The sequence below is a fragment of the Gymnoscopelus braueri genome, assembly GCF_963280865.1.
Source record: "Gymnoscopelus braueri genome assembly, chromosome: 1".
Lineage (NCBI taxonomy): Eukaryota > Metazoa > Chordata > Actinopteri > Myctophiformes > Myctophidae > Gymnoscopelus > Gymnoscopelus braueri.
This window is the reverse complement of record NC_137603.1, coordinates 50,067,073-50,211,251: the sequence shown is the minus strand read 5'-3', so window position 1 is coordinate 50,211,251 and position 144,179 is coordinate 50,067,073. Positions and strand designations below refer to the sequence as shown.

At 42.2% G+C, this 144,179-nt stretch overlaps 5 protein-coding genes across 7 annotated transcripts in view; 2 read left to right on the top strand and 3 right to left on the bottom strand.

Annotated features, from left to right (window-relative positions):
* adgrg1 (adhesion G protein-coupled receptor G1) overlaps positions 1-17,783 on the top strand; it is a 25,385-nt gene extending 7,602 nt beyond the window's left edge. Inside the window, exons 2-15 of the mRNA XM_080432998.1 lie at positions 4,759-4,834; positions 5,329-5,597; positions 6,263-6,449; positions 6,982-7,030; positions 7,524-7,638; positions 8,600-8,722; positions 9,604-9,732; positions 9,964-10,006; positions 10,606-10,712; positions 11,130-11,245; positions 12,240-12,496; positions 13,317-13,416; positions 14,782-15,059; positions 16,201-17,783. Of these exons, the coding sequence (XP_080289124.1) occupies positions 4,759-4,834; positions 5,329-5,597; positions 6,263-6,449; positions 6,982-7,030; positions 7,524-7,638; positions 8,600-8,722; positions 9,604-9,732; positions 9,964-10,006; positions 10,606-10,712; positions 11,130-11,245; positions 12,240-12,496; positions 13,317-13,416; positions 14,782-15,059; positions 16,201-16,379 (2,028 nt within the window). The 3' untranslated portion in view covers positions 16,380-17,783. The remainder of the gene's footprint in view (positions 1-4,758; positions 4,835-5,328; positions 5,598-6,262; positions 6,450-6,981; positions 7,031-7,523; positions 7,639-8,599; positions 8,723-9,603; positions 9,733-9,963; positions 10,007-10,605; positions 10,713-11,129; positions 11,246-12,239; positions 12,497-13,316; positions 13,417-14,781; positions 15,060-16,200) is intronic.
* Positions 17,784-33,595: 15,812 nt separating this feature from the next.
* On the bottom strand, positions 33,596-35,320 carry LOC308085017 (60 kDa heat shock protein, mitochondrial; the record flags this gene model as incomplete). The annotated part of the gene is made up of 1 exon (XM_080428034.1): positions 33,596-35,320. The coding sequence occupies one exon, from the start codon at positions 35,318-35,320 to the stop codon at positions 33,596-33,598; it is 1,725 nt and encodes a 574-aa protein (XP_080284160.1).
* A 2,799-nt stretch (positions 35,321-38,119) lies between these two features.
* Positions 38,120-139,511, bottom strand: vps13c (vacuolar protein sorting 13 homolog C). Of its 3 annotated transcripts, XM_080434800.1 has the most exons (86): positions 139,300-139,511; positions 135,347-135,390; positions 134,499-134,541; positions 132,507-132,602; positions 131,915-131,947; positions 122,136-122,237; positions 117,105-117,214; positions 116,263-116,322; positions 114,490-114,549; positions 114,208-114,288; positions 105,824-105,881; positions 105,005-105,132; positions 104,207-104,313; positions 103,626-103,800; positions 103,409-103,471; positions 102,956-103,097; positions 102,308-102,408; positions 101,441-101,586; positions 100,765-100,957; positions 99,144-99,258; positions 98,734-98,870; positions 98,117-98,249; positions 97,384-97,501; positions 97,008-97,140; positions 96,668-96,740; positions 95,506-95,603; positions 95,085-95,229; positions 94,229-94,308; positions 93,914-93,973; positions 92,636-92,786; positions 92,186-92,302; positions 91,536-91,639; positions 90,681-90,848; positions 87,864-88,168; positions 87,176-87,323; positions 86,070-86,178; positions 85,021-85,154; positions 84,708-84,864; positions 84,464-84,543; positions 83,768-83,827; positions 83,508-83,664; positions 81,373-81,492; positions 80,903-81,006; positions 79,903-80,070; positions 79,449-79,753; positions 79,151-79,298; positions 77,782-77,935; positions 77,443-77,567; positions 77,111-77,280; positions 76,373-76,632; positions 75,318-75,544; positions 74,825-74,917; positions 72,930-73,163; positions 71,770-71,901; positions 71,034-71,123; positions 70,376-70,531; positions 69,394-69,658; positions 68,774-68,934; positions 68,275-68,396; positions 66,136-66,433; positions 65,328-65,717; positions 65,008-65,112; positions 64,298-64,459; positions 64,070-64,195; positions 63,596-63,729; positions 63,002-63,128; positions 62,216-62,451; positions 60,120-60,264; positions 59,171-59,311; positions 58,762-58,843; positions 57,990-58,059; positions 56,530-56,641; positions 55,949-56,062; positions 55,418-55,554; positions 54,673-54,754; positions 54,290-54,403; positions 53,830-53,905; positions 53,445-53,608; positions 52,775-52,820; positions 51,874-51,997; positions 48,039-48,153; positions 46,485-46,576; positions 45,376-45,499; positions 44,979-45,062; positions 39,091-39,210; positions 38,120-38,659 (listed from the first exon to the last, which is right to left on the bottom strand). In XM_080434800.1, exons 1-85 carry the CDS (start codon positions 139,397-139,399, stop codon positions 39,109-39,111), a joined length of 11,160 nt encoding a protein of 3,719 aa, XP_080290926.1. In that variant the 5' UTR covers positions 139,400-139,511; the 3' UTR covers positions 38,120-38,659; positions 39,091-39,108. The 3 variants fall into 3 exon arrangements, with proteins under 3 accessions (XP_080290926.1, XP_080290925.1, XP_080290927.1); XM_080434799.1 differs by having other exon boundaries at positions 38,120-39,210; XM_080434801.1 differs by lacking the exon at positions 131,915-131,947 and having other exon boundaries at positions 38,120-39,210.
* LOC308089928 (prostaglandin reductase 1-like) lies at positions 109,075-110,070 on the top strand (the record flags this gene model as incomplete). The annotated part of the gene is made up of 1 exon (XM_080434897.1): positions 109,075-110,070. Exon 1 carries the CDS (start codon positions 109,081-109,083, stop codon positions 110,068-110,070), a length of 990 nt encoding a protein of 329 aa, XP_080291023.1. The 5' UTR covers positions 109,075-109,080.
* Positions 139,512-141,348: 1,837 nt separating the features above from the next.
* Positions 141,349-142,996, bottom strand: LOC308088978 (C2 calcium-dependent domain-containing protein 4C-like; the record flags this gene model as incomplete). Its single annotated transcript, XM_080433559.1, has 2 exons — positions 142,936-142,996; positions 141,349-142,719 (listed from the first exon to the last, which is right to left on the bottom strand). The coding sequence occupies exon 2, from the start codon at positions 142,699-142,701 to the stop codon at positions 141,349-141,351; it is 1,353 nt and encodes a 450-aa protein (XP_080289685.1). The 5' UTR covers positions 142,702-142,719; positions 142,936-142,996.
* Between the last annotated feature and the right edge of the window lie 1,183 nt (positions 142,997-144,179).

Genomic DNA, 144,179 nt, shown 5'->3' with positions numbered 1-144,179 from the left:
CTCATTGGTGGACTGTTGAACCCCCAGCATGCCTATTATTCTGGGGGCAACATTCGCCAAAAATAGCTGATCTACAAGCTCACTAATAATGCGCATGACGCGTTGTGAGCTTGTCCATCGGTAGGCTATAGATATTTGGTGTAGATGGGAAAAAAAGCGGTCCAAGTCCAGTTGTAACTCGGGTCCGATTTACTAAGAAAAGAGGGTTTAAGTGGTTAAATCTGTCAGTCTGTCTGTTATGTCTGTATAGTGTGTGTAAGTGTGTGTGGGTGTGTGTGTGTACACGTTTTAGTGGTGTAAAGTAACTTAGTACATTTAATCAAGTACTGTACTTAAGTACAATTTTGAGATATTTTTACTTAACTGAAGTATTTCCAATTTTCAGTACTTTTACTTCTACTCCTACTACTCCTACTCCTACTTCTACTCCATCTCAGAGGCAAATATTATACTTTTACTCCAATAGAATTATTTGAAAACTTTAGTTACTAAATACTTTGTATTGTTATTACAAAACAATAACATTACCCACTTCAGCCCTAAATACATTTCGGCCATTTGGAAATAGCCGATCTACAAGTTCACAATGCGTCGCGATGTGAGCTTGTAGATCTACTATTTTCAAAAGAGTTTTGATTTGAAAGATTTGAAAACTTTCTGCATAATGAGTACTTTCTACTTTTGGTACTTTAAGTACATTTTGATACCAATACTTTTGTGCTTTTACTCAAGTACATTTTTAATTCCTGACTTTTATTTCTACATTGCAGTATTGATACTTTCACTTAAAAAACATTTGAGTACTTTTACCACCACTGCATGCTTTCTGTCTCAGTGGAATGACTAACCAACCACAGCTATATGTTAACACAGGTCTCAGCCTGCCTCACTGCTACACACGCTCTACCACTATCACTCCACAGCTTGCTTCTATCATCTACTGTCTTACTACTTTTGAGCCAGGAGAAAAAAACTGTGACTGTGACTACTGTCATACAGACATTTGATTATGGTATGCTGAAGCAGGGCCGGCTATATTACATAATATTTCACCACATGCCAAAGTATGGCATGTGACATCGCATCATGATTTGGCTAAATAAGTACTAACCAAAAAAGTACCCTTTTTAATTCAGCAAAATCATGAAACGTGTGTGTGTGTGCGTGCGTGCGTGCGTGTGTGGGTGTGTGTGCAGTACAGAGCAGTTCCTCATATTCATAAACTGGTATAAACCATTATGGTGACATGTTTCTCCAGAGTTATTCTCATATGACAAACAAAGGAAGATCTGAAAACCACAAGCCTGCCAGGTGCCAAGTCATGTTGGCACCAACATTTTGTTGTCGTTTCCATCACACACACGCACGCACGCACGCACGCACGCACGCACGCACGCACGCACGCACGCACGCACGCACGCACGCACGCACGCACGCACACACGCACACACACACACACAGTTGATTCTCATTGCATTACTAGGAGTAATTTTCAGTGTACTAGTATCTTTACTGCCATTTACTGTCATCTTTTTTACTGTCATGTTTCCCGACTGTTGTGTGTTGCTGTTCGATATCCGCCTCCAGTCAACAAATGTCAAATTTGGCCTATATATATCAGGAAATGATACACACACACACATGGTGTGGAACTTGTAATACTGTGGTCAGGTGGCTAACCCAACCATACCCAACGTAACATATGGTTTAAGAAATAACTGCCTGACTGTGGCTGCATCAATTTATAGGCAGACACATTTTACCACATATACATCACATAGAGCCATGCTGTGATGCGCTGTGGCTTCTTAGATCAGCTATTTTCACTACTAGAGGTTCGGGCCGCTACACGGCCCTCACACCTACGTTGCACCGCCGATCCGACAACACACTCATATTTGGACGTAGCTCCATTGGGAACTCCTTATATGGTTATGGCTGAGTCATAGTGACATGAGCGTGATGACGTGGACCGCCGTCCCGCCAGCCAGCCGGTCCTCCCATTAGCCAATTTTAGGATTTTCAAGACACTCTTGATGAAGGTCCAGAGGGAAACGTCATGTCAGTTTGAATAACACCGATGCTGCTGAGCAAGAGCTAGATTTTTGTTCATGAATTTTTGTTCATGATTGCTTCATTTGTCACTGTCCAACGCACTTGCATCTGAACTAAATGGATGTGCGAATATTTTCTTTGCAAATAACATTAAAATGGACTTAAAAGGTTTCCACCCGACAGCGACGGCAATAACACTATGACAGAACAATAACGATTACAGAGGCATGCTGGGAAATCTCCCCTCAGACAACTAAACCCCCAGAATGCTTCAATATCATCGTTTTAGTTTAAACATCATTTTATTCATGATTAATTACGAATATTTCTGTCTATCATGATGAAAGTCGAAGTCTGAAAATATACCATTACAGGTTAACCTACTCTATTATACTTCATTTACTGGGGTACCCCAGGGGACCATACTTGGTTACTTTATGTTTTCCCCTTCTACATTAAATCTCTTCACCAAACATAGCTGATCTACAAACTCACAACGCATCACCTTGTGATGCGCTGTGAGCTTGCAGATTGGATATTTTTGTGGAATGTTCGCCTGTTATGACGTGCCCAAAATATGGACGCTAGGGTCCATGTGGTCGATGTGCTGTTTGAATATTTGTTCTACAATGGCCTGCCACCCTGAGTCCTTTATGTCCACATTCCTGAGCCTGCCTTGATTTATTCTTGTTTTCCGTTGGGTGTCACTGTGGTGTGTGCTCAAGGAAAGTCCTGTTACCTCATACTTGGCAATAAAGTGTTTGACTTAAGACATTATACTTTTATGTACAACACTTTTGTCAAGTGTCTTCTGACAAAATGGTGTATTTTAAACAGAAAAAGGCAGTTTATTTTTCTTCAGCTGAAAATAAAATGTGAATGCATATCTGTATGTCTCTAATATGCCCGTTAAGATAAACAAGTTCCTTCTCGATGTTCAGAAGTACGTATATGTGCAAAGAAAGATTATGGTTGTGTTGAACCTGGGTGTACGCGTGCGTGCGTGTGTGTGTGTGTGTGTGTGTGTGTGTGTGTGTGTGTGTGTGAGTGATGATGTTGTGTTGTAGCTGGGCACGTACGTGCATGGTTGCATGTGTATGTGTGCATGTGTGGTTCACCAGCTTCTTGCTGGTTTCATGTTATTGAAAGCAAATCTTTCCCCAACAGACGCATTGCTTCACTCTTTGTGGTGTATATGTCTGTCTGTCTGTCTGTCTGTCTGTCTGTCTGTCTGGAATGGCCATGAGGGGTAGAAACTGAAAAACAAAAACCTACGTGGGTTTTTGTGGCCTATTGGCCTATTTCTGATATCAAAACAGACACAGGATTTAGAGCAAGTGACTTATGCAAAATAACATTGAGCATGACAAACGGATACTGTAATGTTCAAGTTCTGTTCTCTGTAGTATTGTGTATTTAGTATTCAATTAATGTCAGCATAGTGATGCTTTCTGTGGATGTACGGTAAATACAAATCTAAATGTATGGATAGTCTGAATGGTGCGTGTGTGTGTGGGGGTGGGGGTGGGGAGGGTGGGCGTGGGGGGCTGGGGCGTTCTGGTTGTGTCAGTTAAAAAGGAAAGACTGTTTCTATTGATAACACTGCAGACAGACCAGTGTGTGTATTTTTGGCCTGAACTCATTTGTATTCATTGATGTACTGACAGTACCGGAGGTGGTGTCAAGGTTTTAAACTGCAGGCCATTATGACCACAATTATTATCTACAGTTTACCGCATATCTGCATTTCAATGCATGACCATCAAGCAATGTCTACATTTACAATCACACATCTTGTGAGCGTGGCTGCGTGCATAATGATTTCCCAACAAAACAATGCATTGTGGAGATCATGTACAGCTTCCTGATGGAGCATTTCAATGCAAGTGGTAACGTTTTACGGGTTAACTTGGGACCATGTATTCTGTTCATGTATCCATCTTTGTGACGAGCGTTGTGGTTTCACGCCATAGCCACCTCACAGTGACGTTGTCACGCTGGTGACAGCTGTGGTGAGGTCTATGTATCTCTGTGCGATGCTTCATCTTCAAATGTGTTTGCATTGGTTGTGTGTGTCTGTGTGTCTGTGTGTCTGTGTGTGTGTAAGAGAGAGAGAGACAGACAGACAGCGAGACAGATATGACAGACAGAGAGGCAGTACTTGCGTAGCAGAGGGTTTGTAATGTGTCATGTCATTGATAATAATAATAAATTGCAGTGTTTCTTTTTTACCGGCCAGGATGTCCGGAGGGATTTAAATTTTCCGGCTCTTGTCATAAATAAAGAACTAAAACTGACAATTACCGGCCTAATGTGACCTCTCTGATCAGTACTGAGGTACAGAGAATGCTGCAGGGTCAGAAAAATAGGAAGTCTGTAGAATTAAGTACAGATAATGTTGCAGGAACAGTTGGATGTCTATAGAATGAGATACAAATAAAGAGGATGTCTATACAATGAGCTACAGATAATGTTTCATGTCATGATTATTGTGGCCAAAATAGTTGTGATTCACGAATTTCACGCTGTAATGAATAAGATGCTTAAAACTCTTAAAATGGCACTTTTGATAACGACTTGCTCCCCAGCATGCATATTCTGGGGTTAACTTCAGCCAAAATTAGCTGATCAACAAATGTAGTTTTGTTCCAGTTTGACCAGATTGAAATGTTTGACACCACTTCCCTCCCTGTCATTTTTCAGACCAGAATAATGGAACACCGACTGATGCCAGCTGCTGCATGGATGCTATTCCTTCTGTTGGCTGCCTTCTCCTCAGGTGTGTGTGTGTGTGTGTGTGTGTGTGTGTGTGTGTGTGTGTGTGTGTGTGTGTGTGTGTGTGTGTGTGTGTGTGTGTGTGTGTGTGTGTGTGTGTGTGTGTGTGTGTGTGTGTGTGTGTGTGTGTGTGTGTGTGTGTGTGTGTGTGTACTCCAACAAATACACTTGTCTGGGTTTGCGGATGCCATGGTTCACTGGAGTGGATTTGTCTGTTAAAACCTTTTAATACACGTTTGAAGGACCAAAATAAAGACTTTAATGTTGTGTAAAACCAGCATGTCATGAAACCTTTAAAGGCCTTTATTAGATTTGAGTTAGAGATTTGAGTTAGATTAAAATACACCAATGCGTGTCGGCTTGCGCCTTCCTCAGGGTGTGGATGTCTCTAGCCCAAATGAAATGAAGGCATTTTACTTATAAAACCCTCTCTGTGTGCCTTTTGGACATAATTGTTCCTCTCTCCTTATATCCAGTCTGTTTTCTCACCTCTTGCAGTATCTGGCGAAAACGACCGGGATTTCATTCTTTGTGGCAAGTGGCGTCATGGCAACAACAACGCCCTGAAGCTGACCTATGCCCTTTCACCAGGCTGTGGCGATATCTCGGTCTCAGCCAATGAGAGCTCGCTCTCTGTGGAGGGGCGCATTACGGCCCGTTGTCAAGAATCCAGGGAGATTTCCCTGGGCCAGCCTGGACCCGGGTCAGGGAATCAGAGTCACTTCTGTCTGTACTGGGAGCCCCTACTGGACCAGTTACTAGTGGAGGTAAGATCATTCTGGACTGAGATTTATTACCAAATATCTATACATTTTATCCACTTTTATCCACTTAAACTGAAACCTAACCTGAACCTGACATAACCTTAAAGGAGCACTTCACCCATTTTGCAACCTATCTTCCTAATTGGTCCTCACTAATGCTCATTATAATATGGTACCATTTTTGTCTAGTCTGGTCTGTGGACAGTTCAGAAACCTACCTACCAGTGACATCATTGATGGGCAATCCAAGCTAATAGAAGCTACAGACTTTCTATTTGTGGAAAGTTAGCATGCGGAAATAGAAGCCATTGTTCTCGCATTAATAAAACATTTAGTTGACGTTAAAATGACCCCAAACATGTTTGAAAGTGAAGTATCCCTTTAACCACTTAAAGTTTAAACCCTATATGGTTGACCGGAGTCCCTCAGGGTTCTATACTAGGGTATTTTCTGTCATTGTGGGGGAAGCTTTCGCTGAAAATAGCTGATCGACAAGCTCACAACGAGTTGCAACGCAACACGTTGTGACTTTTGAGCTTGTCAAGCTGCTATTTTCTGCTAAATCTTTCCCCACAATACAGATGCTGGGGTTTAAGTGGTTAATGTAAAATCTGTCTTGTCCTGAGCCCTGTGCGAGACTCATGTCTGTGATTGTTTGTGTGCCACAGGTTTTGGGAAAGAACCACACGTTATGTTTTCCTGCAGGCTTGCAGGGTAACTGCTGTACTGACCTGTCCCAGAAAGGCAAACAAACCATCACAGCCTACGGCATTGCCAACGCAACCATCAGAAATGACGTAGTCAGCTACAAAACACTTGACACCTACACCTTCTATGGAGGCACCATCGACTGTAGTAAGGATAGATGGATGGATGGGTAGATGAGAGAATGAGTGTTCTTGAGCAAGACAACCACCAACTGCTTCCCGGGTTCTGTATTAGTTGCAATCACTGCTCCTAATAGTTGGGATGGGTAAATGCAGGGTACACATTTCACATGCTGTATATGTGTAAATGTACAATACCTATGTACAAATACCTGTCCACAACAACAACTAAAGCAGACTCAATTATTATTATTACACACCAGGAGTGATGTGAATAATAAAAAGGCGATGTGATTATTTCTGTTGATGCCGTTTCGTTCCGTGATTGCCTCATTATAATCACGCCCAGTGTGCATCTACTCATACAAACAGCAGTTTAAATTAATGTGAATTAATTGCACAATACAAACGCTTTCTGTGTGTACCGCCTTTTTTTAACATGGAATTTGCCCTGTGCATTTAGCCATCCGAACTATTAGGAGCAGGACATTTGCAGGACATAATTGTCCACATCTAGAAGTGATTAATGCAACATTAATATGTGCTTCATTTCCTTGCAGAAAAGGAGTTTTGTACTGAGCCCAGCCAGGGATTACAAAAAGTCAACATGTAAGCTTCTCTCTCCCTCCTTCTAACAAAACTGAATTTCATGTCATCTAATGTGACTGAAAAGCAGAACAGGAAATTGAGTCCAGCAGTGTGAATGGGTGGTGATTCAACCCATTATGGACAGAGGTGACCTGCCTGTTGAATCTCCCTATTATTGATTGTGCAGATCAACTAGACAAGTGGTCATATTTATTGTCCCATCACAGGTTTACAGATGCAAAGAAGTGCGAAGGTTCATGGCAATTGCATGCTGTGTTCATGATTTGGGGCATTTTGTTCAAAACTAACCAACAATATACTATCAAAATAATAATCTATACATTGAAACTATAGCATACCAGGTAAACAATGGACCTAGCATCTGTTTTAAAAAAAAGTAGCAAAAACACCTACTGTACAAGCTAGTTGTGTTGGTTTGAGCAGGATGCAATGTGGAGGATTCAAACCCCATCCTGTACGCTGATGGACACAAATTGTGTGTTTGTCAATCCAGGATTGAGGAGACTGTGATGAGGTCTCAGGCTGTAGGAAACGTGGAGCTCTGTGGTGCCCTGGGCTCTGTGATACAAATGAATGACACCTTCCAAGGACTCAATGTCACTTTGAATGTAAGAGATGCTCACACTCTGTCTGTCTCTCTTCGTCAATGCAAACACATCAACATAGAGTATCACGATATTGTTATTATGATTATTTCTATTCATATGTTTACAAGTTCCATTGATTGATGAGTGTTCCATGATTGATTGAGCGATATCTTTATTGATCATGAAATAAAACATATTATGTCACATCATAACATACATCTGACCCACCATAATAAAAGGATAACGCAAAAAAGCTTACAGCTTGTTTCCATTGCGGTCCTTAAATGTTACTAACTAGTATACTTTTAAGTTCCTATTTAGCGGTATCACAATGAACACACATTTTTCAAGATCTTAAAGAAAAAATGTGTGTGAATAATCTTTTTACATTACCTTTTTCCCCCTCAATATTAATGTTATATTATCATAAAAATCTTAGTGTTTTGCCAATTAATTGGGGGGCCCACTTGCAATATCCTCACCAGTGGGCCCCAGTCCACAAGTTGAGAACCACTGCACTACGCTACATTTTTCTCTCTTTATCTGTAACTCATTTATTACTGTTAAGCCTGTTAACCCACTGGATGCAGAGCACACAATACTGCAAACAAGGTACAAAGTACAAGAAGGTGGTTTTATTTGTCGTGCCGCCATAGATGAACGATAAGGCCTTTCTTCAGGTTCATTGTAACAGTAATAAGGTGACTGAGACAACAGACTAGTGCAAACAGACTTAGTGCAAACACACCAAACCTGCAAGCATAAGAGCATAGGTCCGACCTACCTTTGACCCCTTTTTACTGGCATCATAGCGTGTCTGACTTATTTTATATTTTATCTTGTCTTTTACTTTACCATGGTTGTGGAAAGCTTTGCAGTACCAAGCTTTTCATATTTTTTTCACACACTGGCTGTGTTGTTGAGCATTTGGCCAATACAACTTGAAACACATGCATTAAGCTCTTGTACTTTTCTTCAACAGGCCCTTAGAGGTTTACCTCCAGACTCCAATCTATTCGTCTACCTGCCTCCCTCCATGAAGTCTGCTGGTAATAAGACCGGCAAAGTGGTCATCACGGAGTTTAAAGACACTTCCTTGTTCCAGGTAAGATTAGTTCTCCTTTACCAACGGACATCTGAACAAAACGTAATCTTGTTCTTCTTTCGGGGTCACCACAGCGGATCATCTGTTTCCACCTGGTTCTGTTTTCTGCGTCTTCCTCTGTCCCTCCAGCCATCTGCATGTCCTCTCTCGCTGCATCTGTAAACCTCCTCTTTGGCCTTCCTCTTCTCCTCTAGCCTGGCAGCTCCATCTTCAGCATCCTTCTCCCAATGTACCCCTCCTCTGCACATGTCCAAACCATCTCAACCTCGCCTCTCTTGCTTTATCCCCAAACCTTCTAACCTGGGCTGATCCTCTAGTCATTTCTGATCATGTCCTTCCTTGTCACTCATAATGAAAATTGTAGAATCCTCAATTCTGCCACCTCTGTCTTTTTGTCAGTGCCACCGTTTCCAAGCCTTACATCATGGCTGGTCTCACTTCTGTCTTATACACCTTCCCTCTCACTCTTGCTGGTACCCTTCTGTCACAAATCACTCCTGTCACTTTCCTCCATCCGTTCCACCAAGCTATGATGACTAAAACAATGACAAAATATATTGATAATTTTGTCACCAAATAAAAACTAGACCAAAGTGTTTGGGAGGTACTGCTAGAGAAGACATCCAGTAGAACTAAGACGTGTCATTTTATGCTTAGTTGCACGTGGGTGTATTTAGTCGACTAAAATTTGACTAAAACTAAAACATTTCAGATGACTAAAATGTGACTAAAACTACATTTGATTTTATTTAAAAGACTAAATCAAAATTTGCTGTCAAAATGAACACTGATCTCAGCAAAATCAATATATCTAATTATGTAATATACTGTATCTAACATATCAACTGACATCTGAACCATGTGTGTGTGTGTGTTCCTAGAACTCTGCTCCAGCGGATATCAATGGCGAAACAATCTGGGCAGACGTTGTGGGAATCAGTGTGGAGAATGAGGTCATCACCAATCTGCCTGAACCAATCAAGATCCACTTCCATCACCCTCTAATACCTGTAAGCAGTTTGCACGTTGCATGCATTATACAGTATATGCAATACGATTATACACACACGCACGTACGTAAGCACGTACACACACACACACACACCATCTTTGAGACTGAGACTTATGGTACTTATGGTTCCAATTACAGCTATGCTCCTGTGACAGGTTTATTTTGAAACAGCAATTTATTAATGGATGATAACCGCCACCTCTCTCTCTCTATCGCTTCTCTTTTTCAGAAAACCCACTCGAGGACATGTGTTTCATGGGACACCAGAACAGGTCAGATGATTAGATTTGATTACATTGCTAGATATCAAACCGTTCCAGTGATTTTAATTCAATCAAAAGTGTTTTTTATTGTTGAATGAAAGGAAACTTAAAAGTGCAAAGTTTGCATCGGGATCAGGATCCAACGCAAGTCTTGAGGAAGTGGGTGGTTTTTAAGTGGGAGGTAAAACAAAAATACAAATAAAAAATCTGCAGGTCCCACAATAATCAAGGACTACACAAATTGGATTTGGGCTGCCAGTGTGAACACAAACTCAGTTTTTCAGATTTTCTTTTTACTTTTAATTTCTACAATGTCTGTATTGTTGAGTCAGTTGTTTTTATTTGTCATTGAGGTACCGTATGTTAGTATTTTTTTGCCAGACCCAGAGAATTCACCTCCAGTACACACTTCCCCACTAGCATGTATCAATGAATAGCAATACATTAAGTTGATACATTCTCTGTTGTGTTACCAAAGAAAAGACTTGTGCTTTAGTCAGTGCTTTATTACATTTCTGTGTACTTGTGCTGTATGCAGTAACTTTAATATTATTTGAATTGAAAACAGCAAAACACCCTTTAAATCCTAACCATACCTCTGTGTGCAGACCCATCAACTGTGAACTGGAGAAACGATGGATGTTGGACATTCCAGAAAGGAGAAGAAGACACAGAGTGTCACTGCAACCACCTGACCTACTTCACTATACTGGTGGTGAGACCAGTGTTGCCAAGTCTGCTTATTGTGTGACTTTGGCCTTGTTTTCACTCAAAGTTGCTTATTTGGGCTTGCTTCCTGATGTTGTTTAAACCAGTGGTTCTCAAACATTTTCATGTCAAGCTCTACAATATCTACACACTCACGCGTTGTGAACTTGTATGTCGGTTATTTTCAAATAGCCTATGTACTGTATATAGATAGGGTAAAATTGATTAAACTGATGCAAGCCCAAATAAGCAACTACACTTAAGAATCAAGCCCCAAAAAAACACAACCCACAACTTCCAATATTTACAAGCGACTGTACAGAAAAACAAGCCCAAAGTCGCTTAGAATAAGCATAACACGGATGCATACTTTAATATCCATTTACACAGACATACACAAACTCTGTTTTATGTTCCATCTCAGCAACTGGAGAACAAGCCAGTGCCCCACCTGCTGGCTCTAACTGTCATTACATCTCTGGGCTGTGCCGCCTCCGCGATCAGCTGTGTTGCTCTCATCATCTTCCTCAACAAAAAGAGGTAATAATATGAATGAATAATAAAATGATGACAACTTGCATTATAAAATCTCCATTTTACATCTGTCTTCCATGGATTGTAAATAATAGACATCTGACCTACATCAGTTAATATGATTAAAGGTTGGTTAAAGACGGGGTGCCGTGATTTTCAGTGATTTCCCCCCCCCCACGGTCACGCCAACCGTCCGGGCCTGTGATAGTATTCCTTGGTATAGAGTGTATGTTCAGTAACTATCTCTCCAGCTCTTTGGTAAACATAAAATGCATTGTCAGGTCGGATACCAATGTTATCCAATCAGGAGAGAGAACTCACACAGGATACAGGATAAACAAGTGAATTTGGAAGTGATGACACAAAGAAATTAGCAGACAAAATCAGAACTGGAATAAAATGTAAGCTGATAAATGGGTACTCTCTCCTCATTGGCTGAAATTGTCAACCCACCTTTCGGGCGGCTATAGCTAAATGGTTAGAGAGAGCCCGCCTGGGAAACCGAAGGTCCCACTTTCGATTGCAGACATCAGCAATGTGCCGAGGTGTCCCTGAGCAAGACACTTGAGCCCTAACTGCTCCCAGAGGCACTGTCCCCATAGTGCCCACTGCTCCTGATACTTACCATGTGTGAAATGCAGATACCTCATTTATTATTATTATTATTATTATACCTGATTTTCTGTTTATTAAAGAGCTGGGACTGGGGAGACAGGGAGACCACTGTTACTGAACACTCTATTACTATGATTACTATCAGAACCAAAACATTTCATTACCCTACCTTTTAATATGATGAGTTGCACCCACCCCTGAGGGCAACTCATCATATTAATTAGAAAATAGTATGGTAAACAATAACCCCCCAAAACGTACTTTTGACATGTCTTATTTATTATTATCTTTTATTATTCATAAACATATCTGTATAATATCATTTAGTAATCCCTGGTTTTGTAACCTCTTTTCTCGCCACTTCTCTCCTGTTTGTCATCCTCAGGAGACATAAGGAGAGTATCCATGTCCACCAGGGTTTAGCGGTATCCCTGTTCCTCCTCTACGTGCTGTTCTTCCTGACCGGGACCCTGGCCAACGTGGGTGGTGAGGCGGTGTGTGTGTGGGTGGGTGCAGCCCTCCACTACGCCCTGCTCAGCTCCTTCACCTGGATGGGGGTGGAGGTCTTCCACACCTTCTGGATGGTCTACGTGCTCTTCAGCCCCTCCCCCAAGCCCTACGTCTGGAACCTGATTGGCTTCGGTGAGTGTTTTCCGTCAGCAGTGTGGGTGATGGGACGATAATCGTTATTATCGTGCATCGCGATAAGAAATACTCACAGTAATCATATGGCAGAGATTTATCGTGACATTGTCCTTCGTCATACACTGGACATGAGCTGCCTCTGTACTTGGACCGTTTTTTTTCCTGTCTACACCAAATCTCTTCGCCACAAATAGCAGATTGCGACATTTTGTGAGCTTATAGATCGGCTATTTTTGGCTAATGTTCACCCCAGTATATGGATGCTGGGGTGGCATCAACCAATGGGAAAGAAGTGGTAGTCTTGAGAACCAACGGCTCCCGAGCCTGTTTCTGTACCGTGAGGCGGCTTTATTTACAAGTACATCCCCCAGCCATGATGTACAAGCACACCCCCTGGACATGATGCTAGTATGTCGCAGGGAAAGAAGTGATTGACCCTATTTGGCAGGCATTTCGCTTGTAGTTTTCGTTCAGTGAGCCAACCACTCCAACGTAAGTCAAACAAACTACACACCAGAAAATCGGCACTGCCCACAACCCGCAAAGCAACATGTGCAATTGCAATAATAATGGTCAATAATGAACACCTCGGCTTGCATTGGCTACGCCCCTTCAGATGTGTGGTCGACGTACCCTAAAGAAGAACTCTTTGATTCCATGCTTCCACTTTCAAACTGGCGTCCCTATTTTGGGCACGTCATTATAGGCGTGAATGAAAATTGAATTGAAAAACATTTTCAAAATGTTTAAGCAAATTGCAGACCTGTCACTTCAGAAGTATGAAATAGGACTTATGATGCATGATGTCATATTCCAGGCCTTCCAGCTGTTCCTGTTGTCATCCTGCTCGCTGTGGGTAACATCTACGGTGTGAGACAAGTGTTTCCAGCTAATGATGTCGACAACCCTTTCAAGATGTAAGCAGCATGTTACTGTAAATATGGATCATGTATAATGTGGGATGAGCATTTTTTCTGTTTTTGATTGTGTGTGTGTGTGCTTTTTAAAAGGTTTTGCTACGACTCATTTATAGAATAGTGATGACAGATATGCGATTCCCCTTCCCACCCATGCCCTTCTTCAGTAACATTTTACAATTTAGGCATTGAGCAGGCGCTCTTATCTAGAGCGACTTACAATAAGCAAGGTAATCACATACTGTACATAGAATGCAGAGAGACAGTGTACTAGTGCCTCAGTAAACTAGGATCACAGGTAAACCAAGAACCTAGCATCAGTCTAATTAATATACTATCAAAATAATAATCTGTACATTGAAACTTTAGGATACCAGGTAAACGATGAACCTAGCATCTGTTTAAATACCATGCTATGTAAATTAACATTAACATTGTGGTCAAGAAAAACAAGCTAAAAATATGAGAACAAATGACCAATGTATGTCTGCAATCGCTAGCAGAAATCGAGCAGAAGGTAGCAATACCCCAGGAAGGGGTATGAGGAGAGTTACTGTAAGTGCTAAGGGCTGAGGTGGAGTCTGAAGAGGTGAGTCTTCAGATTACAGTGGAAACTTGGGAGTGAGACTGCAGTTCTGACTGCAATGGGGAGTTTGTTCCACAGTTTGGGAGCCAGCAGGGAGAAGAGTCTGGGATTATGTGGAGCGTTGTCCAGGGTGTTTTAGGGAAGGTGCAGACAGCTTCCCTGTGTTAGCTGATCTGAATAAGTGGGAGGGTGTGTATTATAAATAACTCCCAAAACCCCTGCAATACCAAATGGCACTGTGGCGGCATCGTTAAACATTAGCCTATCAATCCCTGCGCCTCGGAATAGAATCCTTTTCATTGCACTGTTTATTTGGCTTTGAAGGTATGGGGGTACCATGCCTTTGGTTGCTTTGTAGGCCAACATCAGTGCTTTGTACTCGGTGCGGGCAGCAACTGGGAGCCAATGGGGGGACGAGAAAAAAGGGAGAGAGGTTGTTGTAATGCCTGTCTCTCTCTGTCACTCTGGAGTGGATGAGTAAAGTAGTAAGCTATTAACCAGTATCCCTCCACATGTGTGGCTTTCCTCCCACCAAAAGACAAAGTCATTTTAAGTACCAGTAATTTCTGCCACTGGCCATGACCTGTTGCTGGTCACTGGACAGCACTAAACACAGTTAACTGAACTTCAGTTACTTGGTTGGTAATTCTGAATTGTAAACAAATAGTGTTTTTGTTCAACTTGGGTTGAAAATACAGTGAGTGACAATGGCTTGTCTGACCCCAGACTGCGTCAATGTAAAATGAATGCGTGTGTGTGTGTGTGTTGCCATTTGCCAGGTGTTGGATGAAGCGCAGTGATCAGGCCTTCCTGGCTCACTACTGCACCAACGTGAGCATGCTGGGGCTGCTGGTGGCCTCGGGCCTGGTGATGCTGTACCTGATCTACAGGCAGGTCCGCGACAGAGACGAGTGGAGGACCCAGAGCTCCAGGACCTTCTCTGGCATCTTGGGTCTCAGCGTTCTCTTTGGAAGCACCTGGAGCCTCAGCTTTCTCAACTTTGGAGTTTTGTCCAACTATGTCCTCATCCTGACCTGCATCCTCAACTCTCTCCAAGGTATGTGGTTTCACATGGACTTTAACTCTCTAGACCAGGGTTCTTCAACCTTTTCAGGCCAGGGACCCCCAAACTGATGGGGAGATGGAGCAGGGACCCCCTACCTCGTAGGGTAGGGGGGGCTACCACATATATTGTATATTTATGTATACAATTGTGTTTTATATTGCCTGCTCCTATACGCACCTGCCCCAGTAGGTGTGCAAAATAAAAATTATCTACAAAATATGTATAAACATACCATGTTATTGTGCATTGTGCCTCCATTTATCTGTTTGCTATGGATTCATGTTATGTTTAAAGACAATTTGACATTTTGGAGATTATTATTATTTTTTTTAATTATTTTTTTTTTCAAACAAAAATATTGTTTAATCAAACAACAATTTCGCGGACCCCCTGCAGTACCTCCGCGGACCCCCTAGGGGTCGCGGACCCCCTGTTGAAGACCTCTGCTCTAGACCAGTGGTTCCCGTTAAAAAACACCTTTTTTTTCTTCCTAGTTTATGGAATTCATTGTTTGATTTTTGGGGGAGGATATTTTTTAAATTCCTTTTAAATAATAATAATTGAAAACAAAATGTAGAAAACGAAAAATAAACACATATTTACTCACAACCCATAAAAATGCGTATGCGAGCCAAAAATGGATCCCGACCCACTGAGTTGGCTCTGTACTTGGACCGCTTTTTTCCATCTACACCAAATCTCTTAGCATAGCATATCTACAACTCTACTTGCTTTTTTTGGCTAATGTTCCCCCCGGAATATGGATGTTGGGGTGTAAGTGGTTAACAGTGTTGTCTGTTACCTGAGTGTTTCCTACAGGTTAGAGGGTTTTACAGTAGTCACCACTTCCATGATGCTACTTTAATGCATTGGTTCTCAAAGTGGGGTCCGGGGACCCCCAGGGGTCCTTGGGGGGGTTACAGGGGGTTCCAGGGGGTCCCCGGCAAAATTAGTTAATGTAGCATGACAATAATTTTAACCACTTTATCCATGTATACGTTGGCTATTAAAAATAACAGATCTGCAATATATATGTTGCTCCTAAGTGTAGTGTTGGTGGAGGTACAGAGCCCAATCATTCCAGCTCTAGCTTCTTTCTGTTTGTCTGACTGCTCGGTTCTTCTCCCCACAGGGCTCTCCTTACTGCTGCGCTTCTTACTACTGGACAGAATGCGGCGAAAGGAGAGCGGTTCCGCTCAGAGGTCCAGTATCAGCGGCTCAACCAGGCAGCACATGCTGCAGGCCCACGACAACAACTCCTACAAAGAGCTGGACTCTAACACGAGTGGCACAAAGCACATGGCTGCTTGAACTTTGCATTCAGCTTTAGCAGGACTACTGATTCAGCATGGGTGTGTGTGTGTGCAGGTGAACCAGGAGGTAAAGGTTGACCTCATACTAGCTAAGCATTCCTACACCCAGGTGGTTGTTTGGTGATACTAGCTAAGCATTCCTCTAGGGATGGGACGATAATCGTTATTATCGTTTATTGCAATAAAAAAAACGCTCACAATTATCGTATCGCAGAGATCTTAATTTACCGTCAATTTGACCGTCATCATACACTGGACCTGAGTTGGCTCTGTACTTGGACTGCTTTTTTTCCATACACCAAATCTCTTTGGTGTTGAGAGCTTGTAGATCGGCTATTATCGTTAAGCACCAATTATTTTGGCCACAATAATCGTGACATGAAATATCATCCCATCCCTGGCAGGCTGGTAGGATAAAACAGTGGCTCAGAATTGTTGTAGTTGTAGTTGTAGTTTTGCTCTCGATTACATCCACCATCACTCAGGAACTGGTAGTACAGGACTGGTGCCTGTATCTACAGCCAGAAGCTTTATGTTTAATGTGATCTGAGCTGATTCATGAATGAATTTTCCCAGGCTAAGATAAAGCTAGACCACACATGGGCAACGTACGGCCCGGGGCCCAGACCCGGCCCGTGGACCATGGACCATCTCAGTCCGGCTTGCGACATCCTCAAAGGAAAACAAAACACCCCCCCCTCCCTCCAAAAAAAATCTAAAGTACCTGCATTCCGCCGATGCAGGCAACTGTATACTCAAATGGTAAATATCAAATGTTTATACTTGTGAAATAGTCTGCCTTGAGTCCATATTTATTAATTGCATTAATGGCGTTTCATCTGTGATCTATTAAGTGGTGCATATAAGACAACTGACCAGATATAAATTAGTAGGTTAGTGTAAAAATGTATAATGCATTGAGGTGGATTGTTTTATGTAAGTCATCTTTTCATTATGACCTCAGAGTACACCAGAGTGCAGCATTTTGTGTCAATTAAAGTCATGCCGTTTTGATATTATTCAGCACTATGTGTATCAAGATTCAGCCTTTATTGAAGTCAGTATGGCCCTCTGGAAAGAAATGATGTGCCCACCCGTGTGTGCTGACCTGGGTACCAAGGGCAATTAGCATGGAGATTTAGGCCGTTGCACTGAAATGACCATCATACACATTTTAGATGGTGTAAATGAAAGCTACTGTTTTATAAAAACCTTTGATAAGCTTTTGTTTTAGTTGCTTGCTGTACCGTGTAAACTTGTCATTTCATGGCTCATTTCAGTACTTTGAAGTAGCACTTTAGGTGTGTAGTTTGTATTGTATACTATACAGTCAACGAGCATTGTTCTTGTCCCTTTACAAGCCTGACGTTTAAATGTATGTTATAGAAGACATTTATTTTTTTTAAGAAATTGTTTTTGTTTTATATTTATGTGGTGTATATATGCTTTTCTGCTAAATTGTATTGAATATTTTGACATTTTACTGTACTATACATGCTGTAGAATCATGTCTTCGTAGTGTGTTGATGTTCAGATGATGTTCACATCAGATTTACTGAAGTCAGGCCTCATGCAGATCTTCTGTAAGAGGTTTCTCACTCCGCACTTCATATCAAATACACAGATGTGAATCTGTTGTGTTCTAACCAGTGGTCCTCAAGCTTTTCTGGATCAGGACCCACTTGCAAATCTCATTTCAGATTGGTCAATCGTGCAGCATTCTGTTTCTGTGGTGTGTAGTGTCTTGATAGCAGAGCTATCTCTGCCTGTGTTTATGTTGCAATTTAAGTGGACATTCTTAAGCTAATAAATCATTTTGTGACAAAAGTACATTGTTTATCCTGAATATCTTAAATGCATACGATACGTGTATGGTGTATGTATGAATCATGCTTGAACCTGTAGTGTAGGCTATTTATGAAGAGTGGCTTTAAAGAAGATAATTACAGTAGAGGGACCAGTGTGCTGTTAACACATTAGTGTTAATGTTTACAGCACTTGCAAAGATCTGACACCGTTGATCTGTTTTTATTCTGTCTTTGTTGCCCTCATGTGGACAATTTTAATAAATACAAGTGGAAGTCAATAAATCCAGTGTTCACTCAGTTAAAGAAATATAAAAATTAGATGACGCAATAATGTAGGACTAGTTTCTACAATATAAGCTATTAAAATCTACAAGCTCACAATGGACTGCATTGTGAGCTTGTAGATTTGCTATTACTAAATATTACTAGCTCTATAATATTGTGTAGCAGATTAAAGGGACCATTTCAAACATGTTTGAAGTAATTTTAATGTCTACTCAGGAATCAAACCACCCAGGCTTCTGGTGAATCATGACCATAAAACATTTGATTTTGTGTCAAAAATATTTAAGTGTTTAATTATCTAATATACTACATTGAATAAATACCCTTTTGTTGCGGTTTTCAAAAGTTGTTTGACACAGAATCAAATGTTTTATGGTCATGATTCACCAGGATGGCTTGATTCCAGGCATATAATAATAAATATAAATATTTTTGGAAATCTCTAAAATGTAATGGGCTTTCGATTTGTGGAACCATAAAATGGCCACCACTGCAATACCCTATAGATACCCAGGAGGATACAAATTAAATGTGAGCTGGGAAGGCAAAGGCAGGTGTGTGTTTCCCACTGATAACATCTGGCCCAGGGGGTGATGAAATAGTGGCGCAACAGGTGCATCGTTAAAATTAATCAATTTGCTGGTACAATGAGACAAGTCACTGGAGATGATTTCAAAACATGCTACCATTAATCAACAAGAACACAGCGGTGTATAATTGTGTATCGTCTGCATAACTATGGAAATCTACTGAGTGTGCTCTGATAACATCACCAAGTGGTAATATGTACAGGGAAAAGAGCAAGGGACCCCCCACCAAAGTGTATGTCATGCTGATCTGACACATGATCTCCCAGACTCAACGTGGGAAGATTAAATAAATACAATGTAAGTATGGGGGATTACAACGTTTTGCCATTGCACAGCAGGCACACTTAATAGATATTAGTGCGCTCGCTCTGCAGTGAGCCGACAATTAATATAAAGCGGGAAGAGCTAGTGTGTGCTCGCTGCAGCGAGCACACAATAACTTGCTACCATACATTATGTCGTTCACTGTCGGGGAAGAAACCTTGTATCTTTTAAGATATATACTAGACCGGTGCCCTACTCGGGCAAGATGCAAGTTGGAAACGATGTAAGTTGGAAATGCATTCCACACCCAGTTATGCAATACCTGTTGTACCGGTTGTCAGATTACCTGTTGTACCCGTCTGTCCCTTTTATGCCCAATGTTTGTCTTCCATCACTCCCCCTGGCTTCACCGTGTATAGGAAAGACAGAGACCCTGTACTAAGCGGTAAGCAACGTGGGGGGGGAGTTTGTGCCTTGATCAACAACAACTGGTGCAAAGATGTTAAAATCCTAGATAGTCACTGCTCACCAGACCTTGAACTTTTAATCATAGCCTGCCGTCCTTTCTACCTACCACGCGACTTCAGCATTGTGATTGTAGCCGTTGTTTACATTCATCCTGGAGCTAATAAGGACACAGCCATGAGGGAATTACACCAGGCTATCAGTGCACAAGAAAATCGCCACCCGGACTGCGCAGCCATCTGCCTAGGCGACTTCAACCGGACAGACTTAAAAAAGGTCTTTCCCAAATTCCACCAGCATGTCACCTGCAGTACCCGTGGTGACAATATTCTTGACCACTGCTACACGCCCTTCAAGGATGGATACAAAGCTCTCCGCCGCCCACCGCTAAAAAGGGAGCCGGTCGTTGAGAAGGAAATCCGAATCTGGTCTGAGGACACAGACGCTATGCTACAATCCTGCTTCTACCAGACTGACTGGGGGATGTTTAAGAACGCCGCTGGGAATAACATCAACGAACTCTCAGACTCAGTCACTGGCTTTATCAGTAAGTGCATAGATGACATAGTCCCAAAAAAGACAGTTCGGATCTATCCCAATCAGAAACCATGGATGGACAGCGGAGTACGTGCACATCTGCATGAACGGGATGCTGGTTTCAAATCTGGCGACGTGGAAACGCGCAACACGATACGCGCGGCCCTAAACAGCGCCATCAGGAAGGCGAAAAAGATGCAAGACCAACTCAGCAATGGCGACATCAGGAGCACGTGGCAGGCGGTACACACCTTGACAGACTGCAAAACAAGAACCAGAAGCGAGGTGATCCCGCCTGCCTCCCTCCCCAACGAACTGAACACTTTCTACGGCCGGTTTGAGATCAGCCCCAACCGCGGCAGCCAAGCGGGGCCATCAGCAGCACCAGCAGAGGAGAACCCTCTAATCATCTCGGAGAGAGAAGCGCGTACAGCCTTCGCACGGGTCAACATCCACAAGGCAGCCGGACCTGATGGGATTCCAGGCCGGGTCCTTAAGGCATGTGCAGACCAGCTGGCGGGTGTCTTCGCTGACATCTTTAACCTCTCCCTCTCCCAGGCTGTGGTCCCTGCAGGGTTCAAAATGTCAACCATTGTGCCCATTCCCAAAAAGGCCAAAGTGACATGCCTGAACGACTGGAGACCTGTCGCTCTCACCCCGATCGTCAGCAAGTGCTTCATAGAAACTGGTGAGGGAATACATCAGCTCCACGCTACCTGCCTCGCTGGATCCGTGGCAGTATGCATACCGCAAAAACAGATCCACCGACGACGCTATTGCCATGGCTCTCCACACCGTCCTCTCGCACATGGACAACAAGCTGCTGAAGGACAAATATGTACGTATGCTGTTCGTGGACTACAGCTCAGCATTCAACACCATTGTCCCAGCAATACTTGACAAAAAGCTCAGAGACCTAGGGCTACACCCAAGCATGTGCGACTGGATACAGGACTTCTTGTCCAACCGACATCAGGTGGTGAGAATGGGCAGCATCAGATCCAACCCCCTGACCCTCAACACCGGAGCACCCCAGGGATGCGTGCTGAGCCCTCTCCTCTACTCCCTGTACACGTATGACTGCATAGCCACACATGTCTCCAACACCATCATAAAGTACGCGGACGACACGACAGTGATAGGCCGAATCGTCAACAACGACGAGCCTGACTATAGAGAGGAGATCAACTCACTGGCACTCTGGTGCCGGGAGAACAACCTCGCTCTTAACACTTTACCTGCCAATCACGAGTATAACCGTTGATGAAAAATACACCCGTTTACTGCCAAAAAAATCCATCCACGAGTATAACCGTTTTTCTTTTTTTTTTTCAATTTATCCACACAGAACCAGAGATCCAAAGATTTCTAGCTCCATTCACTCCTTGGTTAACTTATTACTTTAAAATCCTGTATCTCGGCTCCTTAAAAAAAAAAATTTAAACACTGGCACTGGGGGAAGTAAAATAAAAAACCCCTCTGGCAGGGAATGTGTTAACGTCGACAAGACCAAAGAACTGATCGTGGACTTCAGGAGGCCGCGGAGAGACCATGCGCCCATCCTCATCGACGGTGCTGTAGTGGAAAGGGTCAGCGAGTTCAAGTTCCTCGGAGTACACATCGAGGAGGACCTCAAATGGGAGACGCACACCACACAAGTGAGGAAAAGGCTCAGCAGCGACTGTAATGGCTCCGCCGCCTGAAGAAGCTCGGAGTAGGACATCGCATCCTCAGGCTGTATTACAACAGTTCTGTTGAAGGCATCCTAACAGGCTGTGTCACGGCCTGGTACGGGAACTGCACTGCCCGAGAAAAGATCAGCCTACAGCGAGTAGTGCGATCGGCAGAGCGGATAATGGGAGACGAGCTCCCAGCGCTCCAGGAACTGTACAAAAAGCGGTGCGTGGTCAAAGCCAAGCGCATCATCAAGGACAAGCACCACCCAAGTCACAAACTGTTCAAACCCCTACAACGACCGCGACCGGGCAAGGGGCTCTACCGCAGTATCAAGAGTTCCACCACCAGGTCCTGGTGCAGTTTTAATCCGGCTGTTGTCAGAATGCTGAATGAGGCATAAGCCTTGTTCAGCAGCCTGACAACAGGTGGCACTGTCCAGCTGGTCGCAGACTTTTTCTGTCCAGCTGGTCGCAGACTTTTTTCTGGCTCTTCCTGAACACACCTGTGGATTATACCAGGGACAAATGACTTGGACTTAGCTCCCCCTCGGACATACCTGTGGACTACACCAGGTACAAATGACTTTTTGTTGCACTCCCTCATGGAGCTACTTGCGGATTATACTAGGGTCAGTCCACCCTAGGTGGACACGCATTGACCTTTTGCACCTTAATCCCATGTATAACGCACTGACTTTTTTTGTCTTTTTTATTGTGCTCTTTTTTTCTCTAAGCACCTTAACGTCCATAAGTATATCATGCACAGTATAAGTATATATCATGCACAGTATACATACATTGCTGCTATGCTCAGGCACCTTAGTTTTTTATTATCTCAGGTACTTTGTAAATATGTAGATAACTTGTCTGGCCTTCTGTTGTTCTCTTGTTTTGATCTCCTTCCCACTTGCCCCCCACCCCTCTTCTTCTCCCCCCCCCCCTCTTCTTTCTATGGAATTAACGTTGCGATGGGAATGATGTACAAAAACGAATTTCACCCACTTCTTTACCTTGTAAACCTGTGATGTGACAATAAACCTGATTCTGATTCTGATTCTGATTGACCATATATGGAGGTATCGTATCTGTCTATCTATCTGCCTGTGTCCCTTTTTATGCTGATATACTGTATGGAGATCCCTGATGTCATCAGTATACTGTATGCCCATATGTGGGCATGCCCATATGTTGTTTAGTTATGTTGATGTTGTGTAGTTTTGTTTGTGTTGTGTGGATATTGTGTATTGTTGATGTGGTGTTGGGATTGTATTGATGTTGTGTAGTTGTGGTTGTGTGGTTGGGTAGTTATGTTGTAGTTGTGCTGAATGATGTTGTATTCATGTTGTGTAGTTATAGTTGACCTAGCCTTGCCGACCATGCAGTCTTATGCAAAGCTTAAGTTGTCATTTAGATAGTGATGGGAAAATATGGCACATATTTTATCAGCATCCATTTTAAAGACTGAACATCACTTTACATTTTCTGGGCCTCTACATTTTTAAGTGTCACGACAAGTGGAAATTTCCACTTCACCTTATGAACATAACATTGACTAAAACTACCTAGAATTGGTTAAAAACAGGATACGAGGCGTAGGCTGAAAAGTAAATGTCAAACTGTCTGAACTTTAACTGAACTTTCCCACCTGTCCACATCCTGTCTGCACCGTATGCATAGTGGTGGTTTTTGCTAGAAAGTGACATGCACCTCTTAACCCTTGTTGTCTTGGCTCCACGTGTGCCCTAACAGACTTGAGAACACCACGGCAACCACTTAGCACACCTTATGACACTGACGTGCATTTCTAAACTATCCAATCCAAACTCCCTTTTGGGGATGGCCCCTCACTGGTTTCCTGTAGTATATAGTAGCATTACACATCCTGTTACATTAGAATTCTCCGCGATCTTACAGACTTTGGTTTGACTGACTCTGTTGTTCGTGCATGCGAGGCGCCTCCCGATCCTTTCCCTGTGTGGACTAATCGCTCTAGAGCCTTTACGAAGCAAAACTCACTGATACGTTAAGTATTTGATTTCTATCTGTCTTGCATTATTGGTTCACATATCACACAGTGTTGTTCCTGTGTATTGCTGTAATGAAGATAATAAATATGCTGAGTTTGAGCTGATTTGATCCCTGTTTAATGTCGTGCATGTACCCTCTGGACAATAGGATAATTGAACAAAGGGCACACTCCCCTCTTGGAGTGTGGCCCCTGACGCATCAGCTGGTGACCCCGACGGGATATCCTGTCCAGAGGTTAGCGACAACCTCCTGTCCGTTCCGGACCACCACGTGGTATTTTTGAAATCCTTGATGGTACAATCAAGGGTACCCTACAAACAAGAAAAGCATACTTCCATGCTTTTAGCATAGCGATTGTACCATTCAAAGTATTTCAAACCTATTGCATTTTGGCCAAAACTGTATTTTCCAAATTTTTGTGTTTTAGTGAGGCGGATTAGCGAATTTATTTTCGCTCAATTCTTTTCACACTAAAACCACTCTGTAAACCTCCTGACCATTGTCACTAGTTGAACCAATATATGCCCGCTATCCCACTGCGTATTTGCCCCCTATAAGAGGCACGGACCGTGGACGTGTGACTCTTGGGAAATACCGTGGTTCTTATCGAGTGGCCCGTCGAAATAGACAAACCGGGCACGGAGTCCAAGTCATCCGGTATACTGCAGACTTGTGAATTTGGTTTGTGTGTTTGTGTGGTATTGGTTCCCTGACCGGGAATTAGCGCATGGCATTTTGGTGTTTACCAATCTCCCCAGCGTACTGTGGTATTGGTTCCCTGACCGGGAATTAGCGCATGGCATTTTGGTGTTTACCAATCTCCCCAGCGTACTGTGGTATTGGTTCCCTGACCGGGAATTAGCGCATGGCATTTTGGTGTTTACCAATCTCCCCAGCGTACTGTGGTATTGGTTCCCTGACCGGGAATTAGCGCATGGCATTTTGGTGTTTACTAATCTCCCCAGCGTACTGTGGTATTGGTTCCCTGACCGGGAATTAGCGCATGGCATTTTGGTGTTTACCAATTTCCCCAGCGTACTGCTATAATAATTTTGTGTAATTTGTGCAAGGTCGGGAGCGCATGGCATTTTGGTGTTTACCGATCCCCCCAGCGTTCTTGATCTAATAACTTTGTGTTTTATGTCATATCTGTCCTCAGAGGTTGCAGTGTTGCATTCTCAGATTGTATTCATCCCAGACGTTCAGGTTTGAACAGGGCTGAATTTGTGCATGGTTGATATAGCATTGATATATTGTGTCATATATATATATAATATATTATATTATATTGTATTATAATATGTATAATTATGTTATGTATTATATGTATATAATATATGGTTGATGCAATGTGTGCGTTGTAACACGCTATTATTCTATAACGATATAGATATGTTTAATGATCCATTTCCAATCTACATTGGATCTGGGACACCTGGTTGAAATATTAAAAAAATGGGAAATTGATTTTAATACAAAAAAAATATTTGTGTTGTAGCCCCATATTCCTCTCTTCCCGTGCAAGAGGGTGTGTGTGGGTTTTTAGAATTTGTAGGAATTGAATGAACGTTTGAGGCACATGACACGTTCTCCATTTATCGTGTGCTCACAATAGATCACCGGCCAACGTTTGTGTCCCTAAACCGGACAGTCTGTTGGTTCAAAGGTCATTTATTGGGACTTTACACACTCCACTTAACTGATGGGGGAGGTATATTTTATTAAGTTTTGGATTTTGCATTGAATAATTAAACTCACTGTAGTCTCCACTGGGGGTTTCTCTGGAAGATGTTTATATATTTTAAAATCACAAGGAAATAAAAAGATTTACAGATTTCGTTAACCACATGTAAAGCAATAGTTTTTTTCCTTTGATCATAAAGCCCAGTAGGATTACAATAGACACAGCTACTTTGATAGATAATATATTTACAAATTACATTGACAGCAAAATAACAAGTGGATTACTCATAAACGATATTACTGACCATCTTCCTATTTGGTATAAATAAATGATCCCTGAATTTAAGTAAAACTAAATGTATGATATTTGTATAATAATAATGTAATAAGGAAAATAAATTGTAAACTAAAAATTAAAATTAATGATGTTGAGATAGAAAGAGTGCATGAAAATAAATGTTTGGGAGATAGTAAATTAAACTGGAAATCTCTTATAGATAATGTAAAAATAAAAATGTCTAAAATGATTGCAATATTACATAAAACCAATCATATTCTAAATCAGAAGACACTGTATATATTATATTGTTCTCTTAATAGTCCCATATATTACGTATTGTTTGGAAATATGGGGGAACACATATAAAACTAACACAAACCCAATATTCATATTACAGAAGAGAGCTATAAGAATAATAACTAGAACAGATTACTATGAACCAACTAATACACTTTTTATCAAATTAAATACCTTAAAATTCGATGATCTGGTTCACTTAAAAACTGTGCTAATAGCATACAAGGCGCACAATAATCAACTCCCGATCTGCATTCAGAGGCTGTTTGAAGCTAAAGGGACCAGGTATTGGTTGAGGGGAGCTAATATTATTAATATTATTAAGATAACTAAGACCAGAAAAAAAACATGTGTTTCTGCAAAAGCAATACAAATATGGGATGACTGTAAAAAATATTTAAAAATGATGTAGTTCTATTGGCAAATTTAAGAAAATGTCTAAAATGAATATGGTAATGAAATATATTAATAATATAATATGATATGATAATTATATACGTTGCTATAGGAAATATAGTGATTAAGTGTTAATTATGCAATTATTTAAAGTATAGAAATATTATCAATGATTGATTATGCAATTAATTTTCTGTTTTATATAGCTTAGAAATATTATATATATATATATATATTCATATTTATATAGCATAGACAAAAATATTTTTCAATGAATGAGTAGTATACAATTGATTTTATGTTTTAAATAGATTATTTAATGCAAGAAGGGTAGGCACTATAAGCTAATAGCTTCAGCCTATGCCTTTTTGGTCAAGCAGTTATGAGTTATGAGTTAGTTATGAGTGAGTTATAATAATAATAAACTTTAACTAACTAACTAACTAAAGAAACAAGGGCAGCTGTACTTGACTCCCATCCAACACTCCAAGGGCGAATATTGGCCCATTACGATCAAACAAATAGCCAGTCTACAAGCTTATGAAGATGGTCTCCTGGACCAGGCCAAGAAAATTCTCACAGTTCTCAGCTTTGGCTAGCTCCTCTAGCCAAGGCTGAGAGTAGACACCACATAGCCTCTAGGTTCTTTCAGAGCCTATTGCTCTCAGCACCACGGTGAGGTCTCTCTTGTAGCTGAGGCGAATTGATTTCATATTTTGTGTTTGAGACTGAGGTCTATCTTTTGTTTTGTTTTTATTTCATTTTTTGACACGTTTTAGTCTGTTTTTGGTGCAGCACAGTCCTCGTTTAAGTGAATTGCTTTCAACTGTTGCACTGCTGTGCGGAGTGTGCGCAACAGGGCAAATCTTCGCCAAGCCAGGGTGACCTACCCAGGCCCATGAAATTCATATGCAGGCATAGTAGCCAATTAGAAAGAAATCTGCTAAAGCTGACTCATATACTGATATGGAACCATATTTTGGATATATATTATCGCTGTCGGGTGGAAATCTTATATATATTTTTATTATTTAAAAACAATTTATAAATGGTGAAAATAGCCAATCCACAAGCTGTAATTATTAATAATTACGAAATACTATATTTTTAAAGAGTGAAAAATCAACTAAATCATTATTAGTGCAAGTTCAGTCACATTTCATTTGAATGAAAATAACTTTTGGGGGAAATGCATAAAGTCTCTAATCTGTGAGTCTAATGTGATTAAAGTGACCCCTACTTCAGTCAGTGAAGTCCAGGGCTGAATGTGACACGTTAAGACCTATATAACTCAATATTGGTCATTTGCCAACACATTATTTTGTGAAATAAAGGGGTTATATTTCACCGATAGTTATACTATTCTTATACTATAATAAAATAAAATCATCCTTAACCTTCAAGTTAAATTCATTATTTCCGTGGACTTAAAATATATTATATATTTTTTGACGGTCTTCCTGGCCTGGCATTAGGCTTTTGTGCCCTTCAATAAATTACAACACCAAAGGCCATGTGGCCTTGCCCCTAAAATGACTAAATTCCAGGCCTGCCTGGAACGCATTTTTATTTTTATTTTTTTAAAGAAAAAGTCATTATTATCATTATTTTTTACTTTCAATAAATCATATCCACTTACAAAAAACACAGTGAGTGCTGGTATTGAGGCGGTACTACCGTGTTTGCGCTGATTAGAAATTATTATTAATCGTGGCCCCTTAAGAAATGTTAGAAACTGCTGAATAGTAGTGCCGCATACGGTATGCGTGCAATTTAGGTTTATTTAGTTACCTTAAAGTATTTTTTTATGCTTTTATGAACTTTTAAGTAGTTATACTTATATTTGTTACCTTTTTACTTACCTTAATTACCATTAAATAATTTTATTCCATATAGTCAATTCATATTCTTCCGTTTGTTACCTTTAAGTATTTGTACTCATTTTAGTGACTTTTAAGTACTATTACTTAATCAGTCCATTTTTTTCCCTGACTTTTGATATTTTCACTAATTTTAATTGCTTTTGAGTACTTTTCACTTTTCATAATAACTTTTAAGTATTTTCACTCATTTTATTTACCTTTAAGTGATTTCTTACTTATTTTCGCAACCTTTAAGTATTGTTACTCTTTTTATCAACTCTTAAGTATCTTCACCCACTTTATTTACATTGAAGTATATACAGTATATGCTACCTACAACTTCTATATATATATTTTTTTTTACTCATTCGAACAACTTTTATGTATCATTTTAACTAAGTTTAAGTATTCTTACTCATTTGAAGTACAACTTCAGTGTGTTTCTACTCAATGTGTGTTTCTACTCAAATTTTACTGAAGTTTTGTTGCTCAATTTATTTACTTTAAAAGTATGTTTACTGACTTTATTTACTTTGAAGTATCTTTTACTGACTTTATTTACTTTGAAGTATCTTTTACTCATTTTTACAACCTTTTAAGTATTAAAGTATTAAGTATTTTTACTCACGTATTTACTTTTAAATATTTGTTCTCATTTTTTACTTTTAATAATTTTTACTCACATTGAAGATCGGTCGTTTTAGTGTGTGTGTGTGTGTGTGTGTGTGTGTGTGTGTGTGTGTGTGTGTGTGTGTGCATGTCTTTAAGAATAGTTGCTAGAACATTTTATAAATATACAACTTCCATAGTTTACATTTTTTTTTCCCCAGTTGTTTTCTGTTTATACATTTTTTGTTTCTTTTCTTGCACACATCATAAGCAAACTCTTTCAATCAGCTTGTGATTTCATCTTGTGGTATTTCTCTCTAACCGCAGCGAGGGCAATGGAAGAGGGAGCCCCCGGTTTTTGACCAAATCTAGATTAGTCCACCCCACGTAAACATTTGCCTTAATAATGTTTCACTTTCCTTTCAATATTTTTAAATTGAATTTAATATCATACAATATTGAAACCACTCAGGATGAAATCTCTTTTACTCCAAAATGAGTTATTATTTTTTATTATTATTATTATTTTTTTTAAATATATGTATGTTCTGTCATCATGTCTGTGTGTCCACAATCCCTTGTGGAGATTTCCGTTTCCTTAAGTTCTGTAACTGCCACGTAACTATGGCAACGTAATCCTCACGGCGGGGAGCTGCTTAGCCTCCATTGAATTCATTCTATAACACAACTCAGTTAAATTATCCCTAATACGATTCAATATATTATAATACTATTTAGAAACATTAACTATAATATTATAAGAATTAAAAGTCATTTTGACTTTTTTGAACAAGTTTTTAATATTTTATCATTTTAACTTAAAATATATTTTTTGTTGAGCTTGTCGATCTGCAATTTTTTTTTGCATTATTATCTCTAGGTACTGTTGTGTACTCTCTCATTTTTAATGTACTCCTCAGTAGAAAGGTGTTTATACCTCGTTTCCCATTGTTGTATTCTAATTTTAATTTCTTAAAAAAAAAAAAAAAAATCTTAATATTTTTTCTTTGGTTCTGCCTTATTTTAGTTTTTCTTTTACATCGGCAAATGTATTCTTTGTGAGTGTCAAGAGGAGGGAGTTGGTGAATATTTGATTTAACTGTCCAAATCAGGTCACAACACCTGCTAAATGTGATACAGGGCGAAAACTTTAATTTTATATTTTGTTCCAAACTGTTTTAAACTCTATGTTTCATACTGCAGTCAACTGTAGGCCTACTACCATGCCGAACAGTAAATTTGATTTCCATTATTTTACGGATTTCTACTTATGTCCTGGATACTGTAAGAGTCCCCCTAACTATGTACAATAAGGAAGTATTTCTTGATTTTAGGACTCATATCACGTAAGTTTTCCCAGTATAAAGTGTAAATTTATCTATTATGTTCAGACGTGTATCGTTCCATAAAAAAACCTTGGACCTTTGTAGGTCTGCTTGATAAAGTTCACAGGATCGCAGCTTCACATGAGGTCATGAGAGCATCCACACCCAACGGGCACGTGACCCGGGCTTCGGCCGAACTGAATTGCACAGAATCCTCATTGACCCGAAATGAAGGGTAATGTATTCTGGTCAATTATCGCTCTGTAAAACTGGTACACTGGTCAGTTTTCTTTCCTGAGACTCCGGTCCTCGGTGTGATGTCACACGGCTCACACCGCTGCCAGGTCACTGTGAGGTCATTTGGACCCAGACAAGATTTTGAAAGTAAGGTTGTAAGATGGGACGAAACAACTCTGATATTTTTGATAATTATAATTAAGTTATTGCAAGATGCAGGGTACCCATTCTGTTTCTTTTCAATACATTTTGGGGACTTGGTGAGGTGTGTCCTTACTGTCATTAAATATAACAACCATTTTATTCTTTCAATAAAAACAGCACTGTCTCAGTGCAGAAGTGAACTTTTATATCTTATCTGAATAACTACACATTTATTTACTTAATATTATAATGTTTTCTCCTCTTTATACATTCCTTTACAAATCCCGAGAAATTCAGTCTACATATCTGGACATGTCTGCCTTTACATTATTACATTTTTATTTTCATTATTTTTATTTTTATTTTTGTCATATACCGTTCAAAAACCATATAACCAACACCACCTCTGCAGGTGTTACATGGATCTGTGATAGCACCGGTTACCACTATTTGCCCGAAAACTGGAATGAGTGCTGCTATCTTGGCATACCCCCCACCCACACGCCCCGCACTGGCTACGTGCCAGACAATTCTTATACAGGTCACACGTACAGACCCTAAAGGTTATATAATGTAATGGACACCTATAGAATGTCCATTCCAAGGAGGGAATATAAATACATACATATATAATAAATACTCTAAATGCCAATTTCTTTCGCCAATTCTTAATTCTTAAAAAATAATTATTTTCTCCTCCCTCAGACATTACCGCACTACTCTAGTCCTTCACCTTACCCTGCAAGCAAATCCACCCTCATCCTCCACTTACTGTTCGCCACACACCACCCACACACCACGCACACCCCACCCCTTGACACGACCCTTGCTGAAAACAAACACACCACTCTAGTAATGAATATGAGCATCCTTACAACCCTACTACTCGCATATCTGGCCTGGCACACATACCTACTGATCCAAAAGCTAACCCTTATCACCAACTGCCGCCAAGACCCCCACAAGAGATGAAACAATACTCCCAGTGTAGCATCTCGAGGCAGGGTTAGGAGAAAGGAGGGACGGCTCTGAACTGGGCACCATGGGAAAGGGCCTCTGTGGCAATCAGGTACGGATCTATCCCACCAGAGAGATACCTCCTCCCTATCCAAACCCCTGACCAAAGAGGCTCCCACATGCCTGCCCTGGAACTCCATGATGCATCTTTAGACTAGGCACACTCCTTTAGACTGTACGAGTCCCCTCCTCTGGAACCGCCCCAGGGAGGCCTCAGGTTTTAGTATAATGCATCTTTCTATTAGGCCCTAGGCCAAGGAGGGTGCATATGTTTAGTATGATACATTTTTCTGTTAGGCCTCATGCCAGGAAAAGTGCATAAAAAATCTCTATTCTTTTTTTTTTAAGTCTTAAAGGTACTCGCCTACTGTGAACTTACACCTCTTCGAACAAATTGTATTTTATTTTTATTTATTTTGTCGCTTCGCACCCATCCCAATTGTTTGAAATCATTGAATGTGTTAATGATTTAGGAGGGGTTGATGGGAAAATATGGCACATATTTTATCAGCATCCATTTTAAAGACTGAACATCACTTTACATTTTCTGGGCCTCTACATTTTTAAGTGTCACGACAAGTGGAAATTTCCACTTCACCTTATGAACATAACATTGACTAAAACTACCTAGAATTGGTTAAAAACAGGATACGAGGCGTAGGCTGAAAAGTAAATGTCAAACTGTCTGAACTTTAACTGAACTTTCCCACCTGTCCACATCCTGTCTGCACCGTATGCATAGTGGTGGTTTTTGCTAGAAAGTGACATGCACCTCTTAACCCTTGTTGTCTTGGCTCCACGTGTGCCCTAACAGACTTGAGAACACCACGGCAACCACTTAGCACACCTTATGACACTGACGTGCATTTCTAAACTATCCAATCCAAACTCCCTTTTGGGGATGGCCCCTCACTGGTTTCCTGTAGTATATAGTAGCATTACACATCCTGTTACATTAGAATTCTCCGCGATCTTACAGACTTTGGTTTGACTGACTCTGTTGTTCGTGCATGCGAGGCGCCTCCCGATCCTTTCCCTGTGTGGACTAATCGCTCTAGAGCCTTTACGAAGCAAAACTCACTGATACGTTAAGTATTTGATTTCTATCTGTCTTGCATTATTGGTTCACATATCACACAGTGTTGTTCCTGTGTATTGCTGTAATGAAGATAATAAATATGCTGAGTTTGAGCTGATTTGATCCCTGTTTAATGTCGTGCATGTACCCTCTGGACAATAGGATAATTGAACAAAGGGCACACTCCCCTCTTGGAGTGTGGCCCCTGACGCATCAATAGCATGTTATTTAGACAGATGCCAGGTTCATTTGTTGATCTGGCATCCTATAGTTTGTATAGATTCAAGGTACAGATTATTTATTTTTTGATATATTATATTATTTAGACTGATGCTAGGTTCTTGGTTTACCTATGATCCTAGATTACTGAAACACTTCACTGTCAAGTGACATTGTTGTAGATCTACAGTTGAAGATAACTGAAGACATTCTTTGTCACAAGTTTGATAAGCCGAATTAATAAACTGTTGTACTTGATTTAATTTAAGCATGTAACTGATCTAAGCAATGTTCTTTGATAGCGCAGGTTTTGGTGGGGAGGTGGGCAGACTCTCAGAGTGCCGAACTTGTCCCTCGGCCACCCCCAGCACCACTCTGCCTAATTAGTCAGTACAGTGCTTCAGGAGGCTCGGCTTAGAAACCCATGCCGCCCATTCCACCCATGCCCCCCATGTTGCCCATGCCACCTCCTGGCATGTCTTTCTCATTGGGGATCTCTGTGATCACGGCTTCGGCTGTGGACAGCAGGGAGGCGACTCCTGCCGCATCCATCAGTGCAGTCCTCACCACCTTGGTGGGATCAATGATGCCCTTTTCAACCATGTTGACGTACTCTCCCAGCATCGCATCATAGCCAATCTCAGCATCTCCCTGCAGAATCCTCTCCACCACCAGTGAACCCTCCACACCTGCGTTCTCCGCAATGGTCATGGCAGGGACAGGCAGTACCCGCCTGATGATTTCCACACCAATCCTCTGGTCAGAATTGGCTGGTACGATGCTGTCAAGGGCAGGGATGCAGCGGAGCAGCGCACAGCCGCCGCCAGGCACTATGCCCTCCTCTACCGCTGCCTGTGTGGCATTCAGAGCGTCTGTCACGCGATCTTTCTTCTCATTCACCTCCACGTCACTTGTACCTCCAATCTTGAGCACGGCCACGCCGTCTGACAGCTTGGCCAGTCTCTCATTGAGCTTCTCCTTCTCGTACTCGCTGGTGGTGCTTTCCAGCTGCTCGGCGATCTCTGCTGCCCGCTTCTCGATGTCTGCGTAGTTGCCTCCTCCCTTCAGCAGCATGGTGTCATCTTTGGTTACTTGCACCTCGCCTACCTTGCCAAAGTCATGAGGCTGGATGTCCTCTATAGCAAGGCCCAGTGTCTCGTCACCAAACACAGTGCCCCCAGTGGCGATGGCCATGTCCTTCAGCTGGTTCTTCCTGTTGTCTCCAAAGCCTGGGGCCTTAACTGCCACCACCTGGAGCCCAATCTTCAGTCTGTTGAGAACCAGGGTGCTGAGGGCTTCTCCATCCACATCCTCGGCCACTATGACCAGGGGTTTGCGCTGCTGGTTGGCAATCTCCAAGGCAGGTAGAATGCTCTGAATGCTGGAGATCTTCTTCTCGCTCAGCAGCAGGTATGCATCCTGGAACTCACACTTCTGACCTTTGGCTGTGTTGATGAAGTAGGGGGAGATGTAGCCACGGTCAAACTTAAGACCTTCGATGATCTCCAGCTCATCTTGAAGAGTCTTACCGTCCTTGACAGTGATCACTCCTTTGCGGCCCACTTTTTCCATGGCACGGGAGATAATGTTGCCGATCTCTACATCGCCGTTGGCTGAGATTGTGGCAACTTGTGCAATCTCCTCAGGGGTCGTGACTGGCTTAGACAGCCTCTTCAGCTCGCTGATCACAGTGTCCACGGCCATCATGACACCACGGCGGATCTCCACTGGGTTGGCTCCTTTGCTGATGCTGTCAAAGCCCTCCTTGGCAATGGCACGTGCCAGGACTGTGGCGGCGGTGGTGCCATCACCAGCCTCCTCATTGGTGTTGTTGGCCACGTCCTGCACCAGCTTGGCACCGATGTTCATGTACTTGTCCTTCAAGTCGATGGCCTTGGCCACTGTCACACCATCCTTGGTCACCTTGGGGCTACCCCAGGTCTGCTCGATGATGACTGTGCGACCCTTGGGCCCCATGGTGACAGCAACAGCGTCGGCCAGCAGATCCACTCCCTGCAGCATGAGGGCACGGGCATCGGCTCCAAACTTGACTTCCTTGGCGTAGCCTCGTGTGAGGTGGGGGGCCAGAGCTCTGCCCACTGGCCTGACTTGACCCATAATTGTTGGTAAACGAAACATTTTGTGTGAACCAGGGGTGTCCCTTTACGTGTCGAGGAATTACTGTAATGTCTGCAATGTCGATCAGTGGAGAGTTGTATAGACCGATCTAACTGTCTAGCATTGCTTTTTTATTTGCTCATGTCATCACGATTAGGTCACGATGAGTCATCCATCCCCAAAGTTACAGGTCGGTCGTGCCCTAATGTGGAGTCCATGATGTCAGACTTAGTCTCAGAGTACTTTGACTAGCAACATCCATACCCAAATATGGAGTCTTGCCCAAGTATGGAGATGCCCAAAAATGGAGTTCCCTGGTAATGTCATCATTGTACCATCGCTATGATGTCAGCTATGCCCAAATATGGAGTTCCATATCAGTCTTGCCCAAGTATGGAGGTGCCCAATTACGGAGTTCAATGGGTACAGGCACAGTTACGTTACGCCACATCACGCCACATAATCATCTCCTCTGTGCAAATCAACTTTAATCTACCACTACATGAGGCAAATACATGTGAACTGGGCACTAAAACAAAGTTGGCTTTAGAGAAAACTGGTCACTAAAAGGAAAGTGGGCACAGTAAATGGGCAGTTTTGGGCACGGAAAGTCTGAAGCATTAATCTTAATTATTGCTTTAACTTTTTACGTTTTCATATATTTTTTCGTAAATGAATGCCCTACTTCGTCATACAGTGTCACACAAAAGTAGCAAATTGAAATCCTGAAAAGTAACAGTTTTGGACATTGGAGGTTATCACCGGACAGGAACGATACATGTATCTCTTCACTCACTCACACATTTGATTACTTGACCTGTTCCTGTTTCCATCCTGTTTTGGTTTCCTTCCTCTTCTTTCTATCTCTATTCTTCCTGCCACATCCTGTATACCAGGCTATATCCTGTACATAAGAAGGAAAGAATATCATTCACTTCGGATGCAAAATATCGACGAATCAGCAAATCCCCATATGGAGTACCCTGATGTCATCAATATGACATCACATTACTGACGTCATAGACTGGCCTGGACTCCATATATGGTCATGGTGTCTTCATCATGATGACAGGAGTAAACACTGCCTCCAAGTGTATAAATGGCCGTGTCACCCCTGCTTATTGCAGTCACATATGCAGTCAGAAGCTTTGTTTTAATGATGTTTACACAGAAAGTGGTTGCTGTTGGGGCCGCGGCACTGGCAGCAGGAGCACTCGGGTTTGGTTACTCTTACATGCAGAAAAGAAGAAAAAGACAGGAGGTCCTAAAGGCCTGGGAGGAACTGAACCAGCCCATGAAGGAGGAAGAGAGGAGTTGGGAGGAGGAGGAGGAGGAAGAGGAGGAGGAGGAGGAGAGGAAGGAAGGGATGGGGATGTTTACACAGAAAGTGGTTGCTGTTGGGGTCGCGTTGGCAGCAGGAGCATTCGGGTGTTACTCTTACATGTAGTAAAGAAGAAAAGGACAGGAGGGAGGAACAGAACCAGCCCAAGAAGGAGGAAGAGAGGAATTGGGAGGAGGAGGAGGAGGAGGCGTGTTTCATGTTTTTATTTTAATTTTATTTTGAACATTATTTCCCCTGTAACTTTCCACCCGGACATCACTTCCTGGACCATGTTTGATTCTTCCTAGACATGTTTCATGTAGTTCCAGTCAGAGTGGCCCCTCCAGTTGATGTCAATAATCTTGTTAAAGCCCGTGCCCATGCCCATGCCCATATCAATTCCTGTGCGCCAAGAGAATTCTTAACCTGTACTGAAAAGTTCAGCTATAGGTGAGGTACTGTACTTCTCAACCCATTTCTAACCTTATTTGTATACATCTTATTTTTCTTACTCTTTATTTTATTTTATTATCTTGTATATAGTGTTGCTGTTGTGACCATGTCACACCAACATTTTGCTGCTCATACTCGTGAGTGAAAAATAAACCCCTCTTCATTCTTGATTCTTGGATATGACGTGGACTCAACCAGCCACTTACACCCTACAGTATATACTTCATTGACCGGGGTCCCCCAGGGGTCTATCCTTGGCCTCCTCCTTTTTTCTCACTATACGCCAAATCTCTTAGCCAAACATAGCCGATCTACAAGCTCACAATGCGTAGAAGATCTATTTTAAAATGCACACTTATTACTATGACATGCCCAGAACAGGGACATTAGGGTTCAAGTGGTTAGTTATTTTACTGATTGTGAGAACAGAAGGACATTTTCGTATCTATTGGTGGCACAGAATTATCTTTTCAACAGCCATTGGTATGGATCTGATCTTCACAAAGGAAGGGGCTAAAACATTTGCCGGTGGAGATAAGCAGGCAGACAGGGCAGAAAGGGTCATCACAATGACCACATACAATAGGACAAGAGTTGAACGCCTACTGTAGATTAAATTCATGTTCCAGCCCCCAAAAAGCTACTGTACCCCTATTTATCACACTCGCACCAATGTTCAGTGATTTAGTTTCAGCATTTTAAAGTATGCTACAATAGAAATATAGCGTTCATGATTACAGTATAATAATGTATTCTAATCTTAGTATTCGATAAGAAGTCTTACAGTATTTAAACCACTTATACCAAACAAACGTATTAAGGATGTTTCTGAACTCTATAAATTATTCACGTGGAACAAAACAACGTAACATTTGGCTATGTTTAGTTTGATTTTGATTCAAAAGTAAAATTTCAATATGCAAAGGGATCTGTCATTATGAAATACACATATTCAACAGGTCATTGGCCTGACTCAAGCCTGGCTATAATAGTCTTAGAGTATATGAACCAGGTGAGAAAAAATGACAATTCAAAAGAATAGCGTATTGAAATTATAGTTTTATAGAAAATACTTCATGTTACATAAGAAAGGTAATTCATTTGACAAACATGTAGCTGTACCTCTAAACTCAAAGACAGCAATGCTCCGACTCAAAGCATCATATTGAGAAATGTCAGAATCATAGACAAAGATATGCTGACAGGCCCTAATTTCCTGTCAGAATCACAAAGATATTTTATCTAAACATAAATATATATATCTGATGAAAATCAATTTAATACAAAAATAACTTCAAATGCATTACATATGAACATGAATAGACATCAATGGGAATAAACAGCAGATGGCAGCTTTCTGTTGATGTAAGCAGCAGTTGAAGTCATTTTGTAAATCTTTCTGGATGATTTTGTTCATATATTTCTATTGCATCAGCATATATATATATTTAGTCAAGTCAGCTGTATTGTGTCTTATGTTCAAACATTGTGTCTTACTTAGACAAGAAGTATGTAGGGCTAGTGCAATACTGTTTCCAGAGTGGGAAGTCCATCAGCAACCCTGAACTGCCTGTCATGGCAGCAAGAGGGCAGCCACGCATATAGCAGTGGTTCTCAACCTTTTCTGGATCAGGCACCACTTGAGAATCTCGAAAGCGTTGGCGGCCCACCCATCTGACCACTTAACACGGCAGCCGTTGAGTGGTCAAATGGGTGGGCCGCGTGCATCTATCGTTGATGTTCAATTTGATGATCAATCAATCGATTGTGTGCCAGCTTGGATCAATGGATCAACTAATAGAATACTTTAAAGTTCCCATTTATCTGTATCAAAATGAAAACTCGCTTTTCAGAGGTTTTTAAGAAAGAAATTCCATGCAATTTTTTTTTAAACATACGAATATTTCTTTTTCAATATTAATTTCATGTTATCATTAAAATCAGTGTTTTGCCAATTGGGCCCACTTGCAATATCCTCACGGCCCACCAGTGGGCCCCCGGCCCACAGGTTGAGAACCACTGATGATGTGCAGTATCATGGCTTGTTGGCCGGTTTGAGGAAGCGCTGAGATTTCTGTCTGACCATCCTGTGTTGCTGCTGGGCCGAACGTGCCCGCTCTATGGCCGCCTGGAGGTTCTGGAGAGGAAATCAAAAGCGAGTCAGCAGAGCGAGTCAGCAGAGCACACACGCACGCATACAGTATACAGTATTAATTATGGCTATGGCAACAGGCGAGGTATTAAGTGTTAAAGTGTATATTGACATGTTATGTGGTATAGAAACAGCACTCAGGTTTGCATGCAATGACACGCATGCACACGTATGCATCATATACATTACATCCACAATATCATGTACAGAGGCACTCTACAGGTATCTGAGTATTGGTCCAGTATTTGGACTGTATACTTGTACACATCGTCTCTGTCGGGTGGAAACCTCATATCTCCAAAAGCGGTTACTTTTAAGGATTCAAATTCAAAAGTAGCAAAAGTAGCAGCTCATAACGCATCGCTTCCGGCCGCGCACACTTGCAGATCTGCTGCTTTTGATGCGTTTGTACAACGCTGTAGTGTGATCAAGTAGGGCGTTCATTTGAGAAAAAACACAGCAAGTTTGAATATGGAGGTTTTATTACATTGCTCTCTCACTGTTCACATATGGGAATCAGCGCCCTCTGGCGATGATACAGAAGCTTCACATTCACTCCCTCGGGCCAATTCCTATTGGTCCAGTGGGCCGTCAATCGCTTTCCGGAAATCCCTACCCCCGAGGACATAATAGGACCCGGAAAGCGGATGTCGTTCTCTTTTGCTTCTTCTGCCTCGATGAACACAGAGCTACACAAAATCTACATTCTACAAGTTCGAGCTTCTGCGGGAATTCGACGGTCTCGAAAGCGACGAGTCAGTTTCTCAGTCCACCGAGAGTCCCCGGAGCTCGTTACTCTCCCTCATTTTCCACACTGTCCTCTTCCCGGCGTGGAAGACGCAGTTTTTGTTCCAGACGGGGCCTAGCCTAGCTTTAGCAGTACATGTCCATATTAACATTAGACCATAGGAATAACATATTGGTTAAACTTAGTGGTGTTCACCTTTTTGAAAGGGTTACTACCGGTACTTTTGTTTCCGTTTATGGTTGTTGTATGTTAAATTTATTTATTTACTCTATTCCGTCTAGGAAGTAAAATCCACAGAATACAAGAAGAAAGGGGGGGGGCTACGTCCTATCATGGATCTAAGGGCGCTCAACAGGTATCTGAAAACCTTCCAGTTTGAATGTTGACGGTGACGGCATTACTGTGCTCGGTCCGTCAGGGCGACTGGTGGAGCTCACTAGATCTCAAGGACGCCCTTCTCCACATCCCCATCTACCCGCTGCACAGGAAATTCCTGCGCTTCGAGTTCGAGGGTCGGGTGTACGGGTACCTGGTCCTCTCGTTCGAAATGTCTTGAGTCCCAGGATGTTCATTGAAATGCACTCAAGCGATAGCTCCTCTGAGGGGAGTCCGCATTGCGACCTACATAGAACAATTGGTTGCTGAGTGCGGACTCGCGTTAGGAGGCATGTCATCACCCCAGACTGGTGGTGTCGCACCTGACCTCCCTGGGATTCACGCTACACTTCGAAGTGCTCACCCCGTCCCATCACGCTACCTTATACAGTAGGTATCGCGCTGGACGCGGTCTCTCTCAGAGCTCGTCCGTCCGATAGATTCCTCCCCGAGATGTCCGGCCGTGTCTCGACTGGGACGCAAGGTCCAGTACAAGGTCTGCATGAGGGCGGCGGGGGTCAGGGCTTCGGCCATTTCCCTTTCCCTTTCCATGCTACACGTGAGACCTTTTCAGAGATGGATGGGCTCCCTCAGGATCCCGGCCACTCAGGGTTTTTTCGCCGTGAGACGAAGTGTCCGCGGCATGCATGCAGTCCCTCCAACAATGGAAAGTAGCTTTTTTCCTGTCGGAGGGCGTCCCGGTAGGGAGGATCATCTCAAGAAAGATGATCACCACCAATGCCAGCCTCACAGAGTGGGGCGCCACCTTCGAGGGCCGGATGGCCAGGGGTCTGGGGGACCGCAGCACGAGGACAGCATACATCAACTGCTTGGAGTTGATGGCAGTCTTTTGGCGGTGAAACACTTCGAGCCCCACATCAGTGGATGTCACGCTCCGGTCAGGATAGACAATACCACGACCATGGCCTGAATCAACAAGCAAGGAGGTCCGAGATCTCCTACTTTTTACGTGCCCTCCGCTGGAACTGATCCACCCCACTCCGGAACGGATCAGACTCCAAGGCCTGATGGTATTGCTGGTGGCTCCGGCATGGGGCTCTTGGAGGTCGGAGATAGCTCCCCTCCTCTACGAGCAGTCTTGGCCCCTCCCGCTATGCAGGGACCCGCTACAGCAGACGGGGGGCAAAACCTTTCATCCCAGACCCGCAGACTTAGAACTGTGGGTCTGGCCCGTGAGAGGGAAAACTTGACTGCGACTGGACTTCCACCTAGAGCAGTGGCTACCAGTGAGGTATCGTTCAGGTTTGAGTCGTTCAAGAATAACTAGTTCTTTGCCGTTGAACGTGAACGAGCTCGTTCATTTTCTGAGACGGTTACGTTCACACTTCGTGCATGCCCCCATCCCCTCCCCCCGTACACAGGACGGGAGGTTGGGCTGTACGTGCGACGTAGAAAACAAAAACGCTCCCGCGATGGTGTTTTTTACATTAGAGAGTGGGGCTGCTGAACGAGAACGAGTCAACTGAGCGGATCATTGGGGTGAGTGTGAACAAAATCGTTTGTTCACTGAAATTACCGTTTTTTCCCACTACTAGCGGATACTATTTTAGGTCTCTCTACGGGACAAAGTAGGGCGTGTGCGAGGAATGGTATCTGGGACGGTGCTGTAGTCCCGCTCCAGGCTTCGGTCACAGACATCCTGATCTTCCTACAGGATAGGTTGGATCTGGAAAACGTTTTCTCCACGATCGAAGTGTACCTGGCGGCCATCTCAGCAAGCCACGTTGGCTTCGAGGGGAAAACCGCGACAAATCAGCCCCTTGTGAGTCAGTTCATGAAGTGCGCTGCGTGCACGTCCTGTCTCAAGGTCCCTGTTCCCCGCGTGGGACTTGGTCCTGGTGCTCGACTCACTCTCTTGTCCTCCTTTTGAGCCATTGGAGACGGTGGAACCAAAGTTCCTCACGTTCAAGACGGTGCTCCTGGTTGCGCTGACGACAGCGGAACGGTGTGAGCGGTATACGTGCCCTCTCGGTGAGTCCAGAGTGCATGAGGTTCGCTGGAGGTGACAGTAGGGTTGTCTTCAAACCCAACCCGGCGTTTGTCCCCAAGACCACCTAGCGATGGTTAAGCCTATTGAGCTGGTGGATTTTCACCCGCCTCCGTTTGCTCGGAGGAGGATCGGAGGCTGCACTGTCTCTGTCCAGTGAAAACCCTGCGGGTGTATGTCCGGAGGACTGCGGCCCAGAACAGCCCAGCTAGTTGTTTGTTCTTTGGGGCCCGGGTCACGGGGAAGGCGGTGTTAAAGTCAACGCTTTCCCGGTGGATGGTGGATGCTATTCGCCTGGCGTACACTAGTAGCGGAGCCCCAGTGCCTGGAGGCCTGAGAGCGCACTCTACTAGGGGTGTTTTGACGTCCTGGGCCCTCTGCAGAGGTGTGGTTTTCAGGACGCCTGCACGGCAGCAAGTTAGTCGTCTCCCTCGACTTGCGCTGCTCTCTATAGCCTGGACGTGGTGCTGTCCTCCATGGCGCACGCAGTCCTGGGCGCGGCTTCCACCTGACGGTGGGTAGATGCATGGAACAGACGTAGGGTCTGTTCATGCCCTTGCGCCTACTAGGGGTGTGTTGACGTCCTGGGCCCTCTGCAGAGGTGTGTCTTCAGGACGTCTACACGGCGGTGAGTCGGTAGTCTCTTCGACTTTCGCTTTTTTTTCTAGCTTGGACGTGGCGGCCCCTTCCATGGCGCTCGCAGTCCTGGGCGTGGCTTCCACCGGAGGGTGGGTAGGTGTATGGAACGGATGTAGGATCTGTTCATGCCCTTGTGCCTTAGTATGTCATAGGCCGACGTCTGGGCCTTAGTTCAGTAAGGCGGACTTCGGTCTGTTAGGGCCCTCCACTATTCTAGGTCTCTCTACGGGACAAAGTAGGGCGTGTGCGAGGAATGGTATCTGGGACGGTCCCCGGCTGTAGTCCCGCTCCAGGCTTCGGTCACAGACATCCTGATCTTCCTACAGGATAGGTTGGAACTGGAAAACGTTTTCTCCACGATCGAAGTGTACCTGGCGGCCATCTCAGCAAGCCACGTTGGCTTCGAGGGGAAAACCGCGACAAATCAGCCCCTTGTGAGCCAGTTCATGAAGTGCGCTGCGTGCACGTCCTGTCTCAAGGTCCCTGTTCCCCGCGTGGGACTTGGTCCTGGTGCTCGACTCACTCTCTTGTCCTCCTTTTGAGCCATTGGAGACGGTGGAACCAAAGTTCCTCACGTTTAAGACGGTGCTCCTGGTTGCGCTGACGACAGCGGAACGGGTGAGCGGTATACGTGCCCTCTCGGTGAGTCCAGAGTGCATGAGGTTCGCTGGAGGTGACAGTAGGGTTGTCTTCAAACCCAACCTGGCGTTTGTCCCCAAGACCACCTAGCGATGGTTAAGCCTACTGAGCTGGTGGCTTTTCACCCGCCTCCGTTTGCTCGGAGGAGGATCGGAGGCTGCACTGTCTCTGTCCAGTGAAAACCCAACAGCCCAGCTAGTTGTTTGTTCTTTGGGGCCCGGGTCACGGGGAAGGCGGTGTTAAAGTCAACGCTTTCCCGGTGGATGGTGGATGCTATTCGCCTGGCGTACACTAGTAGCGGAGCCCCAGTGCCTGGAGGCCTGAGAGCACACTCTACTAGGGGTGTTTTGACGTCCTGGGCCCTCTGCAGAGGTGTGGTTTTCAGGACGCCTGCACGGCAGCAAGTTAGTCGTCTCCCTCGACTTGCGCTGCTCTCTATAGCCTGGACGTGGTGCTGTCCTCCATGGCGCACGCAGTCCTGGGCGCGGCTTCCACCTGACGGTGGGTAGATGCATGGAACAGACGTAGGGTCTGTTCATGCCCTTGCGCCTACTAGGGGTGTGTTGACGTCCTGGGCCCTCTGCAGAGGTGTGTCTTCAGGACGTCTACACGGCGGTGAGTCGGTAGTCTCTTCGACTTTCGCTTTTTTTTCTAGCTTGGACGTGGCGGCCCCTTCCATGGCGCTCGCAGTCCTGGGCGTGGCTTCCACCGGAGGGTGGGTAGGTGTATGGAACGGATGTAGGATCTGTTCATGCCCTTGTGCCTTAGTATGTCATAGGCCGACGTCTGGGCCTTAGTTCAGTAAGGCGGACTTCGGTCTGTTAGGGCCCTCCACTAAGATGGACAGGCTATGCCTGTCCTTTAGTTCTTAGAGCAGACTATGGTCTGTCAGGGCCCTACTATATTTCCTGATCTTTTCCTGGTTGTGGGTATCTCGATTTTGCGGATACATTCAGGGGGTTTATGTCTCCCATATGTGAACAGTAAGAGAGCAATGTAATAAAACTATAGGTTACTTATGTAACCCCGGTTTTATAAATTGCGAACGAACTGTTTACAATAACACCCTTCTTTTTGCTCGGCAGAAGGAAGCTGGTGTGAAAGAGAACGACATCCGCTTTCCGGGTCCTATTATGCCCTCGGGGGTAGGGATTTCAGGGAAGCGATTGACGGCCCACCGGACCAATAGGAATTGGCCCGAGGGAGTGAAGCTTCTGTATCATCGCCAGAGGGCGCTGATTCCCATATGTGAACAGTTCGTTCGCAATTTATAAAACCGGGGTTACGTAAGTAACCTATAGTTTCTACCCGACAGCAACGACATGTAACTGAACTGTACTGTACCTGGGCTATGGTTTGGTCCCTCAGGTTAATAGTTCTCACAGGTTCCTGGCCATCTCTCTTCTGGATCTTTAGTACATTCTGTTCCTAAACAACACAACACCCAGACCGTTAATTATGTACAGTATAAGACATAACGAACATAAGTACAGTAGGAATATAGGACTCGCATACTTGAACCCTATATTCTTCAGTCCCCCCGGGGTCTATACTTTGTCGCCTACTTTTTTCACCCTACACACCAAACCTCTTTGCTGAAAATAGCAGATCTACAAGCTCACAAGTGATCTAGATCTGCTAATTTCACCTATTATGGCATCTCCAGAATAGGAGACGCTAGTGGTTAATTAAATGCTCTAAACCCAACATTGCGAGTCCCATCTTCCTAGAGTTCTGTTACCTTGCAGTAAATCTTCAGCTCTGTTCCCACCACAGTCGGAGGCCTGTTGAAGTTCTCAAACAAAAACTCCCATTCTTTGTTGAAATGATTGACAAAGTCAATCTCCTTCACGCACATCACCCTCCTGTAGACGAAGAATTTACAATAAAACTAATATTAGTACTTATTATAGCACCAGCGGTAGCAAAACAACAGATACTACAAACAAGCAGAAAAATGCTCATGTTGCACCAATATGTGGTGATGTGTGTGGTTTCAACATTTAGGCTACACAAATACAAATTATAAACAAAATACAAAGATACAGTATAGATTTTAAATGTATAAATTATTCATATATGGAATAAGAAAAATAACAATTGGCATTTAGCTTTAACTAAAGTTAAATCTACATATACTGTACAATTAAGCAACTTTCAATAGCAAACGTAAATATTCAACAATATACTTAATAATAAACAACACCAATTAATTAAGAAATATCAAACTCAAGGCTGTGAGTGTGATTTGGTTGTATGGCTGTAGGGTATAGAGACTACAGGCAGAATGCCTAAATCATCACAACCGTGCTAATATTCAGTACAACGGCATGACCCAGAGTGTGAAATGACAATATAACAACGAACATACTGTATATCTTGAAAACTACTGGATGTGTACCTTCATCTTCAGTAGAGGATTGTCCCAACTGAATTTGGTGACCCCATTGGTTTTCCTTTTAGTGCCAACATTGGGCCATATGCCCCAAATATTCACTTGTACACAAGATATCTCAAAATCTAATAGCAAAAATTACATGCAGAGTTCATTCACGCTCCCTGAACCCATGAGTGACCCTATGACCTTGAACACACATTTGAACTCAAAGGACCACAATGTAACTAAGCTCTCGAGCGTGTTTTATCCTTTTGAGTTTTGACAGATGTAGAAATGTATGTTCATATACATTTTTTTTCAATAAAAACATCAACCCTGTGACCAGGTGTAGAAATTTCAACTTTTCTTATAAGATATCTCATAATCTAATAGGCAGGTTTACCCCATGGTCTTTCCTCGAGAGCCTCTTTAAGCGATAAAATACAGTATATGCCCCAGGTAGCATACAGTACCTGTTAGTGACAATGATGTTGGTCTTCTTGTGTCCAGGATATACACAGTGGTCCCTGAACACCTCCCCCTCCAGCTGCCTGATCGCTGACCTCTAAAACGAATACATTTAAGAATACAGATGCATGAGGTGATTTCCATGCAACACATATTTATGTACTGTATGTTGATTGAGGATTTTTTACAACTGACATGAGAAAGAAATTGGAATAAGAAAATGTTGAATAAGTCGTGTATTTTTTATTAAACAATGGTTGTCAACACACAATACAAACATCACGTGTTGAAGGACATTGAAATGCTATTAGGGCCATTAGATACATACATACTATACATTAATGATCTTTAAGGCAATCAATAGTTGAGATTAAATCCATCCCCCGGGGGATATTTGGTCTTCTGTTCGGTACATTATTTCACAAATACAATAGCATTTCCTGGGTAGAGATATATACTATATGTGCTTGAAAATATACATTTCAAAGTATTGTCAGTCATGCTGTGGTAAGTGACACTTTTGCATAATTGTTACATCAATTTGAAAAACCTGGTGCCATGAATGGAATATATACTTACAGGAACAGTGGCTACCGATATATACAGGTATGAAATTAACTGCTTAAAAGCTAATGCTACAAACCTTTTACAAAAATAGTGCTAACTTCTACAGGGGTACCACATACATTATTACAATGTCTGTCGATAGATTATAAACGGTTGTCATGCTAGTTTTCAATAAAAAGAAGAGAAGAAGCTTAATCTGGCAAAAAGTAATACAACTTATTAATTATTGTATAGGAAGAGATATTTGCTTTGCCATGCAAAACGAGGCATAAGGAAAAGAAACAGAATTTACAAGTACATTAAAAAGAAAAGTATGCCAGATTTTACACACAGGCATCTATATTTATAAAGATTAGATATCACTTTCATTCAGGAATTTGACAATCAATCAATCAATCAATCAATCAATGGATCAATGGATCAATCAATCTCGTCATCAGGCTGCATAAAAAGAGAAGGAAAGATAGAGAAGAAAACAGCAATTAGAAGCTGAAAACAAGGTGTCTGCACAAAGCCGAAACAGGTTTGCTGATCATTTAAGAAATAAACGGAATCCAGCCTTCAACTTCAAGATAAAGGAACATTGAATGTTGCAATAGATGCAAAAATAAATAAATCTGACCAAAAAATAAATAACAGAATGAAAGAAGAAAGGTTTGCTAACAACTTTAGACTTCATTAAACAACTTGAACCCTACAATCCCTATTCTGGGGGGAAAACTGTCTAGAAATAGCTAATCTACAAGCTCACAACGCGCAACGTGAGCCTATTTTCGGCGAAGAGATCTGGTGTAGAGGGAAAAAAAGAGCGTACCAAGCACAGAGCCAACCTCAGTCAACTAAGTGCGGGTATTAGTTTACTGAGTATACGCTTATACACAGTATAGTATGTATGGCAGATGTAACTGGGGTTTATACAGTATAAAATGGTTCTGCTGTATGTTGTGGTACCATAGGAGGAACTAAGTAGAAAAAAAGGGAGATTGTCCCACCTGAAAGAGGTCGTAACCTTGGGACTCTGTGTGGTTGTAAGGTCTGATGATGCCATCCTCTCTGATGAGTCGCACAGGTCTCAGTCTAGTCACCTCCTCCGTCGACTCAGCACACCTGACCACCACAACACATGAACACACACACACACACACACACACAAACACGCACACACACAGAAGAGCAGAGTTAGCTTACTGAAAACAGATACACGTCAATCAGTGACACAGGGAAAGCTGCTGAGTCTCAGCATAATCACTGATGTCTGACAAAAAACAACAGACATAACAAAATGTAAGATTTTCAGGAATAAAAAACATGATGCTCATTGAAGCCTGTGTATTTAATGATAATTTTTAATGAATCCACATTTACTGATGGCCATCTGCTGTTCTTAATTACATAATAGGTTTTTTAACAGTTTTCAAGGCCCCAGAGGCCATGAAACACAATGACAAACTATTTGCACTTGCATTTGTTTTTTCTTCCTGCAGCAGCAATGATAGGATATCCCTATGCTCCAAGACAGGCCATAGACCATAAGAATTCACATGTTGTGAATTCAAAGGGATCACGTATCAAGTACTTTTGGGAGCAACTTTAAAAAGCAACTGAACACACAAGCCACAATTTAGACCTGGACTCACAAGTTAAACAGCCACTACACAGACTTCTTATGCAAAATGATGCTTGCTGTTAAGTGATGGTGCTCTAGCATCCAGTGCATGGCAGCTGAATTCCCCATTCTGAACAGAACAATGCCAGCCCAAAAATAATGAAACAAAAGTTTCTGCCATTACCAAATCCAAAACAGGGAGGGAGGGGTTTGAGTTGCATTACAATGTGCTGAGTTGCAATATCTCACCTTATATTACCTCTACAGTGAAAGCATGAAACAGTAAGTTTGTCAGGTTACGCAGAATGGACTGGGTATTTTCACTGCATTAATGTATGAATGAGTGTTACTGTGTATGAAACATGGCTCTTCAGTGCATTTGGAGGTCAGTGGAGCTAATGCTTTTCAAAAACTCACCAAGGGGCAGTTTGGCAGTTGGTTTGGGGCAAGATCAGTGGATTGGTGAGGTGAGATGTGGGGATGGAAAGCAAGAGAATGGTGGAGTGGTATGTAAGTTACAGTACCTAATCTGCGTAGCTGCATTTGAAGCCTTTGAGGACCTGACAGTAATTAAGTAATTAGTAATTGTATTATTAATGTAATGGTGTTGCCAGGGTAGACATAAGCAGCTTGTACTCTACTCTATAGTAGAGGATTGTCCACTCTATATGGCTTGTTCGATGGTCCCAAATTTTCAAGTGCTGCTATAACCAAACCACTGATGTCGTGATTGGCTGAGAGGGCACGCAACACGTAACATTTAAAAATTGATCTAAATGTATTTAAAGACATACAGTAGCAGACTTTGCAGACTGTTACCAACAATTGATTTCTATCTAACATTAAAATGTTATGTTGTATGGTCTGTACGTACATTCCAACTCACACATGCAACCTTAACTGAGAGCAGGTCGCAGCATACGTATTTATACTTCATTTCTTCTTAATTAATTTGAGTCTTTATTCAAATGCTATCTTGTTCCTTTTTTATTGTACTGTAAAGCAAATTGTACTGCATTGCAATGTATGAAATGTATTGAACCTTTGACTGACTGGACGATAGTACATTTCTGTTGTAGTTGGTCTGTCTGCTGTAGCAGTCTTTTTGACAACCACTACCGAGTCCTATTTCACTCTAAAAACCTGCTACGATGGTAAAACGGTTAAAGTGGCAGGTGATCTTTCGGTTGAATTGGTGAGTGTGTGAGCTAGTGGACAAAATAGTTTTGTGCTCAGCTGAAACTTTTCAGCTTGGTCAAATGGCCGTGGTTGTACAGTAGAAGCACGCCAAACTTTTTGTGTTCATGGCAGTGCCGTGCGCTCTTTCAGTCAGTCAGCCAGTCCCAGAGGAGAGAACAGATGCATGGCGAGGGGAGCTTTGTTAGATTTGGGTTTTTTCTGATTTACTATTAGCTTTTAACATGGCTGTAGTGTTGCTAATTAAAATGTATTTGGAATTAAATATAATCTTCTCATAACAGCTGCACTAAAAAAGAAGAATACAAAAAAAAGAATGTGCACTTTCAAAACATTTCCGAATATAATTTGGGACAATACACATTATGTAGATTCTCAATATTATAGTAAGATAATATAACATGTCTTGTCAATATATGCCATTATTATTAACATATATTGAAAATCTATAAATGTAAACCAATCAAAAGCAAACATATTGGTGAGTTGAAAATGCTATATCCCTTTTTTTTAAGAATATGCAGGGCTTGTCCAATTACGTAATTGTACAGTAGACAGAAGCTCTGGTCTTTCCTTAGGGTGTAGGCCAGTTTAATCTCACAATGCTGCAGCAAGGGACAAGGGCGTACAGGGAGACAAGGTACATGTAGTACAGTAAGTAGCATAGTTAAAATGATGGATGGGTGAGTTTGGAGAATTAATACAATCTTGTTTTTCCCAGTCCCAGTTATACATGTGCATCATACAGTATGGTAAGTAAGGAGGGAACAATGGATGGTTTCACTCTCAACACAATGCACATAGACTTACCTGTTTCTGGGCTACCTGCAAGGAAAACACATGCCAGCATAGCCTAGCAGACACTAGCAAAACCATGATCAGACAGCTTCCGAAGTTTAATTCAAAGCAGCTCTCCTCAGTTTTACCAATTTAATCCCTCAAGTGAGAGATGCTGTATGCAGAGTGCATATCAAAATCTAGACACCTTCTCACCTTTTCTAGTTGTCATTGCCTTCAGGCCTAAAATGAGAATAGAATGAATACAACTTTTAGGGGGCCCAAGCACCAAAGAGGCTACTGTACACAGTAGACGTGTCCCCTTTTGCTGGGTTAATTTTCTTAAGACAAAAATGTAATACATGAGTATACATTCAGTTCAGTTGCATTCAGCTGTAGCCAGTCAAAGAATAAAGATACAAAATAAAGATATAAAAGGAGTAGAATTATTGTTAGGTAAAGATAAGCAACAGTAATGATCTGAAATGAATACATTATCACTCAAATACCCCCATCACTGTATAGAATGCTAGAAGAAACCCTACTAGTATGTTGAAATATGTTTCAATTTAAATTACTGAGGGAGGGAACCTTGTTGCTCATTAAACTACTTACACCTAATGACTGAGGAGTGCTGTTTTAATGTGCTCAAATACTCACAACTAAACAAACAAATCAACAATCCAAGGTATTAACTTATAAGACAAAAAGTATGAAAACAAAATGGAAACATTAGTCAACTCAGTACACAAGAGTAAAAACACAAAGAGATAGAAAATGGTTATGGCCAGCACACAGAGACACATTAAACACACAACACATTAAGCATAATGTTAAACACTACAGTATGTTGTCACTGTCGGGTGAAAACCTTGTATGTACAAAACCACCTTTTTTAGCTCACCTACAAGCTCACAAGACGTCGCACTTGCATCGTGACCCATTGTGAGCTTGTAGATCTGCTATTTTTATACTTTTGTGTGACACTTTTGTATGATGACATATATATTAATTTACGAAAAAACATAAACATTTGAAACATGGAGATGTGAGGTTTCCGCCCGACAGCAACGATATACAGTAAAAAAAAGAATACATTTACTGAGGTAAACAATAGATTCACACAAAACACTGTGCAAAAGTATTTCTATATAACCACAAAGTGCCAAAATCAAAATGACATTCGTATGTACCGAAATAAAGAAAGCCCGTCAAAAGCACTACAAATTGAATATCCAGCCTCCTACCTCTGAATGCCCTGGAAGGTGCTTGAGGCCATGTCGACGATACCCACTGTCGGCCGGGCTACCGCACCCACCAGACCCTTCCCTAGGCCTTTGAAGAAGCCCGCGGCACCCTCCTTCTTCGCACCTGGAGCAAAACACATTGGGTGATTAGACCAGTGGTTCTCAAACTTAAAAACCTCAAGGACCCCCCTTAACTCTTGACAGTATACAAATGGACCCTAATAGGTCCATTTGGTTCCATTTGTATACTGTCAGAGTTACAGACTTGTAAAGGTCCATTTAGAACCCCCTCAAAGAACCCTGAGGGTCCCTGGGCCCCACTTTGAGAACCACTGGATTAGACATTACTCCGACAATTTGTTTCATAGATTTGAAATACTAGTCAGCAGCCTTAATTCATGTACAAGCTAAGAAAATATTAAGTAGAATTACAATATCTCACAAATGCAATGGTGCTCAAAACCGTTTCCGGTTTGATGACCGGAAACGGAATTATTTGGGATCCGGTTTTGACGATCACGTCCGCCCTCGTTCTACAGACGAAACTGAAACTCAATTCTCTTCCTGTAGTTTTTTCTCCTCGCATTTCACTGTTTAACGTAATCCGCTCTAACTACAACATGGATGCCCCGTTTGACACGTGGTTTTCACTGGGAGATACAGTGGGATGTCGCGGATGTAAACAGACCGTGTACGGCTCAATCTTAAGGATTTTAACAAGATCTATGGCGACATGAAAAAAACAAAAAAACAACAAAAACACCTTGGCACTGGTGAGTACATTATGAGATTAACCTCTGGAGGTCGATGTGTTAACGCTCAAAAAGCATTAACCAGATAAGATGAGGGATTGTGTGTGTGTGTGTGTGTGTGTGTGTGTGTGGGTGTGGGTGAAACATACCCTCCATAGGTTGGGTGACGATACCTGTCACCCCTCCAAGGATACCCTGAGGAGAGACAAGGTGACTGTCAGAGTGACGTGGGAACTCTAAAGGCTTGATTTATACTTGGTCACAATGCATTGTGACCTTGCAGATCGGTAACAACCACTAGATGAGGAATTGCTACCAGGTAAACAATGTTAAAATACTTATTGTTTGCTGGTAGGAATTGTCAGGGTTTTGGATACATTGACCTAAAACAATACATTGAATTTCAGGTAATTGCATTTTTAATATTAATATGCACATGTAGGAGTGGGGGATAAGAAAGGATTGGCCACATTCACCTTTGAAGAGCCAAGCAGTACCCCATTTATTTGACAGACAAAAAAAACACAACAACATCATTCTGTCGCATAAAGAACTACTTCAACACCTTGCGGAGGTGTGTGTAACGGCTTAAAGGTAAACACTACCTAGACTTAAAGGGAAAACTACCTACTGTAGGGAGAACAAATTATGATAAATAATGGGTGAGATCTGTTTAAACGTGTTAACTGCCCTGTGTGTGAATGTCCACTACATATTGGGTGTATGAAAAAGTCACAGAAAGACCCAAGGGAGGTTAAGAAAACAAACTAGCAAGAAGAATAACCAGCAGTCACAAACAATGACTTGAGCTTCTTTTACCTTGAATAAGTCCTTCCCTCCCTTGGCCAGGCTCTCTCCTAAGTCCTTGGGTGGCCGGTTCATCTCCTCACGTCGTTTCTGCTGGTACTCCTTATCCATAGTGATGGCTGCCAGGCCTTTCCCCACTGACCCTGTGATCCTGGACACCATGCCTGCAGCACCACCTAGGGGCCGCAAAATAATATTGCATCAGTTGTGTACAGATAGAGCATCGTTAAATGGCCAATTAATATATATTATGTCAACAATGCACACTACTTTTCCTTTGTAAATGAAAATATTTCTTTCTTGTTTCACTCTTTTACTGAGCATCTTATGTGTGCAACTCGTCACATCGTTAGCTTTAAAAACAAAGTCATGGGACAGAGCATAAATTACGCTTTACCAACTGTGTGACCAAGTAGACTGCGCACTCCGATCGCAAAACCCTCCGCAAACTCCTCTGGTCCCTGCACAGCACCCTGGGAAACACACACAAATAACAAGCTTCAGCATCAGAGCTGAATGAACAACTTGACCATCTGAGTTGCACAACAACCAAGTGCCAAATGAAAGTCCTGCTCACTCATTGCAAGTCATTCTGAATCTCTGCTGAGTGGTTCAAATGTGTGTGTGTGTGTGCGCGCGTGCGTGCGTGCGTGCGTGCGTGCGTGCGTGCGTGCGTGCGTGCGTGCGTGCGTGCGTGCGTGCGTGCGTGCGTGCGTGCGTGCGTGCGTGCGTGCGTGCGTGCGTGCGTGCGTGTGTGCGAGCGCGTGTGTGTGTGCGTGTCAGTGTGTGTGCGTGTTCGTGTGTGTGTGCGTGTGCGTGTGTGTGCGTGTGCGTGTGCGTGTGCGTGTGCGTTCTACCTGGAAAGGCTCGTAGAAGAAGGCCTCTACTCCCTCTGACAGGCCTCGAATCAGTCCAAATGGATTTCCCAGCACATCAAGGCCCAGTACCAGCACATACATCTGCTTCAGGAACTACAGGAAGGTGGGTGGGGCATAATAGCATATAGTAGCTCAGTGATTCTCAAACTTTTACATTTCAAGGAGGCCCAGTTTTAAATGCATTAGGCCACAAACCCCCATTTGATACAAGCTTTATCTCTGGGACCCCAATCTTCACTGTAAAGTCTTCAGTGTTAATGTAACATGCACAAATGGAACCATTTGTGCATGTTACACTCTCAGAGTTCTTGCCCTAATAATGACCATTGTCATCATCATCATCATCATCATCAGGTCAGTACCTGCTCAGAGTAATGTCGGATCACAGCCCACATGAGCTTGTCTCTCCTGTAGAATTGGTATTCCACCTGAAAGAATGCTAATCTGAAAATGGAGAGAGAGGAGAGGATGTTAATGTTTTGAAAATGTTTCTTTTAAGATTAAACTTTGTTGATCCAATTGGAACATTTCTGTATATTTCATCTATTTTTAATGTACCATTTTGATTGAACACTGTATGCCATGCCTTCCCATTTGGGCAAATGTTGTAAAATTTTCTAGCACTATCTTGATGGAGAAGAACGTTGGACTGCGTACCGTAATTACTTTGTTCGTTTTTTAACCAAGTAAAACGTATTTTTGAAACTCGTCACTATTATACTGTATACAGTAATGACTAGCTTGGTTCCAGACCATAGACCCCGCCCACTCTCTGAGTGGGGCTCCTCTTGGCCTGGTGTCATAATGTGAGCCTATGGCTTTTCACGGTAGAAGAAATACCTGTCAAATCAGAGTCGGAGGTGGGGGTGGGTGTAACGACAAGCCAATCAGCGCCACTGGGCATTCTCAAGCTGTGCGACACTAGACTGCGACGTCACATGTAGGCGGATCCTTGGATCTCTTGTGATTGGTTTAGGGAAATGCTAATCCACTCCCCCAAGTAATCGACTACAGTGCAGCCAATTTCAGACTGAAGCTCCACGCAGCTTCAGTCTGATAATCAGGCTAAGTAATGACTGTATTCATGTGTGATTGCAGATGTCTTACTTGAAGATGAGGTCATCCACGTCGGTCAGCGTAGCTCCAATGCTCTTCAGGAGCAGGTTGAGTGACTCGATAGCCACCATCTCCTCCTGGCTGGAGTCGTCTCCGCCCCCCGAACCCAGAGACAGGCTCAGGTGGAGCTGGAAGACAGACAGGAAGGATATTCATCTTTTTTAATTTGACCTTTATTTTAATCTGCAAAAAGAGAATTGCTGACAGTATAACGTCTGACAAGAGATCTAGCAGATATACTGTATCATCTTGCTGAGGTTCAATTAACTTGAATTTCATTATGGGAAAATGGACTTCTAATGCTGAAGACAAACAGTGCTTCATTAACCAACATACAGTATCAGACAGCTGTCCCTTTCTAGTTTTCTTCATTCATCAGAGGTAGTTTTCCATTTTGCATGACAAGAGCACGAGGCTCTGCCTCCTGAATGAATAGACGAGTGTGAAGAAGTGTGTGTGTGTGTGTGTGTGTGTGTGTGAGTGTGAGTGTGAGTGTGAGTGTCTGTGTGTGTGCACATTTACTTTAATAGGTGATATGTGGAAGTGTTCAAAGAAGCTGAGTCCTGAGGCATCAGTCAGCGATGCTTCCATCAACTCTGCTTGTAGCATCTCCAGATCTCTCTGTATCAGCTTAGTCTGTCGGACACACACACAATTTAGGCATTTAGCAGATGCTCTTAATCCAGAGCGATTGACAGTAAGCAAGCATCAAATGCATAGAAATAGTAATCAAGACAAATCTATAATCTGTACATTGAAACTATACACACTATAGGATGCCAGGTCTACAAATGACCTGGCATCTGTCTACATAACATGCAATCTAAGTTACATTTTAGCCTTTTTGCATAAGCCTGCAAGGGCAAGTGCTACGGCAAGTGCACACACACACACACACACACACACACACACACACACACACACACACAAGATAGGATGAAAGGGTCTCAGAATTGTAATCTCCATAATGCATTTTGAGATTAGGCTTCAATTAATTTCTGTTTATCAAGTACAGTGTTTGCGGCATGGTTTACCCAAAGAGTTATCATCATTAGTGTAATGCTCTACTTGTCAGACAGTGTGTGTGAAATGTGAGGGTTCACCTTCTGTTTGTGTGCCTGTGGATCAGCAGCTGGGGTGAATACAGCTAGGACAGCTCCTAAAAAGCCCTGGTCAATTTTCACAGCCATTTCCTGCACCAGGGCCATGAAGTACCTGTGTGGATGGATGCACACACACACATTTGAAATATTTATTTATGTCCACATAATGAGAAGTACAGGATGTACAAAGGACATAAACACTGCCAGTGCAGTCAGATGTAGGGAAAACAGTTAGTTACAAAGCGCATGTAAAGCAGAGCAACGTTACATACAAAACAAAAGATGGCATACTTGTCAAACACAGCGGACAACAATCATGGGTAAAGGAAGCAACGCCTCCTCCAAATTGAGCGGCTTCCTATAATAGCTGATATTGAGCAGTACCTTGCTAATTGTTTAGCCCTCCTTTTGGAGAGGCCGGCCATTTGCAGGCCCCTTACAACCAACTTGTGCACGTGCCCTAGACTACCAAAGATAAAAACCAAAAGTTTACATCTGTAGCCTAGCTGAGAGATGGTCTGCTCTAGCTGATGATATTTTAGCACTTTGGTTAGGAAGGCTTCCTCTAAGCTGTAATCAAAAGTACAGCCGACCTCGAGAATGAACACCTCCCTATGGTTTTCATTAACAACAATGACATCAGGGGTGTTAGCTGAAATGTTAGAGAACACAGAATCATCGTTACACAGGTTAAACATGCTCGGCTTCACAGTAGAATGCTTATACAGCATGATGGAGGACCTGAAAATAGAAGTGACATCTTTAGATATCAAATCCACTATTCTGTCATGCCTACTTATGTAGAGTCCCCTGTATACATGGCACCCATTTAAGATGTGGGACATGGTTTCAGCTATTTGTTCAGGACCATGATGTATACAGTGAGGAGCATGGTTGCCTGGAAACCAGATGGAGAGGTTAAGTTTAGATGGTAAAACCTGCAACCTCGCTTTCAGAGTAAAGATAATAATGCATTCGTCTAAAGCAAAAAAAATTAGCACAGAGTGCGAGACAGAGTGGTCCGCAGCGGGGAGACTTGCAGTCTTCCCTTGCACACACACACACACACACACACACACACACACACACACACACACACACACACACACACACACACACACACACACACACACACACACACACACACACACACACACACACACACACACACAATAATACAGTTAAGAGTATGTCAGATAAAGATGGCGACTGTTATAATGTAATAACCTTATCAATGATTTGGAAAATGTAAGTAGTAACAAAACGATATTAGTACTACAGTATAGGAAATGTTGACTTTTTGCTTGTGACATAACATCATTGTCGATAGGTCTGTGTTGCATAGTTCTTTATAGCAAGAACTTACAGTGATAACCGTGTAACGACGATACATTTCCTCTAATTAAAACACAGGTAAATACACTGGAACATGTGATTATTTAGAAAAAGGTTTTGCTCACTTGAACTGCATGACCTGGCTGTGCTCATTGAACCTGGTGATGATGGAGACATCGATGAAGGGCTTGGGCTCTGTCAACCAATCAATACAAAGAGTTTAATTGAATCTCCACTGCACAAGAATTAATCAAAAATACTGCTTGCAATGGCAGGTAGCCAGAGGGCCAAGCACCACGGGAGAAACTGCTATGTAGAGGATGCATTTAATTTGAATGTAGAAAACACAGTAACACAGTAACACACACACACACACACACACACACACACACACACACACACACACACACACACACACACACACACACACACACACACACACACACACACACACACACACACACACACACACACACACACACACTTAACCACTTTAAGGCATCCCTAGAAAAAATTGCAGATTGCCAAGCTCACAGCACATTGCGTGAGCTTGTAGAGCGGCTGTTTATTAAATTCTTCGAATGGTGAGGTATAGGTTTTAAGTGGTTAAAGTCTGATCTGAAACAACGGGCCAACTTGAACACAATTCCTATAATCTACTCGGATCTTTCAAACTGCAAAAGGCCCCAGAGGGACTGAACGTGACACATTCTAAACTCTAGAATTTGTCTTAACACGCACAAAGGTGATCCGATTCCATTTTAACCATGGTGCCTGCAGAAGGCTAAGCAATTAATTCTGGCTTCCCTGAAGCACAAAGATCAAAATGTACCTCCAATCACACTACGCCTACATTACCTGACATCACTCCTCCTCCTCTCCACAAACTATTTATACCTGAGTCCATGGCAATAGACTTTGGTGGAGGCACAGGATGGAATACGATGGGAAATATGGCACCAGGGAGCTGGTTATCAACCTAGAGGAGACACATACCAAGTTGTTACATCGTTAGCAGGAATAGGAAGTCTAATCATTGCTTGCCAAAAATAATAGATCTACAAGCTAACAATGCGTCTGTGACACGTTGTTAGCTTGTAGTGTGCCGTGTACGTAGTGTGTGTGTGTTTTGAATGAGAGTGAGACAGTCTATGTATGCAAGCAAGCCGAATCAGTACTATATCATCTTTGATTTAATTTCTACACACATGTACTGTGTGTGTGTGTGTGTGTGTGTGTGTGTGTGTGTGTGTGTGTGTGTGTGTGTGTGTTGTGTATGTGTGTGTGGGGGGGGGTTGTGTGTTACCTGTAGCCAGTACAGCTGTGCTCGGAGGCTTCTCTGATGAGGTGATTGTTTGAACTCCACCTGAATTCCCGACCGGAAGTTCCTCCTCACAGGACAGGAAAGGGGCTGCCTCATCACCATGGGGGCCTTCCCAAAGTTCACCTGCCACGCAAGAACACATCAGCCTATTCACTTTCAGTCTACAATCTATCCCAATGTTGAATTTACATGTGACGTACTTGCTCTGCCATTTGGAATTGAATGTCACCAAAACACATTGTTCTCTATTTTGAGTGTAGTAAACTGGTGGTCTCAAGGCCGATTCGGGCAATAAATTAGGAGCATAAATTTGGCTTCAGCTTATACTCAGTGTAGTGTTTTCTTAGAGTTCCACAAATGATGTAATCAGTGGTGAGATTTGGGGCAGCCATAGCTGAATGGGCAGAGAGCCCGCCTGGGAAGCGGAAGTACCCAAGTTCGATTCCCAGCCCCAGCAATGTGTGTGTGTGTCTCTCCCTGAGCAAGACACTTAACGCCTAACTGCTCCCCCCCATGCTCCTTTGTGGGCAGCAATCATCTAGGTGAAGCTGAAAACTACCACAAAAAAGTGGTAGTTGCTGCCTGAGGAAGAGTTACTATACTCGAAACGCATTGCTGAGTAGTCTGTAAGGCTTTGAGCCAATAGTTTGTTCATTTACCAAAACAAAAAGTTGTAAAATGTTTGAAGGTATTAAAACTATTTTTGCATTTTACAATGGTCCTCCTCTATTGTTTTTGCATTGAAGCTCAAAACTTAAATTCCCCCATGGGATCAAATAGGTCTAATTATTATTATAATTTGTGTGTGATAGTGATATTTATACACTAGCATCTAACATGTAGCATGTATAGTCTAGTTAGTATAAAGGGATGTATTCATTATAGTCTAGTATGTGTCTTGTCAGTCACTGGTGGTGGGGTTTTCTCTGACCTCTATGTTAGCGTCCAGCTTGACCCAGTCCGGCTGCCTCTGCTCTGACAGGTGGGTTTGATAGGCTTTCTCCAGCTGGATGATGTTCTTCTGGTTGAAAGGCTTCCAGCGGTTCTTTGGCCTCATCTCCCACACTACACCCGAACTAAGCACACAACATATAGAACAGGTCTGACCACATGCAAGTCATACTAGATGATGTACAGTTACAGTATGTGTGTCTGTATGTGTACTCGAGTTGTACTTATACTGAATCTGTATGAAGGGTAAATGGAACACATTTATCACATCCTGCATCAACCTTTGGGCCAAAGGCAGACTTTATATTAACCACTTAAACCGTATATACTTAGTTGGCCAGGGTCCCCCCAGGGCTCTTTACTTGGTCCACTCTTGTTTTCCGTCTGCACCATATCTCTTTGCCCCAAAATAGTGACACTAGGGTATTTTTATGGTATATTAACACATCGACCGCCAGAGGTTAATCTCATAATGTACTCACCAGTGCCAAGGTGTTTTTGTTGTTTTTTTCATGTCGCCATAGATCTTGTTAAAATCCTTAAGATTGAGCCGTACACGGTCTGTTTACATCCGCAACATCCCACTGTATCTCCCAGTGAAAACCACGTGTCAAACGGGGTATCCATGTTGTAGTTAGAGCGGATTACGTTAAACAGTGAAATGCGAGGAGAAAAAACTACAGGAAGAGAATTGAGTTTCAGTTTCGTCTGTAGAACGAGGGCGGACGTGATCGTCAAAACCGGATCCCAAATAATTCCGTTTCCGGTCATCAAACCGGAAACGGAAGTGGATCAAAAAAATTCCGAAAGTGCACCCGGATACTTTTAGCGCGAAAAGACCGTGGACCGTAGGGCTACGGTCTCGGCGCTTAACAGTTGGATTTAACGGACCGTAGGACTACGTTCTTGGCGGTTAATGTGTTAACTCTTTGACTGCCAGAGTATTTTCATAAAGTACTCCCCCAGTGCCAGCAATTTTCGTGTTTTTTTATTTTTATATTTTGAATTTTTCTCATGAAAATAATTTAAGGACACATAATGTAAAGACCCAGCACAAATCCGCCACTAGGGCGCAGCACATGACAGCTTTGATCATGTCGTTGGGTCTCTCTCACCCTTCTTCATAGATTAGACAAGGAAAAACATGAAAACGGATGTGACGTCCCCCCCATTGTTTTGATCGGCGAAAATTACGTTGTGATATACGACGGCGATGACTGATCGTCACCCAGACCATAGATTATAGAAGAGAAACTGTCCGTTTGTCCGTCATACCGTGTGAAAGACCGTTTATTTACCTATTTTGGACGAAAATGACTGGGGAAAAGAATCAAAAACCGGAAACGGAATCCAGGTCATGAAACCGGATGCAGATGTCCGTGAAGTAAGTGGAACTCGAGAATAACATTGAATATTAAGCAGCATAGCGCAATCAGAGATTAAACAATGAACGCGCGTCCAGCGCGTCGAGCGCGTCGACGGCCAACTGGACAAAGTAGCACTTGACGCGTTATCGCGTCGTCCGCAGTCAAAGAGTTAATATAATAACGGAGAAAAAAATCCCTTTTTTCCCTGTGTTTTACTATGTATTTTTGAGTGTAACATGCTATTTTCAAAGGCGGACAACCGCCGTGAAACCACACAGTGAAACCCTCAGTGATTAGCAACCATCAGGGGATCAATCATACTGGAGATAAATATTCTGTGACTACTTAAAAAGGTACGAGAATCGCAACATCCTGGCAGTGGGACCACACAGCCAGAAATAAGTCTGGCACTTTATCAAAAAAGTAAAAACATTCTAAAAACTCTTAGTTTAGCGTTGGCTTACTTTTATCATGATATGATAATAATATGCGTACGTATTTCTTTACCCTATGTCCTTCACTTTGTTTGCTTTTTAACCTGGTGATGCCGATGTATGCAATATCCGATGTAAGCAATCTCCTCCTTTAAAAACATAGTCTTAGTTTAGCTTCGGTTGACTTTTATCATAATATGATAATTAAAAGAAGTGGGGGCAAAGACATATTATTTATTTGCGCCCCATGTCATTTAATTAGTTAGTTTTTTAACCTGGTGATGCCGATGTATGCAATCTCCTGCCGACTGGTGTTGTTGATGAGCGACAGTCCGAGGGAGTGCAGTGACACGTTCACTTCCTGTTGGAACTGTTCCATTTCCTCGGCCTGGCGAGCCTTGGTCACCACGCCCACGTCCTCGGTGAACAGCAGCACCCGCTGGCGTCCGTCCAGGAAAGACACCCAGTGGATCTGGGACAGGCCGTCATACGCAAACTGACCACACTCGTCCTACATGGAACAGAGGACAGGGAGTGGTACGACACATTATTCATCATTTGTTTCCTTCTTAATATTTACAATGTATTAATCTAACCCATGCATTACTCTGGGTAATTATGCTATTATAGTATAAGAGTATTTTTATTACATTATTAGTAACGTTACAGTGACACTGGTGGATTTTAGATTATAGCAATTATGGCAGTCACTGCAGTCACAAGCGGACACACGTTACATGTACAGTACGTACATTTTGTACAATATTATCCATATTCTATGTTGTGTTTGCGTCATTGTCTGGCATTGTTGAGAGCACCCACAAATAAGTATTTATTTGCACTGTTGCACTGTTTACAACTTCTACATTCATATCATGCAAAACAGTATGTTAATTTAGACAGATCCATGACAGTTAAAACCACTGAAGCCCTACAGTATATCCTTCGCTGCCCGGAGTCCTCCAGGAGTCTATAGTAGGCTCTCTCCTTTTGTCACTGTAAACCAAATATCTTCACCGCAAATCGCCTGTGTATAATCATGTTTTCCGTTTTCAGCCCACCTTGACCAGGCCCAGCTCTCCAGAGTGCTCCATGCAGCTCCAGCTCAGCTTGCGGACCCCTGCTGGGTTGTCCCAAGCAAACCGCTGGGCCTCACCCGGTTTCAGCTCCTGGCTCACTGAAGAACCACTATATGGTTGCATAGACAGACAGACAGACAGATGGAGAAAAACACAGCAGAAGACAGACAAAGCGAGAGTGGCTTTATTTAGAAATAAATGAGAATCAGACCTTCAAGTTACATTGAGTGTACAAAAACATTTAGATCATGGTGGTCCTTCCATGAAATTGACTGAATCCAGGTGAAAGTTATAATGTGGATTGTGAAACAGATTATTCTCCTCTTTCAACATCCCTTAAAACCTATATACTTGGTTGACTGGGGTCCCCCAGGGGTCTATACTTGGTCCCCTCCTTCTTTCCTCTACACCAAATCTCTTTGCCGAAATGTAGCCAATCCACAAGCTCACCTATTATGACATTCCCAGAATGGGGACGCTATGGTTCATGTGGTTAATGCTTTGCACAATCACTGAATAGTAGCCAAAGTATTATCCATTATCTGGCCATAGCCTTGGTATGGTGACCCTACTGACCTCTGTTTGTAATTGATGGTCACCCAGGGAGTGTGGTTGATAATAAGGGCTGGGGCGGCACCCTCATAGTAGTCAATGAAGCTGATGATCGAAGAATGTTCTGCAATGTTCACGTCAACAATGACGCCTCCGTACTGTATAAGAGAGGACAAGGTGAACAAAACTGGTCAAACAACACAAATTGTTACCGTTCACTAGTAAATATGTCACCATCAGGCCAAAATGTTAATTTTGCACAGAAGTTACTGTATCTCAATCTAATCGGTAGATTGCAGGATGAACCCTATTGATTTTGGTGACCCTATGGCCTTTCCTCTAGTCTAGCGCCACCCTTCGGCCAATTGTTCTGTTTGGGTGTAAGGAGCAGCATGTCCTCTGGGCTGCTAGTGGGCCTTTTAGAATCTTTGTCTTGTAATTATTATTAGTGGTGGTGGTGGTAGTAGTAGTAGTACATTAGAAGATATATTGACTGACCGTGCCCATGCCCAGTAAGGTGCCGTTGTCCTGCTTGTCAAAGTAGAAGGCCTTGGAGCTCGATTCAGAGCCCACCACTCGGACACACAGCTTCCCAGTGCTGCTCTCTGGCCACAGCGGCAGACACTGAAACATGGTGGGAAACAAAGCAAAACATGAACTAACCACATTGGAAGAAGATTAAAAACGTGTTTAAGATTCACTGCTACAGTATACTGTAGTTGTTACCTCAGTAGAGGCGATGTAATGCCACTTCTCACAGGTGGAACCTCCATTCTGGACTTCCCCTACCTCCAGCTCATAGGAGGACTTGTTGACCAGAGTGTAAAAGGGACTCATGGTAACAATTCTGGTCAAGTTGAAACTGCTCATCTGGATGCTTAATCCAACCTGCAACACAGAGACTGTTTCTGGGACTGACAGCAAGAGAGCAGGCAGCAAAGCAACACCATTGTATTTGCACAAACTATATATTAGCCTTAATATTGAAAGTGAGTACAGGTCTACCAGACAATTAAACCATTCAATCCGGGAACGCATTTTACGTGTCATTTTAGATTTGAGCTACAGTATAACCATTATTTTAGGGCTTTACTTTGGGCTATTCAGAAAAAGCATATAAGCTCATAGCGCGGGCATGCTATGATTTCTGAAAAATCTTGAAAATCTTTGCAAATCGTTTTTTTTTTTAAACAACATTTTTAACTTAAATCTTTGCTTCTGGAGGTCCCTGGAACAAAATATTTTTTTTTTTACAAATGTTCGCTTTAAAAATATATATATTCAAAGATTTGCACAAAGTTTCCAGATTTTTCAAAAATAGCAGATCTGCAAGCTCATATTGCGGCACTCTATGAGCTTGTATATCTGCTATTTTTGAATACTATAACCTTGCTGTAGTGTTTGTGTGTGTACTGTATGCAAACATAGTTAGTTACCAGGTAGTCCATGTTGTTGGCAGGACACCTCACACATCCATAGCTGCCCACTGTATCCAGAGAGAAGCCTTCAGACCAGGAGCTGGTGGACACACACAGCTGCAACTGGAAGACAAGGCAGAAAAGGCCATGTGAGCAAACAAATGTACCAATCTAATTCATCTTATGCATTGGAGAATAGAGAGAATAGACTCTCTCTAATTATATAATCTCTACCACCATGTGTACAGTAGAAGTGAATACAGGTGAATAGTGTGCGTCTTAGAGCCCTCTTAAGTATATGTTGATCCATTTGAATGAATGGACATCAGGCCTGCTACCTTTTTCTTGTTGAAGTAGTTCTTCTTCTTGAAGGAGAAGAGGACAACGTCCCTGTAGTCAGACGGGTGTTTGACCGCGATGTCCTCTGCCTTGTACTGCAGCACGCGAGACGTCTTGTTGATGATCCAGTAGGGGCTGAAGATGGACAGCACCAGGCAGCCGTGGGCGCGCACCACGTGCACGCTCACGTCCACAGTCAGCTTGGCGTCCGAGCTGCAGGTGAAGCACACGGCGGCGAACTCGGGCATGTCCCAGTTGAGGCGCATGTGACCTTGCCAGTCGCGACCTTGGTACTTGATGAGCGTGAGCTCCATGATCTCGCCACTGACCCGCGCGTTGAGGACGTCAGACGTGCTGCCCTCCTGGAGCTCCTGGAACTCTGCTGACCCCTGGAGGACAAAGACAATCAGACAGTCAAACAATGGGAATGCAGTTGTTGTGATATGAGTTCAATAATTAGTTTCATCAAAGATTTCCTTAGTTTGCACAATTAAAAAAATTACAAAAAAATAATCGATGACTTGATCTCTGTGACTAGAGTCACAGAGATCAAGTCTTTGATTCATTTTCGTTGCGGGACTTTCTGTGTGTGCGCAATGAAATGAATATTGTGAACATGTGAATGTTAGATGTTGAACTTGGGTTGGTTACTCAGTGAGAGGAAGCTGTTGCTTCCCATAAATACAAATACATTCTCATTATTGAGTTGAGAAGAATGAAGCAATATGTTGTGCCAGAAACCCGACAGAATTGCATTTTCTGGTGCTAGACTCCCAAGGCAGCTATACTCAGAGTGTCAGGTCCTACCTCCAGGAGGTACCGGAAGGTGTAGGGCAGCAGGTTGCGCAGGGTGGCTGTGGGGTGAAGGTGAAAGATGTAGGCTGGATCCCAGTCATCTTCGCCCTGATTGGCAATGTAGCACAGGTCGTCAGGCATGGCTACAGCGCTGATCATAAGAGCCAAGAAGCTGCTGTCCACCGGCGGGCACTGAATCTTAGACTTCACTTCTGAACTGCAATGGACCTGCTCTTTCCAGGCAATGCAGGTGGAGGAGGGCCCGTACTGACCTTCCAGATGACCAGCCGGCTGCACGAAGAGCTGGCATCTGGAACAAGAGAAACATAGGATATATAGGCTGAAAGAGCAATTGACCTGGATTCTAAGAGTTGGATCCCTGAACTTTCTTATTATAGCTGATTCCACATAGCTAGTTGACTAGTCGTTGGACTCTTGGTCGAAGAATGAGATGGAATGGATGTCTGCTGATTCCAGAGCTGCCGTGAGGTGCCGTATAGTTGGTTAGACAATATTTGCTGGTAAACATTTGCTTTGGGTTTGGCCCATTTATCCCTACTGGCTAATGATATTCCCCATGCCCGCTTGGAAGTATAGTATAAAGCAGCACATAATATGGAGCAAAGGACATTACATCTATGACCCAGCTGCATGCACGGTAGTTTCACCAATGTACCAGTACACTTGTAATGTACTTCAGTATTATAAGCAACAGAACTGTGTGGTGATTTGTTCCAAAAGTTTAATTCCTTGAATAAAATGAGTGACTAAATTTGTACAAATTATATCAAACTAGACCATACCCGTAGGAGGATATGAGCACCCAAAGTGTGCAGTTTGGCTTATGCGCTGAGAACAGACAGTTTATCAGGGATCGAAAGTGAGTTTGTACTGTGTAGTGCAGTGGTTCTCAAACTTTTTCATGACCCCCATTTGAAAAGATATGCCAGGGACCCCCATAAGAGAAGATTTTTTTACGGCTCTAGCAGTGAATCTCAACCATTTTAATTTCAAGGACCCCCAGTTTGACATGCATTAGGGCTACGGACCCCCATTTAATGGCATTTCTATCCCTTGGACCCCAGTTTATATCGTAAAATGTATGTTAATTTAACTCTGAGAGTGTACAAATGGAACCAAATGGACCGTTAGAGTCCATTTGGTTCCATTTGTACACTCTCAGAGTTACAGACCCATAAGGGTCCATTTGGTGCCTAATCTATCATTTAGCTGGGGACCCCCTGGAACTCCCTCAAGGACCCCTGGGGGTCCCCGGACCCCACTTTGAGAACCAATGGTGTAGTGTGTACACAGACTACACACACACACGCACATCCCGTCGTGGAGGAACAGAACACACACAAACACATTTAAAGATCTAACAGGCGGAGCCGTTCCCCGTTGGCCGTCGCCAACACACACACGCGCGAGCCGTCGCGAGCGTGCACAAACAAACACACACACACACACACACACACACCACGGTACATCCTCATGCGGCCCGTGGCCCGTCGCGAACACACACACGGGCGTCGCGCAAACACAAATAATGTACATTGTGACACGTGCCTCCCCAACGTGCATGCGCACGTGCGTGTCCACGCATACACAGCCGCGGACCCAAGTTGTGGTGCGATCATCTCCCCCCACCCACACACACACACACACACACACACCACGGAGCTCCTATGCAGAATGAACTGTGGCTCCCTGCCTGGCGAGAGTGGGCGGGGTCTATAGTATGGAAGGAGGCTTTGGTGTTGCCATGTTGGCCTATTGTAAGCGGTTTAGGGGCCATATTGGTGGTAGTGTGTTTTGGCGTTGGTTGTGAAAGTGCAGGTGGGTGTGGGGACGCGTTGTGAGCTTGTAGATCGGCTGTTTTCCAAGAGGCAAGGTATATGTGTGAAGGTGCTTCGTTTGGCCTTCTTTTCATGACCTTGCTGCTTGTTTCTCGCGCGAAACCTGGCAACGACACCACGACGCATGCGCAGTTTGATCGGGCACAGACCAAGACACGACCCACGACCCAAGACAGACAGACAGAGGATAGTCAAATTATAGGAGGATGTGGATACTTTGAGTCATTTATAACTGTAACAAAATATTTTTCAACCTAGAGGCCCCAAAAGGCACATACAGTATGTACTATACCTGTAGGTTTCCAAGGTGACGTGAAATTCCTTCTCCGGTTCAGCCACTCCAATCTTTACCAGTCCTCTGGTTGTGGAACAATACTTCAGGATGGTAAATGGAACAGAAAAATGGTTGTTTATCTGAAACCAAAGGAAATCAGAACAAGATATTGAATTTCAGCATGTTTGAAAAGGGAAAATTATTATTGTGTATTACTTTGGTGCATCAAATACTGTACACAGTATATATCAACTACTGTCTACATACTTGTGTAGGAGAATCTATAATATAGATTAATCATTAAAAGGACAGTAAGAAAGCACATATCATGTGCTTTCTTTCTTTAAAATGTTGAATAAAATATAAAAATTACGATTAATGGAAAAAGTAATAGATGGAATGATCATGTAGAAAATAACCGATCATTGCAGGCCTAATATGCATGTCATTAGCTACCACAGGATGCCTGTTATTTCTGTTATTGAGGAGTTTGCACAGGAGTAAATGTAAAGCTAACCTGTAGCGGAGAGCGGATTGTGATGACCTTGTTGCCGTCTGCGGCATCTATCTGCAGCAGCACTGCTACTGCCTCCTGCAACATCGGGCCTCGAATGTTATACAGCCTGCGGCCCGGCTTGTCTATAGCAATGTTGGACATCTCACTGTAGCCAGCGGGCACTGAGATGAAAAAATATATATATATACGAGTCATTATTTAATTTAGAAACATTTATCTCAAAGTGCTACACACACAGCATTTTGAGTTATTAAAAACAGGGAAGATAACAGAATAGAACAGAATAGAATGTCTTTATTTTCATTGTACAATGTCCAACTAAATGTTGTGCAATACCTCAATGGTACCCACAACACAACAGAGGGGTCATATCACACTAAATTGCATTGTACATTGTTCAATGAAAATAAATACATTTTATTCTGTTTTGTCAATTCTTTCAACAACAGAACAAAGAAACAATATTAACCACTTCTTCGCCCGAAGAATAGCAAAAATAGCCGATTGAAGCTTGCAACACGTCGCATTGTGACGCGTTGAGCTTGTAGAAAAACATTTTAAATGTGAAAAATGTAGCCTATAATGAGTCATAACATGGCCAAAATAGGGACGCCACTGACCAATGGTGAGGTTGAACAGGCAGCTCTCCTGGCTCTGCAGTATTGAAAGCTTTCCCCGGGACGAAGTTTTGTACCCCGCGTTTTCCAGGCCCACACTCTGGCCTACGGCCACCTCGTGCAGTTTCCCCTGTGTGGGTGAATCTATTCTCCGCAGGCTGCCGCTGTGCTGCACAATGAGGGGGATGCCCAGCGCGTTGCAGAGGGTGAAGGGGGCCTTCTCCTTCAGAGAGTGGTCAAAGGTGGAGGCAGTGCCCTCAGAGAAAGCCTGATGAAAAAGAACCAAATGTCATTAAAAGGATCATCAGGAAACTAAATAATAAAGTGATAGGTGTCAGAGTCTCAAACATGATCTTATAAGCCCTTATTTTGTTATCTCCAGACTGTATGTGCAAATGAATAACTCCCTTAAGAAAACCCTTCCTTAAACCTGACTTAACCAGCATCTTGTGGATAGAGTGCCCACCCTGAGATTGGGAAGTCAAGCGACTCATACCAAAGACTATAACAATTATACCCAATGCCTCCCTGCTTGGCAGTCAGCATGAAGAGTTGCATTGGAGGTAAGTCCCTGAGATGTTATACTAGCATCATGTCCAGGGAGTGTAGTTATCCCCTCAACTCAATAATAGACTCCTGACCTATGGGCCACATGATAAGGCTACTAGTGGTGCAGGATTAGAATGAAGAGAGGAAATAAACCGGTTTTCTGCTGCAGTGGATGGTAAATCCCTAAAGTGGCCATTACTGATGTTCACTATTTACCAGCTGTTTAAAATAAAAGTACCACTAAAGGATGACTTGTGCCCTTTTAAAATAGAACAGATTAACTAAAACTAATATGACCACCAAATCATATTTCGTTTTTTTCTGTCAAAGTGTCTGGCAGAGTCGAAATTTAAATCCATTTGATTGGTGACTGCCGTTTTTTCCCATCACAATAATGTTACTACAGTATGTGTGAAGTATGAGAATAGAGCTGTACCTTGGCCAGGTTGGTGAAGACGTGAAGGCAGGACTGGGAGATGGTGATGTTCATGGTGTCTTTGGAGCAGACGTTGATGGCAGTGCGAGGTTCCGGAATATTAACGAAGTCATCACCGGGCATGGGGCTTTTATCTTGAACCGGATTGTTCTTCATCTTCATGATGGGAGCAAGTCAAAGACATTTTAGTCAGTATTAACCAAAATGACAAGTGTAAACTAGGGCTGTCACTATTATGAAATTTGACATGACGATTAATTGTCACTGTTGACAAATTGTATTTTTGTCGTAAAACGCTGGAACACATGAATGGAAATTACATTTCCGTTTGGCTTTTAGGCTTTGAAGTTGCACAGGGGCGGATGTGACAAATAACTTAAATATACAAAGAAATGACTGATATAATAATGTTATACTTTCAAAAACATGTCACGAAGTGACAAGCTTGTAGATCTGCCGTTTCTGCTATTTTTGGAAAAAGTTTGAAAATGTATGAACATTTTTCAACATGGAAACGATTATGACGATTATGCTAAATAATTGCGATTATCTCAAATAATCGCGATTAAACGATTAAGTAATAATTGTGACATGCCCAGTGTAAACCATAATGCATAATAGAGTTGAAGCCGCTGTGTAATAGTAGACTGTACTGTACCTCTACTTTGAGGTTCCACATGCGTCTGCCGTTGTCCACTCTCTCTATGAGAGGCTCCCACACAGCATGCATCTCATTAAAGTAGTTCACCTGTACAACAACATGAATTATTATTATTATTATTATTATAGTACTGTTCCTGGGCACTTACATGCGTTATTGTACAGTGGGTTTTCAACTTCCTCACGGCACAGTTTGAGAACCACTGTTATTGTAGATATATTAGGATTCAAACCGGGAACGCATCAGTGTAACCATTTTATACATTATTTTATACTTTGGCAATACAAAAATAGCAGATATACAAGCTCATAGCGTGGCACAGAGTGCCGCGCTACGATCTTGTAGATCTACAAATATTAGCTTCTGGGGGGGGGGGGCCCTGGAACAAAATATTTTGAGATGGGGGGTCCACAGCCAAATACATATCATTTTGGGGGTCCTTGACATGAAAAAGTTTGAGAACCACTGATTATAGCAACATTTTTTCAAAAAAACTGATAGATTTTAGACTCAAAGATTTGAGTTAAAAATGTTAAATAAATATATTCAAATATTTGCACACATTTTCATGATAAAAAAAAAAAAAAAAAAGCAGATCTACTGTACAAGCTAGCACTCGTGCCACGCTATGAGCTTGTATATCTGCTATTTTTTGAACACCCAAAGAAATCTTAAAATGACAGATGCGTTCCCGATCTTAATGGGATAAGAACCCCACCACCACCCACATCACCTCCAGAGTCAGGTCAGCCGTTAAGTTGAGCAGGGAGGACCAGTTCTTCGCTGAACCTCTGAAAGACGACTCAGCCAGGAGCAGTGGCACCGTTCTGTGGCCCAGCCCTGACTCCAGAGTCACCTGCACCACCTGCAAGACAGATAAGGTACAGTGGGCTCGCACGGAGCACTGTGGTCTGTGTACTAACTGGCTGAGCCACTAGGCACCCAATAACCCTCCATGTGCTCCAAGTATTTTGGGTACCTCCGTGTGAGATTATCAAAAATGTTCCAGATCAATTTACAGTTATCTTTTGCCTCATTCATTCATTATTAAGATAAAAACAAGATTTACTTTACTTGTTCTGGGGTGTTAAAAGGATAGTTCACCCAAATAATTACTTATTTTCTATTACACACCCCATGAAGCCTTGAATTCATGGCGATTGTTTTTGTGTTTGTCCCATTACTAAACCATTAATTTAATTACCGGCGGAGTCTCCAGTAGAGTCTCCTCCACCGTTAATCAAATTATTATCTTAGGAATGCGACAAAAACAAAAAAAAATCTACGAATTCAATGCTTCATGGGGTGAGTAATTGATAGAAAAAAAGTCATTTTGGGGTGAACTATCCCTTTAACCTGTAGTCCAGGGGCCAACACTGATATTTTCACAAATTGGTACCACCTAAGGTGACCGTAAAGTTTTTGTATTTTTGTCTTCCTACATGTCTCTAGTTTATATTTTGGTATGATAGCCCTTCCAATCTTGTAGCTTAATGGCAGTTATCACTACCTACCGGCTAATGTATCCGGTAGGAGACACAAAGTAGAATCTTTGTGTCGCCTACCCCGGGCATCAAATTATTGCGACAAAAACCAAAATATATCCATGTATTCAAGGCTTCATGGGGTGTGCAATTGATAACTTCTCAGATTTTTGGTGTTTGCAAAAAGACTGCTTTCCATAAGCTTGTAAAAGTTGACCCTCCTTCGGTCTAGGGTGGTCATAGCTGAATGGGTAGAGAGTCCCCCTGGGAAACTTAAAGGAGGAGATCACCCAAAAAATGATTTATTTTCTATGCAACCTATGTAGAAGTATTGTAAACAGCGCACAATACTTACTTAAGACTTTGACATAAGAAACCAAATCTAGAAATGTATAGTTACACAGCATACCTTGACATCCACAGTGAAGGTCTCACCCTGGTTGGATCCGTCCTGGTCCCTGAAGTTCTCTGTGATCTCGGTGGCTGGCTCCACCCCAAGAAACCAGTAGTTGCAGGCGTAGATGTTCATGACGGACCACAGGTTGCTAGCATCCGCCTCAGCCACCTGGTTCTGATCGCCCTTCGGCTCTGATGTCATGGCTGCGGTGATGGTCATCACCGTGTTGAGGATGACCGGTGAGATCTAGGGGAAATGAGATTTGGACACAAAATTACTTTTGTTTCAAGCAAATTTACATTGTTACTTAGCACCACACAATTTAGGGATTCAGCAGACACCTTTATCTAGAGCATGGGTTCCCAAACTTTTCTAGCCTGGTAAACCCTCCCTCCAGAAATCTCATTTGTATTTTATTTCAGGAGTGAGTCTGGCCTGCAGACCTATATGGGCAATTTGGCTGTGGGTTGGAGCTGGGCGGGAGTAATGTAGCTTTGATGTCCAAGTGGCCCTTTGATGTCCAATTAAGCCACTTTAGGCTGCAGTGATTATCACCAGGAGTAATTGGTTTGTCTTTGATGTTAATGAGCAGCTTGTATGAAAGGTGTATTGATTAATGACGTGTGAACCACTCTGGTTCCACCTGATTGGCCTACCCCCGCTGTCAATCACAAAACAATGAGCGAGGACGCTGATTGGCTCGGTTATTTGGTAATGCACTAGAAACGCCCATACAAGCCTTCATGCCAGACTCACTCCTGGAATCAAATGGAAATGAGATTTCCGGAGGGAGGGTTTACCAGGCTAAAACTTTTCAGCCCGCGACCCCAAAATAAGGCGGCCATTGACTCGCGACCCCACCTAAACCTGGAGGTAATTTATGCACATAAACTTGCACGTGCGGTGCACATTTGAAATGTATTAAAATGGTAAAATGTACTATTTGTAATCATTTTAGGTTGTATTTCATCCATTCTGTTAAAAAAAAAAAAAAAAATGTTTTTTAATGACCCACCGTCAGTCTCCCGCGACCTTAAGTGGGGTCGCGACCCCAACTTTGGGAACCCCTGATCTAGAGCCACTTACAAAGAACAACATCAGTGTAAGCAGCATGAACCCTAGTCAACTAACACCATCTAACACCAACTAAGACCATCCATCCATCTTCGTCCGCTTATCCAGGGTCGGTCGCGGAGGTAGCGAGTTCCAGCAGAGAATCCCAGACTTTCCTTTCCCTGGCCACATCAGCCAGTTCTGACTAGGGCATCCCAAGGTGTTCCCAGGCCACAGAGGAGATAATAATACCTCACCTGGTCCTCAGAAAACCTCCTTGGGGGGTCAACCAGGAGGCATCTTTACTAGATACACTTGTATCCGCAATGTTGCTCTTTCAGTCATCAAAGTAGAGGTTTAAGAGAGCATCCAGGCAGACCAGCGATGAAGCAGTTGAAGTAATCAAGCCTGGAGAACTCTCTAAATTGTGTTATCTTAATATAATGAGTCAGAATGACACTGAAGCATGGATAAGGAGCTGACTCTTTGGTGAGGAAGTCTGATCCTCCGCGAGTTATCACTATACACTCATTCCTTTCCTGGCCTTTTTGGATTTGGGCTTTGGCTGAAATGCCCACTACCCTCAAATATACAAAAGTAGTCATTGTTTAACTAGTATCTCTTGGTGTACTAGTCTCTCTAGCCTCTTGTTATACTGTAGCAACTTGCTGCTTAGATTAAAGCAACAAGAGGGTCTATTACATTGGCAACTAGAAGTAAAGCAGAACAGCTCTATGATACATGTAGGGGGATTACCACTGTATACAGTACTAACATAAAACAGTTGCAGGATAAATGCATGGATGCTCCTACAGTATACTGCTGTAGAGATGAATCAGAACTGTTTATCATACCTTAACAATGACCTCCTCCACAGTCACAGCACCCATCAGTGGTTGGTTGGGCTGAGTTCTGGTTTCTAACACAACAGAGCATGGCTTCAACACCTGTGGGCCAGTTGAATAAACATACATCCCATACATTAGAAAACTGTATATACAGCACAGTTCTAAAGTATTCACTATCCAAAATGAAGTTTTTTTAATAGACACATTTACAAGCAAGAGAAGAGGATACAACAGTATCAACAATTGTCAGTGAGATATGTGATATTCAAACTATCACTTTGGATCATCTTTAAAAAAAATAATAGGTTTTTATTATATTGTTTTGCTGTTATCTTAACTCATTGAGTGCAAAGTTTTTACTTTGAAAAAATCTCAGTGAGTTAATATTAGGAAACATTCCAAAATGGCAGGTGACAATTTATCACTGCTGCTTCATGATTCCAAATGAAGCTCAGCCTTGACAACAGATATTCAGACAGTAGTGACTAGTGAGGCTCACAGTGGTGACAGCCTTGTCCAGTTGTTTGTGGATAAAAGGACAAGCCAGGACTTTGAGCTCCCTGAGGTTGGCCCTCATATCCTGGGCCCCGTTGTCCTCCATCAGCAGACTGAAGTCACACTGGAATGACGCCACCAGGGCAGGGGCATCTGCTTTCATAAGGCTGGCCACAAACACCACCTCTGGATCCACCACCACCGCTCGCAACCTGGTCCTGGGTGTTGGGGCTAAGGGGGTAAGAAATACATATTTTACATATGTTAATAATATCTCCTATCAAAAAAAGTAAAATGTCTGGACAATGCCAGCAAAGTGACAACTAAACAATCATAAATATTAATCATTATTTCTATCCCACGATTTTTGTAACCCATTTTTTCACCCAGTACCAATAGCCTAAGCTGTGATCCTGGCCTCTCCCTGTGCCAGCCTGGGGAGAACCCCGAACTGAGCTCGTGCTTCCTTCAATGCATGAGGAGTGAGCAGGCCGCTTCTTATCACCTGACAGGGGGGAGTTTCCCTGGTAGGATGTAGCGCGTGGAAGGAACACATTATTCCAACCAGTTCCTTTCCTCTACATCAAACGCCCCGGCTGACCAGGGGGAGGCAGTATAGAGACCAGGACGGGGAGAAACGCCCTTTCGCCAACCTCACCTAGGGTATGGGCACTGCTGTGGCCGTGTTCACTGAGGAGAGAACACGCCCCCAGCGGCCACAGCGTCCCTGGCGGGAATCGAACCCAGGACCTTCTAGCTGTGAGGCGACAGCGCTACCGACTGCACCACCGTGCCCCTATATTCTTGCCTATTATGACATGCCCAGAATAGCGACGCTAAGGTTCATGCGTATTGTCAAAGTATACCGGTAATCATACAAATGTCTTTACGGCTGTAAACCTGTGATGTGACAATTACGTTGATTGTGATTCTACTTCTTAGGCAAACAGAAGCAGTTGGAGTTGCTGTGAGGTTCTCCAGACAGAAATGCTGTTCCATTTCAGTCAGATGTTGATGAAGTTTATCTGAAGGAGAGAATGCAGGTTTTTTCAAACTCACCGGCCTTGGTGTCGGCGGCAGCGAGAATCTTCAGAGGTAGCTTGGTGTCGGCGTGGGGGGTGGCAGTGGTAACAGCTGGCTGCTCAGGGCTGGGAGGCAGGGCCTTTATAAAGAAGTCTCCCACAGCCATGAGGAACTCCACGCTGGCACACACGTACAGCTTCTGCAGCACGGCCACCAGCTCCCTGTCCCTGCTGCTCTGACGGTACGTCACGTCAATCATGGCCTCCTCACTTTCCTCTTCCCGCTTGCTAATCATCCTGCAAGGAGAAGAGGACCAAACATTGACAACGTTATTTTATGGCTTTTCCATAGGAACCATATCTCATTTCATTGTGGTTTAATAATAACAATCATCATCATCATCATCATCATATTCATAATAATCAAATAAAACGTTATTTGCATAGCACCATTTTAAATAGTTAAAAAAGCACGTGAGAGGCACACCACGATCCCGCTGATCCAAGCGAGAACGCCCGCGTCAATCGCTCCCCGCCTGAAACGGCTCTTACTCTTGAAAGCAGCTACAAAGAAAATGGGACCTAGCACGCTGGGCAGCATGTGAATAGACGTGTTTCTACGAGTCGCATAGAAAAAAGTTCAACACACTTCAACAGTTACACACAATAGGCAAATGTTCTCTGAAAATATCTACAAGCTCACAATGCGTCGTGAACTTTTTCGTCGTGAGTTTTTTCAGCGAAGTTTAAGTGGTTAAGCTCTGAAGTCTCTTACCGTGAGGTGACTCTCTGCATCCCAGTCCTCAGGTCATCCAGGGTGCAAGTGGTGAGGACGGTGTTTACTTCCACCATGCCGTTGGCCAACATCTTCCCAGAGGCCTTCAACAGGTGGAAGGCCAACTCTCCCAGACGAAGGCTCTCCTGGTGCTGACCCAGGGCAGATGGCTGGGTAGGTTGAATGATCAACAATGAAAAAAGTCATTAACAATCAGCCAACCCATTGCTTAGAATAACACCTAAAGTGTTTGCCACTTTAAAAATCATTAACGAATGAACAAAAAGAAAGAAAGACAGAGAGGAAGAAAGAAAGAAAAATAAGTAAAATACCTGTTTTGGGTCATTGTTGTAGAGGACCAGTCCGAGGGATTCGATGTTGAAGTTGAATCTCAGGGTCTCTAGTTGTTCTTCCTCGTCCTCCTCTGTCATGCTCTCCCTGGGCTTCTCAGCATCTTCTGAAGAGACAACACCACAAAGAGCGCTTTTCAAACACTCATTCAACTTTTAACACACACACACACACACACACACACACACACACACACACACACACACACACACACACACACACACACACACACACACACACACACACACACACACACACACACACACACACACACACACACACACACACACACACACACACACACACGTGTTTGTCCTGACCTTGGAGTGCGGGGCTGGTGGTTTTTAGATTAAGGCTGATCCCCTGTGGGTTGGCAGCGGGGTCAGGCTTGTCAGGCTCCAGACCTCTTGCCTCTTCCAAGTTGTCCATCAGGATTCTCAAAAATACCCTCAGGTCCTCCTGACTCAGTGCCACCTACATGGGGAACAGAGGTGTATCTCATCCGTTTGTACAAAAATATAGATACATCCGCAAATCCCCATATGTGGAGTACTCCGATGTCATCAATATGACGTCATAGTACTGAAGTCATAGTCTGGCCTGGACTCCAGATTTGGGCATGACTAACACAGAAAACCATATATGGGCATAAAAGGGGTATGGTGCGCCTCCACATGTGTAGTACGCAACGGTTTCGGTTGTGTCTGCACAAAATGTTAGGTGACTGTTTCTGTTTTGTCTGACATCAGTGCATGTTACAAACGTGACGCCCACCTCTCCATGTATGGGCACGTTACGTTTGTGACGTCCACAGTCCGCCGACCCACAACCTATATATATCCCAGCCACAGCTGTCTGTTTAATGCCCGGATGAGCCTCGGTGGTCCGACGGTACAGGCTTCAAACCTGTAGCTGCTTAGCGGCAGAGTGGTTCAATTCCACCTTTCGGGCGGATAAAAACCCATAATAAATATAGTATCAATACAAATTCGCTAGCGAATCTGCCAATGTTACCAAACTGCTAACTATGAAGTCACAGAATTCCTTTGGGTAGAAATTGTGGTGCCCTCCTTGGCCATTTTTTAAAGATATATTCAATCCCACACAATTTATATGCAATGTCTCCCACGTAGAGAAGAGCGGCTAACTTTAAAAGATCACACCCCACTTTTATATGATTTTAGTTACGTAAAATCGAGTGAGCATCTGCATCTGTCAATTTAACCACTTTAACCATTATCAAAAATAGCAGATATACAAGCTCATCGTGCCGCACTATGAGCTTGTAGATCGGCTGTTTTTGAAAAATATTGAACATTTGTGCAAATCTTTGAATATATATATATTTTTAAAGCAAACATTTAACTCATCTTAGCTTGGTGGTCCCTGGAACTAAATATTTTTGAGATGGGGGATCCGCAGTCAAATAGATATAATTTTGGGGGTTGACATGAAAAAGTTTGAGAACCACTGATACTGTATAGCAACATACGTTTTTCAGAAAACATTTGTAGAATCGGCCTCAGGTCTTAAATGGTTAAGGGCTCACTTAACATACTGTGTATAGACTAATATAATAGTAAATAATATAAGTAATATACTTTGGGCGTCTAAGCAATTTTCTCTCACACACACTCTCTTTAGCCAGTCACGGTCACAAACAAACAAAAAAAGTGGGAGAAATCGTACTTTCATTGGTTTGAGATCTCCATCGATTTCTATGGCAGCCATCTTCTTGTACCAGGAGGCTGCCAAATTTCTCTTGACAGTCAGAAGCAGGTTGACTGGTTGTAGTAGCTCAGTTTTGGACTGGGTCAATGAAGGGTCCACAGAGATCCTGGCAGAAACACATTCACTTTTCACAAATGCTTCAGTATCCTGGATAATATTGGACTATTCCAAGTAACATTACCGTAATCCCAAGTTCGCCAGTATAAGAGCTTATTTGGGCTATTGTAAACAGGATAAGGCATTTACATTCACTGACCTGGAAAGCTTAAGCTGTGCCAACTGGACATCCATGTGCTCAATAACAGCTGGTAGGGGGCAGCCCTCCGCAGGCACCGGGGAGAAGGAGTTCCCTATGGTGATTAGACCCAGGTCCACCTCCAGTGCATTTTGAGAGACAGACGACTGTGGGATGATGATGAGTGGCGCCTTCAGTTTGATGTCCATGGAGAGGCGGAAGCTCTTCTTGGCAAAGTCCCTGACGCTGGAGGCTGCCTTCTCTGCTGCCTGGGCCGTAGCGGCGCTCAGGGCCTCCTTGGCTGTCTGGAAGTTGTTCGTGAAGTTCTGAAAGACATGGTCAATCGTTTATTCCAAAAAGCATGCGCATACTGTAGACATGCAGGCATGTTTTCAAGTATAGTATGTAGTCAAGTACAGTATGAAATCAATCCATGTACAGTATCTATCAACTGCTCTATTTATTTGTGACTCACCAGTAAGGAAGTAACAAATTTATGGAGGTAGATCACTTGGATGCATCCCACGTTGAGCTTGACTTTGCCGTCCACTTTGGATGTGTCTGCGTAGCCCGCCCCTTCAGTGGCATTGGGAGTCAAACCCATGCTGAAACTGAATACTTCATTTCCTACTATGGAGATGGCCTGGAGGACAGAACAACGCATGGTTATGCAAAAATGTTATTTTACATGTCAGGTGCTTTAGCTTACGCTTATTAGCAGAGTAGATTATCGCCCGCTCCCTGGGCATTAAGCTCAGTGATGAATAGCACTACTCTTACAGTCCTTTTTAAATAGTAAACAAATTATTTGTGACTCACCACGACACACAGCTAGGCTTTGAGAGTTTTTTCATTTTCGTTTTTTTTTTCATGTCATATGCAAGCAGGGAATCATAGCTACAAATTGAAGTATGCAATATGTGCAGTTTGGCCCAACAGTTTTGGAGATATATAGTGATGTCTTGCAGAGATACAGAGATTTGAGAAACAGCCCCTAAAGAGTTAAGTCTTTGTTCTGTGAGACTTTAACACATATCCCACAATATAGACTGACATTTGCCATATGGGTGGATTGTCATTGGTAGAGGAAATTTTTACTTCGAAATCTTGATATGTCACAATATATGAAATTAGATTCCCCCCGCTAAAAACCTTTAACAGCCCATTTTTGCCTTTTCTTTCTCTCCTCACTCGCTCACCTGCCAGTGAGGAGTCCCCACCGGGAGGACGTAGTACCTCCCTCCAACCAAACATGATGCACCGCAGTGGGCAGGTACTTTACTCTTGCACCACCCGACTCTGAGTGCAATACTTAATGTATTTCAGAACTCCATATATTATCATTGTCATGGCTCTAGTATCTTCTTAGTAATATATCATGAGGTGTTTTCTTTTCATTTCCAACCTGCATTTCAACTACAAATAGCAGACTCTCCTGAGCGACTAAGAAAGCACAAAGAACTGTGGGCACTTGCCTTTTTGTGGATGCTTTTGGGATCGACATCGAGCACACTGAAGTCTTGCATGCGTGCAGATATATGGGTTTGTGGTCCTTGCATCAGCAGGGATCCATTAATACCTGAGGAATGGGAGAATACTTCAACCATGGCCTTAATTCAACAGACCTGTGATGAACCCCAATGACACACCTGCAACCAACCCTGTTTCCTTTAATCACTTAAATCCTATTTTAAAAATAGCAATTCTACAAATTCACAGTGTATTGCATCGTAATGTGTCGTGAGCTTGTAGATATTATGCCAATTTTGTTTTTATGCCCAATATAATGACATGCCCAAAATAGGGACACCAGGGTTATTGTTGTTATGATCTAAACCAGCTATCTAGGCAGTATGGTAGGCACTCATCAATCATAAGCGTTGGTTTCAGATGATTTACTGTGTTTTGGTGATCTTATTAGATGAGGCCCATGGTGGCTCTTTACCTTGGATCTTGATGTCAGCAATGTTGCACTTCTGGTCACACACCAGGACATTGAAAGCTCCAAGCTGCATCACCACTTTCAGGTCGATGACATTACTGTCAGACGGAGATGCAAGGGCAGCTGGAAGGGAAGACAGGAAGTGTTTTTTTATTTTTCACTGCTTGAACCCTACTGTGCTTTGTTGACCGGGGTCCCCCAGGGATCTGTGCTTGGCCCCGTCTTTTTCCCCTCAAATCTCTTCACTGAAAATAGCAGATCTACAAGCATATATCACGATGTGTTGTGAGCTTATATATCTTTTTCAGCAACGCCTCTGCTTCACAGTCAAACAGACACATTAAAACCTGGAAACTGGCCAGTACAACCAAAGTCTTATACCGTTGGCCACTGAGCAGCTCCAATGGAGCAGTTTGGGGTTTCAGGGCGTTGCTCAAGGGCACTTCAGCTGTGTTGATGGTAAATGGATGATAAATGGGCTGCATTTATATAGCGCTTTGCTCCAAAGTGCTTTAAAATATACTTCACATTTACCCATTCACACACACATTGACACACCGATGGTGGAGGAAACCATGCAAGGCACCAACCTGCTCATCGGGAGCAGTTAGGGGTTCAGTGTCTTGAGCAGTAAGTGATGGCCATTAATTTCCCAACCCAGAATTTTCTTGCCGGTCCGGGGAATTGAACCGGGAACCTTTTGGTCACAAACGTGCTCCTCTAACCTTTAGGCCACCGCTGCGCCCTAAATGTACTGCCCCTTATTTATTGTATATCGCTACTTTTGCGCCACACTGTCATACTACGAAGTATAAAATAAGGATTTCATTTTATGAAGAAACATAAAAAGATTATATTCATACTGCACCGTATGTCATAGACTTTACAAAAGGTTGTCAGGTGCAGTACATAATGGACAAAAGAACAAAACCTAATTATTAACCCATTTTATCAGCTCTACTGTCAACCCTTAACAACAGACCACACAATGTGTTTGCCTGAACAGATGTGTGGTTGAGTGCACGTTTGAATGTGCAGTAAATATGACTTCATGGCAAACATGGCCTCTTGAAAACGTGCCATGTTTTCAATATGTACACGTGCGGGAATTAACGTGCCTGCATGCATGCGTGAGCTCCTCTCCACGTTTGACTGTTTGGATTCTCTTCTGGGTCAGTTCACTAATAATGTGCCTTTAAATACTGAGCAAACAAAGCCTTGATGTCCTGCAGAATGAAACCAGCATGTGCGTTTTGACCTAATTCTGTTTAAGGCTGCAACTATCGTTCAATACTAACATTTAGTTTTTCAATTGATCGAATCGAGAAATAAGTGTTTTTAAATGTACAATATATCAATGGATCAACATTAAAAGAATGGAACACATTTATTTATAATCTCTTTTATTTTAGTTTGTCGTACACTAATATCTTGAAAAAAATACCCAACATAGCCAATCTACTGCAATTTTTTTAATTTACTTTACATTTTTGCCTACAATTTGTATTGTATTGTATTGTATGTATTATATGCAATTGAGTACAATGGACCACAATGGAAACAAGCCCCCGGGGCTTTTTGTGTTATCCTTTTAGCATAACCTTTGACTGTACTGCCTGTACTGTTAAAGGACGACTTCACCGATTTTCAACCTATCTTCATATAATTGGTCCTCACTCATGATAAAATGGTACAATTTTTTTCTACTCGGTCTGTGTCTCAGAGGAGGGTTGTGGACAGTTCAGAGTCCCGTCTACCAGGAAAATGTAAAGTGGTTAACTGTTGTAGCTCTATTGGACTTTTATTTATTCTGTATTTTAATGTATTAATAAATATAAAATAAAACGAACGTTTTAAAACGTTATTCTTTTTCCGACTTCAACAATGACTCCATCATTTATGCACTTAAGGAGTTTAACCATCGGGTCACTGAAATCCATGTTAATAATTACACTCACGTGTGCCAAATGTATTTGACCTACTAACTGCAGTTTTATATCCATGTCGTTGTGTGTACAGCTCACACACACACACACACACACACAGACACACACACACACACACACACACACACACACACACACACACACACACACACACACACACACACACACACACACACAGTGTTGAGGACTTACTGGACATGGTTGAGACAGCCTTGCTGTCCTCAGCCTTGGCTTTGGTCTCTTTCTCCGGTGAGGACGGGCTACTGAAGGACAGAGCCGTTGACAGAAAGTTGATTGTGGAGAGGAGAGCTTCGGTGTGGAGCAGCAGGTCAAGAGAGGTAAAAGTTACCTGGAGAGAGAAAGAAAGAGATAGCAAGGAAGTCTCAAATTTAAATTCGATGCAACAGATATTCCAAAAACTAAAGCAAGTGATTACAGCCATGGTTACTCACGTTGATCATTTGTTCAGTATTCTTGTAAGCAGTCACAAAGTTGGGCCCATTCCTGTCCGCCTAAGGAGAAGAGATGTGAGATATGGTCAGCTGAATAATTATTATTATTATTATAATAATAATAATAAAAGCAAATACATGAACGTTCACCTACACAATTATGGATTAAGAAGTGTTTTACAACTATAGTGATACTGATCTAGGCACCTCAGACAAGTTGTGCTAAAACCTAGAGGCCTTGATGGTACTGTAGCTGTTATAGCAGATTGCTGTGTTGTCTTGGAAATGCCTGGAAGCAAAGGTATGGGTATCTAAGAGACCCACATGGCTAATGTTTTTTCTACAGGTAGAACTTTTAATATATCTAGGTCATTTCTAAGGTAGCTCTCTTGCAAAGAACCTTTCCTATTCAATGCAGGTGTTGACAAGACCGCTGTCAAAAAAACACTTGACAATGTTTGTGTTTGGTTTTTCTGACTTGAAGTATTCAATGGGTGGAGTTTACCACATAAACATACATTTACATTAACAAACTTAAATTCACAGAAAATCCATTGATTGTCACTGATTGGTACTGTAGTACTAGTACCTAATGTAAATGATTTGGCTGTTGTAGATGAGCCTTTCATTGACTACATTATTTTCTTAACATTCCTTTCCTGACAAATACTAGAGAGGTAAAAGGAGAGTTCTTACTTTGAAATATTGCACTTTAAGCAGATCAGCACCAGACTCTGCAGATGAACTTATGAGACAGAGGGGTTCACTATCACAATCTGTCAGAAAAGAAAATAAATAAGAAAAATAGTGCCATTGACAAGCAACTGTATTATATCCTAAACACTATATCCTAACACTGTGTTATCACAACATTCAGGAGAGAATATATATATTTTTTAAATTGGTCAATATCATTCACGGTCATAGTGCTAATTCTAACCTGTAAACTCCAGGCACTTCATGGTGATGTTCTTGATGTATGTGGTGGCACACATGTCATACTTCCTGACTTTGGTGTCGATACCCAGGCGAGCCATATGAAGCACCAGGAGGGGACATTCCTCCTGCTCTCTGGGCTTGGTCAACTTCACTACCACCTAAAAAAGCAATACGCGATAATAGATACAGAATGTAGTGGGGATATACTTCAAGAGCAACATGGACAGCATACAGTATACAAATATTCTGTTAATTCATCTTCACTACTGCTAGTCACTGCAATTAAAGAAGATCCTTAAGAAATTTGGATGTACCTCTTGGATTTCAAAGTTGAGGAGAACATTGACAGTATTTTCCCCGAGTGTTCCATTGGTCATGACTGACTGGCCTTCAGGTCCTGCTTGTGAAATTTCCACCACCATCTGTTCCTCTGCCAGCTCTGCCTTCTCTGGAAGGGGTAAAAATGTATTAATGTATTTAAATTGAATTACTGTATGTTCACAGACTTCACACTAGCCACCTTTTATGAAGAATAGGTGCTGCCTAGCTTTTTTTGCTGAAAAAGAAAAGGTGGGGATTGCGAGACATGCATTTTGTTTACATAACATAAATCAGCTTGGACTAGCGGGTCTGCATTAATCGGTATGTAGCCTTGTACTTTGCCTAATATCTTTTATTGTCATCCCATACCCAGCCTTTATTTACCCTGGGTGAGGCAGTGATCAAAGAACAGAGAGTATGATAAACTTGTGCTAATTGGTCAGCTACTGTATTTTCTCTAGGGACAATATGGCAGCTGACCAATCAGCACAAGCTGAACTGTCACCACAAGTGATCTCACTGCTGCTCACCATGTCAGACATGGACAAAATTCAGATGGTTTGGTTGTTGGCCTAAAACACAGAGTGGAAAACAGCAACCTTCAACGTTCATATAATGGCAAGGCCGGCTGTGTTTTCAAACAACTCGGCAGCTACCATTTCCCCTTGTTGACAATATTGTAGATCTATTACCATAAAGTGTTGATCAAATGCTCATTAGGTTATATTATTTGGCAGTATCTTTGTCAGATAGTTGATAAGTAAGCCAGCTGGCTACATAAAAAGAACATTGACAGGTTACAAACATTGGCAAATGACATTATAGCCATTTTGCAGAGATCTATTGTAATATTGATGGTATCATTCATGCCAGCACTGACATTTCACAAATGACTGATTTGTCAAGTTGTTTAACTGTGGAACTCACCGTCCTGATGGTGGAAACTTAACCACATCATAAATAAATCATAAACAAACAATACTACAAAAAAAAACAGTAAATGGGATAAAGTAAATGGGACATGTTTGTTTTGTTCTGTTACCTTGAGCCACTTGTCTTTTCATGTCCATGCTGTGTTCTTCACTCCCCTCACCAATGTTCTCTACTAGTATCTTCATCAGCACGCCAAAGTCTTCTTGGCCCAGAGACATCTGAAAGTATGGGCAGAGGTATAATGACATGAACTCTAATGTCCCCATGGCCGTGTTTAAGCATAGGCGAGCATGGTTATGAACCTGTAAAAACTTTTAGTGGCTTGAGTGGTTCAATCTCTGTTTGTTTGCTCACGTCTTGCTGTGAATGTGGGCGAAGCAGAGAGGCCTCTGATGTCAGCTGAGTTTGTTTGTTTTAGATGGTAAAGAAAGAGTAGCCTACGCCTACGACACGTGTGGTCTTTAATTTACTCAGATAAAGAAAAGAACAATATGCGTGTCGAGCAATATCCTGTAGTAGCAGATACCTGTGCAACAGGATGACGCAATCTAGTTCGCTGACATTAAACTTGCATGGATTACTTTCTTGACTTCCACAACTTGGCTTCTGCCGTCTACGAACGTCCAAAGTATTTAGCAGACAAACATGTATGGTGTGACCATTTAGACTGTGACTACATCGAAAAGAAAACACTGCAAACACTAAATAAGCCATTACATTGCAAACATGTTAGTGGATGTGTACGTACGATGCAGTGGCGCGGCGAAACTATAGACAGTGCAGGTGGTCCAAAAGTGAACACTTGTCTCCAAAAGAGTACAGCATTACGCACGCACCTCTCCATTTGCCCATTTCAGAATAAGAGAACTGTACAGTTCTGTGCTATCTATGGTTCCATAAGGTGACGAGGTGGGACACTCAGGTTAGCTAAGCTGTGCAATAAATGTATTATTAGATTTTCAACAGTGAGTAATCTGGGGACTGTGCTGATGTTGTTTTAGTATGACTGTCTGTCACTGCGTACGGCACGCATGTACTGTACGAACGAGCCTACAGCGGCGACAGCGCATGTAAACGAGCTAACGTCCTGCATTGTTGGTTTTTAAAGCGTAGGCCTGACATTAACAGTCATGAAGTCGGCACGCACAGTCTGTGTGTGTGCTTCTTAGTAGCGTGGGGGGGGGGTGTAGCGAGTGAGAACTGTTGAACACCCACATTCATAGACTTGAGGACTCCCTGGACCTGCATGCCAGGGATTTTGGTAAACCAGGAAGCAGCCAGGTTCCTGGTGACACGAAGCTCCAAGTTGATTGGTTTAAGAATCTCAATGTCTGGCTGTGGAGAGCCCCGGTTCAAGGTGGTTCTGTGAACAGAGAAACATTTAACATCCACCATGCTTAGAGTCAGAGTTCCATTTACAAAAAAAAAGAAGAGGAAAATACCCAATCTACAATAAAATGTGTCACGATGCACATTTGATCTTCTATTTTAATTATTTCTGAATAAAAAAAATATTTCGACAAATGTTGATAAAAGTAGAAAATTTGCCCAAAATAGGAACGCCAGGGTTAATGTGCATATTCTTAATTAAATATTTAAATTGTGATATTATCAATCTCATTCATGAGTTGATATCAAACATGAGACAGTCGACACTTCCCAAAAGTAAATACTTAATTCAGTCTGGCAGAAGCAGGGACGAAACATATTCCCCCGGCGATAAACATGAATGACCAATGGGGGTGGATATTAAAAGCAGAGGCATGGACCCCGCCCCCCCCCCCCCAGCAAATCAAACCTTGCTTAGAGTCATGTATATTCTTTGGCTAAAATGACACCAAACAAGATCCGGTTAACTTCATTCTACTCAATACAAAAAACAAAACAAACAGGATACTGATACCTGGACAGCTTCAGATGTGTCAGCTTCACGTCCATCAGCTCCACCACAGCCGGGAGGTGAAAGCCCTCCGCCGACTGCAGGGAGAAGCTGTTGGCCACAGTGATAAGACCCAGGTCCACCACAAAGGCGTTTTGCGAGACTGGCGACTGTGGGATGATGATGAGTGGCGCCTTCAGTTTGATGTCCATGGAGAGGCGGAAGCTCTTCTGGGCAAAGTCCCTGACGCTGGAGGCTGCCTTCTCTGCTGCCTGGGCCGTGGCGGCGCTCAGAGCCTCCTTGGCCGTCTGGAAGTTGTCCACGAACGTCTATGAGGAAAGCAACGGACGAGGGGTGAGAAATGGAACAGTGTTGTAAGGCTGAATGAATGAATCCCTGACAGAATGCTTGGCTATGACAGGGGGAACCAGAGGGAGTGTTGCATGTGAGAATTTCACTGCCTAAAAAGTGTCAATCTGGCAATCATGCAAAAAAAAATGAAGAAAAAATGAATCTGGATAGCTGATACAAATTTTGAACCCTTGGCTTCAATTTGAAGCAAGTAACCTCGGAAGTGAATTCACACACACCGTTATGAGAGAGTGCAGAGATAGTGGGGATAGCGAACAGAGGTATGACATTAGTGTCTGATGGCAGTTGAGGAAGTTGCATTTATGGATCATTGCATCATTTATGGAGAGAGTGACATCTGACTGTCGTTACATGTTGTGCATGAAAAGCATTCATTTTTTTACGTGCTGAGACAAACCATTCCAGAGTGTATATACAGTATACTGTACGGTTCAAGTAGTATTCGCAAATAATTCTTACCATTTGTTCTCTTGCCTGCTGTACCAAATGAGTGGAGCATACGACAAAAAAAGTGCTGGAAAGTTTCAGGTATTTGAAAGTAAATTTGATATATATATATATTTCGCTGGTTGATAATTCATTTTACTAATCTGAATTTGAATTCTTCTGTTGTGATAGCCTGCACCCATAGGATCTTAAAAACAGAAGTAAACACTTATTTGCAAATAGTACTTGACCTTGTTCCGGTGTCCACAATGCCAAGAGATCTTAACATGCAGTATAGAGCTACGGTATAACCTAATGATTCACTGACAGGCAAATACTTTTCTGCATTGATGACAATTATACTAAATCTTACCGCCTGTAAAACAGGCTCAATCGTTGCAATATGCAAAGATAGCCTTTAACTCTTCAAAACTTGTGTAATGTCAACTGACACCTGCCTTTGCACTTTCTAATAATCCCTGGTGAACTAGGAATGAAACCTTATTCTACTGCGGCTCCGGATGACCACCTCGTCTAAATGTCTAAAATGTAGAGGTGTGGAGGCAGTAGAGGTACAATGCAGTATATATAGCAGAGATACTGTAATAGAGGTGTATAGCCATACAATTCCAGGTTCTATTAGTTGCACTGATCAGCTTCTGAATCAGCATCATCTGCTACAAAAGTGGTACATGGTGCTCAAGACACACTAAAAAACACGATAAAAAAAACATTTATGGAACAGAAATGCTGTTGCTGTCTTCATTAAAATCTACTATCTGACAGTTTGACAGTCATGTTTAAATTTGTAACTCGGGAGTGCTTTTAATTTTTATGGTTTGCCCACATTACCGCGGAGAGATTTAAAAACAACACACTGGGAGGTAGTACAGTGATGGGAGGGGAAGCCATGATAAGGAATTGGGGATTTATTGAGTGCCACTCTGACACAGACTCAACAAACTTACAAGAAGAGCCTGCTTAGCAACAGCAATATGCAAGAAAGGCAACTATGCCACCCACATTTTAAAAATAACCTTTGAAGACATGCTGTAATATCTTGAATGATTTAGAAAACACTGCCATTGGGAGTAATTTAGTAATTTTTCCATGAAGTAGTAAGTGATTATAAAGCTAAATGAATGTGGAGCATGTCTCTGATGTTTGCATTCTATAAAGTGGCACATGTGCTTTTGTTGCGTAGCATGATGTCATCTTGCAGAGACTATAGCTTCCTTTAGAAACACAAGAGGGTGGTTGGGGGAGCGTTGAGGTCAGGACACATTAAGCCCTGGACAAGATAAGTCACTTCACATCAAGGAAAAGAGTTAACCCGTTAACAGAATGCTTTGCCCTGCTGTTAATGTCAAATTAGAGGATGTCATTGTAGTATGGCTTTGAGGTGCGGTGCAGGTGTTGTTGAGTGAAAGCTGTAAAGCAAAAGGGGTTTGGATTTGGATGCAGTTCAGTGCTGCATGCCATGACCTTGTACCTCATCAGATGATAGATACTGATAGCTAAAAGAAGCCTGCAAAGAACAAGACACATTTAGAGACAAAGGTGGAAAGAGTAAAGAAAAAGAAAGAAAGAAAGAAAGAAAGAAAGAAAGAAAGAAAAGACTGGAAGTTTGTACAAATAAGACAAAATGAAACACAGGCACACTAACATGGAAACACAGCTTGAGAATTTAACTCTCAGATCAGCCCACATTGGAATGTTATGCTGCATGTTTAACTAGCGTACCGAAAGGCTCTGATGAGCATGTTTTGTCGTGTACAATATTTAACTATTCACATTAATACAACCCCCAGAAAAGCTTACAGTGTCAATAAAGTAACTGTGTAAATTTATTTATTTGTTTTATTTTAAAAAAATCCATTGACGGGCAGACAGCTTCATATTTAGGAAGAAAGAAAAATACATAAGAAAATAGATAAATCATTTATACAAAATAAATAAATGAATAAAATACGATAAAGATGAAAAAGAGACTAAATACCTGATGGTAATTGGACTGAAACAGATCTGCGGTAAGGCCCTTACCAGTAGCGACATAAGGAACTTGTGCAAGTAGATGATTTGGATGCAGCCCAGCCTCAAGGTCACTTTGCCGTCCACCTTGGAGGTGTCAGAGTAGCCGTCTCCCTCCGTGGCGTTGGGGTACAGAGACAGCTTGAAGCTGAACACCTCTTCTCCCACGATGGACACAGCCTGCAGGTGGGACAGTTTCAAATTAACTCTAGAGGCAGCTACATGCTCCAAGCAATCCACCCACCCACCCAGTTCGGTGGGTGGGTGGATTGCTACAACATGACGTCACTGGGCAGCGGTGATAAGCGGTGAGGTGGTCACTCTCCACCCAACCACCCCTTCGGAACCAGAGGGAGGCGGGGTCAACCCTCAAAGGAGTATAATGGTGTCTTATCAATAAGGAACTTTAGGTGGATAAGTGAGTTCGGTGGGTGGGTGGGTGGATTAATTTGGAGCATGTAGCTGCAAGAGGGTACAAATGTAAACGAATGAACCCTGGACCCTTACGGTCCATTTGGTTACATGTGTACACTTTCACAGTTACAAATGTGTGTTGCGTGCGTTTGTGGTTATTTTCCAACTGTTGTTGTTTGTGTCATGAGTACACCCACACTGAACATGAATATTACGTGGTGATAAAGCGGAAAAAGGTCGATGTTTTACTGCAAATAGCCTTTTATGGCGTGTGTCCTTCCTGGGGAAAGACTGTTGCAAACTCTACAGTAACTTAATCAATATTATATTGATTAGCTGCTGTAATGACAGCTATCATTTCTAATTATTACTATGATACTAACAGATCATTTCTGATCACATTAGCTTAAGTTTGGAGCAATAATCTTCCTGTACCTTCCTTTTATACTGTACCTTTTTGTGGATGGTCTTGGGGTCAATATCTGTGACCACGATATCTCGGAGTCTGGCGAATACCTCTGTTTCTTTGGCCTGAACCAGGACAGACGCATCAATACCTGTGAACACATTGTACATACTATGTTAGACAGAGGTCCTGAACCCAGGATGACACCGTTTCAGACACTACCATGCCCCAATAGTCCATTCTTAATATTGTGTTTAAACTTTTTTGAATTATAATTATGCCAATTAATTCCTCGCCCCTCTGTGTTGTCACTGCTGTTGTATCCTACTGACTCACACGCCAGTGAGGAGCCCCCACCGGGAGGACGTAGAGGCTTCGTCCTACTCCTCCCACCCAACACTCCCTGCCGACAGGTGCCGCCCCAGCCCATAGGAGTACGTGCAATGACCAATATCACCCTCCCCGCCCGGCTTCCCTCCCCCGAACACGGGCCAATTGTGCTAGCATAGACGCCCGACAAAGCCGGATGCACCACGGTGGATTCGAACCCACAACCTCTGTGGTGGTGGGCAGGGACTTAACCACTGCGCCACCAGTGCGCCTAAAAACAATAAAATAATCTAAATCACTTTCATCAAACGGTCCCCAGATAAACGATAGATATTTGAGATATTTGAGAAACAAAGTGGAACCTTGCCTTGGACTATGATGTCAGCGATGCTGCGTCGATCATCACAGACCTCCACATGGAAACGGCCCAGCTGGGCAAACAGTTTGAAGTTAAATATGTTGACATCTCGCGAGCCTTTTGATACTGCCAAGGGATGCAGAAACACAGTTAAATAAACATAGAGCTGTGACAATACAACTATTAACTATTATTGTTCTATTGTCTATAATATTGTTATTAAGCATGACATACTGTATAGATCAGAAAGTATATTCTTGTTAAAGAAGACTAAGCGCAAGAAGAAGAGATGGTAAAAATGGACACTTACAAATCCATTTCAGTTAAATTAACACTGAGGATTTTGCTGTGTAGTAGCAGTAGTAATCATAGTATAAGTAATATTACAGAACAGGTACATGCATTCACATATAGTGTGTTGCCTATCCCTCACAGCCAGGGCAATATGGAGATGTTTACCCATCTTGCCATGTCCAGCTTTTTCCACCGGCTTCTTGACCTCTCTGTCTTTGGAGGTGGTGAGGTCCTGTGGCAGAACGGTGTTCAGATAGTTGATGGTGGACAGCAAGGCCTTGGTATGGAGGAGGAAGTCCAGGGATGAGAACTCCACCTGAGCACAACAGAGAACAATAGGAATAAAGCTAAATACAGCTGTAATCTGGTAGGTCTTTCTATTTCTAACTTGCCATTTAGTCCTTTCTACAGCATCTCTCTCTTTCCCTTATAACACAGGCAGCAGAGTTTATGTAATCTGAGCTCTAAATCTCTGTTAAACGCTTTCTGTATTTGCTGTCGTCTGTTACTATAGGAACACCAGGAAAAGATATGTCCATAACATTTTTTATCAACTTTATTTTCTCCCCAATTTAGTCATTGCCAATTCCCCTATAGACCCTGCCACTGCCAACCCCATGGTTTAGTCTGGAGAGGGTGTTGTAGACCCTAAGGCTGCACAAGATATCAAACATTTATCGTCCTCGCAATATCAACATGATATGCTTGAACTGCAATGAATATTTAGGTGCCATGTGTTCACACTCTGCATATCAATACATTTGGCCAATCACTCAGAGCCCAACTAATTATTTAAGTTGATATCAGGTTTTTATTAATTTCAACATTTCAGGTATAAAGTATGTTTTTTTCTTAGATTAGAAGACATATTAGGGGAGCAGTCAGAAACGGCATTGTTAAGCTGGTGGTACATATTCATTGTCAATAGCAGGTGTAGCCAGGTGCAATTTTTTCTGTAAAACTATGTTGGAATGGAAATATACAGAAATGTCTTTCTTCTTCTTTTTGTGTGTGTGCAACGGTGGGCTTTTCCTTGTCTGGGTTCTATGTTAGCAGTAAACCAAAGCAGAAAGACAAAAACTATACATAATTCAATATTTGTTTACTTGAGTCAACAATGTTATCACATATTGCATGTTTTCCTAATATCGAGCAGCCCTGGTAGACACCACATATCTCCTCCAATACACATGGAGTCACCAGCCGTCTCTTTCACCTGACAGTGAGGAGTTTCACCGGGTGAGCGTAATGCATGCAGAGGAACATGCCATCCCTCTCAGTTCCGCTTCCTACTGAGCAGGCATCTCGATTAACCAGTAGGAGTCGCTATTCCAGTGACAGAGATCACTCTCCCCTGCCGGCTTTCCACCCGTAAACACGGCCAATTGTGTTTTTTTGCAGCACACCAAGCCAAGCACCTCCAAAGCTACATCCATTACTCACCTTAAGTGTTTGTTCTGTGTTGTCAAACATGGTTAGGAAGCTGGGGCCATTAGGGTCAGCCTGTGGAGAAAATATGGAAAACATACAACCAAATGCAAAAAACAAAGCATGTTGAATAAAACTTAATTACTTGTTTTTCCATGTTTGTGTTTTAGCTAAACTTGACCAATATTGTTGGTGTGATGATGAAGGGGACATACTGTAACAGCTTTCACACTGAATATAAGTGAGTGGATGTTATGGGAATTTCTTTGTTGTAGATGTGAAAAATGCATTATTAGATACCGACATCTAAACATTGATGGAGAGACTTACTTTGACATATTCCACCTTCAGCAAGTCAGAGCCCTGTTTGTCTGATGAGCTGATCAGGTGGAGAGGCTCCTTCCGCTCATCTGGTACAAACACACGTGCACATTAAAAGTTCACACTCGCTAACTACAGCACAACTGTGCAAGAAGTACCTAGAGTGCAATTGTGTGTATTTCGAATGTACAGTCAAGCATGCGTCTGTTTTTGTGTATTTTTTGTGCTGTATAAAATGGGTCTCATTTATTGCAGGCAAGTTTCCATTTTAAATCATTCCAACAAGTACCGTCACAGTCATCAAACATTCAGAGGCATGTCATTTCAAATGTATCTATGAGTGTATAATAACGAATGCCAATTCATTGTAGATTAGAAGCCTGTTAGAAATCAACATATTTGCATGGCCTCAGATAATTCCATATTAGGCAAAGCAGCACACAGAAAAGCTCTTTGCCAAACATTCCAAATATCTTCAGTGATTCGATCAGGGCTATGTTTCAAAGAGGGCTTCCAACACATAATAATTTGGATTATTTTGTTTGTCCATCACAAACAAAAACATTAGAAGTGGATGATAAATTGCACACACATTCCTGAACTATTTGGGGGTTGTACTGTATTAGCTGGATGAATTGCCAGGTGGTTCACCGTTACTGCAGAGTCTATATGTGTCATATTATGGAATTTATGAATTAGTGTGCTGGGATACAGTATGTAAGTGTTACTGTCTGTATTTGTGCATGTATGTACACAGTATGCATGCATTTAAGGACATGCTGTGTGTGTGTGTGTGTGTGTGTGTGTGTGTGTGTGTGTGTGTGTGTGTGTGTGTGTGTGTGTGTGTGTGTGTGTGTGTTCCTACCACAGTAGTCCAGGCCTACTCGGCGAAGGTAGGAGGTGATGCTGAGGTCATATGTCCTCAGCTTGCCCTGGGCTCCTAGCTGAGACACACTGAGGGCCAGCACCGTGTTCTCCTGGTCAGCCTGCCTTGTGAGCTCCAACAAGACCTACAGACACACACACACACACACACACACACACACACACACACACACAGGCAGATACAACATTAAGTGCTAAAACTGCAGCATACAGTTTTAGCTTGCGTATGCTGCTCATCCCCTTCACCGTCTCACTACCTCTTCTGTATCTATAACATCATATCTATAACATCCTGACACAGTTCAATGAACTTCTCTTTGGAGCTCGGTAGACCGCTGTGGCCTATTCTGTGGTTTACTGAGGATAAGATGAGGAGATAATAAACATGCTGATAAACGTACCGTCTTGACTTCAAACTGGAACTGAACATCAGTGAGCTCTTCTACGGCTGATTGTTGACCATCGTCCAGAGACCGCATGCTAGCATCCTCATCAGAATCTGCACAAGACAAGATCCAGTTGGAGTAGTTCTGTGGTCAGAGCCAGTCTACTGTACGTTTGGGTCAGTCTTACGCATTTCCTCAAATACTGTATAATTCCAGTTTGTCATGTCGTACTGTATGTAACTGTAGGTCAGATGAGTAACCACTATATTCAAGTAAAGGTGTATGGATCTTTGCAGACTGTTGAATTAGTCTTATCGAGTAGCTTGTATGTTGAGAGAACACAGCTGACCTGAGGGGGGCGCTGTTATGTTGCAGTTATCATGACAAGTGTACAATGGCTTCCAGTAGATTCATTCACAAATAGAATAAATTACCGTAATCAGATACAGACAAACTGGACATAATTCCTGTCGGGTGGAAACCTCTCATCTCCATATTTTAACTTTTCATGTTTTTTTTCATAAATGAATGCCCTACTTCGTCATACTACAGTGTCACACAAAAGTAGCATAAATAGCAGATCTAAGGGCTTGTAGATCAGCAATTTTAGAATTTGAATCCTAAAAAGTAACGGTTTTGGACATACAGTATGAGTTTTCCACCTGACAGCAACAACATACCGGTAGATCAGATGTATTAACCCAGGAAGACCGGGGAAGCCTATAGGTTGTTATACCTTTAAAACCGGGAAAGCATCTGTGACATCTTTTTAATGTATGTAGCAACAGGAATCATTATTTAAATTGGATGAATAAAAAAAATTAAGATTTTCTGAAAACTTAGGTTAGTATTTAGCAGGCGTTTTTAAAAATCGGCCTCAGGTCTAATCCCCTGAGTCGTTAGAGCCACTAGAACAGGATGTAGATTATAGCAGCAATAAAGGAAAGAAAGACGTAACAACATAGTGAGTTGAGTACATAACTTTCCTGTAGTAAATGGGAATCGGACATAATTACAACTGACGTAATATCAGTACAGAACCATTTAACCTAGATTTTGGAAAATGCACATTTTGTGCAGCTACAGCACAGTGGAAGTTCATAGTATATTAAGATTGCCAATGCCAAATAGTACAAAACTGTCAGTGAAAGGCAGCAGGTGTAATGTTATTGCTAACCTGTTTCAATTGCATCGATTAAGGCAGGGTGAAGGCTGAGAGCTCTAGGCCTGGTGTCAGCCAGAGACAGCACCTAGAGCAAGAAGACGGGAACAAAGATGTTTTTTCTTTGAAAAACACTCAATAGGTTTGAAATATTATTTATGTATTATGTATTTATTTGACATTCATGGGCAATGATCAGGAGTGTGCCAATTGTGACGTTTTTGGTTGTGAATGGAGCCACGTCGGGCAGTTTTCATGGATTGGACTGTACCAAATGAGCCTTGTTCTTGAGAGTAGAGGCTTGGACCTCATGTAGGGAAGTTATTTCTGATATGGATTGAGTGTACAAGCCTACCTTCTCGGTGGGGGTGGAGGGCGCTGAGCCCATGTTGGGCAGGGGGATGCTGTTGATGAGCTGGAGCACACCGTGGACTTTTTGATCAGAGATCCTCACATGGAGCAATGGCAGCTCTCCAGACACCTTGAACCTTAAATCACAAAGTACAAAGTTCCTTGGTGTCCTTGAAGAATTTGAGGGGTCCCCCAGGGGTCTACATACGTGACCATCTCTTTTTTTTCCTCTACACCAAATCTCTTCGCCGAGAATATGCGTTGTACTTGTAACAATGCAATTTTTGCCGAATGTTGCCTATTTTCGCCAAATATTCGACTATTATGAAATGGAAGAGTTCAAGTGGTTCAATGAAACAAATTAATCAAACCAAACAAACCTGGCCATCCTGGCGTCTTTCTCCACCATACATTTGGCCAGCTGAACAGTGAAGTCCATGGGCTGCAGAATATGCTGGTTGGAGGATCCATGCAAACGTGCAGTCTTCCATGCCTCTCCTAAACAACAACACAAACACAATGTTAAAACACCTGACATTTTTAACGTCTACAGTCAGAAGCATTTTTTTGTGTGCTTCCACTCAGTAATTTGTAACATGTGCCTCTCCATGGTGACATGGCCTCCGAATACATGAACTTTGACTTAATCTAGTATAAAAACCTGTCAGAGATTTCACTCCCCTTCAGATTTTAAATATAATTTCTAACTTAACCACTTAAACCGTGTATAGTACTTTGATGGAAGTCCCCCAGGGGTCTCTACAAGCTCACATGTTGTGAGCTTGTACAGTAGATCTGCTATTTTCTCAGAATGTTTGCCCCCAGAATAGGGACGCTAGGGTTCATGTGGTTAAAAAAAACAAACATAAAAGAGTAGTGGGATGGCCAATGTCCTGTACAGACTAAATGTAAAAATCATCATACCAGATTTCCTGTACCGGATTAATAAATAAACTGTATAGTAACATGAATGTCAAATGAAAGATTGTGTGTGTGTGTGTGTGTGTGTGTGTGTGTGTGTGTGTGTGTGTGTGTGTGTGTGTGTGTGTGTGTGTGTGTGTGTGTGTGTGTGTGTGTGTGTGTGTGTGTGTGTGTGTGTGTGTGTGTGTGTACCTGGCTTGCTAAAGAGGAGCTGTACGCTACAGAGTTCCAGAGAGTATCTCTCGTAGGCACGGTCCATGATCTCCTCCAGAGCGGCGAAGCTGGCGGATAGTGGCGGATGGCTACCCTGATCCACGCTGTTCAGCTGAACCACATAAACATGCTCGTATACTTAAAATGATGTACTGTATATGTATACACATAAAATATAAAATGTTATGACCAATCTTAGGCCCATTTTATGCTTGTAGTCTCCTAAAAATCGTAAACGTTTAAGAAGACAGTTTCTAAACGCATTCATTTTATGCGAAAAAACAACAGACGATCCGGGCACTCAGGAGTAAAACGGAAGAAAAGCCTTTATTAATATAAGGCAACTGCCAACATGTTTTGACGTCGGAAGGTCTGCATCAGGCCGATAAAAAAATAGATGAAGACCTGCCCGAATTGTCTTGTTTTTTCTCATGTTTGATCCTGTTTGATCCGTGAGCAGCATTGATTCTTTTAACCACTTTTAACAATTTTTGAGCACCTGGTTGTTCTGTTTTCTCTGGCATTTATTCTATGTGTGAGACGTTTTTTCACCCTTCACTCTCTTTTGTATATTATGTTGTATACTGCTAACTAACCTGTAAGCTGCCAAAGTCTACAATGAGGAGGTCTGACTGGGCGTCATAGAATCCAGACTTTGGCACCAGCAGGTAGGAAGGCTTCAGGTTTATCCTCAGATCCAGGATCTTTCTGGTCTCAATGACGTGAGAGAGACCTGGAAAAGACAGCACAATATCATAACACAATTGTTTCTCACACACACACACACACACACACACACACACACACACACACACACACACACACACACACACACACACACACACACACACACACACACACACACACACACACACACACACACACACACACACACACACACACACACACACACACACACACACAGTCTGTCTGTCTGTCTGTCTGTCTGTCTGTCTCTGTCTGTCTGTCTAGCTATCAATCAAACATATAATAAACTGTCAGCCACCTGTAGCCGTTTTCTCCTTGATTTCTTCCAGTTTGGAGAGAGTGGCTGAGGTCAGCATTTCCAAGTCCACACCCTTCCCCGTCTTGAAGAAGTCTGCCACACTATTCACTGTCAGCTGGAAAAAGAGCATACAGACTATATTTGTATATGTATAAAGCTTTCAGAAAAATGTACATATTAAAGTAAGATTCTTTCAGCTTGTGTGATTCCAAAGGGAACCTAACAGTGTTAATTTAACGCCTTGCTCCACTAACTGAGCAACACAGAGAATGGAACCTCCATCCAACCTCGATTGTTACGACATTTTAGTTGATAATCCAATTCTCTCTAGAGAAAATCAATGGGATGTTTACTCTACTTTTTGTCTTCGCCAGGCCGAAAGGCATGGCCGAGACTATGTTTTGCACCCTGTCCGTCCGTCCGTCCATGATCAGCTAATCTCCGGCACCATTGGCTTAATCGCAGCAAAACTGTGCACACACACTCCCTGGATGCCAGAGCTGAACCTCTGCCCCAAATGTTTCACATGGGCCTGTTATAGCGCCACCAGGAGGCCGATTTTAGCAAATCACATTTTTTGACAGTACTACAGATTTTGTCCAAACTTGTCCAAAGCAAACTGGTAAACAGTATCTCTATAGTCATTAAACGAAACGGGTCTCAGATTTTTCATATTCCTTCCTGATTGGCTAAGATTGGCTTCCAAAGTTTGCAGGAGTGCTCCGTTTTCACCAAAATGCCTCAAATCATGAACACAGCGTGCGATTTCCGTAAAATTGCACGCACATTCCCACTTGGCCCAGGAAGAAATGGCACTTGAATATTTTCAAATCAGCCTCATGGTGGCGCTATAACAGGCCGATTCGTGTTTTTACCCATAACTGCACCGATCTGTGTAAAACTTTGTATGCGCACTCCCTAGAGGCCTAAGAAAAACCTTTGCCCTGCATTTTTCACATCTGCCTTTTATAGCGCCACCAGGAGGCCAACTTATGTAAAAGATTTTTTTTTATATTACTCCCTTTAGATTTTATCACACAAATCGGTACACATGATCTCTTGAGGAACAAATGGCACCCTTTCAAAATTGGCCTCCACCAGGAGGCCAATTTTATTACTTATACAACACATTTTGTCCAAACATCACACAAATCGGTACAAATGATCTCTATAGTCAAGTGATCAAGACGGGTCCATTATATTTTTCATATTGTATCCTGATTAGATTTACATGCCAATCTTAGCCAATCAGGCCGATGTGAAAAATGTGGGTAACTGGTTCTGCTCTGGCATACAGGGAGTGTGCTGCACAGTTTCATGTTCACTGATTGGTCCAACGGTGCCGGAGATTAGCGGTTCACAGACGGAAGGATGGACGAACAAACACACGGACGGACAGGGGGCAAAACATAGTCTCGGCCACGCCTTCGGCCTGGCGGAGACTATGATAAATGAAGTGTGTGTGTGTGTGTGTGTGTGTGTGTGTGTGTGTGTGTGTGTGTGTGTGTGTGTGTGTGTGTGTGTGTGTGTGTGTGTGTGTGTGTGTGTGTGTGTGTGTGTGTGTGTGTGTGTGTGCGCGCGTGCGTGTGAGTGTACTGAACGTTTTATGCATTATCCGTACAGCATCGTAGATGATCTCGACAGGCAGGGAGTTGATGTGTAGTAGCTGGTCTGCCGCGCTGTCCTCTGGGTTCAGCTCAAACAGGACGCTCAGCAGAGACGAGGACGAGTCTCCCACCGAGGCAATGAGCGATGGAACCACTCCCTGCTGCTTCAAACCAGTCACATACCAGTGCTGCAGTTCCACCTTAACCCTGGGGAGTGTGTTTAGTGTGTGTGTGTGTTTGCAGACAGGGGACGAGAGAGTGATGACGCAGAGGAGAAAGAGAGAGGTATCAGTAGTCAGATCAATAACAGTCACAGTTAATAAGCTGCAGTATATTTGCTGTATTTGAAAGAGATGCGTGAGAGAATGTTCTGTCTCATGTCCACTTGATACATTACAGATACAGTATTTGATACAATAGAATCTAACAGAAGAATACTGTAGAATCTAACAAAATACTGTAGAATGGTACATACAGGATGAGTACAATGTAAGAATTACAGAACAAGCACCTTGTGGGTGGGTTTGTGCGTGCGTGCGTGCGTGCGTGCGTGCGTGCATGCGTGCGTGCGTTGGTATCTATGATGCATGGCGGTCTGGATTGGCCATTGTGGTAATTGAAATTGCAAATTGTACGTTACGAAACAGTGTCTCTAGCAATTAGAAAATCTAGAGCAGAAAAAGGCCTTACTTAACAGCTTGGGCATCCCCGGGTCTCTGGGATATTGTGGTGCTCAGGTCAATCATCTGAACCTTGAGGATCTCTGGAACATTGGGCTCCTCCCTAACAGTGACCGACGTCCTGTGCAGCTTGAAGTTTATAATCACCGCCACATACTGCAAACAGAACAGGCATTCATGAATGTTCTAATCTAATTTGATGGCATATTAATGTGCACAGCTTTGTGTGTATGTGTGTGAGTGTGTTTTTCAGTGTCCAACCTTCACATCTTTTAAGGTACAGTTAAAAAGAAATCAAGGACAAACAATTTCAAAAACAAAATAGGCTTAAATAAAGTTTCTTTATTGTTCATTGGTCTTTCCTTGTATTTTATATCTTTAACCCATTTAGACCTGAGGCCGATTCTAAAAACGCCTTCTAAATCCTGACCTAAGTTTTCTGAAAAAACTCAAATATGTATTAAATTAAAATTACAAAAATGTATGTTGCTATATAGCTGCTGTACATAGCAACAGGAAACCCAAAAGGGGTTCCCGTCCTGAAAGGTATACTTACAAGTAGGGGTTCCCGCCCAAAATGGGTTAATAGGTAACCCATTTTTTACCTTTTGTACTCTATGTGTGCCACTTGTGATGTTACTTGTTTTATGTATGGGGACTATGGATGCAAATTAGCATTCTACATCTTGTGTATTGTTCATTAATATGCACTGTCCTGTCCAAATAAATAAATACATAAAATATAGACAGGCACAGCTGGGAGGCAGGGAAAAGTGACAGGCAGACAAACAGGAAGACAAAGAGGGGCACAGGCACACAGAAAGAGCAACAGACAGAGAGACAGACAGACAAACAGCATCAGTCAGTTCTACAGTACCTGCTTTGGTAAAGTCAGATTGTGCGAGCTGCCGCTATATCCAATGGCAGTATAGAGTTTCTGCTTTTCATCTGTAGTCATCAGCTCATCCAAGCCAGTACCTAAACACAGAGGACATATGGAGCAAAACTATCTATAGCTTCATAATGTATGATATAACCCCCACCCCCCACCCAAAATTTTGAAAATGTCGCAAAAATAAAACACAATTAGGTGAGCTGGACTGAATAAATAGACATGGTACAGTAGCTACATACAAGGCACATCTACTGGTAAGGTCACTATAACATTATTTATTTGACAAAGACCTTTCCATCATTTCTGTATGGAGAGACTAACACAAACATAAAAACATTTCAGCAATACTGTGAAAATGTTTTTGAAATGATGCCCTCGCCATCCAGCTTTTCTAAATTTGCATAGTAAAATGCATTGTAAACATAGAGTAGCTGTAAGCAATAGAAGCATAGCTGGTGTAATGCTTAATTTATACTCCGTCGTACAACGGTGTCATTCGCCAGAAAAGGCAGATCTATAAGCTCACAATGTTATGCGTCGCGACACGTTGTGAACTTGTAGATCTACATCGTCGCGCAACGAGTATAAATCAGGCTTAAGAGTGAACTGAGGCGGTGGCGGGAGACGCACTCTCAATCTCAGCTTCTTTGGATTCTTCCTGCTCCTCCTTCTTGGCCCTCCTGCCGAACAAACTGCCAAAGAATCCTCCTCCTCCCTGCTTCTGGCCTGCTGCTGCCTTCTTCCCAACAAGCTTCTGGCCAGAACGAATCACCTGTTGGAGTGAGAGGGAGAAATAAAGAGGAGGGAGTGAGAAAGGAGTAAAACCAAGAGGAATAGAGTCAGGAGCAAAGTGACACATAGAGAGAGGAAACAAGGAATGGAGAAGGGATGAGGAGGATAGAATGGGAAGAGAGAACAATAGAAAGGGGAACATGAAGGTCAAAAACAGGAGCAAATGAAATGAACGAGAGACAGACCAAGAGGATGCAATGTGCAAAACGTTATAAATACAGTCTTGTTAATACAGTACAAGAGCAAGGCTACATGCCATTGTCATATAGATGAACAAATCCAGAGCATTACCTCCATTTGGGCCTGCTGTCGGGCTAAAGTGAGGTTGAACACGTCTAGGATTTTCTCTAGATCCTAGCAAAAAACACAAACACACAATATATTTCAGTCACAGAGTTTAAAAACTGACAAATCCACACACACACACACACACACACACACACACACACACACACACACACACACACGAGGCCTTCAAAAACCCAGAGAACAATTTTAGTATTGTCACCTGTAGCTGTTGGTCTGACTCTGGGTTGACTTTGCCCTGGGTAAGGAGTTTGGTCTTGAAGGCCGTCTTGTATGCCTTCAGGGTCTCCCGGTGCTGTTTGATGTTGCGCCAACACCACATCTGGTTACAGCGCCGAATATGAACTTCCAAAACACTATTTATTCCATACCTCCACCTGAAAGAAAGACAACAATAAAATAGATTTGACACGTCAGTTTGGGCACTGGGACAGTGGTTGTCAACTCTGGTCCTTGGTGGCCTGCATTACAGCTGGTTTTCTATCCTACCAGGACATCTCGAACAGCTGGTTTTCTATCCTACCAGGACCTCTATTACTGCTGGTTTTCTATCCTACCAGGACCTCTAGTACTGCTGGATTTCTATCCTACCAGGACCTCTAGTACTGTTGGTTTTTAAATCCTACCAGGACCTATCTAGTCCTACCAACTAACTTACTAGGAAGTGCATTGCATTGACCTGGTGCTTGTCATCCTACTTATGGAACACTGGGTCTATCTACTAATAGTCAGACCTGACAGTGACGATTATCATAACCATGGTGTGATGTTTGTTGGACTGACCAGGACTTGGTGTTTCCATGGACGGGGACATCGGGTCTAAACTTCCTGTATGGTCCATTCTTCACCATACAGTCAATGGACTCCAGGAGGTCAACCATACTCAGGTACTGTGACACACACACACACACACACACACACACACACACACACACACACACACACACACACACACACACACACACACACACACACACACACACACACACACACACACACACACACACACACACACACACACACACACACACACACATGCATTTTTGATGTACACATTTGTGACGTATTGTTAGTAAAGCACCTGATATTACATTATTGTTTCGATTGTTATGGGCACGGAAGCTGCTGAGTTACAGTAAAGGTCGATAATGAAAGACTTTATTGGAAATTCCCTGTGTTAGATTACTGTTTGAGGAAATTCATAATAAAAGCTCATTACTGGTGTATTCTTATGCATGGATACCCAGAGGGTTACCGTATGTTGTTTGAACTGCACCATTTTGGCCAACGTCCAGGAACATTATAAATTACTGTCAGGTGCTACAGCTCTAATTTGCACTCCAAGAGAGCAAATATTTAGCAATAACCCCAAGTACTATCGCCATTCTTAACTGTTCTAGCAATGTTGGGAAATGCATTAATAACGGGAATATAATTTAAAAAAATGTACCTACAGTAATTGAAGAAGGGCAAGTGTGTGTGTGTGTGTGTGTGTGTGTGTGTGTGTGTGTGTGTGTGTGTGTGTGTGTGTGTGTGTGTGTGTGTGTGTGTGTGTGTGTGTGTGTGTGGGGGGGGGGTTACCTGTGGTTTGGTCATCTCTATAGCGATATTCTGAACTTCCAGGTGCAGGGTGGCTTTAGGAGACTTCAGGTCAATCTCATCACTGGGGTTGATGCGCATCTTAGCCGAGGCAAAGATGGGTTTGAAAACTGTCAGTAGAAACGGTAAAAAGGTCAAACCATTACTTTGATGCATTTGAAAACTGCAATAGCTATAATACAATGTATTTTTAACTCTGATCTGGATTATGAGGGGTCAATGAGATGCAACATTATACTGTACATATGCATGTGCATTTGTGTGTCCGGACTCTCTCTTTTCCCTGTGTTTCGCCCAGGTGGACAGGGCTTTGAGGTTAGGTTTAGGCATAATTTCCGTGAGGTTATGGTTAGGGTTAAGGTTAGGCATAGTGTTTGTGAGGTTAGGGTCAAGGTTAGGTTTAGGTATAGTTTTTGTGAAGTTAAAGGTTAGGGTTTAGGCGCAACCTGGGCGACACACCGATGAAAGAGGGAGTCCCTTTGTGTGTCCCCGCACGTGTATAGTGAGTATTGGCTGTCTGCCAGCCTGTGTGTGTCTGTGTGTGTTATGTGACTGGCCATGTGAGTCTCTACATCAACATGTGTGGGGTAAAGATCAAAGCTATGTGAAGATGAAAGCCACCACCACCACCACCATCATCATCATCAACCTCTCCAGCACACACACAACCACACAAACACACACACACACAACACACACACAGAGTGATCAAATGAGCGGCATCTTGAAGACAAGCCGCATTCAAAGGCCTCGTTCCTTTTCACATTATAATGGCCACTAATTAAAAAGAGTGATGCTCACTGTATTGATAGTCTTTGAGCTCATGGTCCTTGGTGCTGATGCCCGCTTTCAGTTTGTCCTGGAGGGGAAACATGAAGAGAAAACTAATGAGATTCTAACATGGAGAAGGTCTTTATATTGTCGTAATAGGGGACTCTTGGGATCTGACCTCAATTCCACACAATTCAATTTACACAAGTTTACAATGAGAGGTTTCACGTGGGGTCATGATAGTGTGTATACTACAAACAAGAACATGAACAAAAGCAGTGCTGTCCATACAAAGTGTGCAATGAGATAGCAGACTGTAGTAGAGGAGTTATTTATAATGAGGTACTGTAGTCAGGAAAATAGAATTAGATGAATTGTAATTCCAACATTACAACAGTTTTAGGTTAAGTCCATCCCGCTATTGCAGTGGTTTTAATTTTTTTTGTATAGTTGGATATATTGCGATAACAAATTGTAGTCGTCACAAAGTCCCAAGGCACAATTGAACTTGTTTTACGTTTGGGAACCACTGCTCCATTGATTACTGGTCTGCCTTGTCTTCTGTCTCACGGTTAATTAGTATGTATGCCGATTCATGTTGACATTAGCATTAATAGTTATTATGACTACTGTCCTTTTTCACCATAGCTGCCTAGAGGAGGAGGTTGGGAGGAAGAGAGCTCCATCCAGCTGTGAGAGTTTGAATTTGTCACGTCATTCCCACGTCAGCAAGCCTCATCCAGGCTGTTACCTTACAGCTGGCTGAACACAGGCAAACACTACTGGCCTGATCTGGTTTACTGTAATGACCGCACACAAATAAAACACGCATGAACGTTCGTGCACACGCAACCATGCCTGCCTGCCTGCCTGCCTGCCTGCCACACACACACACACACACACACACACACACACACACACACACCTACTGTGACCTTTTATTCTTAGTAATTGCCTATTCTGCCCCATGTCCCTGTCACTGCCAACCTCTTCTGTTGGTCTGGGGGGTTTGCCGGACGCTTGTTTCACCTGACAGTGAGGAGTTGCACCAGGAGGGTGTAAACGTGTGCGGAGGAACGCGCTTCCGCTTCCTGGTGAACAGGAGACTCGACCGAACTGCAGGAGTCGCTAATGTAGCTACAGAGATTGCCCTCCCCTGCCGGCTTTTCACCCATGAACATGTCAATTGTGTTAGCTGGAGCGCCGACGAGTCTTCTCAGTGGTCGGCCTGGAACTTTACCCCTGCACTACCCAGATGCCCTCAGAGAGCAAATTTTGGACTGCATATACAGTACCGTACATACTTTTTTGTTTTTTTCCCATCCATGTAACTACAGTAGTAAAGGACATTGTTTTACATAAAAGCAGAACATGTACTGCTGTCAGTTTCTGCCACTTCATCTCAGTTGAGCTCAGTTCAACTCAGCACTATGCAGCTCACTGTATACCACATTAAGCACAAAATACAAATACACAATCCTGAGTGTAAAAACTGGGCCATTAGGGGCTGTGTCCACAGAAAGCGTTTTATGAGCGGAGGCATAGGCGATTTTTGCCTCTGCCACCAGGGGGGCAAAGGAAATATATTAACATATATTTTTATTTATGTATATATATATATATATATATTCCCATATATATATATATATATGGGAAGAGGAGCGCTCCAGCATGTCTGAAATGCATGGCACACAGGCACTGGTAGCTCAAAAACATTTATGTGGACATGGCCCCTCATACTATAGGTTCGTTTGTCATTTTTAGACTTTGCTGTGAACACACAATGAACTAGAAAGGTGCGCTCACTCAGTAGAGCAAATCATATTTCTGTCTGTCTGGAGGATGTGATGACAATGTTTTGGGGTTGTGCAAAATTATGAAAAGGCACAAGGCAGCATGGGGAAGGCATACAATAAAGGACTGTCATTACAGCATTATGGTGCAATCAGAGTAGACAGGCTATATCGAGACACATCTTTGGACAATGAACAAACGGAAAAGTAGTGTGTCATATTGTCATCACTAGGACAAGCATGACGAACATGTTAAAATGTCATGGCCTATTACATTGCAATATGTGTGCGGGTCATCCCAGCTCCAATGTCACTAAAGCATGTCAATAGTTCCTGTTAAATTAAGGGGATAAAGAATGAATGAAGACAAGGGGATAAAGACTGAATGAAGACAGTTTGGACTGAGTTGAATGTGTGCGGACATTAAGACTCTATATTATTCCATGTTGATATAAATACAAGATCTCTGCCTGGCGGAGATAAGTGACACCATACATACAGTATATGGTGTCACTTACCTCACTCATGGTATAGTGTATGTTACACCATATTTCTACAGCAGAGGTCTTCAACAGGGGGTCCGTGAAATTGTTGCTTGATTAGACAACAAAAAATATATATTTAAAAAAATATATATAATACATACGTATTTTAATTTTTTCAAAAATGTCCATGTCTTTAAATATTTTAAAAACATTTTCCACATTTATGTTTAAAAAAAATCATGATTCTGTCCATTTTGAATAGCTTGTATACATGATTATTGTGCAATTGACAGATTGTTGATAGTATTGACATTGGTTCTCATGTATGTTTAAAATAAAAGTATGAATATATTAATCTGTCTATTATTTTAATAGCTTAGTATTGAATGCACAGTAACATGGTATGTTTATACATACATATACATATATGTTGTAGCCCCCCCACCCTACGAGGTAGGGGGTCCCTGCTCTACTCTATCTCCCCACCAGTTTGGGGGTCCCTGGCCTGAAAACGTTGAAGACCCCTGTTCTACAGAACAAGTAAACAGACTTTGAGCTGTGCAAAATACAGACTTTTGTGCTGTGACTTTGTGCATGTGTCTGCCTGTGTTTCTGTACTTCGCGTATTTCGAGAGCCGTCTGACTGATTGACTTAAAACGCTGCGTGTGTATCACAGAGGACCAGAGGGAGTGTGGTGCCTGGCATGAAGTCAGATAGACGGTTGTCCAGAACTTCTATACAACCGAGATGCCCATATATAGGCATATTCAGTAGTGTATGATGTCTATATATGGGCCTTATGCCTATTATGCCTATATGATGGAGGGCAGCGATTCCAGAGTTCCTCTGTATTCATATCTTGGACTCCAGAATGTGACATACTGTTATCACAAACTCTGCTAAGGCTATAATCTATACAGACTAGACAGTAATCACAGTACTATACCACACTGGCTGTAATAATATAGGAGCATCGTGAGCATCCCATACCGATCAAAACAAAGAACCATGGTCCAAGCTAAGACATGGATTCTGACCAAGCACTTTGAGGGCTTCCCCAAGGACAGTAACTTTGAACTGAAACTGGAGCATCTCCCTGAGCCTGAAGATGGAGAGGTGCTTTTGGAAGCCATGTTTCTGAGCGTGGATCCATATATGAGACCTTTCAGTAGAGTTCGCATGGCCGAAGGAGATGTCATGATTGGAACTCAAGTGGCAAAGGTCCTCCGGAGTAACAACCCAGCATTTCCAGTGGGCGGCCATGTTGTCAGTAGGGGTGGTTGGAGGACCCATACAGTCTCTGATGGGACAGACCTGATTCCCATCATGCCTGACTGGCCTCAAGACGTCCCTATGTCCCTGGCCCTGGGCACTGTGGGTATGCCAGGCCTGACTGCTCTCTATGGTATAGAGGAGGTCTTGGGGCTCCAGGGCGGGGAGACCCTCCTGGTGAATGCAGCAGCCGGGGCGGTGGGCTCCGTGGTCGGCCAGATCGCCAAGCTCAAGGGCTGCGTGGTGGTGGGCTGTGCAGGCTCCGATGCAAAGGTGGCCTTCCTCAAAGAGCTGGGCTTCGACAAAGCCTTCAATTACAAAAGTGTGACGTCACTGGACCAGGCCCTGAAAGACGCCTCCCCAGATGGATATGACTGCTACTTTGAGAATGTGGGAGGGCCTTTCTCCAGTGTAGCCTTGCCACAGATGAAAGACTACGGGAGGATAGCGGTGTGTGGAGGCATTTCCTTGTACAATGACACCACGCCACAAACAGGGCCATACCCTCACCTCCCCATGATCTTCAAGCAGCTGAGGATGGAGGGCTTCCTGCAGAGTAGGTGGGAACACAAACACCCCGAGTCCCTCAGAAGGCTGATGGCCTGGGTGAAGGAGGGTAAAGTGAGGTGCAGGGAGCACATTACAGAGGGATTTGAAAACATGCCAGCTGCTTTCATGGGCTTGCTACTGGGAGAGAACATCGGCAAGGCCATTGTCAAAGTCTAATCCTGACAAAGGATCAAGAAAAACAAAATGGTAGTACTTAACTTTTGACAGCGACATTAACATACCTAAACACTTACGCGCTACATACTTCGTTGTACGATGAATAACGAAACTGGCCGATCTACAATCATCTTAAATTAAACACCAGGGTACTCTGACAATGAGTACAGCGAGTACTCTGACAACATGTACAACGGGTATTTATTATATATATTATAATAACCGGGTGGGGCCTGTATTCCCAAATTTCCCACCAATGCGAGGAAATTAAAATCCATATTGCAGATAGGATGGAGCTGTTCTAGACGAAGCATATTTAGGTAGGCAGAGATCCATAGCACTTGCCAGAGGGCAGTTGCTGGAAAAAAATACATTCCGGTCCTTTTAGCAGTGCATTTAACACAGAATGATGATTTAGTTTTCCCCCTTCCGGTTTTATGACTGTCTAAGCTGCTGTTTCCAACTGCAGCAGCTGATGAATGATATGCAGTTATTAGGCTACCCTGTCGCATTCAACAATCTGATTGTCCGCTGCCCAGATGAGTGGCCAAGTGTAGTCAATTCCTGTATCTGTTGTTTCAAATTTAATAAAAGCTCTCCAACGCTTCAGACACAGTATTTATTTGTATTTGATTTGATGTATTTGACATAACCAAGATATATATATATATATATATATATATATATATATATATATGTTACAGGGAAATTGGCATTCCAGGGAAATTGAAAGGGGTACGCTTGTTTTCACCGCCCCTCAGGCAATTCTGTAGAATCAACGCTAGAGGGCAACGCAAGCCAGACATGAGCCCCACACCACACACGCACGCACGCATGCACACGCACACAAACGAGTACGCACACACGCATGCGCACACGCGCACGCACACCCACACACACACACCCGCGAGTTGAAGCACAAGGGGGCGGGCCTGGCGGGCTATGTTAGTGCAGTGAGTGGCACTTGGGGCAAACGCAGTCCCCACAACATCATTTACGATTCTGTGCCTATCGGTACATAACTCGGACGGCGCTTAAGTCGACTAGCAGACCATCGGCCGGTCGTCGCGGGCACTCGCGCCTGGAGGCGCTCGGGCGCGACTCCTCGGCTTCAAGGTCTGCCGGTTGTTTGAAAAAGTAATGTCCCAAGCGGGAGTCAAACCCAGGCTCCCAGTGGTAGTGGGTGGGGAGTCCAATGATTATCGAAGTGCGCCACTGAGGCCTGTACTAGTGGTGTAAAGTAACAAAGTAGATTTACTCAAGTACAATTTTGAGGTATTCGTATTTTACTTGAGTATTTCTCTCATATTATCCATTTTATTTTCAGCGTTCCCCTAGCGTAGCTTCCTGGTTGCTATTTTGTTGTTGTGGTCGTGGTCCTCGCATCAAAGCCCCGCCTCGCAGCACCGCCTCGCAGCACCGCCCGCGCCTATAAAACAAGCGCTCCCCTGTCAATTTCCCTGGAATGCCAATTTCCCTGTGACATATATATAACCGGCCACTATGACAATTACATATCCAATGAAAATGTTGAGGAAAGCACAAAAAAATAATAATTTAGAAAAACAGTCTTGTTTTGAAAGGTATTGCTGTGATTTGCAGCCACACAGATATCATATCCTTTGTGAGAATACAGATTCGGTGGCACCCTAATGGCTCTTCCTGCTCAGGTGCAAATGCACTGTAAATCCCCTTGCCATGATGTCAGTGATTTGAATCAAAACCTGTGATGTACGTCACCACCTTTCTCTGTCTCCTACATTCTGTGTCTTTGAAGCATGACTCATTTTTTAAAGCAGGGTAACATAGAACTGGAAAAGGCACTCACTCAGTACTCACTGTTAGCAGGCTGTGGGATTTAAGATCCGATAACGTTGACAGGAAACACTTTTAAACCTAATCTAACCTGGCTATATTTAGGATAAAATGTAATTCATCACCATGGACATGGGATGGCAAAGTATCCCAACATGTTCAAAACTTGGTAAAAAATAGAAATGGAATACATTTCACATGATGTGTGAAATATGTGCTTGCTTTATAAAACTGTTTTAGAGTAATATTTACACTGCTTGGTGGTGATCAAGGATGTGAGAAATGTGAGAAATCATATAAAGGCTGCAACCTTTAGGGGGGACACCCATTCCAGACCCTCCCCTTAGGCAGGAGGTTCAAGCTGTCCAAGGATAGGAGCAATACATATAAAACTGTTTTATCCCTCAAGAAATAATAATAATGCCGCTCCACAACATTTTGTAAATCAGGGTGGGTTTGTTTATTCTCCATAATTCATGTTCTGTCTTTTGAATCATTGCCGTTTTAAGTGCAAGTCTAATTTCACAATACAGAACTGAACCTGTGATCTTGGTTTCTTTTATTCAAACAAAATAAAATGTGTTGTATATATATATTGGGTAGACAGACGGAGAATATTTAAGTCAGTGTCTTGCAGTGCCATGAGTGAGTTGTTTACATTGTTAACTCTAAAGATGGTTGAGCCTAACCATTGTTTCCAATGTACCAAGCGTTTCTGTTAACAGCTGACATGTGACAAGGTGATCCATATGTACTTCAACTCTTCTACTCTGACATTTAGCCACATAAACAAGAGCTGGGGAACGTGTTCCCACGGCTTATCACTGCATAGTAAACACATAATCCACATCCACACCGGTGCCAGTCAGATGACACGATGCAATGGATGGAATAATGGTAACATAAGAACCGCTTTAAAGAGAGGTCTCTCCCAAACAAAGCATTGCAATGTCCGGTCGGTACTTAATATACACCATTCAGTGGTTTCTACCCAAAAGGTCCTTACTGCAACATGACTGTTTACATTTATAGCGAGAGTGGTAACAATATGCAGTGAGATGCAAGTACCTACTCCTGAGAGTGTCAGTATTACGGTCGACCTAACTACACAATTATTATTTCTGAATTAAACACCTCTCTGTTTGTCATCTTTCTCGTTTTGTTTTTCCCTTTTAGAATGAAAGCCTTTCATATGACCGGCCTTTGTTTTCCCACACAGTCCTCATTTCCTCCATCTGTGGTTTGTCCAGTTTTAACATTTGTAGTACAGCAAAACCAAACCTATCCATGAGGCCACATGCTGGGAGTAGGTGGAATGAGGATACTGTGCTGCTTCAACCGTACTTCCTTGACACACTGACGTCATTGCGTTATCGTTACCAAAGCAACTGATTTCACAACTTTGTATCTCAATTACAAGATAATAATATGCACAGGTTGATATGATGAGTTGTGATGTGCTTTTTATTGAAACCCATTCAAGCCTGCAATAACAAAACGGCTGGCCCTGGGGCTACAATTATTTCTGTTGACAATCCCAACCCAGTCCTAAATGCAACTTGCAAAATCTCTGACTGGCACATAATGTGATAAAAGATACCCAGCCCAACACAGAGTGTACCCATAACTGACCAATTAGTGCATCAAACACATGATCGCAAAGCCGCTTGATAAACATTTGGAGACCTGAGTTGTCCTTCCTCTCTAACCTTTGATTTCCTTTCTCTTTCCTGTCTTGTGTAAGTTATGCTGTGGTAAAAAAATATAATTTTCTGGTTATTTAGACAATAAGGGCAAGATACTTTGTAAATAAACTAAGTTGAAATCTAAAACTATGTATATATACGTTACCTGCACTGCATAGCTAGGGCTTTTTGTCTAAGGTATTTAGGAAATCATCCAGTATTAACTCATTCACTGCCAGGCTTATTTCAAGCTAGTTGATCCATATGCCAAAGGCATTTTGGGTCAAACGGAGATTTTTTTTTCTCCGTTTACATTTTAACATTGAAGTGGATGGAGAATTAACTTTTTGAAAATCGTTTTCTCCTAGTTCCTTTGAGATTCAAGAGAAAAAAAAATAACCAAAAAAAAAAAAAAAAAATTAAAAATGTTATTTTGAAAAAAAAAAAAAAATTTAGGAGACGTCAAAAGACGTCATTGGCACTAATGGCACACTGAAAACGGCCGTCAAAAGACGTCATTGGCACTATATGAGTTAACTTTAATGCCACACTTTGTAATCACAGTATAATCTTTTAGAAATTAACTTCAAATATGATTCAGGCGATTACACAGTATTAGAAAGATAAGATATCTCACCACAATCTCTTCCCAAGAGCCTCGATAAAAGATGGAGCTGTTGACATTCCAGTAGGCACACAAACACTCCAAACGACCCAACTACGGACCATGAAAGCACACAGACACAGTGTTACACCTCCACATGCTAAACAACACCACTTTATTAATGATTGATTAACATGGTTTCAATTTACTATTTGTACTTTAGATATACAGTAGTGTACAAATCCTTACTGTACATTGCGTTCCTATTTTGTAATACTAAAGTGAGTGATTTCATCGCGTTGTGAAATGTTATACCTTATAGATGATCTTGGCTGCCTCATTCAGAATGCAGAGCTTCCAGTTCTCGTCAGTGGTCTAAAAGCAGAAACAGCAAGAGTTGGAATAATTGTCACATTTCAAATCATTCAACTATTGGCAATGTTAAAGCTGCACAATGTAACTTTCCTGTTCTACCCCGGATTTGAGCCCGAGTCTCCTGCGCAATTGCGGACATTTTTACCACTGAGCTAATAGAGCCTGCCTGCTTGCTCAAGGGCGAAATTGTCAAACCAGATACAGGATTGTGTCAAAGGCCACGTCCAACCAAGACACAGGATATAAAAGTCTCAATGGAAGAGCAGGGAGACCAAATACGACCACCCCAATTGAATAAGTTATATTGTATTAACTCTCTCACTGCCAGACTTATTTCTGGCTGCGTACACCCACTGCCAGCGATTTTTTAATTTTCGTACCTTTTTCACAGTAGTCACAGAATATTTATCTCCAGTATGATCGATCCCCTGATGGGTGCTAATCACAGAGGGTTTCACTGTGCTTCCGCGAAGAAAAAAAAAAAGTCATCGCGACCTCCCCGTTCAATTGTATACGCCTTTGAAAATAGCATGTCTCGGCCAAAAATACATAGTAAAAACACAGGAGCCGAGATACAGCCTTTTAAGTAATAAGTTAACCAAGAAGTGAATGGAGCAGAAAATCTTCGGATCACAATATCTTGGGTTCAAGGGCGTTATGACGATGTCTCGTCATAAGTCGTTCTTGGCAGTAAGAGAGTTAACATACTGTACCATACAGATTGGACAAAATAAAAATGTATTCACTGTTTAATTAGTAAGTAAGTATAACTTAATTGTGTGCAAGTGCATCCAATTTTGTCTGACCAGTACATCATTGTAAGAGTATGCAAGTATGTACTGCGCGTGTGTTTGTGTGTGTGTGTGTGTGTGTGTGTGTGTGTGTGTGTGTGTGTGTGTGTGTACACAGGTGTGTACTTGACATTACTATCCACATGTCGACAGATGTCCTCTCAAGGATAGTACAACATTACATCACAGTCATTTAGCAGACGCTTTTATCCAAAGCGACTTACAATAAGTGCATTCAACATAGGTAGGGAACGAAACTACTAATCACCAGAAGTCTTAAGTGCATTTCCTGCAAAAACAAGCAACCAAGAGTATACCTAGCGCTAAGGTAAAAGTGCAATATATCAGCTACCTACTTTCTTAAACAGATGAGACAAAATAGCAAAATCAAATGAGCAAGAGCTAAAACAAATAAGTGTATCGACTAGACATTTATTACGAGACATTTATTAAAAGATTCAGGTTGGGATCAGGGTTAGGAATATGATTAGGCATTTATGCGTTAAGTCCAGTGTTTGGGTTAAACATTCTAAAGCTATTGTAAAAATGGCATTATTCATTTATTTAAAAATTTGCTTTTGACGTCCCCGCGTGGAATAAGGGGTGGGGAGTGGTAGACCTTTATTAATCCTGTGGGGAAAATTCAGTTTCAGCTTTAACCAGCTGATGGCTGCTCAGATGGTCACGATGAGCGGTTGGGGGTAGCTTTTAGGGGTTAAGTGTATTTTGCCAAGGGACACATAGGCTAGTAAGGCTGGAAGGCAAAGCGGTGACCTTCTGTTTACCAGACGACCATTCTACCCACTAAGCTATGACCTCCCACACTGTAAGTAATACGTGTGTGTGTGTGTGGTGTGTGTGTGTGTGTGTGTGTGTGTGTGTGTGTGTGTGGTGTGTGTGCGTGTGCGTGTGTGTCTCCCACCTGTAGACTGAGTTCTGCAAGGGTAACTCCCATGGCGAGGGGCCGCTCTGGGTCTGACAGCTGAAAGAGGAAAAGACACAGTCACACACGCTGTATGTACTCTACTGCAGTGGTTCTCAACCTTTTCAGGCCGTGACCCCCCAAAATAACCATATTTGAACTATAGGGACCCGCCCCCAGCAAGCACTTGGAATTGTAGGAGTTGCAAAGCTTGTGAGCTTGTAGATCTGCTATTTTCACAATGTTTGCCTCTATCTTATGTTATTTGGCCAATGTTTGACCAGTTTTTATTGTAGGCCCATAGTTTGTTGATTACTTTTGATACAGTAGAATGGTCCTTTTCTTTTCTTTTTTCAAGGTATAAAAAGGTCTTAAAAGTCCTTAAAATGTCGCTTCACTCACTGCCCCCCCCCCCCAAAAAAAAGAAAATCACGTGGGGACCCCTGGGGGTCCCGACCCACAGGTTGAGCAGATAGTTAAAACAACCATCATTAATCTTAATGGGGACACTGCTGGTAGATAGACACCTAAATAATCCCCACTATTAACTCATTCACTGCCACTGACGATTACCAATACTGTACTAATTACAATTACTATTTCTTTTTAACCACTTAAACCCTATATACTTAGTTGACCAGAGTCCCCCAGGGCCCTATTGGTCCACTCCTTTTTTCCCTGTACATCAGATGGGAATGTTCTGTAGACCTGCTATTTCCACTTAATGTTTGCCCCAGAATATGGACACTAGGGTTCAGGTGGTTAAACACAAAGGGCATGAAAACGCAGAAACAAAATTCAGTTATTTTGAAAGGTAAAGAGTTGATTACTGCTGAACTTACATCGTCCTCATATCTGATGTGGATGCTGGTGATCTTGACTTGCAGGTTTTTGATGACTTGTGTTGCCAGCTTCTCAGCAAAGGTGTCCTTCTTGTCATCTTGTGGCTTTTCTGAAATTAGAAATGATGATGATTCACATATCTGCGCAGACAGCCTGGTTTATTGACTAACTATTCCCAGGGATGAAATGAAGGGGAAGCCTACCTAAACACATTTATCTATTATCATTATATTTATTATCAAAGGCATACAGCTTAATTGTCTGTATGAAATACAGTTCATACTATCACATTACATGAACATAATATAGAATCAAAAATCTTAATGCATTTTAGTATCACTGGTTAGAACCAGGGTGGGACAGCCTCAACAACCAGCCATTCTTTGAAGGTTCTATTTAACTGTAACAGTCTGCAATTCAATCCATCACATCTACGCAACACGGTTCAACAAATGAAAACGTGACACCTACCTTGTTTGTGCTCATGCCGTTTCAACTTCCGGAATACTTTTTTGTGCTTTTTATGTTTTGTATGTCCTTTTACGACTAGTGCAGCGTTAAAAGGAGACAGAGGTGTTAGAAGAGAAGGCAGGCAACCACATAAATCCCACAGAAAGATAACAGAGCAACAATTCTGGACTCCTACATTCTCAATTATTGCCCATATTTATTTATCACATATTCAGCTTTTATTTTCCCTTAGTGAGGGGAGTGATAAAAAGACCAAAAGGGTGACTGCTGATAACTGTTACCAGCCCAAGGGCTAATATGCCAATATCAGTGCAAAATGAAGTTTTCTCTCTGCGGAAGGCATGTCAAACATGGCTGCCACATTGATTAAGTGCTATTTTCTTCTAGTCTGTGTGACTAAATAAGGTTATGGGTATGTGATAAACGAATGATCACCGGGGCACTCGTCATAGTCCTCGGGACAGGCTGCAACACCCCTATTTAGTTTTGTTTCCATATTAGGTCTTCACTATGTGGTGATGTATGATGTATGAAAGGTGCCAATTACTTGTAGTTAGGCTATAAATCATTATTACAACAACAATGTGACAGACCAGTACAACAAAACCTCTTGCCAAACCTTTGGGCCCAATTCTCAAACTCTCTTCAAGGGTTATATAATTATTCAAATGTTTCCAGAGATTTGCAGGAATCCAGAAAAAAAGGTGAGAGAAGCAATTAAGAAAACTGTTAAGAGCTGCAGATTAGATTAGAATTGGACAGAACTCTGGTGAAAATATCAGAATTTAACTCAAGTGCTCCTTTCAAAACCTTTCAAATAATCGCCCCCAAAAAACATGAAATAGCTAGTATAGCTACAGTACTATACAGTTCTACCACACAACACATTATAACTTAACCATAACAGGTTCCAACAACTAAATACTACATTTCCCATATTAACAACACACTATGATAATGATAGTACGCACATTTCATATTCTGTCGCTGACCTTTTAAATCTCAGTCACATAAAGGCCTCACAAAGGGCAAAACCAGCCAATGATGGCAGGCAGAACAAACGCGCAAACGTCTGTGTGTTTGTGTGTTTTAATGTTCTTCCAGTGATGGTACAGTGGAACAGACAGTACCTACCGTTCTGTTGCTCCTTGTACACAACACTCTCCAGGTCAAACAGGAAGTCTCCTGTTTGAGAGCCTAGCAGTCCCGCGGCAGCATAAAGCAAACAGTACACAGAATGGTGAATTCATACATACAGACCACCATAGAGACCACCATCCCCTTCACATAGACTGCTCTAGGGGTGCAACAGTTAATTGAACTACGTTAATCAATTTAATTGATTATTAAAAAAAATGATTTTCATTTAAAAAAACATTTTTAGAAATACCCAAGATAGACGATCTACAAGCTCACCACGTGTTGCAATGCCACATGTTATGAGCTTGTAGATCGGCTATTCTCTGTATTTTTGCACAACACTGTTGTACTAAAGTATAAAATAGGGCCTAAGTGGTTTATCGATTTCAATTCAAAATCAATTAAAAACAAAATTGTCGATTCTTTAAAAAATACATATATATAAAAAGAAAAACGCAATAGAATAACCGCTAAGAAAAGAATCGACAGTCGTAGCCCTAGACAGGTGAATTCATACCGATGCAATGCTTGCCTTGCATACAAACCTAAATAACTGCATATGTGCATACAGTGTATTCAAAGAGTATGAATTCGTTCCACAACTGTGATAAGAGAAGGTCAACAGTAAATGCTGCGCAATTACTCACCCTGCTTTTTTTGCATGCTTTCGCGGATGATAGCCATTTCTGAGTTGATTGGAGATTCTAATCAGTTTAACAGCAAACCGACAAAAAAGGTTGTGCTGGAGACGATTTGCCAGATTTTTTTTATTTAGCAATATTCTAGCAAGAATAGATGTGTTTAGGACCCACTGAGACTGGATACCTGAGACTTGTATAATACCGTTAAGTTTTGATGTTTCTCTGTTTTTAATTCACTGATCAACTTGTAACAGAAATAGCTGCCATCTTTTTTTGTGAAGGCATGCAGGAGAAGAAAAAAAACATCTTCTAGCCTTCCAGGTAAAACTGGATGACTAATTGAAAAATAATAAATTACAAAAATGTGGGCGTACAAACAGTTTTCCTATAAAGATGAATGAAATCCGCTTTCTCAGCCTGTCCAAACCTACTACACGCATGACTATAAAGGGGCACCCCGCAGAGCGCATATCTCCCCCAGGCTGGATGGCCTACACGGGGCTATGTACAGTAAGTCGTGGGTTGCAGCCATCAGGATCTGCGGGGGGGAAATCCGTTTCTACGACATACGGTAAAAAAAAAATCGCATTTGTAGTGCCCCTATGGTCAGAAGTTGCTTTTGGAGGTGCGCTCTATAGAGGCCCCTCAACATGCAATTCCTATTTGGGATTGACTGGATGTTGCATTCATGATCTATGGCATTTTTGTAAAGAATGCCATACAGTATAATGCCAAAAATAATAATAATAATAATAATAATAGACCCGCCCTCTACTTTTGGCAGCCAAATAAAGGCAAAAAGTATGGAATATCAAAAAGACGTTTGACACTTATTGACAGGTAGTGGTAGTGGAATGTCACATGGAGGTAGTGGGGGAATCGGGGGCATCTGTTAAAGGTTGGCTCGAGGGAACTCTTGAAGAGGGCGTAGTCATTGCCTCTCTGGGAGGTGGCCAGTTATCTCCCATAGGTTTATATTGAACGTACAATATAGCCTTTGCTGATAAGCATCGGTGAGTCAATTCTTTCTTTTTTGAAAAAACATTTTTTCTTTTTTTATATATATATTTTTCTTTTTTATTACTGTTCAAGCAGACAGTAACAAACACATCTGTAAGTAAATTGTTGATTCTGGACTTATTTAGATTTTCAGTATGTACAACTGGCTGCTGTTAATCTGTATTACTTTTCAAGCAGACTGTAACAACCAAATATTTTAAGTAAATGGTTGGTTCTCAACTTATTTTGTTTCCAGAGTGCATTGTCTCCTTGTGTGACCCTCAACACAGGATTTAAGAATCCCAGGCTATCCCAAAATAACAGTGTCAAATTAGCTAGATTAGACAAACAAAAACAGAATAAAAAACGCGCGTGTGCACGCTTTCGGCGCAATACACCTGGCCCTCGGCTTGGTACCCTAGACATAATTTGGCCCTTGGGGAAAACTAATTGGGGAACCCTGCTATAGGGTGATGCTACCATAATTTGCAAACAGCTGTCAATGTAGTTTCCTTATAATGTGAAATGCAGGTGAAAAATTGCTGAACACCTCAAAACAGTTTGGCTATTGCATGGCTCAGCTGTATGCTAGCTTTAATCTAATCTAATCTAATCTCAAAATCTCTGGTCCTGGTTGCCATCGAGGTGAAATAAAATGCTGAAAAGGTCAGTCAAGCAGGACATTAACGCTCTCCTCTGTTTTAGCACTAACACCCAGAGCGAGAAACAGAGACACTGCCCCACTAGATGTCTAGGGCATTGGCTGTCTGGCTGGTTGATTTTCTGAGTAGATGAGTGACTGACAGACTGGCTGCTTTATGGCCATGAAAGAATCTTTTCCGACAATGATTACAAGCTTATGACACTCTTATAAAGCTAACATGACGTTAGTCTACAAAGCCATGTATCCATTTAACCCAAATCATGTGACAACACTGTAATGTGGTCATTACACAAAATTTTTGATGAAACAAAAGCCATTTGACCTTAAAGTTTAAAGGAATACTTTCACAATTGTATTGTACAGGATATTTGTTGCTGTGTGCTAATGTATCATTCGTACCCATACAACTGAGCAGTCTTCTGTCTAAGAAACAGTACCAAAGTTGCTCTGAAAGTAGTGATATCATATCACTGGGGGAAAAAAATCCATGAATGTGAAAACGACAACACTTTTAGTAGCTACACATGGTGGCCGTGACACTGTCTTGTTCACTGTGTTTATGGCATAATAGCGAAATGAAAATATGAATCAACCATAGACTGTATGGCCGTGCCGACCAATGCTTGACTTTGGAATGCCTCATGGGAAATGTAGGAACACAGAGAAAGGCCTGAAACGTCAATATGGATTGCATCATAATCTAGTTATTTCTATAGACCATTCTAATAACCAACAACAATTCGCTGAAATGCACATCAAAAGCACAATAGTGGCCCTTTAAATATCCTGTCTGGCATATCCAGTATGCTGATATGGAGCTGGTGGGGCTGATTAACAATGGAAAAGTAATCATATGAGTGCTGGGAGCACTGGGGCACAGGTTGACATGTCACACTGTGACAGTTAATGGGGGACTAATGGACGAGAAAAGAGGCATTAACAGCATTAAACAGAAGCGGTGAGGAAAGCGGAAAAGAGGGACGTGCTGCCCCACACATGCAAGCACCGTCCTAACACACGCCCACAAGCAACAGAAAGAGAAGGGAAAACGGAGCCAATTGTTCATGTCGCCACGACTCGCCAGTGTTCAAGCTGTGTGGGTGAGAATTCCTCACCTCTGCGTGCAGCCAACTGTAAGGCCTGTTCGATGCGTTGCAGCTCCTTCTGTTTAGCCTCCTGAACGTAGCGCTCCTCCTTGGCCGCATCATACTTAATGGCTGTAAAAAAGAAGAAAGTAATAAAGAGCAATAAAACAGTGTGACAGCTTTATGTTATTTAAACACTGAAGCTGAACAGAAGTCTCTTTGTGACACAGGAGGTAAATAAAGAAAGAGACCTGCAGAGACAATAAGTTAGACGGGTAATTGACATGTGTACTTCTCTGGCTTGTAGATTTGAGCTTAAAGGGATATTTCACTTTAAAAAACAATTTGGGTCATTTTATCGTCGACTCAGGCTTTTGGGAGCACCCCGGACAGTTTTTAAGTTGCTTGATTCAGTATTTAGATATTTGATATTCACACGCCCCCTTCCTAAATTAAAATAAATGAACGAAAAAAAGTAATTAAAAAAACACGGCCTCCTCACGTATTAGGAGGGCAGGATGAGTCACCAGAACCAAGGACGGGCGTTTTTGATGAATCTAACATGTTAAAAATGGAGTTTGAAGTTACAATAGGTTTGTATAGGAAGGGGGCCGTGTCTGATAAAATTAATGTCTAAATACTGAATCAAGCAACTTTGGTGGCTCACAAAAGCCTGAATAGACGATAAAATGACCCAAACATTTTTTGAAAGTGAAATATCCCTTTAACATGGTGGAATATTGTGGATGGTTGCTCAGTTGTCCCAAGAAAAGCTCAGTGAACACCAAAAACATGTCTACCAAGCAGGGCTTCAAACTGGTCCGAAGGACAGCAACAGTAGCATTCTTGTGTAGACTCCATCCAGGGCCCTTTCATGTTGTGCTGTGAGAGTCTATGTCTCAGCCCCATACAGCAGTACTGACTCCACTACCAACAGCCACCTCCTGAGGTCTTCTTCCATGTCTGATTTCCACACAAAAAGACCACACAAGGGAAGGAATGCAGGCTTCACTGCTCACTACTGTATGTATCAGCATGGCCTAGCTTGAGGGACAGAAACAATCACTAAACTGTCCTATCGCTAGGGTCTTGCTTTAATCATCATACTACAGTTTATTATGATATATTTATCTGTGACTTTTTCATAGGCTCTTTTTTTCTGTATTTTTACACATACACAAATACTGTGACAGACTTTGGCAAAATTGTTAACCATTAACTTTTTCCAGTCACAACACTGTAATCGAATGTAATTGATTCTCACTGCCACAACATTAATGCTAGTTAAGAAAATCAATCTCTCACACACACACACACACACACACACACCAGAGATGGGGACTCGAGTTAGGGACTCGGACTCGAGTCGCACTCGAGTGGCCAAAAACGAGACTCTCGACTCGACTCTGACTCGCCCCTCAAAGACTTGAGACTTGACTCGACTCGAGCCTCAAAGCCTTGAGACTTGACTCGACTCGAGCCTCAAAGACTCGTGGACAATCTTTATTTTATGGACAAATAAATGAATGAAATGCCCAAAAAACTTCCACTCCCCTGTCCCCCCCCCCCCCCGCAAAGAAACCTCCGCTCCAGTGCGCGCTGCGCGGAGCCGGCTTCAGTCAAGCTGTTTCATGCTGCTCATTAACGTAAAAATGGAGAGGCGAGCGCAACAGCTGCTATGTGTGTGGCCGCCGCGGCCTTTCATCATAAAGTTTAAATATAAAAACTTCGAAATTAAACAAATATGTTTAGCTCAGAATCAGCTATATAACCTCAGTTATCTTGGCATATGCTTAAATTTTTTATAAGATGGTCGGATCATCTGTGACAGCACGTTTAGGAAACATCGGATTTTCATTTCGTTAAACCCAGCTGGGTGAATATTCAACACTTCACCACGGTAAACGCTACGCTCATGTAATGTTCACTGCATAAAAGCTGTGGTTCTCAAACCTTATCAGGCCGTGACCCCCCAAAAGAATCATATTTGAACTGGGGATCCACATTTAGACAGTTTTTTGGTGCGCAACACAGCCCTCGTTTAAGTGAATTGCTTTCACCTGCTCTGCTGTTGGACTGCTGTGCGGAGTCGAGTGTGCGCAACAGGGCATATCTCCGCCAAGCCAGGGTGACCTACCCAGGCCCATGAAATTCATATGCAGGCATAGTAGCCAATTAGAATGAAATCTGCAAAAACTGACTCATATACTGATACAGAACCATATTGGCTATATATTATCGCTGTCGGGTGGAAATCTTGTATGTTCCTTTTTAATTATTATTTAAAAACAATTAAAAATCATGAAAATAGCCAATCTACAAGCTGTAATTATTAATAATTAAGAAATACTATATTTTAAAGAGTGAAAAATCAACTAAAGTCATTATTAGTGCAAGTTCAATCACATTTCATTTGAATGAAAATAAATTGTGGGGAAAATACATAAAATCTCTAATCTGTGAATCTAATGTGATTTATTATGACCTGTCTATACTTTTACATCTATGCCCCCCCCCCCCATTATTTTTTTTTTTTAAAAAGACTTTAAAAAGACTCGAGACTTGACTCGGACTCGACCCTCAAAGACTTGACTCGGACTCGACTCGACTCAACCCTCAAAGACTTGAGACTCGACTCGACTCGAGCCTCAAAGACCCGAGACTTGACTCGGACTCGACTCGACTCAACCCTCAAAGACTTGAGACTTGACTCGACTCGAGCCTCAAAGACTTGAGACTTGACTCGGACTCGAGCTCAGAGACTCGTGGACATCTCTGGTTGAGTCGAGTCGAGTCCGAGTCAAGTCTTTGAGGGTCGAGTCAAGTCTCGAGTCTTTTTAAAGTCTTTAAAAAAAATATTAATAATGGGGGGGGGGGGGCATAGATGTAAAAGTATAGACAGGTCATAATAAATCACATTAGATTCACAGATTAGAGATTTTATGTATTTTCCCCACAATTTATTTTCATTCAAATGAAATGTGATTGAACTTGCACTAATAATGACTTTAGTTGATTTTTCACTCTTTAAAATATAGTATTTCTTAATTATTAATAATTACAGCTTGTAGATTGGCTATTTTCATGATTTTTAATTGTTTTTAAATAATAATTAAAAAGGAACATACAAGATTTCCACCCGACAGCGATAATATATAGCCAATATGGTTCTGTATCAGTATATGAGTCAGTTTTTGCAGATTTCATTCTAATTGGCTACTATGCCTGCATATGAATTTCATGGGCCTGGGTAGGTCACCCTGGCTTGGCGGAGATATGCCCTGTTGCGCACACTCGACTCCGCACAGCAGTCCAACAGCAGAGCAGGTGAAAGCAATTCACTTAAACGAGGGCTGTGTTGCGCACCAAAAAACTGTCTAAATGTGGATCCCCAGTTCAAATATGATTCTTTTGGGGGGTCACGGCCTGATAAGGTTTGAGAACCACAGCTTTTATGCAGTGAACATTACATGAGCGTAGCGTTTACCGTGGTGAAGTGTTGAATATTCACCCAGCTGGGTTTAACGAAATGAAAATCCGATGTTTCCTAAACGTGCTGTCACAGATGATCCGACCATCTTATAAAAAATGTAAGCATATGCCAAGATAACTGAGGTTATATAGCTGATTCTGAGCTAAACATATTTGTTTAATTTCGAAGTTTTTATATTTAAACTTTATGATGAAAGGCCGCGGCGGCCACACACATAGCAGCTGTTGCGCTCGCCTCTCCATTTTTACGTTAATGAGCAGCATGAAACAGCTTGACTGAAGCCGGCTCCGCGCAGCGCGCACTGGAGCGGAGGTTTCTTTGCGGGGGGGGGGGGGGACAGGGGAGTGGAAGTTTTTTGGGCATTTCATTCATTTATTTGTCCATAAAATAAAGATTGTCCACGAGTCTTTGAGGCTCGAGTCGAGTCAAGTCTCAAGGCTTTGAGGCTCGAGTCGAGTCAAGTCTCAAGTCTTTGAGGGGCGAGTCAGAGTCGAGTCGAGAGTCTCGTTTTTGGCCACTCGAGTGCGACTCGAGTCCGAGTCCCTAACTCGAGTCCCCATCTCTGGACTCAACCCTCAAAGACTTGAGACTCGACTCGAGCCTCAAAGACCCGAGACTTGACTCGGACTCGACTCGACTCAACCCTCAAAGACTTGAGACTTGACTCGACTCGAGCCTCAAAGACTTGAGACTTGACTCGGACTCGAGCTCAGAGACTCGTGGACATCTCTGACACACACACACACACACACACACGATAATTCATAATGAACAAACATGATGTGATGCAACGAACCAATTAGTTCAGCATGAGTGGCAATGTTCTTGCCAGTAAAGCAATAAAAATAACTGCCCATTCAATGGCTATATTTTACTGTATTTTGCTGCAGTATAGAGCAAAAGCTCAAGTACTGTAAGTACATATAGAGCACAACGCTTCCACCTTACAGGATGTTTAACTTGCACTTAAACTGAATACAAGTCATAGAAAATATATCTACCAATTAAGTGAAATTTCACAAATTTACGCAAATGCTTCCGTGTGCTTGAATCAACAGACTCCCTTGATACCAATCTAACTAATTTGGTTCAGGAAAATTATTTAAAATGTTGAAGGGCTCAGAACCAAATTATTTACCATTGAGGGATGATTTAACTTATTAATTGGTTTTAACTTAACCCCTATATACTCCATTGTATGATGAATGGTGAAAATAACCGATCTACAAGCTCACAACACATTGCCATGCGATGACCTACAAGCTCTCAATGCAACGCCATGAGCTTGTTGATTGGCTATTTTGACAATATAATTTTTAAATAAAACGTTTCGCCTTTAATGCATGGCCACAATAGGGTGTGGTTAAGAAAAACTAAACAAAATAGACTTTTCTTTTCTTTTTTTGCAGTGTGCACATGTTCCAGACCAGTGTGCACTATGCTGTAGAGTGCTCATGTATATTAGGGCTAGAGACCATCTGCTACAGCCACAGGCTCATTAGTAAGGCATGGACAAGTCTAGCCACAGCCCAAAACACATTCACATGGCTCATGATTATGGCAATTGAGTCTGATAAGGGACACAGAGTTACGTATGCGTGTTTATCCGGATGCATGTACATGCATTTATACATGTGGGCAAAAGTACACGATTTCCTGTACAAAAATTTAGAAATTAGCAACAATAAAAGACATATGTAGGTTGTGGTTGTGGGGTCTTCATAAAAACAGAAAACAAAACCTCTTCCTATTTCCTACTGTACATTCTGTGCATGCATGTGTGTGTTTGTGTGTTGCAGAGAGACCTCAATCCATGCCAAACCAACTGTGAAAGACTGACTACATTGTTTGCTCAGTCACCCACCAATGTTCTGCTTGTCCAGATACACACACCAGAGCCATTAGCGTTACAGGTACGATCTGGTCTCAGGAGGACATCAATTGCCTCATCTTGTAATGTCTTGATTAAAACCAGGGTTATTCAGCTAACTCATCTTGTCGTTTTATTGTACATTTTCACACTATTTTAGACTTTATCAAATTCACTTTCTTCATTCATTTTTGTCGTGACTTTTTTATGCATCGTGAGATGGGGGGGGGGGGTATGTTTTTGTGCAAAGTAACAACTAAAATAGACCATTCAAAATGTATTACAATGCTTTCTGGGATTTCCTTGCGTGCGCACACTTTGAAGCTAAATATTCAGATTGGCCTTGCTCTATTCTCCATAGAAAATCCAGCAACTTCATATTAAAGTGCAGATAATTATACTATTTTTAGACGTAGATTTCCGATGAAGAAAAGCTCTTGTTGAGCTGCATTATTCACCTCTTTGAACGAAAGGGCCAGAGTGAGCACCTTGGCCACCAGGCTGCTAGGCAACCACCAGACTGGGAAGTGACCTTTAGATTTAACAATCTCTTAACGGGAATAAAACCCAGGGCTCGCTTTCACGGGAGCATCTCAGTGCTAAGACTATCTTCGTCCCACTCTAAGCTAGGGCTGCGAAATTAATGGACAATCGTGATTTTGTGTTTCACAATTATGTAATCGTCAAACGTGGCAATTAATTCAAACACCTTATTTGGTCACCTGTTGCACCTCTCCCTCATCTCCTCGCCATTACACAACGTTTAATATACCCAGTCCAGGACATTGCCACATGCCATTTGATCAAATCTATGACACCAATAAGCACAATGAGCAACAAATGCAGTAAGAAAATGAGAACATATAAATTCCACCCCCCCCCGCCCCCAACAAGATCATCATTAACATTAACTGTGATTAATAATTGTTAGTACAACATCAAACATTAGGCAATTGTGCAGCCCCACTCTGAAATGGGAACAAAATGCTCAAGAGTGTATATCGCACGCTCAAATATGACAGTCATTTGTATGCAAAATTGAAACATCTAAAGAAAAATCTCTCAATAAAAAATATATCTATATATTTTATTTAATATAAAAAACAACTATATATACTGTATAGTAAAATTCTGTAGGGGCAGCACCGTTTAGACTAGACGACTAGCCGCGCAGGCGTGCACATCCATAATATGAACACACAATGACATGTACGTTCCTTTAAGTAATACAGCCTGCAGTACAGTATATACTCACTAAACTAGAACATTTCCCCCTGAGGAGGAGTAAACAATACATCAGCTCTCTTGAAAAAGGCCCACTTTTTATCTTGAGTGTATTTCGGTGAAGTCAATCTATGAACGGCAGCCTGCCTGCAGTCAGAATTCCATTAAGACACTGTACTCAACGAATGCATTACCCTCTGCCTCTGCTTATTTTTACCCTTTTATTTATCCAGGAACTGTCACTAAGCACACATGATTGTGTTCGGAAGCACACGCTTGTTCTCAGCAACACCCTGCTTCACATTCATACAGCTGCTGTACACACATTCACTCCTGGCAGCTGCCCAAGACAACCACAGTCTTCCACTGTTGGCTCCACTGGAGCAAATCAGTCAGATGACTTGCTCAAAGGCAGCACAGACAGTTGATGTTAAACCACATGAACCCAAGAATGCCTATTCTACGCATGCCATAATAGGCAAACATTTTGGGGAAAATAAGCAAACATTCACTGAAAAAAGCCTATCCACAAGCTCACAACGCATTTGTGAGTTTGTAGATCGACTATTTTCAGTGAATGTTTTTCAGCGAAGAGATTTGGTGTAGAGGGACAAAAGGAGGGCACCAAGTATAGACCCCTGGTGGATGACCCTGGTCAACTAAGTATGTAGGTTTAAGTGATTAAGGGAGCGAACTCGCTTCTTTTCACTTTAATATTCTAACATCTTGACACTATCTACAAGAGATATACTGTACAGTAAGAAGTCAAAGTTAACATTGATCGCCAGTCTGCATTATCCCTGCAAGCTGAGACCCATGGACATCCCACCGAGGGGCTTAGACAATATAAGTTATGAATAAATACTACTATAGGACCATAACAATTTACAATTAAAGGTAACTTTTTACTTGTTTAGAAAAACATCTGCATTTGTCTAGTCAATCAAATCCTAACGAACGTCAGAAAATCTACAGCATCTTATCTTATCCTATGTTAACTCAAGTTAGAAAATACTAAATACTCAATCCAACATTATCTGAAATTGACTATTTCATGTACCATGTTCTCTAGTAACCAATGGCACTTCTTTCATACAATGTATTATGCAGTATAAAATATTCTGATAGATTATGTAGATTCTAATTAGCTTAATCATTAAAGTTTTGTCTTAACTCATCTCATGTGAATTTGTGTGGACGTTAAATCTACTTGTGTTCCCTCAGGCTTCACTTTATCAGGGAAAGTTGGAAAGAGGGACTGTATTTGACAGGTTATACACAAACCACATTGTGCTCTTAATGCCCAACAATAATAAAACCAAAGCAATAAATGTGACATCTACACTAGACAAACATTTCAATGATTTAAAAAAAGCAAAACTCCACAACTATCCCATGTTATCAATCCTTTATCTGCCAGTGGTTGTTAGTAGATATACATTAAAGTGCTTCATACTGACAAACATCATAGTGATAGATACAGGGTTGAGGAAATGGCTTTGTCTTGTTCTGCCTTGTTACAAGGTTAGTCTTTGGTAACACTGTCTGTGGCACTTGGGCCAGTAACCCAAGATCATATTCTGTTTTAAAGATCGTATTTTGGCAGGTAAAACTAACTGTGGCTTCTGAGATGCAGTATTGGTTGGTGTATGAAACGTACCTGTTTGGCTCAAAACGAAATAAAATACATACTAGGCCTACAAGACAAAGCCCAAACCTCAAGAAGAACCTACACAAGATAGAATAATAGTTTGGAGAACCTAGCAGCAATCTTTTTCTGAAAGTCAAGGCAAGCCCGAAATGAACCAAGAAAGGTTACACTGGATACTGTGCAAAAACTATACAGTTACTACCTATACAGAATGAAAGGTGACTAGCTGTACCATTTTCAGTCAAATATCACTGGAACACCTAATTTTATTACCAGATTTTGAAAGGTAATGGATACACTGCTTTAAGTTGTATTTTATCTGCTTTGGTTTGTGTGATTGTTGCATACTTTTTGTTGTTGTTTTGCTTGTTTGTGTGTTAATTCTATACTGCTTTGGCTCTGTCTTAGCCAGGTCTAACTAGTAATAGGTGTTTAACCTCAGTGTGACTTTCTGGTTAAATAAAGGTTTACTATCTGCACTGCAATTGATAGGTTATTAGGTTTGTCTGAGAGCAGTGGTACACTGGTACAGCCGAGTTAGCAGTAATGGTCCTAATGAACAAGGACGAATACCCACCATAAGAACATAGGCTTTTGTTGCATTTTATTCCACCAACTTGAAGTGGTTCTCCAAATCAAGGAGAATAGGGCCGTAATATTTGGGGTTGTTTTGCTGTTAGATATGGCTATATCATTAGTTAAATTTGCAAACTGTCAGCAGAATGACAGTTTAGGCTCACAATACTTGGGGATCTCAGTGCTGATGGGATATTTCTTTAGTGCCTTTGTGGGATGCTGGTCAAACACTTTTCTGGGTAGTGATCGGCCAAGTGCGGCAGTTTACCACTCTCAAACTAGATACCTGTGAGTTGTATGTCCTGCTGGAAGAACAAGATGGTTCTCAGCTTTTGAGAGATGCCTACTATATAATAATAGCTTGAATTTATATAGCGCCTTTCATAAACCCAAGGACGCTTTACATCAAAAACAATGAACATCCAACAAACTAAAAACAACCAACTATTCATTACTATTCGTTACTTTACTCAATTATTACTATATAATTCATGTATGAACTCCAGTGGTATATCTTAAGTCTAGTTCAGACCAAAGATTCACAAGGAGACAAATCCGTTTTAAGCCCGATGTATACTTCGTCGTACGACAGGGTCACACAGCAAAAATAGCCAATCTACAAGCACACAACGTGTCACATATACTGTACACCGCGTTGTGAGCTTGTAGATAGGCTATTTTCAGCACGCAACACTGTCGCACGATGGAAGCATAACAAGGTTGAAGGATTAGAACATTGGAGTAAAATTGCAGTGGTCTGAATAATCCCTTATATGAACAGTACGTATTGACTGCCACTAGACAGCTTTTCAGATTTTAAAATTAAATAGTACTTTTCAACAACTGAGCGCCAGCAACTTCTGACTGCAGATGGTAAAGCCGGTCACAAAAAATGAAAACATTTTTATAGCAAAGGTACAATTTGGGGGCGAGATATTTGTCCACATTTTAACCACCACCTGTAAGCAGTTCTCTATTCTCTGGAGCATTCTTACCATTGTAAGGACACGTTAACAACTGTGAGTCGGCTGAAACAGAAAATATTAAGAATATCCACTTTTTCAGTCTTTACACTTACACATATTGTAACACAGACAGAAAATAAAAAATACAATTCTTGAACTTGAAATCAAGGATTTCAAGACCACAACTTCGTCTTTATGACTGATTCATGCTTGATCCGGCATCTTCTGTATGGAGGGAGGCAACGCTAAATAGGAGCTCTGGCGACTCAAGTGGTTTTGGAGGATCTGGATATGGAGCAGATATCGAGGCTCCGCGCATCACTAAAAAACTCTATACTCCATACGGTGTTCTCCATAGCACATGCTGCTGCTTTCTGATACGGTCTGGAAAATGTGTAGCCATGAAAGGAAAGCACCCACTGTAAGGTGTCTCCTCCGGACACTACCATACAGCCCCCCCCATACAGAGGCAGCAGGATCGAGCACGAATGAGCCTTTACGATGTTTCTTTTTAGGTCGGTACCATATCAGGTACAGGTTCTTTGGTCAAATGTATAAGCCAATATCTAGACAAAGTATTATAGTAAAGTTTGAACAGTAAGGAAGAGTTTCTAGTACTTACTGGCTCCAGGGACCACAAGCAGATACAGCCCATCTAATGTAGCGACTACTGCATCGTTATAGAGGTTTTTCCAGGGGATCTTCAGTGTTAGCTTTCCTACAATGAAAACAAGGATAACAATAGATTCATTTACTTAATGAATGGATTTAGCATGTGCATGAACAAACTGTACACACATCTTCCATCCCTCTTGGTATCGTTTGTCTTTTTTGATCCTCTACATCAAAAGGTCACGGGTTCGATCCCAGTCAAACTGCCATTGAGCTGAACACATCTTATTTGAGAAGAACTCCATCACAGACTTAAAATAGTAGAAACTGTGTACAATTGCGCAATTTGCATTTTTCAACTGCAATAGGTTGTTTTGCTATGTCCTGTGTGTGCTCATAGTGGCCCTTTTGCACAGAAAACTATTTCATGGCTTAACATTTTATAACACAAGGACTTATTCATCAACAACACATTCTTCCATTAGCTTACATTAAATAATAAACCTGGGTCCTAACAATACCAGTCAGTGAAACAGACATAAATATTAACCAGATGAACCTAGCAACCCTTGTCTTAATATGTGAACATTCAGCAAAAATAGCCAATCTACAGTACAAGGTCACAATGTGCCGCAGAGCAACACATTGTAATTCAATTCAAACAACTTTATTTTCCTTTCGGAACTTCGTTTGTGCAGTGGTTAAAAAGACAAACATACATATAGTCAATACATATATACCTATGTCACTATAAAAGACACAAAGTACATTCAAAACTACTACTTAAAAGCATGATAAAAATTAAAAGCATGATAAAAAATTATATATTATATTGCAACCTATGTGTTAGCGTGTACACTACTAGCGTCCATCAGGTGGAAGGAATAGTCCAACGTGCTTGAGGGAGGGAGGGAGGGGGGGGGGGGGTGGCGCTCCACCAGACCTAGATGTTCAGCAGTCTGATGGAGGTAGGTACAAAGCTATCTGAGCCCCTTTTTGTGAGTTTCGAAGCTCTGTAACGACGGTCCTTGTAAGGATGTAGATCGGCTAATTTTGGTGAACAGATTAGCCGATGTAGTGTAGAGGGAAAAGGGAGGGGGCCATGTATAGACCCCTGCTTGAGTTTGCATCGACATAAAATGGGTGATCCGTTTCCTTCCTCTGTTATACAACAAGGTCTCACACACCATGCACTTATAACTATGAAGATATATATGTTTTCAATCATTCTAACTTAAGTGGATGGCAGAGTCCATACCACAATTATAATGACTGTGGTGAACAATATAGTTATAGGTATAAACCCGGTTGAGCCAGTCTTAGTAGCCTAGCTATACACCCCAAAACATGAAAATGATATTGTGAAGGGAAGTTGTTGTGGCTGTTTAACAGCACTGTTAGGCCTCCCATACGTCATAAGTCTGATCTCCTCTCAAATGTAACTACATTCACTCGTTGAATCCTTCTTTCAGAGAGAGTAAGGATTGTAAAAGACTAACAATAATATAAACATTTCTTGTGATCAACATAAAAAACAAAAAAAGATTGCATTTAATGTGAGGACTGGAACAGTCAAGTAAGGAGTTTGAGAGCCAGGTTAGAAATATAGATACTTTTTTCCTTTTAATTAAGGACAATTTTTGTCTGTGTGAGTGTAGCTAGTTGTGCAAACTAATCAATACAGATAAAAAGCAAAAACTACACTGATCTTTAAACATGATACACATTTTTTTTCCATACAATGTGAAAATGAATGACAGTTGTTTAAGTCTAAAAATGAATGCTGGACATAAGCATAATGGCTGTTGGTGGATATCGTTATCTCCAAAAACATGTGTGTAGTTCACTCTGGTAGTGAGGGGGCGGGGTCAAGCATCAGTTGTGAGTGGGAGAAGTTGGAAGGGACATGATTAACCAGATCGACATGATTACACACCCCTGGGGAGTGGGGAGGCATAGGGGAACAGGTCAACATGTCCACATGAGATTTCTCAATACTCACCAACTTGTCCAGCTTTGACTTTGAATGGGACATTTAGTTCACTCTGTAAGAAAGTAAACAGAGACAGAAAGCAATGAACAACAAACAAATCATAAGTGAAGTAAAAAACTGTCAACTAAAATACAATACACTACAGCGTGCAGTGAGACATGCTACTGAGAGCGTCCAACCGAAAGTACCAAAAGTACTCAGATCTGTTTACATTCCTGCGCATGTAACCCGTGTTTCCTGGTCGAAAAAGACAGCTTCCAGGGAAAGTCCATGTCCTATGGACACGCTCTGCTTCAGGTCGTTACTCGTTACCAGGGTTTTCTCCTCTAAAGATGAGAAAAGGCTGGGAAGTACGCTACCTACGAGCTGGGGCGGCACCTGTCACGGGAAGAGTTGGCCGGAGGCGCTACGTCAACCCGGTGGGGGCTCCTCACTTGAAGGGGAGCCAGTAGGATAAAACAGTAGTGATAATGCATAGAAATGTGTGCGGTGAGGAATTAATTGGCATAACGACTTAATTGGGTAGAAAAGGGGAGTAAAGATAATTGGCTACTCTAAATTAAGGAGTTACATTTATTGTAACAAGTATCACAACTTATCACCAGTAAATGGGCTGACATTGAAGCACTGTATAGGCTAATCAGTGTCAGCAGGTGCTGGGGCTTGTGATGCTGTAAGCGGGCCTGTGTTCAGAATGCCATGCTGAAGAGCTTCATGCGCTTTCAATTAGCATTAGGACCAAATCAATTGCTAACCAAACCTAGTTTTCTAAAATGGAGGCTCAATGAAAGCGAAATACAGAGAATGATTATAATTTCAGCAGAACAATTACCCATACTGCAGGCTTTAGCACTTACCAAAGCATTTTCCTTGACTTTCAGATTCTCAAGCACAACATTTCCTGCATAGAAAAAAGAAAACAATGTTAGGAAATCAGACACACAGAACATTCCCTCCTATGAGACAAAGTGCTCTCAGGGTTCCTTAAGTTTTCACGAAGACCAGTGGGGGTAGTTTGTTTTCAAACGTCCCACAAACATTTTATAAAGATACTCCTTTGTTTACTGTCCCTAATATTGTACGCCTGACCGAGACTGATGCACTTGTCTCATTGTGACCTTTAAGCTTTCAACAAAGGCTTAACCATATAAAGAAAGGGCTCTAATCAAATTAGTCATAGACAAGGGCTTCCCAGGCACTATAAATCTGACCCTTGTAATCCTCACTGTTGATTGCTTGCTAACGTTAACGTAATGTTGTTGAAATGTTGTGCAACAAAAGGTAACATAAAATGTATTTATTCGGTAGGCCTATGTACTGTTTGAGCTTTAAGTATGCAGACTCTTGCAGAGTACTCTGTCTTCACCCTTTTATAACTATATACAAAGACACTGTTACAAAGATACAGGGAGGAATTTCTGTGAGTTTTTCCAGTCTTTGCTATAGGATACAAGCTGTAATAACTCAAGTGCTAGGATTGTCAACTAATAACATTTTACAGACTATTCATTTTACAGATGACAATTAATTTCTTTCTTCCATTATTGATTACAAAAAGTTTGTATGGAGCTCTTGTTTCCCACATTATCAATGTTCAATTTCAGGTTTTGGGCAGTAACCTACCGCTGTTTGCCAAACACCTGCCCTATTCACCATATTCATCAAAGCAGCAAAGATGTGATGCAGTGTGGCATTTTTGTAATCTCTCTTTCCATTTTTTCCCTTTGTTGGGTGTTCACTACTTGCTAACCAGATTCATTTTATTAGTTTTAAATTAAAAAAGGAGTCAAGACATACTTTAGAATTTGTTGTTACCAGTTGCTCTATGACCCAGGACAGAGAGACATTTGGCAACAGGAGCACCTTGAACACGGATGAGTCACAGTGCTGCAGAGCTTCTTAAATGAGTTTACAAAAATGCTCACAATTGGATCTAGAATAGGTGAATAGGTGGCAGATTTGCATGGATAGTCCTACTTTGGGCAGCCTGGACCTGCAGTACAGTCTGATCATTATGTAAAAACACAGAGCAATGTAACAAAACAAATGCACAGCAACTTATGGAATATAATCACCCAAAGACAGCACAACAAACACACACACACTTCCATATCGGTTTCTGTTCTATGTTGAACAGACAAATTCTGCTCAGTTCTCATTTCTGGTCTTCCAGACCCTTAGGTTACTAACCATCATTTGGAAGTCCTAGGTCATTATTTTTCTACAAATATAGTTGTTGTTTTAGTAAGTTAGTAGTAGTCTACCCTACAATATGAGCGACTTTGGCAGAAAAGCAACCACTATGCAAGATCCAATTATATTCAATAGTGAAAGTGAAATTGGTGGCTTAAAGGGGAAGACCACTCATTTTCAACATTGAACTATGTCTTTAATACACCTTAGAGCTGTTGTGTGGAAATAAGAAAAAAGTCCCCCCCCCCCTCTTTGTTGCCTAGAACTGGATATTATCAGGTCATGTGATCAGTGACATACGCAGGTTGTACTTTTGGCTGAGGGGGTGGATCCAAAAGTACACCCTGCGTATGTCACTGATCACATGACCTCAATCAATTATCCTTTTCTAGGCAACACAGAAGGGGGGGGGGACTTTTTTCTTCCCCTTTAAACAATGTGCTATGTCACTGTATGTAATCACAGTCACACTTCCTCCTTTTGCAATTTGCTGCCAAGTACAGTACTATTCTACCACCTCAAAGACAAAAAATGGCTATGGCTCCCTGATGGGCAATAAGCATAATAAGGGTTGGATTGGGGGTAAGTCCCTGCAACATACAGTACCGTCATGTCCAGGGGTGTACTTTGTACATCATGGCCAGGGGATACACTTGTACATCAAGCCACCTAAACTACAGAAACAGGAGAGAGGCTCCTGAACTATGGGCCACATGGCTCGGGAACCGTTGATTCACAAGGCTACATACTTACTTACTTACCGTACTACTCTAATCCACGCTGTGGATTACTGATACAGTAAATCTGCCTTTTTGTCCACATTCCCTAACAGTGGTGGTACATTTTTCACTGTTCCTCCACAATGGCAATGGCAAACAGGCGGAATTATATCTATTTTATGTTTCCACACAGACAGAGCTACAACAACAATGTCTGGTGTTGCACTGACTGCAGAACACAGTAAGTTGTTCAAATGAAAGGTTTTGTGTCACTCACTGCATAACAATAGAGTTGAACAGAACTGTAATCGAAGACGTTAAGAGATGTCTGGGGCATCCTGATGATGTAGTGTGTGCATACAACATACTGTAGGTGGAGAACGTCATCATGGGTTTGTATCTGTCTCATGACCAGTAAACCCATTTCTGTCCTGTCATTATTCACTTTAATGTCAATAAGCTATCTTAAGCTTTGCTTAGTGAAGATACATGGGGGAATTCCACAGCCAGGCAACTAACCTTTTATAATACTTCCTGTTGGACCTGTTAGTTTGCTTTTGGCAGCTTAGTTATGCACTATTGTTACCTACCCTTACAGGGGTCCCTTTACAATAATTCAAACAAGAGAAGTCTCAGTGTAGAAGCCCAAGTCACTCCGTCATATTTTCAACAACAACAATATGTCACCTCATCATACCACTTGGGCTGCAGCCAATATATTTATCACTTTGTACTTTGCATAGAGTAAACATGCTATAAGTCTACAACAAGGAGACACAATAAGACTACAAGACAGGGGTATCCTATTACTGGTGGGGAACTATAATGGCCTAGTTTGGTATACATGGACCACACCTAGTGTTACATTTCTCACAAGTTCAATCGAATGAGGAACTGAGTGGGCTTGTAAACGTAACAATCTCTACCACTGACTAAGGAAAAGGTGGCTGATATGTTTGAACAGTCATATGTACAGAGTCAGAGTTGACAGCAATGCAAACCGACACTTCTTGCCTATGAGGTTATCATTACTTCCTCATAGGCAAGAGGTGTATCCTTACCGCAACCTGTCACCATTGCGTCCAGCCCTGCATTGGGGATGAAGAGAGGTTAAGTCTTGAGTCCAGACCAGTGATATTCAGTTACTTAGGTTTTTGTTACACAGTAAAAAATCCCCAGTGCTGGTTTATTTATCCATTAGTAACTCGTGTACATTTGTACATGAGTTAAATTAGGCCAACACTGAGGATTTTTGCTGTGTACAAATCAACCCCCACCACCCTTCAGACCACCTCACCAGAATTGGTGTGCTCTAGCCTTGGATCAAGACTATCATAGATGTATTTTATCGAGTCTTGACTTTTTCTTTCGTTTCTATGCAAATGTCAGAATCGAATACTATGATAGTCTTGATCCAAGGCTAGGTGTGCTGTAAGGTTGGAGTTAAAGCCTTCATCCCTGATACATGACTGTCATATATTTGTGATCCATGGCTAAAAACCTTCATATAACAGTGACACCTCCAGTCCTGACATAAAGAATATGGAGCACTACCTTATCAACAGTATTTGTTAGTATTTTAATGCAAACTGTGTCGTTGTGTGCAGTGGTAGACATCAGCTGCAATGCATCCCAGGCTCTTTTGTGACCAGAGTTCATTAACATTGCACAACCAGGCAGCCCTGCACATGAATGGCGTTGTATACACTCCATTTCCAAAAGGTCGTGGACGACAGACAGTGCATATATAAAAGACACTGCCAAAAAAAACGACAGTGTTGTTGTATGGTTGCATGACACACAAGAACCAGGGTTTACTACTAGCAGCAGAGGCGGTTTGTTTACACGCCCAGCTAGAGCAGCTAGCATCACTGTCTGTCTGTCTGCTCAGTGCTTACCTCCCCAGATGCCAATCTTTAACTGCGACTTGTCCAGGTTCTCCACATAATCTCCGATGAACCTGTTCAACAGATCACTGACCATGGACTCAAACACCATGGCTGCTGACTGCTGTCAGTGTCGACTCGAGCCCTTTGCTATGATACAACAGGCTTCATGCGTTTAGGTCTAGAAAACACCAGCGGGTTAACTAACTGTCTTTGGTTACACGTCCTGCTGTGTAAGATGACAGGAGCCTATACGCTCTTTTTTGCCTCGACCAATTATGGCAAGCCTGAGACGGTGGCCGTAAAAGGCAGCTCTAAAATATAACCAAGTCTGGCCGTTTAAAGCGTTACTCTTTTTAAACAATATATATTTTAAAGGCGGTCTGATTTTCCACTATCAAAAAAAATAAAACGCATTTTTAAATTACGGGTGGTCTACGTTGTATTAATTGTGCCTTTGTTGGGGTTACGGGGAAATAAAATTACCTCTATCCGTGACCGACTCGCTCTGGGATAGATTATACCTTATTGTCTACAGCCTGTCGGAGCGCATCGATCGGGCATTGAACTGTTTGGTCAGGTCAGGTGAGAGTGAGTCAGAGAGAAGGGTAAAGAGGTCCTTACACACCGGGGCGAATTCTTCATGCGAATAAATGCGTTTAAAAAAAAAAAAACCTTATAAAGTCAATGCAAGCGTCCACATCAGATTCGCGAAGCGAAAAAGCGTATTTTAATTATTCGGAACGAGTCCGAATTTTGCGTATATTCGCATATTTGGTGTGTAAGGACCTTGAGTCTTCAGTCTTGTCCACTGTTTCCATAGACTGTTTCCCAAACAAACAGTGGGTCGGCCGGGGACCCATTTCAGGGTCGCGAATAAATATCCCTCTTTTTGTTTCAAAAGATTTTCACAATTAAAAAAAAAAATCAAAAGAATTTCATGAAGATATAAATTATAATCTTTCATTAATAATAAAGATAATAAATTCCACACATGTAACTTTTAAGAAGTAGTGAAAATAGCCGATCTACAAGCTCGTAGATCGGCTATTTTCACTATTTTGGGTCCCAGGGAGACATCAAATTTCTCTTTTGGGTCTCAAGCTAAAAGGTTTGGGAACCACTTACTGGCTACGTGGCTAGTCCACATTTTACAATCTATGCCTGGTCTTGACATGTTCGTACCACCATAAGTTGCATGGAAACGGCATATTTCCATTACAAAATGATCATTATCCCCAAATTATTTATTTTTTTAGGTGGATCAACCAGGTGATATATATATATTTTTTACTTTTACTTTTCAGTTAATTTATGCACGCGCACGCACACACAAACACATCCACTCACGCACACGCACGCACACACGTGCGCGCGCGGCACACACACACACACACACACACACACACACACACACACACACACACACACACACACACACACACACACACACACAGAGAGAGATCGAGAGAGAGAGCTATGACTTACAATAACTAAGCCCTAACCCTAAAACCAGTGGTGGACTCAAAACCAGCAAAATTACATCACTTTCTGTACATTTTCTCATATTAGTATTGTTGTGAGGACATTTTAGTTCTCACAAAGATATTACTCTGTGTGTGTGTGTGTGTGTGTGTGTGTGTGTGTGTGTGTGTGTGTGTGTGTGTGTGTGTGTGTGTGTGTGTGTGTGTGTGTGTGTGTGTGTGTGTCTGTTTAGTCTATAGTCCATATTCAACAGCTTAGTTTCAAAATAGCAATTTAAAAAAATGTACCCATTTAAAGACTATTATTTATCTGACTGCATGGTTTGAGCTAGGTTGTAAAAAAAAATACCCTAAATAATATCCTCTTTAAATCTGTAATAAATACAGAGATAAACTTGCTTCAGACTATTTTGATTATGAAATAATAATTTCTCAATGTGGCTTGAATATGGTCACACCGATACAGCGCTTTTCTCAATGAACTCACATTTCCAATACCATTCATTTTTTTTAACTGTTTAATAGATGGGAAGTATAAAAAGACAAATATGAAACATCTTTCCTTTACAAATAATGTTTATGCCGTTAACACACTATTCAGCAAAATCTCACAGTCTCCCAAAATATAGTCTCTCTTCATGGTAGACATCTTATTAACCACTTTAAATCTTAGAGCTCTGCTCCCAATGTCCTCCTGGCAGATCCCATCAAAGAAGAAGTCCTCATTGAAAATGGGGTTGCGGCTCCTCTTGATGACCGTGCTCCGTTGCTTCTGTATCTTCCCAGGCAGAAGACACACGCTGACGTTGCAGTTGATGCTTTTCTGGTCCACAGACATGCCGTACAGTCCCTCCGCACTGATGAGTCTCACCCTGAGTCGTTGGTTGTCGGGACAGTACTCGACTGACAGACGCAACATTCCATCTCTCCCCATTGGTACCAGACTCTCCTTTCGAACTCTGTCCTTGTACAGCACCAAGTCTGTGGGGAACAGAGCAGGTGGGGCTAGACTAAAAGTGTTGGGCAGGGTAGGTTCCAACAGCCCTTCTGATGCCCTCCGGACAATGTTGGGGCTGTTGTCGGTGGAGCTGCCCTCATCCGTGGATAAAGAATCATTCCGGGACACTATGGCTTTCCTAATTGTCCTGGACAGTAATCTGTCATGGCCGAGGGATTTGAGGAGGGAAGATTTGGGGGACGGTCTGGCCAGTAATGGGGAGTTAAATGGGGAAGACTCTGTAGAGGAGGTGGTGTCACTGTCCAGGGTGCCCTGCCGGTGCAGCGCCGTCACCCGTGGGGAGGTCACACGCCTGGAGGTGAATTTGTTGAGACTGAAGGAGCTGCAGTGAGGACGCATGGAGTAGGTGGAGGTGGTGGCCCTGCCTCGGGGAGCCGGCAGTGGTAGTCCGCAAGCTCCAGGGTCATTGTGGAAAATTGACTCTTTCCTCCGAGTGTGTGGGCTCTCCAACAACGTGCAGAAGCCGTAGCAGGTCTGAGCCTTGGCCAAATGAGGCAGTGACAGTGCCGCCTGGCTCTGGGGGTCTGCATTGGTGCTGTCCTCATCACTTAGGCCGCTGCTGCAAGGGAACTCGTCCACATTCTCCACCTGTATTATGTGAGTGCTGAAAGACTCTCTAGCGGCAGTGTTGCTCTCCAGAATGCTGTTTTCAGATAGAGTCCCTTTTGCTACTGCAGCTAGGGATTTACCCCACTCAAAGGGCTTTAGCTCCTGCAGAGGTGTGATCTTTGGTGGGATGAAAAACTCAGGGATTGTGTTAGGTGTGATGATGTTGGGACACAGGGAGGTTGTCTTTCGTTTCCCGTGGGCTGCTTTCTCACCGAACATGTCAGCCAGCCGGTCCCTGTATTCCACCGGGAAAGCAAAGTGGTTCTGATCCACAGAGATACGGATCTGTTCCAACACCCACATGGGTCCAGAGTTCGAAGGCTACAACAGAAGAACAGAAGAACATCATAAGAACACATTCTTATATCAAAAGCTGCACCGTCAGTGTTTACCAGTGGAAGTTATTTTTAATTATAAAAAGCTCTTCTTGGAATCAGATCAGTTTTGTGTATTTTATATCAAACTGAACTTGCAAAGTGCGTTCAGACTCAGATAATGTGGGTAGGGTTCATAGGTGAAGCTTAAGAGCAAACTTACCTTGAAAGTGAATAAACGTCAGGGTTGTGTTAAGCCTCAGCTAACTGTCTTCCTGATCCAGATGGTTTGTGCTTGGCTAGGGAGAGTTTCCTCTATTTATACAGAGCTGGTGAGATAATCAGTGTGTGTGCGTGCACACAGTGTGCACGTGTCTGTGTGGGAAGAGATAGGAGGGGGATGGCTCCTGGGTCTTTCTGTATCCACCCAAGGGGGAGGTTACTGATGCACCTGGAAAAGTGTGTGTGTGTGTGTGTGTGTGTGTGTGTGTGTGTGTGTGTGTGTGTGTGTGTGTGTGTGTGTGTGTGTGTGTGTGTGTGTGTGTGTGTGTGTGTGTGTGTGTGTGTGTGTGTGTGTGTGTGTGTGTGTGTGTGTGTGTGTGTGTGTGTGTGTGAGTGTGTGTGTGTGCGTGCACGCGCATATTGCATGTGTTCACCTGCTGTGAACAAGCCTAACTCATTGATATGAATGTAACTTTGTATGCACAGTAAGTAGGAATGTTCACTAAGATGTGGGTTACTTAATGTATGTGTAAGAAATTTATTTATTTTAACTTACTTGCTAAAGTAATAACATTAAGATGACAACAGAAAATCCTATTTAGGTTTGTGTCAATCACCGATTCAATTTTCCAAAATGGTGTGTTCTTGCTCCATCTAGTGTTTGAAAAGTGAACTTACAATTGCACAGTAGCTGTATTCTCAATTACTTCTAAGTCCATTAGTAAGGGAAGTTAACTTAAGAAGGTCAGTGGATTGGGTTGGGCTGGGGAGTGAACTGTCTGTCTGTACAGGCATTTGCCTGATGAAGACCGTCGAAACATTGCACTTTAAATACATTTGTTATTATTATTGTGCCTTGTGCACCTAGCGGCTAGGTCCTAGCCTAAATTCAGGTAGGCCTACAACTACAAGATGTGCACAAGATCTCCTCAGTAGGGCATAGTCAGGGTGGTAGAATAAGAGTAGATTTCTTCTTCCTTGTGGTTAGAGTGTCTGCCCTGAGATCTTGGGAGGTCGGGGTTCGATTCCCTGGCCAGGTCATATCAAAGACAAGAAATGGGACATAATCATAGAGTTATAAATATATTGGAGCTAATGCCTCCCTGCTTGGCACTCAGCATCAAGGGTTGGATCGGGGGTAACAAGTCCTTGTGACATACTATAGTGTCATGTGTGTACTTACTTGTACATCATGGCTGGAGGATATACACTACAGAAACAGGAGATAGGCCCCTGACCTATGGC

What these genes read in the sequence shown, in the direction of transcription:
- vps13c (XM_080434799.1), bottom strand. Translation starts at nt 139,399, where the DNA reads ATGGTGTTTGAGTCCATGGTCAGTGATCTGTTGAACAGGTTCATCGGA. An exon ending in AAGTCAAGGAAAATGCTTTG is followed by an intron (nt 134,542 to 135,346) that starts GTAAGTGCTAAA and finishes ACTTTCTTACAG; the next exon opens with AGTGAACTAAATGTCCCATT. An exon ending in TGGACAAGGCTGTCACCACT is followed by an intron (nt 74,918 to 75,317) that starts GTGAGCCTCACT and finishes ACTGGCCCACAG; the next exon opens with GTGTTGAAGCCATGCTCTGT.